The following is a 144179-nucleotide window of genomic DNA, read 5'->3' on the forward strand; positions in this document are numbered from 1 at the left end:
AATATGTTGTTGTTATCACAAAAAACACAGAATGCTCCATCAACGAAACAACATTAATTTCTTATGGACGGCGCCATAATTATTTTAATCTTCATACGTTTATTCCACATGAAAATTTCATTTCGGGGACATTCCAAATAAATTAAAAGAAAACAATATACTGCACGTCGAATCACTTAATCATAACAAACACTGCTGTCAGAGGAATGAAATAATGTCAAATGATTGATTTACTTATTGACGTCTAGTTATAGTTATTAGATTGGACTTTTAAATTCCCTGATGCAACTCTCACTTCATTTTTTAAATTAAATTTCTGAAAAGAAAAAAAATATGCATTTAATTTAATTTTGCTGAAATAATCAAAGATGCAGTCGTTAAAAAACAAACCTTTGGAATAAATTAAAATGGATTAAATATGCAAAGTGTAAAATAAACATTTTATATAGTATTTCTTATAGATATAAAGCCATGTTTTTCCAATACATGTTTAAAAAAACAAACCTTTAAAAATGTGACTTTTTACTTGAATATTTTGGTTCATCCATTTAGGCTGCAAAGTTTTCGAACGTGAACTTTACAGCGTGTAAACGTAATTCATCGATACCATTTACCTGTTTATTAAACTGTATGCATAATGTATCTCAGGACAATGTGACCTTAACGCTACGTGTAATAATAGTGTTTTAATATTCACTACAATACGAAGACGAGCACCAAACAGAAAAGGGAAACACAAGAGGAATTCTAAAGACCGGGGTGCTCCACAGGGAATTTTGTTTACATGAATATGGAGGTTGTTAAGTACAGGAAAAAAAGGAAAAAAAAGAAAGATGTCTCCATAAGGATGTAAACATCATTTTTAGAAAGTAATCTCAAAATGAAAACTGTGATGCAACGAAAGATGTACATCTACGATGTATACTCTAAAAACGTCAGGCCGTCAATGAATTTGGTTTAAAAAGGGACGTTAAAGACACTTGACACTATTGGTACTTGTCAAAAGACCAGTCTTCTCACTTTGTGTTTCTCAACATATGCATAAAATAACAGACCTGTGATAATTTGAGCTCATTGGTCGCCGAAGTGTGACAAAAAACACCGTTGTCACACGAAGTTGTAACCTGTCGGAATGCTTGACTACGTCACTTCAGAGAGAGCCTATTCTCACAATGTTTTATGCCATCAACATCTCTCCATTACTTGTTACCAAATAAGGTTTTATGCTAATAACTATTTTGAATAATTACTAATAGGCTAGTGTCCATTACCACTGTCTTTAACTAGCATTCTGCTTTAGTTTTGCAAATAATATGAACAAGTGAAACAAGTCGGATGATGTAAGACAAGCTGGTTTTTATATAATGAGCAACGTACACTCACAAAATCTACATTAAGATAAAATAAGATGTAGGTTTTTTTTTACCAGGAGGAATCCTTAGACATCAAAGGCTTGTAGTAAATATCGTACAAAAAATGATCAAGTCATTTTATGCGCTAACAATAGTCGGGTACCTCGTGTTCGATCATATTTATTTCAATGATGACGATTCTCATCAGATATGAGGGGATCATACTACTTTCTTCTTCTCCCGCCCTGGGTTTGAAAACACCAATTTGAAATCGAGCAAAGGCTGCACTACCACAACGATTATTATCAAAAATGTTCAGACAAATTGAAAGACTTTGCTTTAGATGAAAACATAAGGCCATTAGTACGTTTGTTTTTGGTTTCTTTGTACAAATAATTACTTAAGTACGCGGGCGGTGTTTGGCATCTTCTTCTTTCCAAAGTGAATATGTGTTTATCAGCATTCAACCATAGACTTGTTTTACAATTTGAAACTTCTTTTAAGGCAATGATTGGAACAATCAAAAGCACGGTTGTACTATATTCATAGCAAATATGAAGTGCCCCGCCCCGTTAATGTTTCCCCTTTACCGTGAATTGATTAAAAAATCCCCTCATAAGCTTTGCAGACAATCCATAGCAGGGCTGGTTTTGGTCATATATGACGGTCTTTTCTTCCAAGATAAAACTAGAAAATAAAAAGAGTCAGTTAAAAGCATCCTGGTCCTCAGGGGTTGGGGGAGGGAGAACAAAACTGTAGCTCATTCATAAACCTAGAACAAAATTCTTTCTATTCCGTGATTTAGTTTTTTTTTTTCTTATCCCTGAGGGGTAAGAGTAAAATGTGCTCCGGTCCCGGAAGGAGATTCGGGTGAAGACCAGGAGCATCTGAAACGGCATCTTTGTTGATACAGTGGGTGTCTGGCCCCTGTTTGCCCCAGGGTATACTGCTCACAATGTTTCTTGCTTCACGGTCCCTCTGTCCATCATTTCATTCATGCTTGGAAGGGTTATGAATTGTCTTACCGTTTCAAAAGGAAACAGACAAACTGCTATTCTGTCTGTTCATTTTGATTTGGGGATGAAAACAAACAAATTACTAGAGAGGGATTTGAACCAACGACCTCCGGATTAACGTGCTGACCTCCGGATTAACGTGCCGGTGCTCTGCCAACTGAGCTATCCAGCCCTATGTTGGCGGTCCCCTATTTTGTCAGTATCTTTGTTCAGGGGTGCCAGTCAAAAGCAATAAAACTGTTAACTGCCCTATTATATAGCCAGGGATCACACCCAAATTTATGATACAACCTGGGAAGCGGCAGCCAGTGGTTCACCTTAAGGGGATGCAACTTTTCATCTCAGATTAAAAAAAATTACAAAAAGTAAACTGGCTAAGTACATTTGAAATGATTTTAGTTGAACAAAGAAAAGTTTACTTGAGTGGGGTTTGAACCAACAACCTCCTGATAAACGTACCAGCACTCTACCTACTGAGCTTTATTAGTTGATGTATATTTATTTTGTTAGAAGATAGCTACCTGTTTGTTCCATTCAAACATCAGTTGTATTCTTGTTGTACATTGAAGAGAGTTGTAACATCAATTTCATGCAAAGTATTTTTCAACACATGCAAATAGAAGTCATTGACAAAATTTGTTTTGTTTGAATGCATTTAACACCCTTGTAAAGCTTATTCATAATTATTTGCTATAACCTATTATTTGTATGTTGCATACCTATTTGGCAATGCATGTGTTAACTCCTTTTTAAAATAAGCAAATTTCTTAGATATGTACAGGTATAATTTATTTTGATATATTATTTCAAGTAATCTTTTCATTCTTCATCACGATCTCCATACAATCAACATCGGAGTCTGACAGGGGTCTGTTCATCAGAGTCTCTGCTTCTTTCAACCCAGACCCCTCAGCTGAGTTTGCCTGAAGTGCCTCCACGTAGCCCTTCCGTTCCTCAGCCCTGTGTCTTGACGACTCTGCGAAGGCATTCATACCAAGGGTTAGTGAGGTCATCTCATCTACGCTGATGTCAGATCCAACACGATGATGACCTTTCACGGAACGCGGGGGTACATCTAGAAGAGTCTGACCAAAATCCTCACTTCGAACGCCCTTCATTTCCTTAGGGGACAGGATAACTTGGGGAGAGGAAGTATCGTCAACGCTCTGTGCTGTAGTTACAGGCGTCTTAGGGAGCCCATCTGCTGCTACCACTGTCACATTGTTTACACACTGCGTAGCATCTTCTTTAAGTTGCAACTCCTTCAGAGCAGCTGGCGCCACAGCTTGTGCATTATCGTTCTCAACCATGGTGTTTGCACTATCATTGCACCTGACCCAATCATCCACGGACTGTTTGTTGCTAGTTGTCCCACTGGAGTCATCTGGGGCCTCGGGCTCGACTAGCGACACAATGGGCCGGCGTTTCTGAAAACTGTTTTTCTCCGGCAGATTGGTGGAGTCTTCGTCATTGTGCTTGCAGTAGACGCTGACACCATCTGAATGAGATCCTCTCACATCTTTGCAGTGAAGACTGTCTACTTTATTATGGACATTTTCCCCTGTTGCAAATTTCTCATGGGGTTCTGTGTCGGTGCTACATTGAAGTGCATCATTTACTGCTATTTTATTTCCAATATCCATTGCACTTTGATCACCTTCCTTGGATTTCACCAGCTCCGAGGAGTCTTTTACGGTTGAAATTTGAAAGGGAGGTTTTCTTGTCGCGCCATCCTTGACTGATTCTATTTGAGCATCCTTTGCCCCCTTGCTTGTCCAATCATGCCTTACATTCTCGGTAGGGCTGACATTTTGGCAGCTGCTATGACGACCTTCTAAGTCGTGGCCACCTCGGTTACCAATCATCCAGCCTTCAATGCCCTGCCGGGGTGGCTCAGCTTCATCAACAGAGGGCGCTCTTATTAACAGCAGTGGCTGGCTCTTGTCCATCGTGTCTGTACGCCTCAATCTGCCTCGGTCGAAATGCTGGATGGAATACTGCAGAGAAAAGACCAGAGTAAATAAAAAACACATGAGAGGCAACTTGTGGTAATCAGTGGGATTTAAAATGACAGGAGTGAGTTTTAAAATACCACTAAGCGATTATTTGTTTATGCCAGCTTGACATGAAAGTTGAAACGCCAATGCTTTTTTAGGGATATATTACACATCGTTGAGATCACTTTCTTTGTCTAGTGACATGCCACCTGCCAAGGGAAAGCTAATTTTAACCTAAGAATGCTTTGGCCCCCACCTGGTTGGGATGTCAGGAGATACTGGCTACCTGGGTTCTTTTCCCCTTTCGCCATGTCGGCAATAAAACATGACATTATTAACATCTTAAAGGCAGTGGTCACTATTAATAATTACTCAAAACAATTATTAGCATAAAACCTTACTTAGTAACAAGTAATGGAGAGAGGTTGATAGTATACTATGTAAAACATTGTGAGAAACGGCTCCCTCTGAAGTGACGTAGTTTTCAAGAAAGAAGTAATTTTCCACAAATTTGATTTCGAGACCTCAAGTTTAGAATTTGATGTCTTGAAATCAAGCATCTGAAAGCACACAACTTTTGTGACAAGGTTTTTTTTCTATTTCATACATGTAGTTATCTCGCAACTCCGACGACCAACTGAGCTCAAATTTTCACAGGTTGGTAATTTATGCATATGTTGAGATGAGAAGACTTGTCTTAGACAATTACCAATAGTGTCCACTGTCTTTAAAGGGAATGTATACGCTTAGTAACCACTCTTACAATTAATGGCAGAAGGCTGCGTACATCAGCCTAAGAATAAACCATTTTGAGAAACATTTGTTAGACAAAAATAAACTTAAAGCAAATGTTACACAAGAAAGATTCAAAGAAATGAGTCTTTAAAAGTGCCTTGAATGTCTCAAAGGAGTCAGCAAAGCAGATATCAAGAGGTAAGTGGTTCCATAAAGAAGGTGCAATGTACAAGTGGAATGCTCTTTGACCATAGAATTGAGTTGAAAGGGCAGTTTGAGTCAGTAGGGATCGCCCCGCAGAGCGAAGAGGACGAACAGGAATGTACTTATTTATAAGGTCAAATTTATAGACAGAGATAGGCCATGAAGAGCTTTGAAGTTATAAGGTTTAATATACAAGAATTAATTATACATGTACGTAAATAATAACAAATTCTTAATAGCTTTACAATAGTGCCCTGGTCATAGGACATACATGTAGCATCCCTTTACTGTTTCTCAGCTCCCTTGGGAGTATACAGCCTGCCCAATTTACCTCTGCACGAGTGACGACCTTTCATCTTGACAATGCAGGCCACACTTAAACAATGGTATTTCAGTCCATTTTATTGGTCTTTTTCAAAAGTGTTAATTACATGTATGTTAACTATGTGTAATAATGAAATGATGGTAGAAAGCTTCCCTTCAAGTTTAACCTGCTTAGTGTCATAGTTTTTGAGAAATTAGTAACACAATTTTCACACAAACAAAATTCTTATCTCGGTGAGATGACAATTACATGTATTTACAATGTAGCATGCATATTTGTACAACAGATAACGAGTAATGTGGAGAGGTTGATAGTATAAACCTTGTGAGAAACAGCTCCCTCAGAAGTGACACGTAGTTTTTGAGAAAGAAGTAATTTTCCACGAATTTGATTTTGAGACCTCAGATTTAGAATTTGAGGTCTCAAAATCAAGCATCTGAAAGCACACAACTTCGTGTGACCATGGTGCGACAAGGGTGTTTTTTTTTCCCGTTCATTCATATCTACATGTAGCAACTTCGACGACCGATTGAGCTCAACCCAACTCTCTTCTCAAAACAAAACAAAATGTGGTAAGATCCACTAAATGTTTATGGCAGGCATGCATTTTATTCACCCTACTAAAAACTAATTGGCAAGGTTCGAACCCTACTCTCTAGTTAAAAAATACACACGAAACTCTCCACAATGTGAATGACCAGGTGACAATCCTACCTCATGTACCCTCCCACCACCAACACTTATATACCTCAGCGGGTCAAGCATAGCCTGATGCCAGCTAAGGTTTTTCTGAATGTCAAATTTCCCAACTCTCGGACAAGTCTATGGCAAACAGTCATTCAGCATGAAACTTTGCAGAAAGTGCACCGCTACATGTTTGACCAGGTGCGGTTGCTCACATGAAGGTAGGGGAATGCACACATTGTGCTTCATGTCAAGTTTAAAGACCACATTGTGAGTGGGTGTCGGAGAATAACACTCCAAGCTGTTACCATTCATGTATGACAGATTAAATGTGAGGCTGTAAAACTTAAAAGGAAATCTGCAAAACTGAGGGAAGACATTCAAATCAGGGTACATGTAAATGCCAAAATGCTTTGAACAAGAGCGCACAAAGATACATGTAGTGTTTTATTCAGTTTGGATAGTCTTTGACAATTACCAAGGTGTCCAGTGCGTTCAAATACAAATTATAGGCCTATGGTTAGGATAATTTTTCATCTAGAACTTTTTAATCTCAGAAATGATTAATGCATAAACATTGGTACATGTATTTCTAATCTTACCAATGTTATGCACACCCTTTAACTTGTAAAGAAAGTATTAACCTTAGGCACGTATTTTTGAATTTGCGACAATTAGCAAATGCGAGCGTCAAATAACAAATATATTTCCGTATACATACAGTCAATTATCATAACCGACTATTTCTAGTCATCAAAAAATTAACCACTTGGTTGGCTGAGACAGATACTCATTTAATAGAAAAAGAAATCATTTTGAATTATATTTCTTTATATTGTTTATAATGACATCAAGGACTGACTTGGCCTGGGGGAGAGGGGGGGGGGGGGAATAACCCTTGAGTCACGGCCAGTACGATACTATTTCCCAACCCAGTCATTAATTTCCACTTAGGTTAATGAATTGTGTTTCCACTGTCAACAACTGCCAGAGCAATGACCGGCTAGTCCGACCAGTAGAGCCGATTAAAAAAAGAAGAAGAAAATAGTAAACCACTGGGGGATAAAAAGGAAAAAAATAATAACTCCGGGTACTGCCCCTCAAGCATCGTCGGAGCAATTCACTTCCCTCCCTTTGGTCGGCAAGTCGATCGTGCGTACAAATTCCGACGATATCTATGTTGTCGCCACACAGCTGAAATATTTTCCGTCCCTGTCCACTTTTATCACCAACTGCGTGTTTGATGATGTTGTTTTAAGCAAGGTTCAACAGACTTTTCATGGCTCATTAAGCACGCACTATGCCGCTGCACAGTTACTTAAAAAGTAATTGTACACTCGGCTCAGCACAACAGAGGTATTAAGTGTGTGTTTGTAATCAATGAGTCCCACCATTACATCACGCCCTTCTTCTCAGATTTCATTCTTTTCATACATAAAGTGTGGTCTATTTCATGAGGCGTTCAATCAAACTGTTGGGGGGGGGGAGAAGGGGCAGAGGTTGCAAGACCAGAGGGAAAGACAAAAGCAAAACTAAGAAGTGAATTTTGTGTTTGATAGTATTAGTTTTTAGTTTGTCTCGTTCCATTTTAGGATTTGACATTTTTGCAATTGTAGTCTTGACAAATTCACAGCAGAATCGTTTTAGCATATACACCAGTTCATGCAGGCTTTGAGTCTAATCTCAAGGCTAAGAGCAGTGCTATTGGAAAATCTTAAAGTCACTGGGAAACTTTTGAAGGGGCACCAAGGCTAAGACCATTGTAGGACATTGGGACATTGGAGGCTAGGGGCCCTACACGTAGCTGTGGCCCGTGTGCAACTCCAGACCATGTAATAACCATGGCATTTTGGATGGAAGGCAGTTGCTGCTCAACAAGGCGTTGTTATGAATCATTGCTAATGAACTTGCTCAGCATACCAATTTAGTGAAGTTGTAGCTGTATTTGTGTCATCCCACAGCAGCAGGCAATGGCAGGGGATCAACTCCCAAAAGGTGGGAGGGAGGGAGGGAGGGGAGGGGAGGGGTCGTAATACAGCACTTCAAAGTATTGACAAAATGGGACTTCGACCTTTTTGTTCAAATACATGTTTAGATAGCTTGGTGGAATGTGTGTCGGGGGGGGGGGGGATAGCTTAAGTTTCAAAGCTGAGGGCAGTGGCCAACTGAACCCTTGTCAGCTCCCCTTGCCACTAACGATAACAACATCATATTGTGACAGTACATTTACAAACATGTGTCACTGCAAAGTTCTTTAAATGGTGCATAAAATACAAGGAAAACTGTGTTTTCCTTTCGCAAGGCAAATCTGTGAGCCAAACAGCTTTTCACGGAGTGTGAAACCGGATCCACTTTTAAGAAAACTTATTTGCCGAGCGAACGAGGCGATTGAACCAATCCCAGGCAATGTGTATAAACTGTAACTGCAGCTATGTCAACAGATTTTGTTTCCATTTTCACAATTGTAGGTCCTTTGACAACAACAACCAAAAAGTATGGTTCAGACTCTTTTGTCTGACAGAAGCCATTGCCTCCTGCCATTTAGGAAATCTAACTTTATAGCAATGTTGTCTACTTTGAGTGGAAATGTGACATTAAAGGAAAGAGGCAAACATCATGAATGAAATTGCTGACAGCATTCCTTAATCTGGGTACTTTGTATCTCTTGAATAAACAGATGAAACCTTAACTGCAAGCACCAAAAGAACAAAACTAAAACACACACTACTGTAGTTAAAGCCAAGTGTGCTGGCTGGGACAAATTGAGTGCCTGGAATTTTAAGGTTAGTGAAATCAAAGGAGTAAAGAAGCTGACAAGGAATTGTGGCCAACTTGCTATTTTTTTTTAACATAAATTTTGAAGGTGATGCCTGCAGTCCACTTTAACAAATGGTGAATCCTTCCTTGTCCAGAATTCAATTCGATTTTGGAAAATCAATTCATTGTGGGTCTGTGAATACTATGTACATGTATGTACAATAAATACATGTAAGCGTTTACAGTTTATTTCGTCATTGGTTTTGGGAAAGAGCCAATTCAATTTCCATCATCTAGTAGTTGTCATATAAACATGTCAACATCGCAACCAGTGAAACTTCATCAGCCTACAGTACAATGTCCCAATTTAGTCTCTTTAGCACAGCTAACAACCAGAGGTTTTACAGGAAATTTTGTATGGCAAGAAATTAAGAAGCAGCAGAAGATCAGCAAGAAACCTAACATCAGAAGAAAACAAATCTGAACAAAATCACAGCCCACACATTATAACGCGAGGTTAACAAACTTACTTCAATTTTTGTGGGTGTCGATATGCAGGGAGCGTTTTATCAAGGGTTTATTGAACACTTCTCAGCCAGAATATCCAGGGAGTTAGGGTTTAGGGTCAGTACCGGACAGATCTGGGTGACTGAACCTTAATCAATCTGTATTCTTACACCTACATACAATCAAAGTACTGTCACCATCACTGCATTATTGCTCAGGAAGTTTATTGCTCGCCTTAAAGCCATTGGACACTTTCGGAACAGAAAACAAATTACTTGGTGTAATATTATTCTCTTGTAATATTATTCCATGAAATGCTTTACTTTTTGAGAAAACATTAAAACAATATCAATTCTCGATATCGAGAATAACACATTTATTTTAAACACTTGTCATGACACGGCGAAACGTGCGAAAAACAAGGGTGGGTTTTCCCATTATTTTCTCCCGACTCCAATGACCAGTAGAGCCTAAATTTTCACAGGTTTGTTATTTCATAAGTTGTGATACACAAAGTGTTGGCCTAGGAAAAACTGTTTACCGAAAGTGTTCAATGGCTTTAAAATAAAATTCACAAGCTTTTTTTTTTTCTTGATTCCTTTTTTTGATTTAGAAACCGATTTGAGGCAAATTCAGCATGACGGGATTGCACCTCCAGCAAAGACAGGAGAAACTCTTCTTCTTTTCAACACCCAAAGACAAACAGACAGCGCCAGATAGAGTGAGGGAGAGCGATGTTTCCAATTATGAGACTGACCAAATTTGACACACAGAGAAGCCTAATAGAGAAGAACTTATAGCCTCTGTGGATGCAAGCCTCACAGACATTCATGCGTTCCTAATGTCAGCAAGTATTAAAACCTTATCAAAGGCCCGTCCAAATAAAAACATAGAACCCTTTTGAAATCTTGTTGAATACAACAAGGCAGTAAGAGAAAATCGCCCCTCTGTCTTTTTGTGAAGGGGGGGGGGAAGAATGTATTTTTATGGAATGTGAAAATAACCGAAAGAGGGGGGGGGGGGGGTGCATGAGCGAGACGAAAGATAATTCGCTGAATAGGATTTGCTGGCAAATTGTGCCTCCGAGGCTTTTACACAGCCTGTCGATGCACAATTTATTGCAGATTTTCTGTTTAAAGGCAGTCTTAACTAATTATATCAGCATTGCTTCAGGCGGGCAGGGTACAAAAAGAAGTCAATTTAAGGTGTGTGTGTGTGTGTTGTGGGGGGGGGGTGGGCATTGGGAGAGGGAGAGGGTGAAATCCTGGTTAGTTTACTTGTCGCTTTGTAGGGGAAAGTTACTAATACACTGTGCGGTCAAGCCGGGCAATGGAATTATAGGCTTAAAGGTAGTGATCGGTAAAGATAAAAAATCATTACATTACGACTAATATTATTGATCATTTCGGTTTTTACGCAATACACCAATGTGTGACAAGCACTGTATACTCAGTATGGAATCCTACTTTAAAAAAATGTAGGAGAGAAATTCAAAGGCAACATGTACTTGCGCAAAATTCGAAACCCAGAGCCTGGTATTCATTAGCAGATACCTTAGCTGCTAGACCAGTGAACATGTACATGTACATTACATACCCGATGACATGTACAAAGTGACTCATCTTGAATAAGCTACAGTACTTTTCAACTCCAACTCCCTTGGCCATTTTGCTAGCGTGTGACCTCAATCTTGAAATGTTCGCCCTCTCTTTTCTTTCTTTCATTATTTCATTTCCTTGTAACTATGATGACCAATTGCGGCAACATTTTCACAGGTTTGCTATTTACATGTATGCTGATTGTTGGGATAGTACACCAAGTGACAGACTGAATAGTCTTTTCAGTCAAGTCCTTGATTGTCTTTCATACATTGTTTGCTCAGTCATTTATTTCAAAGTTTTCATTCACTTTTAACTCACATAACTTCAACAAATTTCAATCGGGAACAGAATCTATTATACTACAATGTCATGCTTCAAAGGCAGTGGACACTATTAGTAATTTACTTAAAATAATTATTAGCATAAAACCTTACTTGGTAACGAGTAACGGGGAGAGAGGTTGATAGTATAAAACATTGTGAGAAATGGCTACCTCTGAAGTGGAGTAGTTTTCGAGAAAGCAGTAATTTTCCGCGAGTTTGATTTTGAGACCTCAGAATTAGATTTTGAGGTCACGAAGCAAATGAAAGCACACAACTTCATGTGACAAGGGTAAGTTTTCTTTCATTATTATTTCCCAACTTTGACGGTCAATTGAGCTCAATTTTTCACAGGTTTGAAAGTAATTGCATAATATATGTTGAGATACACCAAGTGAGAAGATTGGTCTTTGACAATTACCATAGTGCCAGTGGCTTTAACCTAATGCTGTCACTTGACTGAAACAAGTTATTAAGTAGAATGATAAATGACCTAAGTATTGGGTCCAAATTGGCAAAATAAATCGGAAGAGCAAACGGACCATAGAAAAACCCTCAGGAAAATATTCCTGCTCATCAAGTATCCCGACCCCAAACATGTATAAATCATCATGAACGTACATGAAGCTCTATTTAGTTAAACCATTGCAAATACATGTAATAAAACATTATTTTAAAACTAAGCATAGTACTTGACCACATCATTTTTGTTACTTTGGTTTTAAAAACATCAAATGGTTTTAAAAACATCAAATGGCTTACATTGTCTATGGAACATCCATGCTTTATCAAACAAGTGTGCGCATTGTGCAGACAATCATGCACATTGTGCAGACAATCGTTCCCATCATGCATCACTATATCCTGAACAAGAATTTGTACAAGCTTATCAGCCCATCCCAGCGCTCTTGGATGAGATCGGTGGGGCCAAGCGAAATCTGTTTAACAAAACCTTTCTCCCTGAATCATTTGGCATGTTTGGTACAGCAGTACTGTCTTTAGTCTGGGGGCATCCAATTGTTAGTGTGCACATGAGACCAATCAAGTCACTGTGCCAGACTTTCAAAATCTCTGACTACAGCATTTACAATCAGACAACACAGAAGTTCTTATGCGCATCACTTGTGGTGGATACCGGATAAGTGTTCTTATTATTATCAGGGGAACTTCGGCAATTAAAATTTATCACAGACTTTTTATCACAGACTTTTCCTTAACTATTTGTTATAAATATTGTATTACCCAAAGAGTTTAAATAAATAAAAATAAATAAATGAAGAAACGTTGACTATAAGTTCGCACTATTCAATTTTTGCCTCGAGAAATGGAAGCAAGATTTCACCAAGTGTTTGTATACATTCTGAGTGTACTGACCTCTTCAATCAATTTCATTATTTCAATTTAGGGGTGAACAAAGAATTTAGCATAATCCCTGACATTGCAGCAGTTGTATGACTTCTGCCTTGCGCCAGTTTTTGGTACCATTGTCATCAAGTTTCCCTTTAAACCAGTAACTTGAGAGCAAGACAGCAACTGACGCGACACACCAAGTCCAAATGTAATAATCTAAACCGTGCAATTCACCAACCATTATGAGCTCCTTGCCCTTCGACAATAAGCATTTTCAAGTTGTACACCCATCGTTCCTATGTACGTATCTCTTGGGGTTGTGTTTAATTATGAAGTGTGACTTTGATTTTGAAAAAAAAGGTGAAATATTCAATAAAAGAACTGTCCATCAAAAGTGAAGCAGCACAAAGGAAACAGACGTATTCATCACTTTTTATTAAGCTATTATGTTGCAAAAGCTCTTTGGGGCTAAAATTGAATTATTCAAAGGGGTAAACAAAAATGGTGTATAGTGACACTGCTTGTAATGAATGCTGGAGTGAATGCTTAAAATTTGAAATGCTGAAACTATGAGCAATGGTGTGAGGCAAGTTTTCATTAACTGCAGAAAGAGACATCATTTACTCAAACACAATTGCATTTTGCACAGGGGTGCCATGGCCTTGCTGATCGCGGTCAGGTCCCAAAATTGCTCAATCAGTTTTCTACTAAGCAAAACTAATGGGAAACCATTCACAAATGGCACATGTGGCATGGTAATTTAGCTGGTTACCTAATTTTGGAGAGCAAAATGTTTTTGCGCTTGAGCATGTCATGGCAGAATGGCTAAATGCACTAGACTCAAGCTCTGGTGTTACATGTACATGTGCAATGTACATGTACATGTTGTACATGATACACGCAAGTACATGTATGAACTTGGCAGTGCAATAAAGGACCGCCGGATCGGTCCATTTTCGCATGGCCACGACCATGCCAGTTTCAAACGGCCAGTCGATACATCATGGCCTTTATTCACTTAATCGAGGACAAAAAAAGAAGAAGATTTAAATCATCATTACAATTTGACCTATATGGGGATTTAAAACTAATGTACGCAGCGCTTTTCTTTAAACGCACACTTAAGATCCGCATTTGGCGTCCCATTTAAACTAGGCTAATAAAGTTTAGATTGATTTCTTTAGACATTTCCTCCCCCGGGTCTGTCTTCAAAACCATGGGAAAATTTTCCTAAAATTTAATTAAAAATATCCAAACCGAGTGGAACATAATACTTCATATTACATGTACTTGAGTGTACATTTAGAAGACACAATACATACATAACAGATGAGGTTTATGGACTTGTATACTCTTTTTCCTCCCTTGTGTGTATTAAGGACACTTCTTTAAAGCAACACGTTGCCTTGGATCGGACGAGTTGGTCTAACAAAAGCATTTGAAACCATTTGTTATAAAATGCATATGGTTGGAAAGATGTTTTAAAAATAGAAAACAATGATCCACACAATTTTGCCTCGAAATTGCGTGGTTTTCCTTTTGCTTTGGCGTGTAACACGTTCGGCCATTTATGGGAGTCAAAAATTTGACTCCCATAAATGGCCGACCGTGTTAGTCGACGAGGTAAAAGGAAACCGTGCAATTTCGAGGCATGTTTGTGTGGATCATTGTATTCTACTTTTTAAACATCTTTCCAACCATATTCATTTTATAACTAACGGTTACAAATGCTTTTCAAAGATCAACTCGACCGGTCCAAGGCAACGTTTTCCGACGTATTCCTTAGATACGCCTCTAGCAATTTAGAAGACCAGAAAGATATTTTTTTGGGGGGGAAATTAAGATTGGAAGTTTCAAAAACTTCTTCATATACAAATCTGTGATTACCTGTGATTTATACTCCAAAGAAGTTGAGAAAGTTTCGGAAATGCTTTTGAAGGCAAAGGCTGCTAAATGCACTTACATTATAAGGTGATTCAAAAGCTTAAAGGTTGCCTTGGACCGGTCGAGTTGGTCTTCAAAGCGTTTGAAACCGTTCGTTATAAAATGCATATAATGGTTAGAAAGATGTTTTCAAAGTAGAAAACAATGATCCACACACATTTGCCTTGAAATTGCGTGGTTTTCCTTTTACTTTGCGAACTGACACGGTCGGCCATTTATGGGAGTCAAATAAATGGCCGACCGTGTTTGTCGACGAGGTTAAAGGAAAACCACGCAATTTCGAGTGATACTCGTGTGGATCATTATATTCTTCTTTTAAACTATCTTTCTAATCATATGCATTTTATAACAACGGTTACAAACGCTTTTCAAAGACCAACTCGACCGATCCAAGGCAACGTGTATGTTTCAGGCCCGATAGATGGAGTAGCCCGGCACTTTGAAACTTCGCATACTGTAAATGGCTGCTGGTATATAAATGTCCAGTTGTCTTTGTTGCGATATCACAGCCAGCAGCATAAAGATTTTGTTTCCCATTGTGCCAGCAACTTTGTGAGCCGCTGTAAAAGTACATTCCGTAGCCTTCACAGGATCTTCACAAAGAGCGTTCTGTAATAGGTATACCCTCACAAATACAAATAGGCCCAACTATAACCTAGAGGACACAAGTGTCCACTGTCTAAAGGCCCGGTCCCACTGCAGCGATAACGAGAACGATTACGATAATGACGCCAAGATAACGCATTCTATTTGTTGAATGAGCATGTGCGTATTCTGCAGGGAGCAATTCAACCAATAGAATGCATTCTTTTTGCGCCTTGATCGTTATCAGTATCGTTATCGCTGCAGTGTGACTCGGCCTTTAGGCGCCACACCTCAATCCTCATTAAGCTGAGAAACAGGCTTCTAGAAATACATGGGTAGGAAAGACTCTTTGATCTGGTAAATCCTTGAAGTTGGGCTACATCTTGTAGCCTAATGGACCTCGAGCTACATGAAGGTCTTTAAGAGGAACCATGCCACTGTGTAAGAGTGTTAAAGAGTGTTGCTTTCTGTAGTGCATCTACCCCCACAATCTCACCTAAAGGTCTCTTTTGTGTTGATCACTGTTCTCAGGCTACATCCTGTAGCCTTAGATCTTAAGGGTCTTTCACAAGATCCATGTTGTTCCCAAGAGGCCATGTATAGCAGATCTGCTCTTAAAGTTGTGGCAAACGTCACCTACATGTACTAGAGACATTTCTGCAGCGCCTTTTGAATTTTCGCCTTTTGAATTGTGCAATATGCTACAACCGCCACAGGGATAACCCTTTATCTCTGCCGAAATCAACAAACTTTTTTGGACCAAGTCCTTGTACCTTAATGTCTCTTCCGAAGCTATCCTTACATCACCCAAAGCAACTTTTGCCACTAAGATGACACATCTTATAGACCTTTTCCAAGACTACATCATCCGGCGTCTATGTTCTTTAACTTGATCAGTCTGAATGTTGAAACCCAAGATGATCTTGACCTGGTCTGTGTCTCTCATTTTTTTCTTTAGTTTCTTCGGTGATTATTTTAAAGTAGCAATAATTGAAATCTGCTTTAAACTCAAAGTGTACAGAATGCATCTTAGTTGAAATACAAAGTGTCAGTTTGTTTCCACCCAAAGTAAATAAATAATTGTTTGTATAATAAATAAAAAGGATGAGTGTAAATCTCAAACCCCAACTCCATCAAAACAGTAATGTTTTCAGTTGATTTGTGACCGAGCTCTCAGTAGAACTTGAACGTTTTGGAAGGGAAATGTGTTTGGAGAGGAACTGCATGTACGTTAAACAAACATATATATATATATATATCAAAGTCTTATATAGCGCACGTATCTACCAAACAAGGTACTCAAGGCGCTGAGTATATATACAAACTTTCAGAAAGATAGGTTATTGCAGTGATGAATTCTGAGACCCAATTATTTAGCACCTTATAAGGGTTTACAAGGTGCTACGGCGCATTAAGCAGCCACAACCAGGAACACCGGGGCAAACCCCTACTCTTTTCGATAAGTGCACTGGGTTCTTTTACATGCGTTACACAACACATGGGACCAACGGCTTTACGTCCCATCCGAAGGACAAGCAATGGTTAAGTATCTTGCTCAAGGACACAGTGTCATGGCTGGGGATTCGAACCCACACTCTGCTGATCAGAAACACCAGAGTTTGAATTCAGTGCTCTTAACCGCTCGGCCACGACACTTCCAACATGAGTTGAATAACATGATAAAAGAGTTTCATTCCAATAAAGAATGGGAAATAGCCAGACTAAGTGAGTGAGAGAACTATCGCTGCAGAGGGCTATTGATTTTTACTGATAATGTCTCGCACGGACACACATTAGTCACATTATGAGACAAAGTTCTGCCTCGAGGGGAACCATAGGTTCGATGTCCCCAAACTCTAGCATGGGGTGACGAGTGGAAGGGAGGGGATCCAATATGAACTCTCTTCTACAGCACGTGCAGCAACTACGATTTAAGTTTGGTCGGGACTGACCACGAGGTGGCGGGGTCTGCCGAGTGCAGAGGAGTGCCCGGTCTTTCGGGTTGTACTTGATTAAAATCTGACGGCGTGGCGGTCGGTCGTTCGTCACTGTATTGCAACTAATCAAAGGGCAGGCCCTGGGTCACAACCATGCATTAGCTCCCACTCTTCGGCTTATTATGGGAACATTGCCATCTGTCTAATTGAATGAACGCTATTCAGCGAGAAGATCTCACAATTGGATTGTGCAGAGGACTGGGACTGGGGCTTGGGTGGGGGTTGTAGGGGACGTGCACTCGGCCGTCGGCCTTGATTGGTCAAACAGATTATTTTGTCAACAGACTCTGACTGACATTTCAGATGCGCTGTTTTGTCTTTACTGATGATGCATGGGAGGCAACAGATACATTGTGTTGCTTGTACTAAGCGTAAACATTACTCATTTATTTGTTTGATTACACATCCTACAGCACATTAAGTGCAAATAATAAGATGGATTCAAAATACGAAGAAACGCTCAGTTTTAGCTTCGAAGAAAAACCTTTAAGGGGGAAATTCCCAATCAGGTGGGGACTAAAAACCCAATCCATATACAACATTTGGATGAGTCTTTGGTCTGAGGTGGGATTCGAACCGAGTCCACAGAGGTGAATTAGGCAGGAAAAGAAACCACCGGGCCAACCTTATCCCTACCCCCACATGTACGATGTAGAGGTACATATATGTGTACTTGATTATTATTGTAAGATCTTTAATCCCTCATAAAGACCAAAATAATATTGGAAATGCAAACATTGTTATTCGTACCCACTAGTAATTTAAACTGGCCCCTTGTCTCTGGAACACACTCCACGGTCTAATGGTTAAGCAATCTCCTTTCAGAAGAATTCAGGGCCAGAACAGGAGACGTTATCATTGTAAATCAACATTCGCCCTTACTGTCGTAACGATAACTCTGTCAGTCTGTGGTAATCACTTTCTATATTTTGAGCTGTGAATACGCACAAAGAGGCCTTGCACCTTGGGTGCACTCTGGTCTATAATGCCTACTTGATTGAAAAACCACACTATTGCTCTTCCTTGAAAGCAAGATTGCCCATCCAAAAGGAAGTCTTCTTTGCTTGAAAGCTTTTAAGGGTCAAATTTCATCGGTGAGAACTTGCCCCACTTTCTTATATTCTTTGCATCTCCAGAGAAATGCCCTAATATATTAGGGCATTTCTCTGGAGCAAACAATTTGGGACTGATGAGCTCATACTGTACATAGAATAGAGTTTAATTACTTTGCACACATTGACACCGATATGAAAATCGTCCTCGTCTAAATCGATTGCAGAGGTTGAATAACATTTTACAATAAAATTTGTTTGTTACTTAGTAGGCACTAAAGCAAATCTACAATTTGAAAACAACTTCTGGTACATACATGTATACTACATGTGTATGTAGCAGTGATACTGTATCATTGAATAGCTTGCCCAGAACCATGTTTGAAGGATATTACATGTACTACATATTAATTTTAGTTTTTACCCATACACCGATGTGTGTTAGCACTGTATACTCAGTACTTTCCCGAGTCCTGTGAAAAAATATCACAGGCATGTTACTCGGGTGGGATTCGAACCCACGACCCTTGCAATTCTAGAGCAGTGTCTTACCAACTAGACTACCGAGGTTGCCCGGCAGCTAGAGGCAGTTCGAATCCTATGTTTTGGCAGCGGGTACCGCAACGATATAATAGATGTTAAATTTGCATCGGGGATAAAGAATATGTACTACATAGTAACAATTTCTGCCTTTGGACAAATTCCAATTTGGGTGACCGCTCCTGATCAAACAGCACTAACAAGTCTGTGTACCAGAATTGATTCAAATTTATTTCTCCAATTGCTTATTAAGAAATCCTAACTTGGTCAAAGAGGGGACTTTTCCAAACTTGGGATATGGCTGCTGTGGTTTGGTCTCCAGCTTCAGTGTGAAACAGACGCCAGAGTCTGGAGCCCAGACCCCAGCTTTGAACCCTGAGCTCAAGCCTGGAGCCCTTAGCCCCAGAGCCCCGACACATGCCTAAGCGCAGAGCCAGGAGCCCAAGACCCATGAACCGAGACCCTAGCCTGGACCCCTGAGCTCAAGCCTGGAGCCCTTAGCCCCAGAACCCCGACACATGCCCAAGCGCAGAGCCAGGAGCCCAAGACCCATGAACCGAGACCCCAGCCTGGACCCCTGAGCTCAAGCCTGGAGCCCTTAGCCCTGACACATGCCTAAGCGCAGAGCCAGGAGCCCAAGACCCATGAACCAAGAGCCCGGAACCCAGAGCCAGCAGCCTGTAGCAAGGAGCTCAGAGCCCATAACCCAGAGTTATAGAAATGGAGCCAGGGGTAGCCCAGACCCCAGGTTTAGAAAAAGTTCTCAGGACACTCATTCCTAAAGGTGTACTTGTATAAATTACTCATCCACTAAAACCTTCGGGGCCATTTCTGGTCAACTGGTCATCATTACAAAAACTGCTTCATTGATCCATGTCAGGTCACTTTGATAATAATCACTTTTGACAATATCATTACTATGCCAGAAGGTATTTATGCAAGTGGGTCATACACTGCACATGACTCAACTCAATACTTTTATTAAGCACACGATGCCACCTCCTGCGCAGACACTGAGTAATGACATACTTCATACCTCAAAGACAAATTAAATCAGTCTTCCTGCACATGTCTTGGCGCTTGTGGAACTGGGTTACAAAAGTTTCTCTTACTTCGATTACAGTCTTGTAAGTTGCCATAAGTGAATTCTAGCCCAGTTAACATTTTGAACCATAAGCCCTGGGGTCTTGCAGATTTACCCCCAAATCCATGGGTGTAATGGCCGAGTGGTTTAGAACATCAAAATAGAGCATAAAATTCAAGTTCTGGTGGTTTAGTCATCAGGAAGTAGGTTCGAATCCCAATCATGACACTTGTGTCCATGAGCAAGACACTTCACTATAAAATAGTTGTTTTTATCCACTCAGGGGTATAAATGGGCACCTGCCTGGGTAGGGCTTAATAGGAGACTTTCCAACGCTAGGTGGCAGCAGACATACCGGGTAAATTTCCATTGTTTACGTAGTTCTGAACATGCGCATAATTCTGAGAACAATGGATTTACCTGGTAAGTCTGCTGCCCTCTATCGTCCCAGAAAGTCTCCCATTGTGATGGAATAAGCCATTTCAAGAGCCACTAGACTCTACTCCTCAGGGAGCTGAGAAAGATTATAAGAATTTTATTGGCCCAATGACCAGAGGACTGCAGCTTGTTATAGTAAAAAGCGCTACAAATATATAAGAACTACTGTAGTTATGATGTGATCTAAATATGTTTACATTCAAACCGCCCTCTGTTGACAAATACTGTACACGTCATGTTTTGCCGAGCAAAAAGACGTGAGTCATGGTAAGATTGTGTGTACTTTCTAGCTGGCTGCCAAAACACAAAGGTTTTGCCCGGCGGAATGCACACGAATCATGTTATGGATTTCAAGTGACGTCAGAGGTTACATCGTCTATACACATGTACATAAAATACAAAAAAATCAAGACCTGGTCCATGACTAATACCCCCCTGTCACATCACAGATGTCATTCAACCAATTGCTTTCCTTACCTGATGTTTTAGCTGGTCCAATAAGGGCTCGCTCTTGTCCTGCGTTACAGAGCGACGCAACCGCCTGGACTTGTCAAAGTCCCTGACTGACTTGTTCAGCACCTGGAGCTGTTGCATCTCCACACTGCCCGAGGAGAAGAACAGATCCTTCAAGCTGACATGCCTCGGTGATGTACCTGTCAGAGAAACCCAAACAGAACAGAGCAAACAGGTCAAGGGGGTGGATAAGTGACCAAAGCTCCGAGCATATACATGTACGTATGGAAATATTGCAGGATTCTCTGAAAAACAGGACTCGTAGGGATCCCACTTCTTGTAGGGATCACGCTGCCCACTCAAGAAGGGGAAGGAATATTGACAGGTTGAAGCACCGTATCACTTCCCACAACGTCAAGTGCTCATAATTTACATACCTGTATACATTCAGCTGAATGCAAAAATTATTCTTATAGGAAAATCATTGTACAATGTATATTAGGGGGAATTCTGGGTGTAGATTGAGCGTGTTGAGTTTTGCATACATACTGTACACCATACACGTACGCTGAAGTGGACTTTTTAATTTAGGTAGTCACTGCTAACATTTGTATCCTGTAATCAGAGAGATGTACGATGTACATAAAGTACAGTTTTTGCAAACATTAATTTGGCTTATGTGGCATCAAAGGTTACACAATTTAAATGCAATTTGACCCATGGCATCTCTCCAAAAGCAAAACATGCACAACAAGATGGGTGCGCTTTTGACGGTCTTCCAAATCTTTGATGCTCAACTCAATTGCAACAATTTAAATAAACCTACAGTGCATAAAGTTGCGAGAGAATAATGGAAGAAAGTTGTGAGCTTTCAGATGCCTTGCGTTCGAGACCTCAGCTGAGGTCTCGAGTTCAACTCAAATGTAGTGAGAAATTACTTCTTTCTCAAAAACTACACTACTTCAGAGGGGAACCGTTTCTTGCGACACAATGTTTCATCATACCAACAGCTCTCCATTGCTCATTACCAAGTACGTTTTTATGGTAACAATTGTTTCGAATAATTACACATGTACCAATAGTGTCCAGTAGTGCCTTTAAAGAAAGCTTGGTTTACTTTCCCCACTAGAGGGCAGCATGCAAGAGCAGCAGTATAAGGCTGTGTATGAATAAAAGGTAGGGTCATGGATTGGTAATGTACTCCAAAAAATAATGACCATAAAAACTTAATAGGTGAGAAGCACTGCAGTTGCTGATCGTTTCTAGTTTAAGAAAGAAATTACTTCAAAGAAATATGGTTTGGACAATTTTGCTGTCATCTCACTAAACCATGTAAACACGGATGGAATAGACTGATCCATTAAGCTCCGCCCCATTGCCTATTGACCAATCACAAAGCAACGAAAGGTCAACAAAAGGTACAACATGCGTGCACGTATGCTGGGCGCACGCGGCAGATTGTGCAGAAAGGCATTAGAGAGTCTCCAGTGTTCTTGCTCACACGTTCGTCGTGGTCGGAGCCTAATGGATCGGTCTATTGTTGTTCCTGTGAAAAATGATGCACATGTAACAGTTCTTTCCTTTTTCTTTTCTCAGGGTAGAACCTGTATTCAGCTGAAGCTTTCATGTGTGTCTTTTATTGTTCGTTAATTTTGCCTGTAATTCAGATTTACATTGACCAAAAGCTGTGGCCAGAAATAAGCCGTTGTCAATTAGGCCAATGGCAAAAGCCAGGTAATGCTAAAGTCACTTGATTAAGTCAGAAAACTACTCGACACTAAATTTACAGAGAGGATAGAATTGGGGGGGGGGGAGAAATAAACTTTTGGAAATTTGCCCCGTTTGCCTTCTCTCAGATGGATTTCTTTTTAAACTTAACCTTTACAGAATTTAATTTACCCTTATAAATTGTGAACCACGAATCAGTAGAACGGCCGGATAGGGGATTTTGAATGTGCCTGTTTGGGGCTGCAGGGTCATTTTCGGGCATCGTTCAGGCACAAATAAGTCAACCAATGCTTGGCCTATGTCGACAGGGCATCATGGCACACAGTGGGTGGGCGCCGAGCCAACACAAGCTAACAAAATTAAACAGTTTATCACACTTACAGTCTGACAGTAAATGTACATGTAGACTGTAAACCGACCATCATTGCAGCGTGCAGGGCACTTTTAATTGTAACTCTGACCACTCTATCGCGCAATTTTTCACTGACCTAAATCGGGCACGGCCCAACCTCAGCTTTGTGACTAGTGTTATGTAACATCTAATGGTCCTTCAGAAAATAACATTTCTATGGGGAAATTAACACTAGTGGTACAGTATTTCCTACCGAGTGAGTTTTTCCATTACCATTACTTGACATTCAAATATAACTTCTCAAAGATAACAAATAAAGCATATTGTAGAAATATTTACTGTTATGAGGGTCACAGTTAAAATTATAGGCCCAAGATGATGTCAAAACCATGATTTAATGCCTAAAGGGAAGCTAAGGGCATAAGTCATGGTTTTGACATCACTGAGGGCCTACATGTATCATTTTAACTGTGCCCCGATTGTTAAGCAGTCAATATTTGTTTTATTTACCAAAGAATGTAGATTCTTCTAGACACTATGGTAAAAGGTTGCTTGCAAAAAACATCACAGATGTAATTCACATCGTGACAAACTCTACAGGTGTAAATTGGAAGCATACAAATACAATATTTTTAGTGGATTGATGAGCCCCGGGCACAGTTAACTATGGCGTAATCTTGATAGAAAAAGGGGGCCCAGCTATTTTAATGACTCCTTTATTAACCAATCATATTGGAGGAATCTATGGGGTAAAAAACATTAATAAAGAAAACGACTCAAAAGATTCATGGAATTGAAGAAAACCACACAATTCTGCAAAGGACTCCTGAACAAAAAGCTGTAAGGTACAATCAAAGTAATTCACCTCAGATGGAGTGATGGGGGGGGGAGGGGGGGAGAACAAACTACATGTATTACTATTTACAAAATACTCTAGCACTGTGTTCATTCCTTCCTGGATCTTTACAGCCAACAACATTTCCTGTTTAATTCGCATTGCCCGGATTAGCAGACAGTCAAGAGAAAAACGGCAACCACATGCAGTCGCTGGCACAGAGAAGTACCACTTCACAGGTCAACACTCCCGGCAGCCCTAAAGGTAGTCATGATTGCGCACATTGTTCCTGCATCACGCAGCTTACAATTCCCCCCTTTAGATCCCTACCCGACACTCTGTGATCAATGCAATCCCCTCCAGGCTTGTTGACAGGGTCCCGCGGGCAGCCAACCCAATGCCTCAAAACCCACTCAAAAAAAAAATTAAGCAATGACAGTCTACACACTGATAAATTCGATGGGTCCCTGTCTGCCACTGTTCGTCATCACTAGTCATGGAGACCGTTATTGTGCAATTAATACTACGATTGTATCTCATATGGGCAGAATCCCAATAATGAAAGAGAAAGATATACAGTTGTAAGCGCTAATGGCACACAGAGTAAGAGGAGTGGTAGGGTTGACCGAGGGCAACGTTTCCAAGCCTGGGGCCTTTCTCAATTCTCGGCTTGGGCTCCGGCTTAGGCTCCGCACGCTGTATACGCAGCTCGGCCTTTTGGAGCAGCTTAAGAACATCAGCACGCAGAGCCCGAGCCAGAGCCTAAGCTGAGGTTTGAGAAAGGCCCCAAGTGTATGTATCAGGAGTTTGGGGAAGAGTGACAACGGGTTGACACTGCACTTGAAATGCTGGTTATGACATTTGCCAAACACCTGACCTTTTTAGTGTGGTTCGGAAGGGGAAATAAGGGATTAGCATCCATGGATAAACAAAGTAAATACAGAGAATCAAGAGGTGGAATGGATGAATAATGAATGAATGAGATCAAGTTAAACAACTGCTGCATGAAGTCGTCTAGCAATGATTCTGCTAAATGCAAGTCCTATTTTTGTAAAATCAATCTTTTGTAATTCAGCTTTTCATGTAATATATATTTGTATATTCTTTTGTGGCGTTTTTATGGAAAATAATATTTTTACGTAAGTTTTTTAAATTTGTTGTATAACAGGCCGAAATGAATTTCCCATCGTGTATAATAAAGTGAATTGAACTGAATTAAGGCCCAATTCTACAAAGACATATGTTCATGTAAATTCATGGGTTCGAATCCCACCCGAGAAAAATGCCCGTGATTTTTTTCACAGGATTTGGGAAAGTATACAGTGCTACATACATCGGTGTATATAAGTAAAAACCAAAAATTAATATTCTTTATCCACGATGCAAATTTAACATCTATTAAATTCATCTTATAAGCAGAGTTGTCTACAGTGTATATCACTATAGTGATTTATATTGTTACAAACACAAGTAGTTTTATTATGTTTAAGTCAAACTGCACAATTGATCAATCGACTTGTCAAAACAGACTTTGAGAAAACTTTGGCAGTAAAAGGAAACTATGGATTTAATGTATTATAACAAAAACTTGGCGAGTGTTGAAAGTGACGGAGCATACTGATGATTGCTCAATTGATGGAACAAACAGATGGGCAGTGTCACTGACCTGCTTCCCAGGTGTTTCATCTCATGCGAATCTAAGACTTAAGAGGCGTATCCTACGAGGGGGGGGGGGAGAAAACAGTTGCAGTTTGTAATTTGCAAATATTCAAGGTACACTTATAGCCGGCGACGGCAGTGCTACCGGGCAGACATTCAAGTTTGAGTGTTTATTGTTTTGTTTTTCTCGGGAGGGAGAGGTAGGAAATGACGTTAGTAAGAATGATTGATGTAAACTTGTCCTTAAAGGAAAGGTATATGTTTAAAATTAATGGCAATACCAATTTATTTGGTTAGTACAACAGCTTGTGGTAGTATACAGCTTTTTGAGAATCATTTCACTTTAAAGTAATGCGGTTATGGCCCGTTTCCATCGTGATGAAAATGTCACAGGAAAATCCGTAATTTGCTTTTTACGCTGAGAATACTCAGTGGTGTGTCCTGATTTATAACTGCTCTCAGATGTGACTTAACACAGTTAATTTGAATTTAATAGTCTAATGCTTTTTGTCGGTTTCACACAGGAACTTGTAATTGCAGCCAACAAACTTAATAAACCAGGAATCTGTAATTAATGTTGATGAACTCTATGTATTACTAACTCTGGCGTGACTAACAAATAGAGAGTCATTAAGTGGCAGGTTATATTCAAAGTAGGTCAACACAGATGGAGTGAACTAAGAGCCAAAGCAGCAAGGAGACAGTTAACGATGGGGGGTGGAAGCGATCTTTATTAGTCCTCAATAACTAGGCGTGTCACTGCCTAGCGGTTAAGAGCACCGGATTCAAACTCTGGTGTTTCTGATCAGTAGAGTGTGGGTAAGTCCAAGTCGTAAAGCTTGTGTCCTATAAAAGCAAGACACTTAACCATGATACTTCATCCTTTGGATGTGACTTAAAAGCTGTTGGTCCTGTGTGTTGTGTAATGCACACAAAAGAACCCAGTGCACTTATTAAAAAGAGAAGGGGTAACCCCTGTTTGTAGCATATTGCACCACAGGAACTTGTAAACCTTTTTATGGTGCAACATGTAAGAGAGAATCAGGTCTCATAATTCAAACTCAGTCCCACAAACATGTATATGAGCGTACCTGGCAGGAAAAAAAAACTGTAAGAATGTTACTGCGCCAGGAGAGTCACTTAGTGACAGATCTGGCAGCCAGTAGGCCACTAATATTGGTTAAAAAGACTGCATACATTGTTTCATGATCTGTTTTTGAAGGGAAGGCACACGCTCTGTAATCACTCTTAAAATCAATGGCAGTAAAAACTTTGGGTTTGATGCCTAATTTAGCTTTCGATGGTACAGTGTATATGGCTTTTTTTGAGAAACAACTCGAAGTATAATGTGGTTTTAATGTAAAAGAGTTCTGTTTTTATGCCCAAAAAGTTGAGAGGAGTGTTACTGTCAGTATATGATTGTGTATTCCAACTACAGATTATTCTTCCTGTATGGACTTACATGTATAACCACTCCAGATTTGCGGTCATATCTCAAAAACACGTGTTACATTGTAATGTGTATACATGTACATAGGATTGAAACAACCGAGCGGTTAAAAAAAAAAATATTACTTGCATTTAAGTACACTGTGAAATTTTCCAGGATCCTTATTCCTTGCTAGTTTAATGAAGCTATTCACACGTATCTTGTGTCTTTTCAATAATTCAATTGATAACCGTACCGATTTACAAATAATACTGCCACAATGGTTACCCTTTTAGGATCTCAGTGACATCTGCTCCTACAACTACACAGAATCTCCGTCTCTTGTGTGTCGTTATACTATCTCAGTGACATCTGCTCCTACAACTACACAGAATCTCCGTCTCTTGTGTGTCGTTATACTAACAAATCTTTCTCAACCGCCCCTTCCACATGTCATGGGGTGGATTATCCAAACGATCTCAGGGTGTTTGCCTAAGGTTACAGGGTTCCAATCGTGGCTTGTCAAGTTGGTTATAGATCCGACTGCGAACACGCTCAGAATTCAATTCAGTATACTCTCAATCCTCAATGTACTTCACAATCCTAGATGAAAAGTTACACCCCACATCAAACAGCTACGCACATCTTGCAACTTCAACAAATTTCAAATTATTGTTCATTTGTCAAACTGGAAAAAGTAAATTTTTGTGGATGTATCGTTAAGAATTAATTGTACAACGTTCAGCAGCAATTAAGCTGATTTACATTGAAAAGAATTCCTCAGACAAATCAACCCTTTTAATACAAGGGAGATAATTTCAAGGCCATAAAACCCCAGGAAATGCTACCATCCTGCCACAGTTTTTTTTTTTAAACACTTACTGCCATTTTCCAGAGGAAAAAAAACCGAACACTCACAGGAATTTAACAAAGGCCACATCCTCCATAACCCTGGTCTTTGCCTTAGTTGGAACTGCAAAAGTTTTCCCCAGACTCTAAGATTTTCCAATGAATGATTGATCTATTAGCAAAATGAAAATGCCCTTGCCCTCTCAAAGATGAAATTCCAGGCTTGCACTCTACGTGTCTTGCCCTTAATTTTTTCAGTGACTAGACTATGTCATTTCACAAGCCTGTCAGCTTTTAAAGATGCTATGTCAGATGTTTAACCCCTTACATTAAAAAATAGTTTTTTTGAGAGAGAATGGTATTTCAGAGAGTATCACTCGCTCTAACGAAAAAAATGTTTAACTTTTACTTTTAATAGTCCGGAACCATATGTTTCTTATAAAACACATAAGAATTGGTCATGTGATATATTGTCGGGATCCTGACAAAATCTAATTTTGAGCACTTTATTTCACTGCTACTAATAATTGGCAGACTTTTTCGAGCAATGGCTCAAATGAAAGCTTGTAACTTTCCCGACCCCCATCAAAATACCTATTAAATTTTAAATCAAAATTTGTGGGTCAAATCGGCCAAAAAATTGACATAGCATCTTTAACTAGTTGATATTCAAATAAAAAAGTGATGCTTTCCTACATTGAACTAGTCATCCGGACCACTCGCAATAACTCTGACTGGTCCTTAGGTGCTTTTTACTGGCATTTGGCCAGCGGACCACTGTTAAGTGAAAACGCTGACTCACAGTTGCTAACTGCAGAGTTATCAGTGGTTATCTCAACTAAGTTAGGAGCCCATTCAACATTATCGATGTTTAAAAGTGTTTAACTTTTTTCAAAAATTGTTTGACCCCACCCACCAAAATTTTGATTTATATTGACTCACTACTCAATATACCCTCTACCCAACATGCCCAAAGAACAAAGTATGCCTCAAATGAATCAGATATTACATGATGTACATCAATTTTCTCTCAGTTCATGAGTTTGGACTGTAGGGAGTTTATTATCATTTTCATCTCAAAAAAAAGTCAGACAACCATCAATGTTCTACACATGCTTTAGAATTCAAGCTCCAACAACACGCGCAAAGTGTAGGCCTACATGTACTTGGTTTAAAAACTTGGTGACTGAAACTACTTGAAAGCTACAACAACCATGTAGTTTATTATAACTGTAAAATAACTTTGAAAACAACTAAAGCCTAAAAGATCGTTCAGTTTCCAAATGACTTTTTTTTCTGACTAAATATGGCCTGGCTCCTATAAGAATACACAAGGGTTGAAATTGTATACGTGCGTATGAATCACATGTACTTGTACCACAGAAAAGGTTCCATTCAACACCCAAAAAGGAGGGCATTTTTAGGGCAGCATCCGGCAGCGCAAGATAATACATTGAAATGTATCACCCCAATGGTCTGAGCATCTAAAAGGAAACGATTGCTAACTTTGGTTTTATGTGTTCACACAGAATCTTTTTTTATTTCATACACCACCACTGATTTTCTCCTTTTGTGTTGTGACCCAGTTTTGGAGCAGCATCCGGAAAAGAACGATATCACAGCAAAATGTAGGAAAAAAGGAAATGAATGTTAACTTTGGTTGTATTTGTTCATACAAAATTGCGTCTTTCCCTTCTCTTTTCAGCACTACCCCTGTGTTTTTAATTTTGTCTTGTGTTCCATTTTTGAGACGGCATTGGGCAAACCATAATAAAATACTGAAATGTATTACCCCCTCATGGTCCAAACATAAAAGGAGGAAAATGAACACGTAATAGTTTTTTTTTCTTCACACAGAAATGTTCCTTTCTTCCTCTTTGTCAGTTTGTGTGACCCATTTCTCCATCCAGCTCCATGTTTCAGGTAACACTAGCCAAACCCTTCCTCTTCCACCTCTCCACCATGCTTTGTCTCATTTCCTTCAGTCACATTGTCCCTCCAGTCTGCTCTCTGCTCATTGCTTCTATGACTGTCTGGTTATTGTTTAGCCCGAGAGAATCCACATTTAGTAAATTGACCCAATTCACCTCACGTAATCATCACAAGAATCTTGGATGCGCCACTTTGTTGGTCAATGTCACTCTGCATTTAAGAGGGCATTTTAGGCCACATGGCATTTACTTGTAAACCTATCGACCACCAAAACGGTGAGCGTGGCCCAGTCACCGTTTGTGGCATGGCGTGCATTGACGGGTGTCAATACAGTGCATCTTTGTCTTTGGGGCACCAGTCAGAAGGCAAAGGCTGTATGACCTACAATGTACGCCCATGTACACTGTAGTAGGGCACCAGTTAGTTAACCAGGCATGCAAGGAGGTCACAGGTTCTCATCCTGCTCTAGACAAGTTGTCCTTCTTGAAAAATTTTTTTAATAATTATCAAACCCAGTCAGTTTCCCCTTTTGTTAATTACTTGGACTTTGCAAGTGGAAGGCAAATTCCGCTTTTCAAACAGTCTCGACTTTTAAAATTAAGATTTAATTAGGGTTGAAACATGGGGCTATTAACACATGTTGCACAAACATACATTACAGTCTCAACAATCAATGTTAAAACGTCATCGGTCAACCTTTACTGATATGTACATGTACTTCCCATGGCATTTCAAAAGACCTTCTCATGTCAGAGTATATGACTCCTTCATCTTCTCACAAGCATGATATTTGTTTCTTGGAAAAAACGTAGAACGATTTTATAAAATCCCTAATTAAAGACTCTGGACACTATTGGTAATTGTCAAAGACCAGTCTCCTAACTTGGTGTATCTCAACATATACATGAACATGTACATAAAATATCAAACTTGTGAAAATTTGAGCTCAGTTGGCTGTGGAAGTTGCGAGATAATAATGAAAGAAAAAACACCCTTCTCACACAAAGTTGTGTGCTTACGGATTCTGGATTTTGAGACCTAAAATTCTAAATCTGAGGTCTCAAAATCAAATTCGATGAAAATTACTTTGATCTCGAAAACTACGTCACTTCAGAGGGAGCCGTTTCTCACAATGTTTTATACTATCAACCTCTCCCCATTACTCGTTACCAAGTGAGGTTTTACGCCGATAATTATTTTGAGTAATTACAAATAGTGTCCATATACACTGCCTTTAACATTTTAAAGCCTTTGTTTGTACCTAAATCTACAAACAAGGGCTGACCTACATACTTTGTTGACGTTGGTGCACTTTTCAGGCCATTTAAGCCCAATTTTCTCCAAGGGAACACAAAATCAGAAACTAGACTAAAGTACATATAGGAAGGGTATCATGCCTTTACTGCATACCTGCACATATTGGATAATTCTATATGAAATTGGAAACCAATAGAAACTCTTTGCATCCTCTAGCCCTCTCAACAGGCATTCACTCATGGAAACAAACAATAAAACGAAGGGCGGATATCTTTGTTTAAAGAATAATAATTGGATCGATATGGACTCTCAGATGGATCAAACAAGAACGCCACATCAGAGGTCTGAAACTAACGGAGACATCAACAAATACCTAGACACGTCCTTTCAAAAATGTCTGACTGGCACACTTCGTCAACAATTGATAACAAGAATATAAAAAAGTACATAATACAATACTCAAGGTTATTGTCTCTGACCTTTGTCCAGTCTGGGCATCTGGGGAAATCAGTCCCAGCAAAGAGTAGACCATGACCCCAGGGCGCCGAGAACGACACAAAAAAAGAAAACCAGCGAGGAGAGAGAAATTGAGAGGAAAGAGTGAGAAAAAGGGGGCCAAGCGAGAAGCTTCAAAGCAACTTCCACAGAAAGCCCAGGCTTTTATCAAATTGTCATTTAATCCCCATGTCTAAAACCCCTTGGGAAAATAATAATTTGGAAACGGAAGTGCAAGAAGAAGAAAAAAAAACACACACAAGAACAAAAAGAAAAAAGGAAGCTTATAACACTCAAAGAAAAAGAAACAGCACGACCACTCAATATCTTGGCATTTAAAAAAGTCAAACCTTCCCCCCAAAAATCGGTGAGGGCTAAATTTTATATTAAACCAAAGATCACAAAAGCTTTATACTGTCAAGAGCTCGAGTTCACCTTTTCCTTTTTTTATCCTTGGTACACATGGTAAAGTGCGTATCGGCACTTTCAATTACTCAAGGGAGAGAGACAGAGAGAGAGAGACTATGAATGCTCACTCTCCTTCTTAGCCAGCAATTATCATTGGGGATCTGGGCCATTGAGCAGTTCTTGCGGCCCGGCTCGTCACAACTGACAATTAGAGTGAGATCAATGCGATAGCGACTGGGACCTCTTAGGCAAGGGGGGATGCCCAGGACAGATAAAAATCAAGAGGGTGACTTGCTCTAGTTTTGACGGGAGTGATGGGGATGTCGATGCGGAGAGCGTGTTTATGTATGTGTAATTGTTTTTTTACAATATTTTTTTGTTGACGGCTGACGAAAAGGGGATTAATCAGGGAGAAAGAGGGGGTTGGTATACATGTACCAGTGTCAGTTTTGTAGACACAATACATTTGACAGGCATGGAGAAGTTCTATTGCAGGTGGGTAATGATGGTGATGTACTAAATCATTGTCACATTAATTAGTTTAGACGAGACATCACAAGACCTCACGGTGGAAACTGATTGTCTAAAGTGTCTTCATGAATTAAGGAAAGAGAGGTGAATGCATGTTTACATTGTGTACATAAAATATACATAGTTATATTGAAGTAAGAGCAGGTGTCAATTAAGAGGGGGGGGGGGGGGGTGCTGTAAGTGGCATTGATGAATCATGATGGCTCTACATGTATCACAGGGTTGGAGAGTTTTTACTGGGACTTGTATTCTGTTGGTGGGGGGGGGGGAGTGTAGATATTTTACAGGCACATGGTTGGTGGGTTACTGGGACTTGTATTTCGTTGGTGGGGGGCGGGGCTGGAAAAGTGTAGATATTTTACAGGCACATGGTCAGATGGTTGGTGGGTTACTGGGACTTGTATTTCGTTGGTGGGGGGGGGGGGGGCTGGAAAAGTGTAGATATTTTACAGGCACATGGTTGATGGGTTACTGGGACTTGTATTTCGTTGGGGGGGGGGGCTGGAAAAGTGTAGATATTTTACAGGCACATGGTTGATGGGTTACTGGGACTTGTATTCGTTGGTGGGGGGGGGGGGGCTTGAAAAGTGTAGATATTTTACAGGCACAGGGTTGGTGAGTCTGGGACTTGTACTCCGTTGGTGGGGGGGGCAGTTAAAAAGTGTAGATATTTTATACATTTAGGCACATGGTTTGTGAGTTACTGGGACTTGTATTCCGTTAGTGGGGAGGGGGGGGGGGTGGAGAAGTGTAGATATTTTACAGGCACATGGTTGGTTGGTTACCATGGTTACTGGGACTTGTTTTCCGTTGGTGGGGGGGGGGGGGTGGGACTTCATTTCAACAGGAAATATTTCGAAGAAGAAAACCAATTATACATGTTATACATGTAGTATGAGCTTCATAACTTCGCAACTTCGACAACCAATTGAGTTCATGGGGATGTCGATGGGGAGAGCGTGTTTATGTGTAATTATTTTTGTACAATATTTTTTTGTTGACGGCTGACGAAAAGGGGATTAATCAGGGAGAAAGAGGGGGTTGGTATACATGTACATGTACCAGTGTCAGTTTTGTAGACACAATACATTTGACAGGCATGGAGAAGTTTTATTGCAGGTGGGTAATGATGGTGATGTACTAAATCATTGTCACATTAGTTTAGACGAGACATCACAAGACCTCACGGTGGAAACTGATTGTCTAAAGTGTCTTCATGAATTAAGGAAAGAGAGGTGAATGCATGTTTACATTGTGTACATAAAATATACATAGTTATATTGAAGTAAGAGCAGGTGTCAATTAAGAGGGGGGGGGGGGTACTGTAAGTGGCATTGATGAATCATGATGGCTCTACATGTATCACAGGGTTGGAGAGTTTTTACTGGGACTTGTATTCTGTTGGTGGGGGGGGGGGGAGTGTAGATATTTTACAGGCACATGGTTGATGGGTTACTGGGACTTGTATTTCGTTGGTGGGGGGGGGGGGGCTGGAAAAGTGTAGATATTTTCCAGGCACATGGTTGGTGTTTGGGGTTTGGGGAATGAGAGCAAATTAACTTGGTTGTATTAATATTAGTGAAAAAATTCACGCTGAATTCTCTGGCATACAAATGCATGTAATAGTAACGGCTTCTTGTTTAGTGCTCAAAGCCATCACTCAGTGACGCTCGTGGCGCTTCAGCGCTCAGTGTTTTTCACGCAAAGTATGAAGAATAAGACATGGTTAACAAGGTGCTGCTTGGTGCAATATGTAGCCCATCAAATCAAAAACACCTGGGCAAACCCCCTTCATTCCAGGATAAGCGCACTGGGTTCTTTTAGGTGCATTACGTCCCATCCGAAGGATACAGCACTAAAGTGTCCCAAGATTGGTTAAAGACACTGGACACTATCTGTAATTGTCAAAGACCAGTCTTCTAGCTTGGTGTATCTCATCATAAATACCAAACAGGTTGGTCGTAAAAGTTGCGAGATAACTATGAAAGAAAAAAAAACACCCTTGTAACATGAAGTTGCGTGCTTTAGGATGCTTGATTTCGAGACCTCAAGTTCTAATTCTGAGGTATTGAAATCAAATTCGTTGAAAATTACTTCTTTCTCAAAAACTATGTCACTTCAGAGGGAGCCGTTTCTCACAATGTTGTATACCATCAACCTCTCCCCATTACTCGTTACCAAGTAAGTTTTTATGCTAATAATTATTTTGAGTAATTACCAATAGTGTCCTCTGCCTTTAAGACCAGGGAACAACTCCATCATGACAGCAATGACAAAGGACACCACTCAAACTATAAGAAGCTTTGACCATATTCGCGGCAGAGTTACTAATAAAACGCCTGTCTGACAGTTCCACAATCCCTTGCTAAAGCACACGCGTAGTATGGGACAGTCTTTCATCATGCTCAGATACCCAGTGTGTGAATACTGGTGGCGCATGCTTGGTAGTACATGTACATGTAGCAAAGGTGGCATCTGGCATGTACTGGTAAAGTGACGGGAAATGGACCCGTGAGAATTCAGCTCTGGGAAGATTTCAGCCACAAACGAAGAAGAAGATGGGGAACAAAATAAACATGTCAAATGCACACCCTCATGTACATGTCATAATGCATACGTAATTACATAACGACGTTCAGTGATTGTGAAAACTGGCAGTAATCAGACATTCCAGAGCGTGTGGATATTTGATTAAAAAGCAGCATACACACAAAGGGATGAAGGGGTGGGAGAGGGGGGGTGGAGAAAACGTGTATCTATTCTCAATCCCTACAATGTACATGGCGTCCCTGGGAAGGAGATGAGAATGATGAAAGTAGCAAGGCTGAACACAAATCTGATCAAATCATCTCTACATCAAAATGTAGGGGGGGGGGGGAAGTACTCAGCACCTACATGTACAAATGTACTAGACTTCCACAGTTCACACTTCACACTAATCAACCATAAGTGCCTCTTACAGCGTAGTCGAAGCATCCCTGACAGCTTACCAGTGAGGTATTGTACAACGCAGGGTCGTATCAATTATGATTACCGGCCGGCCGGTCTGACCATACATGGTTTTTCATTTCTCTGATCCTCTCTCAGACTTGAGAGCATGACAGGGGGGCCCTGTGGTGTTAATGTCCAGGGTGGATAATTGATGGTGTTGCATGTACACAACGTACAAGTAGGTCTAACGGAGACGAGGCATTGGCATTATGGATGCTGGGAGATCATAGATCAAAATCTCATCTTCTATCAATAGTAATTGAGAGAGGATGGCATGCATACACAAACAAGCTAAGAGCTTTGTTGATGAAAACTGTACAAACTCGTGACTTACACACATGTAGCATGCATAAGTTAAAGGCACCGAACACATTGGTTATTCCTCCAAATATTGCGCAATTGTTCACTTAATATTGCAAAAGTGTCTAGCCAAGTTGTTGTAGAAGATTACACTTATTTATTTTTCTTTAGGGTCGAACATCGGGCCACTTAGCTACAGTAACTCCTTTTTGCATCTGTACAGTGTACAGAACATGTACATACATGTAAGTATGTGTATGTACAGTAGGTCGTTATGGTTGGTAAGCTAAACTATAACTTCCTCAAATCTTGCCTCAGAAAACGGAAAATCAGACACATTATTTGGGCCTTGGAAAAAGTAGAAAAAATTAATCGCATACAGGGCTGACCTACGTACATGTGCACGGGGTTTTCATGGACTTTAAGGCTATTTATTGAGAACTTTGTTGATTTTACTGAGAAAACCAAATTGGAAATACATGTAGGACTTACTTGTAAGGAGGAAGGCGATAATCATGTACATGTATGTGATAGTTTATTGAACATCTTTAATTAGTTTGGAATCAAATACAACTAAGAAAGATTGAGTTGACTTACCGAGTTCCACTGATGAACTGCCAGAGGAGACCCTGGACGATTGGGCAATGTCCTGAGGCTGTGACAGAGTCTTTGGTAGTAGGGTGTTTGGGGGATTGTGGATGACCTCTGGTGACACGGGGTCGGGAGAGGTCACCTGGACCGACCCTTCCTGTTCCATCGCAATTGCTGCATCGTGGAGTAGTTTCACAACCTGGTCATTCTGTTGGATGGAGGGAAGGGGAGTGGATGTCACACAAAAACATTATTTACAATGCATGATTAAGTTTGAACAAAACTGCTGTACAGATGCATATAGACTCACAAATAATAATAGACTGGGAGTTAAATATATAGATCAATATACATGTACATTGGAAAAGTGAAATGTTTAGCAATATTTCAAATACTGATTGTTTGATTTTGAAATGTAATAAATTATGTCACGCAGTAGGCCTAATCAAAATATCATTACAGAGCTACTTACAAGGTACAACATTTCCCAAAAGTTAACCCTACAAATTGTTTTTAATTATTGAAAAAAAACTAGGCCTACACAAAAATCATTATTTATAGAGGGAGTTTTGATGGGGTGGGGAGGTCACACACTAGCATTGTTTACATTGTATGCACAAGTTTGAGCAAAACTACAGATGCATAGACTCACAAGTAAGACTCACATATTGGAAAACTTAATGTTTTACAGCAATATTCTAAAAGTTGATTGTTGAATTGTAATGAAACATTTACTTCAGTATCAACAATATTTCTACAGAGCTAGTTATGGAATTTCAGAAAAGTCAACCCTACAATTTTTTTTTTAACAAGTAGGCCTACACTAGCCCTACACAAAACTATTTATTTATTATAGATAATGGTTTTGAGGGATGAAAAGCAAAGAATGCAAAGATAATGACTTAAGGCAAATGAAAGACAGCATGTAGTTGAAATACAACATAATTGGTGCTGGTACAACTGTAGTTGGGTTGGGTGGGCTTAAGGGGGTGACCTTTGCCTGGGTCAGGGAAGGTCAATGGGCCCAGTCAACAGGTCAAATGGGCCAGTGCAGCCAGTTCTGTCACGGTAGGCTGCTTGGTTAACTATTGTGGTGTCATGCAGCGCTATAGGATAGGCTGGTGGGTAAAACGAGGAATACAGATCATGCACATAATCAAGAAAAAAGGAACCATAGGCTACACATGTATAGCATAAACATTCAAATGCAATCATACAAAAAATATGGGCTACCAGAACAATTACAAAATTCAAATAGTGTAAATACACATGGAAGAATGCAATCAACACAGTGGAGAATATACAATGTTAAATACATTTTTGTAGTATATCAGCACATACATGCATATACATGAAGTTCTTTTGATACACTGATAGCATGATTCAATTTAAAACGCACAGAGGAAATTGTCATCACAAAACATAAAGTTTTGTGAAAACACACAGTAAAAGGGCAAACAAAATTTCAAAGTACAATGTACACGCAAGTGAATGTGACATCATAAAAAGCAATGCAAGTCATGAAAAAACAAGGAAAAAGGAAAACAAAAATGTTTACAGGTGTACACAAAATAACATCAGTGCAATACATCAGCAAACAGTATAGTTTAACATGTTTAATGGATAAACAGGAAATACAATTCCAAATGCACAAAAGATTGTTGTCATCATACAAAAATAGGTAATGACAATAAAAGCAAGTGGTGATAGATGGGCATGATAAATATGACTTAAAGGTATGCAAAATATACATGTCACACCATTTCAATAACCGCAATTCATCATATTCAAAAAGTACACATGTAAAAATGTCATTCAAATACGGATAAAATCACAAAGATTCTTTCAAGTGAACAGAACATGTGGATTAGAAATATACAATATTGTTCACAAGAATGCCATGAGAGAATAAAAAAAATAATAAATAAATCAACACTATTTGCACATACCTGAGCAAGTTGGATGGGCATTAGTTGAGCTTTATTACGAATGAGAGGGTTGGCATGGCCGACCTCAATCAGAAGTTTGACTGACTGGCCAAAGTTCCACCTTGCTGCCTCATGGAGGGGTGTGTTACCACGGTGGTTAGCCTGGTTGACGTTAGCACCGAACTGCAGATGATAAAATAAAGACAAAAAAACACAGTAAAAGGATCATGTTTTCTTTTTAAGAGTAACATCATTGACCATTTTCAGATATGGTTGTCACAAAAATTGTATCCCGCTATTAGGTTTTGGGTAAGTAAGTCTGTATACACCCCAACTAAACAGTGTACCCTGTTAGACGATGTGACCGATGTTTACATTCAAAACACTGTACACGTCATGTTTTTCCCAGCAAAAAGATGCGTAGATATGGTAAATTTGGGTGTACTTCCTCACCATGCTTACTTGACAATATTTTGGTTTCTCAATCATGATCAATTATGGGTTAATTAAGGTATTTTTTTTCCATTTCAAAGTTTCAAAGTTATTTCAAATGTATGGATGTGAATATAACATGTCTTATCTCAACCTCTTTTAACACTTTTATCCAGTTTCATGGCAAACAGCTTATACCTGCTTTTCTCCTAATTTTTTTTCAAGTAAGCTGTTTTGACATGGAAGGGCTGCATACATGTAGTGTCCACCATAAAGGCTAACTTCCATCCTTCAGGAGTGAAGCTATAAGTGACAAACAGGTTCCAGACAAGGCTAAAACATTTAGGAGATATTATAACAATGACATTTCAACCCTTTGGAAACCTCTGCAGCCGATTTAACAAAACGCTAAGATTAATCCTATCTCGAGTATAGAACGAGAAGCTCATCCTAACTTAGGACGGGCACAGAAAGTCTATGGATACAAAACTTAACTTGCCCTAAGTCCTAAGATTAATCCCAAGTTAAGAAGGGTTTGGTTAAATTGACAGCTGGAGCTATAAATCTGATAAATCTGATAAAACAACAAGCACGCTCAATTGCTCAAAACAACAAGTACCCTCAGTGCTAGATACGCAAGATTTCTTAGTAGTTAAGAATAAAAACCAGCTTCTTTCATTTGCCAGGCAGTCGATTGAAGTCTGAAATCAGATACAATTTTGAAATTTCTCAGTTGTCATCCATCTATTTTGCAATAAACACATCATCCAGGCACCCTATTTCATCAAATCAGGTGATCCCGTTGCAGTTAACACAAGGAAAGCGGAGATAAAAGTTTTTTTTTTAAGGTGATGCAACTTCAAACACTTAAAGCTGACAGATGGTATTAACCCTAGGATAAACAATGACACTCGCAATAATTCAACAATCAATCTCTGGAGGTTCTAGAAGAAAACTATCAGAAACCAACCAAGTATCAGCAGCCTAAAGCGTTCTTCTTTATAATTTGATCGAACCCAAACATGAACACTGGGAAAACATTATTGTACGAAAGTATACCCGACAGAGGAGCAAGCTCTTATCAACTCAAAATTAGTTTAGAATACTTCAATGAATCTCTGGTCTGAAAGTAGGTTCCACATATTTGGAGCCATTTTATATCCAGTTTAAGAGACACTGGAAAATATTGGCAATTGTCAAAGACCAGTCTTCTCACTTGGTGTATCTCAACATATACATAAAATAACAAACCTGTGAAAATTTTGAGCTCAATCGGTCGTCAAAGAGTGCGAGATAATAATGAAAGAAAAAACACCCTTGTCACACGAAGTTGTGTGCTTTTAGATGGTTGATTTCATGACCTCAAATTCTAAACTTGAGGTCTCGAAATCAAATTCGTGGAAAAATACTTCTTTCTCGTAAATTATGTCACTTCAGAGGGAGCCGTTTCTCACAATGTTTTATACCATCAAACTCTCCCTATTAGTCATTACCAAGTAAAATTTCATCAAATCAGGTGATCCCGTTGCAGTTATCACAAGGAAAGCGGAGATAAAAATTTTTTTTTTTTAAGGTGATGCAACTTCAAACACTTGAAGCTGACAGATGGTATTAACCCTAGGATAGACAATGACACTCGCAATAATTCAACAATCAATCTCTGGAGGTTCTAGAAGAAAACTATCAGAAACCAATCAAGTATCAGAAGCCTAAAGCGTTCTTCTTTATAATTTGATCGAACCCAAACATGAACACTGGGAAAACATTATTGTACGAAAGTATACCCGACAGAGGAGCAAGCTCTTATCAACTCAAAATTAGTTCAGAATACTTCAATGAATCTCTGGTCTGAAAGTAGGTTCCACATATTTGGAGCCATTTTATATCCAGTTAAAGAGACACTGGAAAATATTGGTAATTGTAAAAGACCAGTCTTCTCACTTGGTGTATCTCAACATATACATAAAATAACAAACCTGTGAAAATTTGAGCTCAATCGGTCGTCGAAGAGTGCGAGATAATAATGAAAGAAAAACACCCTTGTCACACGAAGTTGTGTGCTTTTAGATTGATTTCATGACCTCAAATTCTAAACTTGAGGTCTCGAAATCAAATTCGTGGAAAAATACTTTCTCGTAAATTATGTCACTTCAGAGGGAGCCGTTTCTCACAATGTTTTATACCATCAACCTCTCCCTATTAGTCATTACCAAGTAAAGTTTTATGCTAATAATTATTTTGAGTAATTACCAATAGTGTCCACTGCCTTTAAGGTAATCTCTGAGTATCTAGATTCCTAGGAGCATTGGGGAATAGTATTCTGAACACAAAAGAAGTAGATCAGCCACTTATTTACATCTGATAAATAACAGCCATTTATTTTACCAAGCAGACAACACAAGAGTTGAAAATTCATGTAAAGGCCCTGTCATACAGGCCCTGATAACGTTTTTTATCGTTTTCACTTTCGTTATCGGGGCCTGGTTGACCGAGCCATAGAGTCTGAAGGTTTCTAATCCCTGAAGTTCTCGTAACGATCCCAAATAATAATAACAATGTATTAAAGGCAGTGGACACTATTGGTAATTACTCAAAATAATTATCAGCATAAAACCTCATTTGGTAACAAGTAATGGGGAGAGGTTGATAGTATAAAACGTTGTGAGAAACGGCTCCCTCTGAAGTGACGTCGTTTTCGAGAAAGAAGTAATTTTCCACGAATTTGATTTTGAGACCTAAAGTTTAGAATTTGAGGTTTTGAAATCAACCATATGAAAGCACACAACTTCGTGTGACAAGGGTGTTTTTTTCTTTCATTGTTATCTCACAACTTCAATGACCGATTGAGCTAAAATTTTCACAGGTTTGTTATTTTATGCATGTATTGAGATACACCAAGTGAGAAGACAGGTCTTTGACAATTACCAATAGTGTCCACTGTCTCTAAACAGTAATACATCTTTCAGATTGTGGACAAGTCGTTAAATGTCGGTCCAGTAGTTGGCAGACAGCAGCTACACGCGAGGGCAGTGATCTCACAAAATATTATTGGATCGCAAAAACATAAAACATTAAGCCACCACCAAGATTTAATAATAATAATAATAATAATAATAATGAAAACTTATAAAGCGCACAAATCCACAGAAGTGCTCATGGCGCTAAAATACAAACAATAGCATTAATTAATATACAATAACAACAACACAAATTAAAATGTAAACCTAAGTTGAGAGAAATCTAGAACATGTGGTATAGAATACAATAATACAAATGCAATATTTAAGAAAAAACATCCTAGAAGGTAACAAAAATAACAATAATTAAACCATTGAATCAAATGCCTGTTTGAAGAGATGTGTTTTTAGTTGTTTTTTAAATTGGGTCAAAGAAACGGATGATTTTACTAGTGCAGGCAGTTTGTTCCATAGACGAGGGGCAGCATGTGAAAAAGATCGGTCTCCCCATGAATTTTTGAAAATGGGCTCAATAAGGAGGCTAGAATTATAAGACCGGAGTTTTCGAGGAGGCTTGTATGAGCTGAGAAGATCATCAATATATGCAGGGGCATTACTGGTGAGCGATTTATACACGAAAAGCAAAAGTTTATACTTAATCCTACTACTTACTGGTCACCAGTGTAATTCTTTTAAAATCGGCGTTAGGCCTAAATGGCAGGACTTTTTAGTTAAGGTAATAACTCGAGCAGCATAGTTTTGAATACGTTGAAGACGTTCAATTTGAGTACAAGGAACGCCATATAGAAGTGAATTGCACATATCCAGTCTAGAAACTACAACAGAGTGGGCTATCTGCTCAGTTGCATTTTGTGTCAAATATTTCCTGACTTTGCGTATATTACGGATATGAAATGTTGTAGAGCGTGAAATACTAGAAATATGTGAACTAAGTGTCATGGAAGAGTCGAATATAACACCAATTTGCGAGCTTTTGCAACAGCGGTGACTTCGAAGTCACCAATATTAATGTGGGGAATAGTAATTTTAGAAAGTTGTTGCCGTGAACCGAGTATATGAAATTCTGTCTTGTGATCATTTAGCTTAAGGAAGTTGTCCTGCATCCAAACACGATTTTCAGAAACACATGTTTCAATACGATTAATGCTCTCATCAGCAGAAATTTGTGATGGTTTAAAAGAGAAATATAACTGAGTGTCATTCAGCATATACATGATAATTTAGATTGTGTTTCATGATGATGCTATGAACTGGGTAGGTGTAAACTGTAAACCACAGCGGTCCAAGAACTGACCCCTGAGGGACCGAAAAATCAGTGGGTATGGGGTCCAGTTCACATGATTTAAAAGGAGAACTTCTTATCAAGTTCTTGACCTCAAACACAGTAGCGGATGCAAACTGGGAAATATTTGATACCTGAGCACACACAGGTAAATGGTTAGTTTGCGACATAGTAGAGCTAGTTGATACAGGGAAAATACTACGAATATTAAGAATTTTGTTACTGAAATAGCCAGAAAAACTATCAGCCAAAACCGCATCTGATACACTACTGGGCAAGACAGGCGTTTTCTTGGCTTGATGTAGTAACCCATTTACGACTTTAAATAACTTTTTCTGATCGCCTGAACAATCCATAATTTGAGAGGAGTAATATTCAATTTTAGCGACATTAATAATTTCATTAACCTTTTTCCTTTGATTACAATATAACTGTCTATCAATCTCTAGCCATGTGTGCCTCCATTTTCTCTCATGAACCCTGCGCAGTTTTCTAGCAGTCTGTATAGCAACATTAAACCAAGGACTATGAGATCTTACACGAACTGATCTAGTCCGAGCTGGCGCGCATGCTTATTCAAAAGACCACTAAGGATATCCTCATATTTCTGCACACAAGAGTCAAGATTGGTAGAAGTCATATTTTGGATTCTTCAGCTGCATTTGACACTATCAACCTTGAGCATCTCATCCAACGTTTATCTTCACGCTATGGAATTACTGGAACTGCCCTTAACTGGTTCTCTTCTTATCTGAACAACAGAACCCAGCATGTTCTCATCAACAATGTTAAATCAGATCGCCATCATCTCTGGTGTGGTGTTCCACAAGGATCTGTAGCTGGGCCACTTGAATTTATATTGTTCAGTGCACCCTTGCAATACCTCACTGCTGCCCATGGTATTTCTAGTGTTGCTTACGCTGACGACACCCAGCTTTACATTACATTTGATCCAGCTGATCGCGCTTCTACCATTGCAAAAGTTGAAGTGTGCATTCAAGATGTCAAATCTTGGGCGTTGTCAAATAAACTTGCTTTGAATGACTCAAAAACTGAGATTTTATTTTTGAGATCTCGTTTCGCAAAAAAGGTTTCGCCGCCAACAATACAAATTGCCCAGTCTGTCATTGAACCATCTGAATTTGCCCGTAACCTCGGTGTTATTATGGATTCATCATTGTGCATGAGTAGACATTGTGATAATGTTTGCAAAGGAGCTCTCATGGCTATTAGGAAAACATCACAAATTCGCCGCTACCTGGATGAAGCAACTACTCTTCGTCTTGTTCATGCCTTCGTCACTACTAGACTTGATTCCTGCAATTCACTTCTGTATGGACTCCCCGATAAAGATCTTGCTAAAATTCAACGTGTACAGAACACTGCTGCTCGCCTCGTTTCTTGTCTGCCTCGTTCTCACCATATTACACCTGTACTAATGCAATTGCATTGGCTCCCAGTTAAGTTTCGAACAGTTTACAAAATTCTTCTGTTAACTTTCAAGGCTCAAACATGTCAATCTCCTGCTTATTTATCTGAACTTGTTCATCATTATTCCCCTATTCGGACTTTACGATCATTTCAACAGTCACTGCTTTCTGCTACTATAAAAGAGCTTCTTCCATTTTTTATGGCCACAGATCTTTTTCTTACGCCGCACCGTTTCTTTGGAATAGTCTTCCTGTGCATATTCGCCAAGCTAATACTTTACAATGTTTTAAGTCCTTGTTGAAAACTGATTTGTTTAAAGCTTCTTTTTTGTAATTTGCCTATTTGTATCTTGTATCTTTCTCTAATTGTTTATTTTATTGTTTCTTTAATGCGCTTAGAGGCTTTTGCATTAGGCGCTTTACAAATGTCTTATTATTATTATATCAAAGTCAGAGAGTAACTCAACCAGATCATTGCGGAAAACATCAACATCAATAGATTTAAGGTTACGTGTTGTAATAGTAACTTTAGGGGGTTGTGGTTTCAGGTAAGCATAATTTGGTAATGCTTAGCGACTCTTTGTGCTAAAACAGCTCTATGAAACTACTTATATGTAGGTCCTGTACCTAAGAAATAGGATTGGGGGAAGGAGGGGGGGGGGGACTCCCGAGATTATCGGATGGTGTCAACCTTTTGGTTATTTTATTTATACAAATAAAATAAACCATTAATAAAAATAATAATGACTTAACCAATACTCACTTTAATTAGGAATCTGGCTGGTCTGACATGGCCATTAAGACAGCAGTAATGAAGTGGTGTATTCCCTCTAGAGTCTTTTACATTGCACTTCGCTCCATATTGAACTAACTGATTCACAACCTGTTGATTAAACACAGACCACAAGGCAAATACCCAATCAATCATTGTGACAACCAAAAGGCAATAATATTGTTTTAGAGGATGATTGATAATCTCAGTGAATCAGTGACCCATTTTGATTCTGCCCTCGGAAAAAAATACAACAGATGTACTAATTTCTGCACAGAGCTCCATCACTCAATTTAGATCTCAAGTGTAGGCTGTAATTGACTTTCAGACCTTATTAATAACAACTTTTCTGATTTTTGCAGGGAAAACAGACTTTAAAGGATTTGGGTATTTTTGTATACAAAACACAATGTCCACAGATTCACTTTAAACTTACACCGTTTGAAGATATTGATAGTAGAAAGCGAGCCTTAATATATTTTACTTTGCAGAGGTGCTGTAGTTTTAGAGAAATGAGTAAAACAATGTCATGAAAGTACAATTTTGACATGCTAAAATAATTTTCATCTCATGATCACTGAGACAAAAATTATTTTCATGACATTGTTTTACTAATTTCTCAAAAACTACAGCACCTCAGCAAGTAATATTTTCAGGGAAGCTTTCTACTATCATTATCTTCAAACTGTGTAAGTTTAATGTAGATCTGTGGACGTTGTGTTTTTTGTCCTACAAAAAGTACACAGACATGATAGACCCTTTAAAAGAAGGAAGAACACCAGGCCTGAAATAGGTCATTTTCTCTTGTGACCTCCAGATATTCATACATGTGTGTAAGTGATTAATATTTATTATTTTCTATTCGTAAATACCATTCTGATTGGTCGAGAGGGCATCACGAGGGGTTGTTTGAACGGATATTATACGCGTACATGTGTACATGTAACAGCAGTAAAAAATGTTGAAACATGGGCGTGACACGCGCGCTTGCACCTGTGCTTATAAGACACATGTGTGCAACGTCACGCGATATGCGCGACGCGCACAGCATGTCCTTATAGGGAGTTGTTTACCCAGGGGCCTTACCATTTCATGGCTGGAGGGGTGTTGTGTTGAAAGAAATCATTGAACAATTATAATGTTGCATTTATTTTACTTTTTGACCAAAAAGTGTTGATGTTTTTTTACCGAAAAGGTATTTATGAATGGGAATCAAAGTGTGTTAAATCGGTTTTTAACTAGTGGTTTAAACCCGCCCAGCGCCCAGGCCTGGTTTTTGATAATTTACCTTGACTTCACCTCGGTAAAATTATCAAGTCCAGGGCTCGGCGCGGGTTTAAACCACTAGTTGAAAACCTCTTCACCACACATTGATTCCCTTATTCTAAACCTTGCTAGAAAGCATTGTTCACTCAGCACTTTCTGTGTCAGGCATGACAAATCGCCGAGAGTAGCATTAGAACCCTGCTTACCAGTGGATGGTTGTACTGACAAGCAAGGTGTAGCGGGGTACACTGCTGGCTCCCCCCACTGCGGCTATTCATTCCCGCCCCTCGGCGTAAGAACAGCGACACCATGGCATCATGGCCATGAACTGCAGCTACATGGAGAGGGGAAAACCCTTCAGCGTTAGAGGAGTTCACACTAAGACCAGAGGAGGACACCAAGGTTCTCTGCAAAAATATAAGTGCAAAAAAATATTCACTGACGTTAATTTATCTCTTAGTTTCTTTCTAAGCAATTTCAATCCACAGCAGGAGGAAAGCTAGTCTTGGCCCAAGACTATGGTGCTTGATATTGGATAGTGTACTACGCCCGGTTGAATCGCAAGAGCGCGCCCGCCACGGTATGATTTAGTAAACTGGACGGCTTGAAATCTAGACTATAATGGGTAGCTTGCCAGTAGAGTAAAGCTAGCCCGAGCATCGTAACGTTGCGCTTTGAGGCTTATGAAATATGCCTGATACCAGCCTTGAAGACCAGGGCCCAATTTCATAGAGCTGCTAAGCACCAAAATTTGCCTAGCATGAAATTTATTTCTTGGTTAAACATAAAAAAAGATGTACAAACCAAACTTCGAAAAATTGCATATTGCATTGCTTGTTACCGGTGTTCAGCTGCTGTTTCCTCATCCTGGAAATCATGTGCAAATTTGGTTAATAATCCTATTTTTATCAAGGCAAAAATTTCATGGTAAGCAAATTTGTGTGCTAAGCAGCTCTATGAAATTGGGCCCTGGCAGAATCCTGCCAGAACCTTTTACATGTACCTCGCCTACAATACAATGTGAACACACTTGATTACATACAAACATTATGTACGATGCATTAGCAGTCCATTCAAAAGTCAAATTAACTGCTGGCGAATGTAGGCGACAAACTAAATCACTTCAGAGCAGACCAGTCGAGACGCAGAAATTGAAAGTTTACGTCACTGCAAGTTTATCTACTGAAATCGTGCCTGTCTTGGCCATTGCTGATAAAGACAGGGGACCATGTTTATAAGGCACATTTAAACAAACCTCCTTTCCACCAATCAGACTGGATAAACTGTCCCAGGAATTTATGAATAATAATTCATAAATACCTCAGACAGTTTCGCTATTCCTATTGGTGGAGAGCGCGTCACATGGGGGTGTTTAAACCTTTGTTTATAACCAGTTGTTAGCGGAGACTCCGCGCTAGTCTTGATTTGATTTGGAAAACCATCGAATATGCACCAAGACTATATGCGCATGCACACGAACGGAACCGGAAAACACACGCGTACTGACATTGTACATGTACATGTATACTGAACATACCATGGAGGTGGAAACATACAGAGCTCAAACACTCGCAAACGGATAAGTTTTACAGAGTTTCTTACTTTATTACGCCTTTAACCAAAAAGGTATTTATGAAGGGGAATCAAAGTGTGTTGAATCGGTTTTCACCTAGTGGTTTAAACCCGCTGAGACCTGGTTCTTGATAATTTACCTCAACTTCGTCTCTGTAAAATTATCAAGAACCAAGCCGTTGGGATAAAACCACTAGTTGAAAACCTCTTCACCACACATTGATTCCCTTATTTAAAACACAGCACAGGAATACCCTTTGCAGTCTTACCTTTGATCTTGATGTAAAGGCGCTTTATAAATATTTAGTTGTATGTATGTATGATGTATGTACCTTTTGTAAGGTGGCACATTTGCTACATTGGCAGAGCGGATGGCAGAGTTTAGCGTCTGACGAGACCTTTTCATCATCATCACTCTCATCACTGTCGCTTAGCCAGCCGAGATGGTATTTGACCATCAGTAGATCACCATCGGCCACTGCCCTCAATAACTTCTCCACCTATGACAAATAAACGAGAAAAAAACATGATAACATTTCACCATCGCACAGCTCAGGCCTAAAATCCCATGGAGGTCACATGGGCCCAATTTCATAGAGCTGCTTATGCAGACGATCTAGCTAACCAGTTTTGTGCTAAGCAAAAATTTGCGAGATATCAAAATCAAAGATGGTGCATATGTACCTTATTCTGGCAAGCAGTACATTGTTGTGCCTACAAATGTAGCTACTTGTTGTGCTTAGCTATAAAACATTAGCTTTTTGTTGTGTAAGAATGAGTATTTTTTGCTTGAGTGGTACAACAGTACAGTCACCAATGATTGTATGAACATTTTGATAACAAGATGATTAAAGACACTGGACACTATTGGTAATTGTCGTCAAAGACCAGTCTTCTCGCTTGGTTCTTCTCAACATACATGTATGCATGAAATATCAAACCTGTGAAAATTTGAGCATGATTGGTCGTCGAAGTTGCGCGATAACTATGAAAGAAAAAAACACCCTTGTCAAACAAAGTTGTGTGCTTTCAGATGCTAGATTTAGAGATCTCAAATTCTAAATAATATGGGGTCTCGAAATCAAAACTACGTCACTTCAGAGGGAGCTGTTTCTCACTATAATTTATACTATCAGCCTCTCCCCATTACTCTCTACCAAGGGAAGTTTCATGCTAATAATTATTTTGAGTAATTACCAATAGTGTCCACTGCCTTTTTAAGGTCAGCAAAATGAGCCATGTCTAGGTGCATGGTGCAACTTATGTTCAGTGATTGAACATCAAACAGAGCCTGAAGCTGGAGCCGATGTTTGGAAAATGCAAATCATGCGTGTTGTGAGTTACCAGTTTACTCGTGGGTGTTGAACTTCCCCTGGATCGCTGTCTCACTCTAGTTGTCGTCTTGGCAAAACTCGTCGTGAATGAATCTGTACTCTCGGTTTGGTCAAAGGATGAGGCAATTGGTGGACTTGAGGCTTGCTAAACATACATGTACACCCAAAGAAATAACAAAAACGATAATCATAGCAAAGATTTACCATAGAAGTGTCATGGCCGAGTGGTTAAGAGCATCAAATTCAAGTTCTGGTGCTAAGTCACCGGAGTGTGGGTTCGAATCCCGGTTGTGACACTTGTGTCCTTGAGCAAGATACTTTACTATAATTGCTTCTCTTCACCCAGGGGTATAAATGGGTACCTGCGAGGGTAGAGGTTGATATTGTGAATGAAAAAGCCTTTGGAGCGATATAAACTGTTGCCCAGGTTGTATACTCCCAAGGGAGCTGAGAAACAGTAAAAGGGATGTTATTGGCCCTATGACCAGGGCACTAATGTAAAGTGCATTGATACGGTTATTGTGAAATGCGATAAGAATTGGTTATTATTATAGTGCTTTTCCACACCTGACTAATTGATGTCGCAAAAGTATTGTTTACAACAGGTATGCAGAGCTCAGACTGTTTGAATTATGAATTATTACTGTGAGACCCATTTCCATGTATACAGCATATACGGTTTACAAGGTGATGCGGTAAAATCAGCTACCAAACCTCCAAGAAACAATGGGGCAAACTACTTCCCTTAATGACAAGTATTGGCGTGTTGTGGCTGAGCGGATAAGAACACCAGACTCAAGCTCTGGTGATTTTGATCAGCAGAATGTGGGTTTGAATCCCTGTCGTGTCATTTGTGTCCTTATGCAAGAAACTTGAACATTTGGTGATTGGGTTCTAGGGTTACTGTCTGAAAAGCTGTGCCTTAAATAAAACTAAGATTTTCTTCTTGACTGTCAAGTCCTTCATACCTGAATATAGCTATATTTTCCTTCAGAAGTTGTGGAAGCAACACGCTGTAGGCTTCTACTGATATTGACGTTGTATGAACACATGATAGGTGTTTCTTTACGTCTGTTACGGGCTTCAACGGACGCTCCATGCTCCAAGAGAAGTTGTACAAGGCTCTCTGCACCAAACAAATGAAGAAAAGTGCTAAGTGGTATTAATTCTGCCTTAAACTACAGTTGTACATGTACATGTACGTCTATGAACAGCACTATAAAGAAAGTGTTTTGAGAGTAAGCAGGAGGAGGTCTAGTACCTTAGAGGGTGTTTGAGTAAGCAGAAGGAGGGCTAGTACCTTAAAGGGTGTTTTGAGTAAGCAGGAGGAGGGCTAGAACCTTAGAGGGTGGTTTGAGTAAGCAGGAACAGGGCTAGAACCTGAGAGGGTGTTTTGAGTAAGCAGGAGGAGAGCTAGAACCTTAGAGGGTGTTTTGAGGAAGCAGGAGGAGAGCTAGAACCTTAGAGGGTGTTTTGAGTAAGCAGGAGGAGGGCTAGAACTTTAGAGGGTGTTTTGAGTAAGCAGGAGGAGGGCTAGAACCTTAGAGGGTGTTTTGAGTAAGCAGGAGCAGGGCTAGAACCTTAGAGGGTGTTTTGAGTAAGCAGGAGGAGGGCTAGTACCTTAGAGGGTGTTTTGAGTAAGCAGAAGGAGGGCTAGTACCTTAAAGGGTGTTTTGAGTAAGCAGGAGGAGGGCTAGAACCTTAGAGGGTGTTTTGAGTAAGCAGGAGGAGGGCCAGTACCAACATGTACATGTTAGATGGTGTTTTGAGTAAACAGGAGGTAGCTAGTACCTAAGAGGGTGTTTTGAGTAACCAGGAGGAGGGCTAGTACCTTCAAGGGTGTTTTGAGTAAGCAGGAGCAGGGCTAGAACCTTAGAGGGTGTTTTGAGTAAGCAGGAGGAGGGCTAGTACCTTAGAGGGTGTTTTGAGTAAGCAGGAGGAGGGCTAGAACCTTAGAGGGTGTTTTGAGTAAGCAGGAGGAGGGCTAGTACCTTAGAGGGTGTTTTGAGTAAGCAGGAGGAGGGCTAGTACCTTAGAGGGTGTTTTGAGTAAGCAGGAGGAGGGCCAGTACCAACATGTACATGTTAGATGGTGTTTTGAGTAAACAGGAGGTAGCTAGTACCTAAGAGGGTGTTTTGAGTAACCAGGAGGAGGGCTAGTACCTTCAAGGGTGTTTTGAGTAAGCAGGAGGAGGGCTAGTACCTTCAAGGGTGTTTTGAGTAAGCAGGAGGAGGGCTAGTACCTTCAATGGTGTTTTGAGTAGGATGAGTTGGGCTAGTACCTAAGAGGGTGTTTTGAGTAAGCAGGAGGAGAGCTAGTACCTTAGAGGGTGTTTTGAGTAGGAGAAGGGCTATTACCTTAGAGGGTGTTTTGAGTAGGAGAAGGGCTAGTCCCTAAGAGGGTGTTTTGAGTTAGCAGGAGGAGGGCAAGTATCTATTAAGGGGGTGTTTCGAGTAAGCAGGAGGAGGGCAAGTACATATTAAGGGGGTGTTTTGAGTAAGCAGGAGGAGGGCAAGTATCTATTAAGGGGGTGTTTTGAGAAAGCAGGAGGAGGGCAAGTATCTATTAAGGGGGTGTTTTGAGTTAGATTTACTCACCATAGCCCCATCGGGTTGTGAGATGTAGAGGAGTATCCCCTTGACAGTTCGCTGCATTAATATCCACTGGTTGGTTACTGTACATCATTGCTTTCATACACTAACAAAATAACAACATCATTTACATGTGTACATGTATCTTTGGTGGAAAGAATGAAATCACATTTGATGACATAATGATAGCATCAAGGATTAACTGATTCTGCTGTAAGTTATTAGCATAGAACACACCAACTAAGGTCCGAGGTGACACCATGTGAGGCATCACAGTCAAACAAAAACTGCACTGGCTTCTGGGTGTTGGGCTGAGCTAAATAACGATTCCCCATGCACTGAGTAGAGTTTGATTTGTGCAAAATTGGAAATCATCCAGTGCAAGACAATTTTTACAATGATTTTCAATTTTCATTAATTTAGTTTGCAGTTCCAGATATGCAACTAGATACACGTGTACCTACATCTTCATGACCGTTTGCAGAGCAAAGGTGAAGCGCAGTGTTGCCATCATTGTCCTCAATGTTGACTTTGGCTCCTTCATGTAGCAATAACAGCTGAAGCAAAAAAAAACAACCAGCGCAAATCAAAAGTTCAAAAACATGGCAAATTTTTTTAATTTTTAAACATTACACTCACTCTTTCATTTCTTTCTTTCAGTGTAATATTTCTCACACATTTTTGACGACTTGCACCCCTGACCAACTATATTGACTACTTATGCAGTGCTATAAAGATTAGTCTCATTAGTCATAAAACACCTGTCCAAAAATGTTTCTGTTTGTTTAAGCGTTTAGAGCAACTTGTTGGTAGATAAAGGTGTATGTACGCTATCAGGGATGAGAGTCATTGCACACAAAAAGGTCTGTAACTACACTGTAGGATACAAATTGTGCTGATGTACATGTATGTTGAAATTATGGCTTTTCCACCTGTACTGTAACCCCTGAATTTATAGATTCCACTGAACAGTGTTCTCAGCACTAGAGAAGTAGATCAAAGAGCAGAATTTTGATATATTATGGATAAAGTAACAGCTGATCTTCTTCACCAGGCTGACTTAAAAAGTCTGAATTCAGACCAAAGTCTGACAAATCTCATCCCTGGCTATATACAAGACTCTATCTATTCTCGACTCTTCAAAACACCACTGAGGTCAAACACAGTTTACAACACATTCATGGGGAAAAGATCGAGCCCAATGAGTTTACTGACTCCATAGTGACGAGAGAGGAACTTACCGTTGCATGTTGCTGCCCTCTACTGCATGCAATATGAAGTGGAGTGGAGCCGTGATAATCCGTAGCATTGACATCTCCACCATTCGATATTAATACACTGATGACGTCAACATGACCTGTACGTAAACAAAAGGCATTCAAAAGCTTCAAACTCCTGGACACATCATTGGCTTAATTGATTAGTCGATGACTGTTTGTGTAAGGGTTTGTAATTCCACCATACGGAGGCCTCATACTTTAATTCATTTCACTTTATTTCCAAAACCAAACAAATAAACTAAACAATTAGGAGTGAATGAAGAATTGTTTTACAAGCAAATGGAATAATGATATTACCAGGTACATGTACAGGTACAACGTTAACAAGCGAAGGCAAAATATAAATTACAGAAAAACCAAAACAGAGCACAAGGTGATTGAGTTGGAGGGGACCCACAAAAAGCAAAGCTTGTAGAGTATGGACCCCCCTAACGAAAGCAATGAAGCAAAACTAATCTGTGGCGAGAGCGAGTAAAACGTAGTGGCATAACAACCAGTTTACAAAAAAAAAAAAACACAATACAGTACTTCATGGTGGCAACAGAGGCAAGTGCCTCCATCTGCACCCAGTCATAGGCCCTTATTCCAATAGTTGACCAATAGACCGTATTGAATAACCCCTTTTTGTTACGAAAAGTCGCCATCTTGTAGGGCAAACCGAATGCGCGTCAAATCGCGTACATCATCGAAGCACGCAACACGCGACATTCCCGGTTTTGATTTCTACAGCACATGCACGCACACACGCACACACAGTTGCCATCTTGTTGGTCAGATATTTGAACAGTGACGTCATATTCCATACAGTCTATAATTATGAGATTTTAGTATCTTCGCAGTTAGATTTATAATTATTTACTTCCCTATAATAGTATAGAAAATATTTTTAAAAAATCAAAAATAAGCACCAGCACATTTGCTTTGTTCACATTTACACTAATCCTATTGTCTGTCAACAAACTAAATTAATACCAAGTATCATTTGACTTTTATATTTGAGGAACACATTGCCTTGGACATGTTTGATTGGTTGAGTTGGTCTCCCTTTTACTTTACAAACTATTACGGTCAGCCATAAATGGCCGACCATGTTAGTCGACGAGGTAAAAGAAAACCACGCAAATTCGAGTGATACTTGTGTGGATCATTTATATTGTACTTTTAAAATATCTATCTAACCATTTGCATTTCAAAAACGGTTTCATACACTTTTCAAAGACCAACTCGTCCGATCCGAGGCAACATGTTCCTTGAATCACAATTTGATGAAAGGTCAGCTTCTGCACATGCCCCTTCTTATACTAGTCAATAGAGGGAGCCCTGTATAACTTACCATACATGGCAGCTACGTGCATTGCTGTACAACCTCTATCATCCCTCGACAAGGCCGTCACTGCTCTGGGATCATTACGCTTCCTGTGGGGGAGGGGGCAACCAGACAGACAATGAAACAACAAACAATTTTCATCTTAAATGTCACACTGTAGTTTCCAAAGGAATACAAACATTTTGTGGCGTGTCAGGCCCGAGCGGTCAAGTTGTCAGCAGCAGAGTGTGGGTTTGAAGCCCGGTCATGACACTTGGGTCCTTGAGGAAGGCGCTTAACCGTTACTGCTTCGTAAAAATGACATCCTTACGGAATTTGAGGGGTAGCCCTGTTTCAGCAAAAGCAAAAGGTGGCACTGTGCACCCGGAGACAGTTGATTTGGGTTGGCAGCCGAAAACAGTGAAGTATAGCCCTTACCATGACGTGACCGTCTGCCTGCCTTATGATGCAAGTCGATAACAGTGTGAACTTTTTTATTGCATAGGGTTGAGAATCTTACGTTGCGACGAGTTCTTCACATTTGTCGCAGCCACAGAGCGGATGGCACATCTGATCTAGAAGCCAGCTGTGGTCATTAGAACTCTGCTCCAGCATCTTGGCAATGTCGTCAGTGTTACCCTCTCTAGCATGCTGCAATAAGAATGGATGAGGAATGATTATAACACAAGGGTACATGTATGATTACTTGCAAAACACACAAACAAATCCTGAAAAAATAATAACAAGTTTTGATTCTGATTGAACCACCAATTCAATTCAATTCAATTTAATTCAATAAAATATGTTTTTTAATTGACACTGCATATGCTGTTTACTCCCGCAGGGAGCTAAAAGAAAGATTTGGTTATTGGTTAAGCACGTTGAAAACTTGGCGTAAAATGTTCTTCATACATGTAAGAGAAATTTACTAATATTTTAATTGTTATTATTTGACAGCAAGACGTGTGGCGTGGCGTATCAGAGCTACAATGTAAGTGGTCGCCAGGTCACATGTTGGTCACAAGGCCGAAGCTGTTTTGTTGTCAGCAGCAGAGTGTGGGTTTGAATCTCGGTCATAGGATTTAACAAGGCACTTAATCACAATTGCTTCATATAGAGTTGGAACTAGTGCATTCTGCTCAACCAGCCAGGCTTCTAGTGGATGGATACCCTGTGCCTACATTCGTTACGGACTGCAAAGGGGATAAACTGGTTTCAGCCCTAAGAGTACAAATGTACAATGTACATAGGTGGCAAAGTGCCCCTGGTGGCAGTTGATTTGGGTTGACAGCCCAAATTAGTTAAGTGTAGCCCTCGCCTTGAAGTGGGCTTCAATTTGCCCTTGTTGAGGTATGGCTGACACTATACGTAGGAGTGCACTGTTTAGTTTGGTTGTACGTGTGTATACAGACAAGTTTACCAAAACCCAATAGTGTCATATGAATGTATTTACCATATCTCAAATAATATTGCCTAGAAGTCTTTTACTCTTATCTGAAAGCCCACAATTTCGTCCAACAAGGGTGTTTTTTCTTTCATAATTTTCAATGCTACAACTGACCTGGAACAATGCGTCTATTGTCGGCATGTCTGGATCCGTAGGGTCAAGCTTCTGCCACATACCGTCAGTGGACGTCATCCGTCGAAGTACATGAAGCTTCTGGGGATTAGCAGCACCGATCACGACGTTGTTCATATTACCAAGTTTCACATGCTCGACAGCAGCTTCTACTGATGCTAAATAGAATCTGAGGCGAGAAAACAAAGAGGACATGCCAGGTATATATAGAGTTTCATCAGGAAGCTTTTACTGAAGAGCACAGTGATCAAGTGGATAGACTGCTGGACTTGCGTACCTGTCACCCGTACCTGTAATAGCCGACAAACACCCAAACACAATTCCGAATACAAATGTGTTTGTATGGAACAATGGTACCAGGGTTTGCTCATCTGGAGGTTGCTAAACAAAGCTTGCCTTGACATACATGTACATGTTGAATCTGTCTTGACAGTCCGAGGAATTAAAATCTAAGCAGTAACTTGTGAATTAGCAAGTCACTCCATCATAGATTTGTCTATTTAAACAGGAAGGTATACATTTGGTAATTACTCAAAACAAATTATCTTTAAAACTGACTTGGTAATGAGCATTGGAGAGATGTTGATGGTATAAAACATTGTGAGAAACGGCTCCCTCTGAAGTAGCATAGATTTCGAAATAGAGGTAATTTCTCACTAAAATAATAAAAGACTTTTAGCTAGAAGTCTTTTATTGCTATCTGAAAGCACACAAATTCGTCCGACAAGGGTGTTTTCCTCCCAACTACGATGACCAATTCAGCTCAAATTTTCACAGGGTTATTATTGTTGCATATGTTGAGATAAACCAAGTGAGAACACTGGTCTTTGACAATTACCAAACGTGTACATGTACCTTTCCTTTAACTGAAACAATTGCTTATTGCAGCAATCAAAATAAGCAACAGTGACTTGTGAGATCGTCAAGTGCTTTTTCCTTGTGTTTCAAAAAGTTTCTGAGAGAAAATTTGTTTTTGTAAATGCCATACAAACGTCATAATAACAAGTACCAAGTACTGGTATGAGTTTTACAATCAGCGGGCTAATGTCCTTTGTCACAGTCTTCCTTACCCAAATTCTCCATCTGCAAAGCTAGAAAAGCGGAAGTTCATCATGAAGGTGAGATTGGCCAGCCAGTTAGGGATTTCTGCCTTGACTACAAGGAACACTAACAAGGGAAGAAGGTCATCAGATGACATGGCTGGAGCTGAGGAAAACAAAATAATTATAATAACAATTGACTAATCTTATATGACAACTCAGTATGATTCCGACCTCGGTCAGCTAGAGAGAGAGAGAGAGAGAGATATGACAACTCACGCAGCGGTAGTGAAATTAATAAATAAAAGTAGAGTTGGTAGTCCTGGCCCATTTTCTACCTTCCGCCCAAGCTCCCAAGCTCCAAAATACACTGCGGGGTAGTAGAAAATAATAATAATAATAATAATAATATCATCAAAGTCTTACAAAGCGCACGTGTGCTGAGTATATGCCAACTTTCAGAAGGATAGGTAATAGGGGTGATGAATTTTGAGACCCAATTATTTAGCACTTTATAAGGGTACTACGGCGCATACAGCAGCCAGAGCCAAGACCACTGGGGTGAACCCTTTCTCTTTTCAGTTGGGTTCTTTAAACATGCCTAACAAAACACATGGGACCGACGGCTTTACGTCACATCCAAAGGACAGAGCAATGGTTATGTGTCTTGCTTAAGGACTCATGGTTTACCTGGTTCCTTGGAGCGTGTCCTGAAGCCAGGCTGGCTGATGGCCATGACAGTACGTCGTAGACAGTGAAGCTTCTCTAATGGCGTCCTGTACTGGTTGATGGTTGAAAGCTCGCGTCGTGCACGAGGAACATTGGCGGTGAACTCCGGTCGGACGCCCACGTCACGCACCTGAAGCTCAGACAGGTTCCTGGTGGTCTTGTTCAATGCTGCATCCTGGAACATTTTTGTTAAGCATAAGTTTTCAAAAAATGCATTAAAGACACTGGACACTATTGGAAACGGTCGAAGACCAGTCTTCTCACTTGGTGTATCTCAACATGTATAAAATAACAAACCTGTGAGTTTGAGCTTATTTGGTCGTCGAAGTTGCTAGATAATAATGAAAGAAAAAACACCCTTGTAACACGAAGTTGTGTGCTTTCAGATGCTTGACTTTGAGACCTCAAATTCTAAATTGGAGGTCTTGAAATCAAATTCATGGAAAATTACTTCGTTCTCGAAAACTAGAAACTAGATCACTTCAGAGGGAGCCGTTTCTCACAAATGTTTTATACTATCAACCTCTCCCTATTACTAGTTACTAAGTAAGGTTTTATGCTAATAATTATTTTGAGTAGTTACCAAAAGTGTCCACTGCCTTTAACCGTTGATTAAAGAAATCATGGTGTACCACATACATGTAGGTGAGTAGATATTTTTAGTTTATTTGGAGGGGTGGGAGGGGAGGTAACATAATTCCTCTGTGAAAACTCTGATGTCCCAGTTTTTAGATATGTTTATACTTGGTAATCAGGACAGTCCTGGGAAAACAGTTTGCAGGTATGCCTCATACATGTACATGTAAGTGAACTTACATGTAAGTGTAGCAAGCATGAGGGAACCCACAAACAAGGGTACTTACATGTACTATGTGAACCAGAATCACCAGGGTTATTCCCTGCTCATTCCATGATAAGTGTTCTGGTTTCTTTTATGTGCACTACCAATCCTAGAGATGGTTTTGAGAAGAAGATAGTACATGGAAGAATGGAGGGGAAGAGAAGCAGGGGCAGACCAGCAGTGAGATGAACAGATGACATAAAGAGGTGGACCGCATCAGTACAGACGCCAGTAACCACCATGACAGAGAAGACGGTGGTATAGGGTAGAATGGAGGGGAAGAGAAGCAGGGGCAGACCAGCAATGAGAATGACAGATGACATAAAGAGGTGGACCGGATCAGTAGAGACGCCAGTTACCACCATGGCAGAGAAGACGATAGTACATGGAAGAATGGAGGGGAAGAGAAGCAGGGGCAGACCAGCAGTGAGATGAACAGATGACATAAAGAGGTGGACCGCATCAGTAGAGATGCCAGCAACCACCATGGTGAATAGCAGAGATGGTTGGAAGGCTATAATGAAGGCCAAAGCAGCACAATTTATACCAACTGACCAGGAAGAAGAAGGCAATCCTAGTACACAGGACCTTCGGCTTAACGTGAAGTGCATTGCTCAAGGACACGAGTGCCATGAAAAGGACTTGAACCCAGACTCTTCTAATCAGAAGCACCAGGGCTCGAGTCTGATGCTCTAACCACTCAGCCATGACATGCAATATGGTTCCTGTGACTCACCTGACTAGCCAAGAAGGAGCCGATAGCCTTGAAGACTTTGTTATAAACACCATGCAGTATGTACGTCTCCATAGATGTCTTCAGATTGTCCATGTGACCATGGTGTTGACGGACCGTCTTGCGCTGTCAAAAAATTTATTCGGTTCAAAAGAACACACATAACTGTTCAATACAGCCTGTTTAAAAAGATTTCTCTTTATGAGACAATGGAAACTTTGAAAAATATAGAATGCAATCAACTTATTTACCAAACAATCACTTAGCCCCCCAAAAATAGCTGACTACGTTGTGCATGTACGTTAATTCAACACATTAAAGACCTGGACACTATTGGTAATTGTGAAAGACCAGTCTTCTCATTTGAAGTATCTCAACAAAAACTTTAGAAAATTTGAGCACAATTGGTTGTTGAAGTTGGGAGATAATAATAAAAGAAAAAAACTCCCTTGTCACACAGAATTGTATGCTTTAAGACGCTTCATTTCGAGACCTCAAATTTTAAATTTGAGGTTCTCTAAATCAAATTCGTGGAAAATTACTTCTTTCTTGAAAACTACGTTACTTCAGAGTGAGCTGTCTCTCACATTACCAAGTGAGGTTTTATGCTGAAACTATTTTAAGTAATCACCAATAGTGTCCACTGCCTTTAATGCATGTTCTTCATTTCTTTGTATTTAACTATGTTGATTGTGAGGTGTTGTGTTCTTTGTAGAGCGCCATATAAATGCCTAGTAGTATTTTATTATTATTATTATAATAGATACATGTAGCTTTCAGAGTGAGATGAAAAGTACACGTATGTTGGTTCTTACCAAGACTGTGTCTTTAAGAGCTATCTGCATTGCCATGGCAAAGAGGGCGCTAGTTTCATCTATGATGTGACGTAACGTCTCCAGCTGCTGAGTGGTATTCCGGAAGTTGGTAATCAACTCATCCACCTGTTTCTGGGAGTGCTTGCTGTCTGTCAATTTAAGAAATTTAATAATACATGTACTTATTAATCTTATTAAAGTGTACCCAAGCAGATCCTTGCCCTTTGATTGGAGGATTATCCCTCAGGTGACAGCAAATAAGCGTACCTTTGCATGCTACGTCATTCACCGTGTCTTTTCGTTCGATTCACCATGCAATTTGCTTTTCATCTGACTGATTCTATAATAGCATGGTGCGTTAAACATCACTGCTAGCGTGTGTCTTTGATAATGCGGCAGTACAGTTACTGCAAGGTACATACACATTATGTAGAATGCATTTAATCACTGTTGAATTAAAACTAGCCGAACCAAAATAAAGGGATGTAATGTCACAATTAAACATTGTTAGCTTTGTTTGTTTTCAAAGTTGTATCCTCCAATCAAAAATACAAAGATCTACTTGGGTGTTATATAAAACTAATAATGAATGTTTTTTATACGTGCAATAGTGAACAAAAATTATTGTCTAGCAAAAGTGGTATGAACCCTTGCGAAACGGAGCATTAGGCTAGGAATTGAAAATGTAACATGAGAGTTTGACAGCTTTTCCACAATTTTTACCTTTTTCAATAAAAAAATGCATAAAAAAATGTGTAAATGGGAACAAAAGGAGAAGTGAAGCCGTCTTAAACAGGGAATAAAGATCTTGCAGGGTCAGGGCCATGCAAACCCTGTTGCCCCCTTTAACTGCTTGTCAATAACACTAATGCTCTCTATTGACCCAATTCACCTGACGTCATCATCAGAATAATCTTGGAACTGCAATCTTGGTTGGCAACGTCACTGTGCGTTATTCAGTGAAGTGTGCATTGTAGGCGACGCTGAACTTCCAAGTAAACCTATTGCCGTCCAAAATGGTGGGCGGGGCACAGTCACAGCGTGTGAGGGGTCAATACCATGGGAGGGAGCGCTCGTGCAGTAACTAGGTGAGAGTTCATAACTCCTTGTATAGCCACATAGCCTGCTCTCATCATGACGACTAAGCCTGGGAGAGTGTGAGACTAGTGTCGTAGTCACCATTTTTCAACTTTTCGAATAAAGACACTTGACACTATTGGTAATTGTCAAAGACCAGTCTTCTCACTTGGTGCATCTCAACATAATATGCATAAAATAACAAACCTGTAAAAATTTGAGCTCAATTGGTCGTCGAAGTTGCGAGATAATAATGAAAGAAAAAAAACACCCATGTCACACGCAGTTCTGTGCTTTTAGATGGTTGATTTTGAGACCTCAAATTCTATATCTGAGGTCTCGAAACAAAATTCGCAGAAAATTACTTCATTCTTGAAAACTATGTTTCTCACAATGTTTTATACTATCAACCTCTCCCCATTACTCGTCACAAAGTCAGGTTTTATGCTAATATACATTTTGAGTAATTACCAATAGTGTCCACTGCCTTTAATCGTGTCGTGAATACCTGTTAGCCAACATATTTAACTCACAAAACAGAATCAAACATCAGTGAGGCAATCCTTCAATCCTTTTAGCTTGAATTTTACTTTTGCGCCTGCAGCAAACTTTATGCCACAATGCATCTTGAGAACTAAAAATTAGTGACGACGCGTGTTGAAGTTGCAACTATTTGATGGTGCAACTAGTCAAGTAGTAAAATTCACTAGTCGCCCAGGCGACACACCGCCTTTAAGAAAGATTAACGCTTTGTCAAATGGCTTAGTGTTCCAAACCCATCAGTTTGTGTTTTGCTTACATTTATTCCCCCATAAAAAGTCAGTGCAGTCGTCCAACGTCTCTAGACAAGTCATCACTGGATCCTCTACAACCTCTGTCAGAAAAAGAGAAGAAAAAAAAAAAACCTATATTTTATTATACTGAACGCTAAGACCAATTAAAAACCCACAGAGCAGTAGTGAAGTTAAAAATGAGAAGTCCCCTTGATCCACTGAAGCAAAATAAGTAGTCCCTGCCAATTTTTTACTTTCTCCCTAGGTTGTAGTTAAAAATAATAAGAACAATAATAATAACAAATTCTTATTCATGTGCATTTCACAATAAACCATATCAATGCGCTTTAAATACATCCCCTAGTCATTGGGCCAATAACATCCCTTTAATCTTTCTCAGCTCCCTGCAGGGAGTATACAGCCTCAAGCTACCGTGGCGCTCCAAAGGCTTTTTTATTCACAATAGCAACATCTACCCTCGCAGGTTCCCATTTATACCCCCCGGTGAAGAGAAGCAGATGTAGTAAAGTATCTTGCTCATGGACACAAGTGTCACGACCAGGATTCGAACCCACACTCTGGTGACTTAGCATCAGAACTTAAATTCGATGCTCTTAACCATTTTGCTACGACACTCTAGGACATTTCTTTTCATAGCTTTAGGCCTACAACACTACACACATGTTTGGTCTTCACTAATAATAACTTGTTTTTATACAGCGCTTATCTACGGGTGTCGCAGAGTGCTTACTTTTACTTATTTCCAGACAGGTTTTTAAAGTTTTTTTAATTATGAGACCAATTTACATCCCAGCTTATGAATGTTAGAAAAGTGATGTGGCGGGGTGAGAAGCCACAGCCAGAAACACTGGGGCAAAACCCTTTCCTTAGCAAAGTGTAACTTCGATCTTTTACCTGCATTACACAACACACAGAACCAGCAGCTTTACGTCTTATCCAAAGGACATAGCAATGCTTTACTTAAAGCCAATACACTTTTGGAACAGAAAAAAAAAATAAAGGTTCACAGATTTACAAATACCCTACAGGGTTTACAGAAGGTAATGGTGAAAGACTTCTCTTGAAATATTATTCCATGAAATGCTTTACTTTTCGAGAAAACATTTAAACATTTATCAATTCTCGATAACGAGAATTACGGATTTATTTTGAACACATGTCATGACATGGCGAAACGTGCGGAAACAAGGGTGGGTTTTCCCATTATTTTCTCCTGACTCCGATGACCAATTGAGCCTAAATTTTCACAGGTGTGTATTTTTATATAAAAAATGTGATACACGAAGTGTGAGCCTTTAGACAATACTGTTGTCCAATGGCTTTAAGTACACAAAAGTCAAGATCGGGACTCGAACCCACACTCTGCTGATCAGAAGAAAAAAAACAGAGCTTAGACAAGGTGCTTAAAGGAACACGTTGCCTTGGATCGGACGAGTTGGTCAGTAAAAAAGCGTTTGAAACCTTTTGTTATGAAATTTATATGGTTGAAAAGATGTTTTAAAAGTAGATCACACACAAGTATCACACAAGTATCACTCAAAATTGCACGGTTTTCCTTTTACGTCGCGAATTAACACGGTCGGCCATAAATGGCCGACCGTGTTAGTCGACGAGGTCAAACGAAAACCACGCAATTTTGAGGCATATTTGTGTAGATCATTGTATTCTACTTTTACAACATCTTTCTAACCATATCAATTTTATAACAAACGGTTACAAACGCATTTCAAAGACCAACTCGACCGATCCAAGCTCGGCCATGACATACCATTTCCAAGTCCTCAGACCATACATCTTACAATCTGACGCTGGCATGTGACAGAGAGGAAATGAAGGTATAGGCCTAGTGTAGACTTAGTAAAATAAGATATACGAGTTAACATACCATTTCCACCTTCAAGTAGTCTATCAATACACACAACTCTATAGCTCTCATCATTGTCATTGTAATACGTCTCCTCAAACAGAATATGAACACTTCTGATCTCTTTGAATCCCTTAGTGGTTGTAATCGAGTCTCCATTCAGTTGCACCTCCTGAAAGTAGAACAAATATTCCACAATGGAAATAAAACGTTTAATTAAGTGTGCTGGCAACCAGAAGAAAAAGCGTTCACATTTGAATGTTATTTCTTTGGGATCTAAAGACCTACACTGCAGTCGGTTGCCTCCAAGTTGCCAGCAAACGTTGCCTCATGTGACAAGGCCCTTGCTCCCTGTGGGCATTTTGCATACAACAGGCACGCACCTGCCCGTTGAAAAAAACAGGAACATTTTCGAAGGCACAACCGACCGCAAGTGCGAAGCAAGGCAACCGAAACGCCACGGGACATGAGACCCACAATGGTACCCAAGATATTGTTGAGGTTTATTATGCTCTAAGGTGCATTGTTAGCATGTACTAGGCTTATTTTACATGATTGTAGTCGTTATTCTGGTTGCCAGGCATATACTAGGCTAAATGAATTGTTTTTAATTATTTTAGCGCAGAATGTCGCGAAACAGCAAAAGAGTTGCATGCCTGATACAAGTGCCCCTCAATCCTCCGATATCCTCCTCTCCTATGTCACTCCGCACCAACACCAAATTGATTGGATTTCAACAGCCCCAGACCTTCTGAAACTTTCTCTTTAGGAAAGAAGGTTCTGGGAAAGATTTGGGCTGGGTTACTAACAGGGCCCAATTTCATAGAGCTGCTTAAGCACACAATTTTGCTTAAGCGAAAAATTCATTGCTTAGTAAAATCAGATTACCGGCCAAGACTCCACTCAAATGTTATGCTAAGTAAACAACAACTAAATACTAGTCATAAGCAATGTATATGGCATGAAGTTTTGACCAGTAACATGTGTAAAATAAGTGAGCTATTTGTGTGCTTAAGCAAATTTTTTGCTTAAGCAGCTCTATGAAATTGGCCCCAGGTGCTACTATAAGTTATAAGTGGTCACCTCACAAGATGAATCAAACTTGAATACTTAAAGACAGTGGACACTATTGGTAGTTGTCAAAGACTAGTCTTCTCAGTTGGTGTATCTATCTCAACATTATATGCATAAAATAACAAACCTGTGAAAACTTGAGCTCAATCGGTCGTCCAAGTTGCGAGATAATAATGAAAGAAAAAACACCCTTGTCTTACGAAGATGTGTGCTTTCTGATGCTTGATTTCCAGACCTCAAATTCTAAATTTGAGGTCTCAAAATTCAAATTCATGGGAACTTACATCTTTCTCGAAAACTACGTCACTTCAGAGGGAGCCGTTTTTCACAATGTTTTATGCTATCAACCTCTCCCCATTACTCGTAATCAAGAAAGGTTTTATGATATTAATTGTTATGAGTAATTACCAATAGTGTCCACTGCCTTTAAGTGGGCGTCAAGGCGATATATGGACATGGAGGCAACCGACTCTGTTTTCTCATTGCTGAAACATTAGGCAGACATGGTACAGTTTGCACATGCATGACCTAAGGATTTGGGATGGGTTAGGGTTAAGTGCTAATATACATAAAGTGATTGAAATAAACGTTACCTTATTATTCATAGTAAGGTAGACGCCTGGCTGATCATCACATGGTCGCAGTATGTGAGTCTCAAAGTCAGCCTGGGACAGAGAGAACCGTGCAAACACACCTGTCCTTGGTACACAAATCTGAGGTTAAACAACCAATGGATACTTTAGGTTAAAGGGTTTCGCAACATTTTGTGGCTCAAATAGTTGGCCATGACATAAGTACATACGTACAGTAATATCTGTACAAATTTCAGCTTCATAAGTCAACAAGTCTTTAGAAAAGAAATCAAAAAAAAAATCACAGAGAAATGTTTTCAGGAGAGTCGCGTACGCAGATCAAATCAGTCGCTAAAATAAATCTTTTCTCAATATTCCTTTGTCAGATTCTACAGCATCCCTACAAGTAATATGTTAATGGAAGCTTTCTACCATATTATCTTTAGGCTATACAGTGGAAGTTTTATGTAAATTTGTTGACATTGTGTTTACCTCGTACAAAAAGTACTCAAATCCTCTAAATTTTTCAATGATTCTTTTTGAAAGATTTCAGTTCTGTTAGATTACATTGAAAGCTCACTCACAATTAAAAATGTACACTCCCTTCACTGACTTACCAATAATCTCTGCACAGAAGCCTGCTGGTGTAGCTGGCGGTACTTTGTCTGCATAATGATGAAGAAACGGTTCTCGGCCAGATCCTCATCATAAGAGTGGCCCTCCATAGTTGAGGCTCTTTATGCGACCCACTCCCTCCCTTGAAAAGACTTGTGTGACTCCTACCCAACTGGTACCCAGTTGGTACCCAATTGGTACCTGTACCCAATTGGTACCCTGAAGGTACCTAAATGATTGATGATGTAGCCCACATCCAGTCCATGCACCAATAGCCTTTATAACTGGTACCCTGTTGGTACCTATTTCCAGGGTGGTCAAATCCTAAGTATGCAGGGTAGTCTATGCCTGAATAGGATGCAATGCAGACCTCCTGATTGTTACACTTTTACACGTAGTACCCGATTGGTACCCAATTGATAGCCAAATTTATTTCAAGGTGGATACCCACATGAAGTCAGGGGACTTCACTACATTACATTGCTGGACTGGCACCCAACTAGAATCTGACCGTAGAATTCTGAAAATAAAGGAGAAAATAAATTTATAATTTTTCAAAACAAAAAGCCCACTTTTAATTCATAAAAAAAATTCAACGCAGGCAAAATACTTTATGATATTTAGTAAGGAAACGACTGCTTCTAGAGGGCTAACTATAACTAAGGCTACCACGTGAGCCTTTTATTATATAGAGGTCTAACATCTTGGGCCTCCTTCACGCTACATGTATGTTTTCAAAATCAACGTTGAGTGTAATTGAAAGATGAACATTTACGATCACTTGCCGATCAATAGCTCCAGTTTCTTTTGTACTACAAATTAAGCCAAAACTTTCCCCACACACTCGATTCATATTTGCTTGTATTGCCTTTTTGTCAAGTTAATTGGAAAAAAAAAAGTGCAATTGTCTACTTTCTCGCATCATGGTCAACTGGGGTGTTTTCTGTCGCATCACACGTTTTTTGACTTTCAAAAATGTTTAGGCCCCCCAATAGTTATAGTTGCGATAACGTAACCCTCCTCCGGCCGGCCGCGAGCGCGGCCGTCGGGAGGAGGGTTACGCGGCCATCGAGAGGGATACGTTATCGCAACTAGCCCCCCAAACAATTTTTGGGGGGGTCAACAAACACTTTACCCAAGGGACAAGTGGAACCAGCCGGATAAATTTCACAAATTTCCGTATGGCGCCACCTGTCCCACTTTTCCATTCAACATATTCAATGTGAAATATCATTACTACAGCTGGGCAATTCCACGCAAGTGCGACACGAAGGTCAATATTTCAAAATGCTTTTTTTCAATTATCTTTTGCAAAATTGATAGAGTATATTTTGAAGTTTCTAGAAATGAAAAAAAAATGATCCAGACCAAATATTTTGAAAGTTACAGCACTCTGAAGTTGACGCTACGTTAAATGGCACCAATCATAGGTAAGAACACAAAATTTATTTCTTTTTGTAGTTTTCATTAATCTAAAGGCACTCATTTTATTTTGTTTGGTTAAAATAACAACTCTCAGTGTCTATATTTAGGAAAACAACTTTAATTAATATGAAACTAATGTTAGATACCTAGCATGTACCGTCAAATGAACGCTTTTCTTAGGCTTTGTATAATGTCAGTCACAAAAAATGAAGATTTTTGTCATAAAAGTATACATGGTAGCAATTAAAATCTGCCCTCCATTATTTTCTTAGTAGGGGGTCAGGGTAGAGCAACAATGTTATCAAAAAGGTAAATAATTGTTGTTTAAATTTTTTTATTAATTAAACAAAAGTGTCAGTCACGTTTAATGTCAGTCACGACAATGTAATGTCAGTCACATTATTACACAAGCTAATGAAAAAGATTTTGAAAATTGGATGGACTATTAAGTTGTCTTTTACTCTCAATGCAACTAAAATGAAGCTAAATGAAACAATGGTCTTGGATCTGTTTATTTGTATTTTTAGTCCAATTCATCCATATTTTACAGGTAAGTGAATAACGAATTTGTATGGTGAACTGTACTCCAATCCATACATGCATAAGGCGCATTATTCATTGTGAATATTTGTCATTGATCGAAGTAAAAGTTATACAATTGTTTTCTGGCTAAATAGGTTTTTGGGATTGAACAAAGAATTGACTATAGTGGGATTCAAACCGGCGCTCTACCAACTGAGCTATCTAGCCCTATATTGGCAGTGTCCCTATTTTAAATAGGTCAACATTATTACAAGAGTCTCACACTACCATGAGTACACAAGTTTTACAAGAGAGTAAGGACGATACTACAAGACAGCAGCAGAGATGGGCTGCCGAGTACATGAAAACAAAGGAAGCGTAGGTCAACAAAACTACAAAAAGAGGAGTTCAAGCTATATAAGACTGATTAGAAAAAATTCTGAAAAGAGAGATGTAAATCGAAATAGAGAGAGGGTATCAAGATGTCATAATCTTAAGAAGCAGAGAGCAGCTCAATCAGCTGATCCATCTCCTCCAAAGTTGAGGATACTTTAACAGCTCCTACATACACTAGATTGACTTTATGAATACGAAGTGCTGTTTCGATGGGAAGGACAAGACTGTTTTGTGGAATATTGTACTTGAGTGTGTGCAAAGTAAATGCGAACTGATCTGCTACTCCACCAAGGTGGAGATTACAAAGTGGCGTTGGTTGGTTCAACCTTAAATTATGTCAAGATTTAACAACACAGGTCTCAAAATACCCACTCCACCCACAGCAATTGCCGCAGTGCCCTGTGCTTTGCATTGGTGCCCTTCTCCAAACTACAAATTTACAATTTCGTCACAGAGTGTCCTTTACATAAGGAAAAACGCAGTGCCCCTTCAATAGCAATGTTCAAGGCCTGGTAACAATGTAGCCAATACCTTGGAACCTGACCACCATCGGTAACAATGTAGCCAATACCTTGGAACCTGACCACCATCGGTAACAATGTAGCCAATACCTAGGAACCTGACTACCCTTTGACAATGTTAGTGTTCAATTTTCTTGTGCTTTTATATGGTACATGTATCTATTTTGATCGAAGTACATTTTATAGATTGGCTCGTTAACTACACAATTTTCTTAGCAATAGTTAAAGACTGTAGATTAAGGTATTGCAAATTGAACAAATGAAATAAATAGAATCTTACAGAATATTGCTTACTGGCTAGGATGTAATGTAAGAGTCCATGTAAATGTTTTGATTACAATATAGTAGGCGTGTGTTTTTAGCAGACATATCCCAAAGCTTGAAAATTCTGAAATAGCTGAAATAGCAGTTTTACACTTTTCAGTCTTTTCTTCTCTCAGTTTTTTCATGCATGTGAAAAGCTACATTTACACAATTGTTATTAAACTGATAGAGCTTATTTCACTAAAAAAAGGGAGCACCCATTTCTTCCTTCATGTGTCATTTTGTATTTAATAAAAACTTCATCCCAATTCCCCAATTCCAAATAGCAGCTTATGTTTTAGCTCTTTTATAATACATTTTATCACAATTAATGCATGTTTCAACCTTTAAACATCTAAAAATTATAGTTTTTCCTTTAATATAGAATTAAACAGTTCATTGATACTCTCTTGTGGACAGAATTTTTAGTTTTGTTTTGTTAAATTGTTGTTACTGTTATTCTAGCAGATGTTATGAACGCGTAATGTCAGTCACAGTAATGTCAGTCACAGAGGTTAATTTGCATAATTATCAAAAAATTCATGAATAATTTTTCCCAAGTTTTGGTTACCCTATCAATATCAGATATAATGTTAATATGGATTTAGATCTGTAGCACTTTTAACTTGAAGAGAAATTTTAAAAACAAATCAACACTTTTTGGTTGCGTCGCTTTTTGTAATGTCAGTCACGGCAGTTAACGACCCCCCTCGTCGGGAAAAGCTGAACATGAAATTTAAAATTTTCAATGCTGTATTATGTATTCAGGTCCTAGTATCCCCCATGCCAAACATAAGATGGCTGTCATTGTTTAGACATGAGAGCTGATTAGATATTCAAAATTAGTAAAAAATGTAATGTCAGTCACGCTGGAATTGCCCAGCTACACTAGTTAGGCCTCAATAACAATTGTTCAACTTCAAGTTCAAGTCAATTTGAAATGATGATGAAATTGATTGATTGAATGAATTGTCAAAATTGAGATCCCTTTTTGTATTCAAAATCAAATAGTGAAAATGTGGTGGCGACGTGCGGCAAATTATCCCTGTGCAATTCTATCCTTCCAAACTAGTGTAAATAAAAAATAATCGAAATAATCACCTGTGAATGATTCATCGTTTTATTTAGTCAAGTAAACAACATTCATGGTCAAGTGTCCGGATTCTAGGCACACGGGGACGGATGAGATTTAACATTAGGAAATCCTAACATTAGATTGCACTGAAACAAGTCTGAAGACTAACACAACACGTCAGAAACATACCAAACGTCATCTGCAACGAAACACAGTTACACACAATTCGTAGTTTGAATCTGCCACAAATTCATTGGTTGACATTGAAAACACAAACATGCTGAACAGGAGCATGTAATGTGTGCTCTTTTCACTTCGTGCACCTTTTATCTGTTTTCTTTTCGCAATAATACAAGTTCACTGACTACTGCTGGCGGAACCCTACGACCGTCGAAAGAGGGCGCCCTATCAGTTTAACGGTCGTGCTCACTTCTGACGCATCTACGTACACTTGGGGCGGGCGGGTGCATTGGGTTTTATGTTGGAGGTCTACACGGAAATGAATGTCTACCTAAGTGTTTACAAATTGCAAGCATGGTCCATTTCACCATAGCGCAATTGTTTTGTTATACTTCCATTTATTATTAACTTCAAATAGAAACATTAAACTTACATCATACCGTTATAGACGGCCTACCAAGCGATCCCGTATCATTCATATGCACGCAACACTTACTGTAGGAACCCAAGTGCGACCCGTTCTTTAATCGGGTAAACAAGCTTCGTGAATGTCAAAGATTATAGTAAGGGGGTAACAAATAAGGTAGGGTCACGACCTGACTCACGCTCTTTTCCATTTTGTAGATTTGGGCTCGCGAAAGAGAGGGTACATTGATTTTCTTTTAGTATTTCTCTCTATTTTTCTCTATAGAGTGAGCACGTGCCTCCTTTGACCCGCGTCTCTTATAATATTGTTAACAAAATAGCGGGGGATCCCTGCAAAAAAATGCTTGATGCATGAGCGGGTTTGTTTTTGTCTTGATCACAGTCACGAAACACAAACCCTTTGTATAATTTGAAATGACAATAATGTTTCACGACAGCCAAATATATATTATGTATTATTTACATACCCTGATCGACTGTGTATCAAAGTCGTTGGTTAATCATCACAAACATGGCCCACCCCCCCCAAAAAAAAAAAAGAACAAAAGGAAAAACAATAACAAATGTTTGCTCAGAGTCTGTCAATGAGCCCAACCATCAACTCACATTGTTCTACCAATTAATGATCTCTGTACGCACTGCTCTACGTCTCTAAGTGAAACCAGAGGCTTTAGTAAAGATAGTCCATCAACAACTGATACCATGTACAAGAAGACAGTCTGAGTCAAAGCCAAGGATGCCGCCGTGGAAATGAGCTGGTTGCCCGTGGATCATTCTCGGAGCTCTCGGTACGTAACCGTTCCCGTCGCATGGTGGTACTAGTTTTCCATGGTCAACTTCTGTGAGAGTTAACAAATTATTTCAAAATTGGACGAAAGGACCGATAAAGTATTAAATGAAAACAATTTTGGTTAATACTTTATTCAAACTTTGGTAAACTTTCAAGGTGATGACAACGGTATAGCAGTGTCTTGTTGGCCGGAGATTCTGTTCCCCAGCGATTCTGAAACATCCGTGTATAACCTTGCAGGATCGTTGCCGTGCGATAAAGGCCCTCACACGGCAACGACCCTGCCGGTTTTAAACGGCCGTTGCATGCTCGCCGCTACCCTTTAATTCCCTTAGTACATTGTACGTGTAGGCCTACTTGCAGGTATATCCTTTTAGTCCCTGTACCGCCCGAGTTTGCTGAAATCCAACTTCTCAAGATTCTTGCAGTAAATTACTGGAATCGTAGTTCAAATTTTAAAAGATAGCCATGGCTTAATGTGTATGCACAATTTTTTACCCTTTCGGTAATATTTGTATAAAAGTACAAGTTCTCATGGGAACAATAAATGCCTCTCGTTAAACGGCTACGGTAATTGTTATGGCGAATATTTGTGTGCACGGATAAAATGAACACAATAGCTTTTGAAGGCTTTTGTCTGGCTCAATGCTCATACTGATTAAATGCGAAGGCGTTAATTTTCGACAATATCATCATAAATGATGAACAGTTTCCTGTTTACTAATGAGCGTTTTATTTTTCGTAAGAGCTAAATTATTTCATCATCATTAGCTTCGACAAGTCAACTGTGAAGGGAGAATTAATAACGATCTATAACAACTAGATATATTAACAAATGCGTAGACCTACTAATGACTATCGAGTTTTCTTTTGATGTTCCTTTTTTCTACAAACACAAGCTAGCGAGGTTTCCTCGTACCGCATACAGTGTATCGCTATATGCGGCTGGGCGGTACAGTGGCTAAATGGTTAAGCTGATTTGGTGTTGCTTCCACATAACTGATTCAACCACATTATTACAACGTTGTGTCGGCGTTTGCCACGAATTGCCTCCACTTTGGCAATTCCAAGCAACCAAAAGCAAACTGAGCTTTGCCAGACATGCTTAAAGAAACAGATACACTATTGGTAATTGTCGAAGACTAGTCTTCACATTTTGGTGTATCTCAACATTATTATATGCATACAAATAAATAACAAACCTGTGAAAACTTGAGCCCAATCGGTCGTCGAAGTTGCGAGATATTAATGAAAAGAAGAAAAAAACCTTGTCGAATTATGGTCACACGAAGTTGTGTGCTTTCAGATCAGATGCTTGATTTCGAGACCTCAAAATTCTAAATTTGAGTAATTTTACCAACAGTGTCCAAAACAAGAGGGTGTGCCTCTGCTTGAAGAGGGTGTGCCCACACTGTTCACAATCCTGGACACTATTATTTTTCCCCGTGCACAGAATCACCCAACCCCCTTTTAAAATTCTCGTAATAATTAAAATTCGTAAGATCCACAGACCTCAATGAAGTCAAAACACTTTTTTTTTTTTTTTTTTTTGGGGGGGGGGGGGGGGTGGGGGGGGGGTACACATTTCGATCAACGAATGGTTCTACAGTGGAGGGGTGGTTGTTGTAATAGCTATTGTGGCACCCACCCCCATTCAGTACAAAAACAATATGTACAAAAATACTGGGCCAAGAGATAAAGTTGCCCCGGACAGAGGTTTGATGGGGTGGGGTATGGCATGTTGTTAACGGTGGGGTAGGGATGGGGCCGGCAGTGGGTTGATGGTATTAGGATTATGGTGTGGATGGGGGCAAGCGTTGATGCTGTTGTGGTGTGACGTGGATGGGGTAGATGACAAAGTGTGATGGGAATTGGACAGGGTGGTGTTTTGGGTGTGGTGGGGATGAGACAGCGGGTCGGTGCTTTTGGGTGTCGTAGGTAGAGGGGGTTGATTGTGATGAGGTGCACCGCAAAAACTGGAGTGTTACACTGATTAGTCCTGGTTATCGTTTGGTACGTTCGATTAGCTTCCTTGTGTCGACCCCGCAGTGCAACGATCACTCACCCTCTCGTGGTGACGTCCGATGCACCTCGGGCAAGCCCCAAGTAACCCGTTCAATAAGCAGGGCACTTAATGGGCTGACCCACGTGGGCCCTCCGATGACGTCAAAGCTATTCGAACGTACATGTTGTACCGGGCAGATCGGGGTCGACCTGGTGAAGCTATATAATCAAGCGCACCCGCTATGTGATCACAACACCAATTATGGTGTTATTTATATCCAAATTACTAAATCGTGGGTGAAATTAACACCGTGTCGGTATTGTCACAGATACCAAGAGAATCGATTTAACATCACGCTTTTGCAGTTTGTGGTATAATGAGGTAGGTGGTCTACGGTGTTTAGGTGTTGTGGGATGGGGCAGGGAGTTGATGGGTTGTTGAGGTGTGTGTGTGTGTGGGGGGGGGGGGGGGGCAAGGCTCTCGCCTCTCGTTTGCCCAACAACTTGTAGCAAAATTGCTAATTGTTCCTTTTCCTACGTAGCCAGAGTGTTGTCCATCCTGGATGTGACCTGCGGAACGCCTATAGCATGATAATACCCGAAACCAATTTTAACACAATAAACCATTTTAAAAGTTGTTAGGTGCAGGACCATAATGTGCTGATCTTTATTTGTTGCATTTAAATAGCAAGCGTTAAAGGAACGCGTTGCCTTGGATTGGACTATTTTAGTATATTATAAAAAGTGTTTGTAACCGTTTGTTGTAAAATGCGTTGGTTGGAAAGATGTTAACAAAGTAAAATACAATGACCCACACAATTATTTTGCCTCGAAATAGCGTGGTTTTCCTTTTACTTTGCGAACTAACTAGTCGGCCATTTATTGGAGTCAAAAATTTGACCCCCATAAATGGCCGACCGTGTTTCTCAAACTGACGCAAAATTGAAGCCAAGTTTAAGTTTAACATAGTATTAGTTAATTCAAACGAGGGCGCTATTGTAACAAAATTTCGACTCACTTCGTCAAAGGTGTGACCAAAGATTATAAAGAGATGCGGAACTGAAGCTTTATCTATTGTTGGAACGTGAAATACGCATGGGCGTCATTTCAGCAAGTGAATGTTTTGTTTCCCATTCATAGGAATGGTCATTGTCTGCACTGATCTGCACAGGTCTATTGTTGTATCAAAATAGTTACTTGCCGAAATGGCGTCCAGTGGGATTTCACATTCCAGCCCGAGTTCCGCATCTTTGCGCCTTGCGGCGCTAATAGGGTGCGTTCGTTTAGCTTCCCTAGGTCGACCCCGGTGTGTGGCGGATTTTTTTCTAGGACGAACGTGGGTTATTATCTGCACACGGTAGTCATGAGAAAAAAACGCTACACACCGGGGTCGACCTGGGGAAGCTAAATGAACGCACCCATAATCTTTGGGTGTGACACAATATCGTCAGAATCGGTTGTCGAAGTAAAGGACTTTGTGGGTGCGTTCTTTTAGCTTCCCTGGGTCGACCCCGGTGTGTGGCGTTTTTTTCCCCCAGGACGAATGTGTGCCGATAATTACCCACGTTCGTCCTGGGGAAAAAACCACCACACACTGGGGTCGACCCAGGGAAGCTAAACGAACGCACCCTGTATAGACGATGTGACTTAAAACCATAACATAATTCTCGCGCATACCGCCGGGCAAAACCTTTGTGTTTTGGCAGCCAGCTAGAAAGTGTATGCAATCTTACCACGACTACGTGTCTTTTTGCCCGGCGAAACATGACGTTTACGGTGTTTTTTGAACAGACGGCGGTTTGAATGTAAACAGAGGTCACATCGTCTTTGCTTTGATTTTTCAGTGTAGTTTTACATTGTGGTCGCCTGCCTGCAATCTGGAAAATTTGGGTTTTCAGTCATTCGTTTAGAAGAACTGGCCCTGTCTAAAACAGCTGGCATAGTTCCACCCGTATTTTAGAATAATGGCACACGATTCTGATGTCCCCCCCCCCTCCCACCAACGGCAAATCTAATAGCGCCCTCTTTTGAATCCTCCATCCCACTTCAGCGCTCGTTCATCTCCATGACTGGTTGACAAATCTCAGGGGGACAGGTTACCCTCTGACTCGGGAAACTAAGTCAAGGAATTCGGTTTAGATTGAAATAATGGGAAGATAATGCTTTCAAGGTGGACGATAATAAAGACACAGACGCACCTCTACGATAGCCCAAAGGCACCTCGAAGAGCCATCTCGCAAAATACTCGATATCTCTCTTTACTGTAAAATAGCGAAAGTGTTACTCTTTTGTCTGAGTTGTGTTAGTCTCGCTCGTTTGAGAGTGAAAGTCAATCTGTGTCACACTTTTTTTTAGTGAAATTGAAACAAACCTCACTCTAGTTGAAAGTACCTGTCGTTCACAAACAAACAAAAAAAGGTTGTCCGCCATATGGCTCTTTTGCAAGAGTGGGTGTGGCGGACAAAACATAATAACTTATAATAACGAGTGGTTTTTCACTCTTTCACAACGCCCGCGTTATATGCTGGTGATCTCGCTAGCGATCGAATCAATCTAGCTAGACCAGCATGCACCTTATTCAAGCTAGCACTTGTTCAATGGTTACTTTTTTGAAAAAGTCTATGCAAACAAAATGAGACGACGTCCCGCTTTAATAAAATGTGTCTTTTCAAAGTTTCAAAATATATACAAAATTACAAGCTCTAAACGTTTACTGTGTGTTTTCAGAGCTTTGTTTTTCTCTCGATTATTTCTTACAACCCAATACCTCAAAACGCATACAGCAGTAGTCAGTTCTTGTGTCAAGGTTCCACAAGAGCGGTGAAATGCGCACAAACCTGGCCATGAAGCCATCCTCAAATCTAGCGGTCACGTGACTTTCGCCATCGTTATTACCGGTGAACTGAAATTACAATAGAAAACAAAAACAGGGTTTTAATAATATGTTAGTTTTAATGTAATGTCTTATTTTTGTTTTGTTTTATTACGATGTAACTGTAGTTGTGTCAGTCATCACCGTAAACTTGATTCAAGTCCCATTCTCGTTCGAGAGGTCCCTAAATCATATCGCGCCAACTAGCCAACAAGCTGTAAAGCAGTGCACCCTTATCGTTAAACAAAATTAGCTTAGCTTATGGAAGTGTCAAGGCCGAGTGGTTTAAAGAGCACCGAATTCAAACTCTGGTGTTTCTGATCAGCAGAGTGTGGGTTCGAATCCCCAGCGTGACACGTTGTGTCCTTAGGCAAGACACTTAACCATTGCTTCGTCCTTCGGATGGGACGTAAAGCCGTTAGTCCCATGTGTTGTGTAACGCATGTAAAAGAACCCAGTGCACTTTTCGAAAAGAGAAGGGGTTCGCCCCGGTGTTCCTTGCTATGGCTGCTGTATGCGCCATAGCACCTTGTAAATCCTTGTTAGATGCTAAATAATATTATTGGGTCTCAAAACTCATCACTGCAATTTCAGTTCATTCTGAAAGCTTGTATAAAAATACCCAGCGCCTTGAGTGGCTTGTTTGGTAGATACGTGCGCTATATAAGACTTCGATGTTATTATTATGCTGTCCTGGTGCGGCATTGGTTGGGGAAAACCGGTTAGACTGGCCCTGTCTCGTTATTCACGAGCCTCGAAGTGTGACGTCAGATATTCAGGCGAGATGCCGGCGTACAGGGGAATGAACATTGGGCTGAAGGAGGAATATTCACAAAGAGGTCGCTATCAGAAGTAGTTTGTACATGTTCGCCGTTGGGGGACAGAAACTCTTAACAACACGGCCGCGCAATTTGTTTCTGTTTGACATTTTGGCGATATGACTGAAAACAAAAGGACTCTATCGGGATTGGGACATCAGTCAAGTCTACTATGTTCCCAGTGGCTTGTCCTGAAAATGACACTTGCTCTCAGGGACTGCGTGGAAAACTCGTCTCGTGGTAGAGGGCTAGATGTACTGGCGATAAAGATCGAGATGGCAGACTTCAAAGTGTTGCTTTATGTCGTACCTAGGTTGACTTACGTGAAGGCAGGCGCTATGACGCCTGCAGCAGCTTGACCCCTGAATGGACCCCTGTCTTTATCCTCTATGATAAAGACAGGTCCCTGCTGCTATAGATCCAGTGATTCCATTGGATACAACCATCGTTTAATAGATAAACGTGCAGTGACATAGATGCGCAAATAGTCACCGCCTATCTCTATCTGAAATAACCGAGGTCAAAGGTCAAACTACACGCCGAATCCGATGGTTTTGAGGCCGGTGTGGCGGTCTCGGAGCTCCGGCGGTCTCAGAGCTCCAGATTACCAAACACGGTAGTATAAATACGTCATGCCGTGCCTGCGCACACCAAGCGAAAGTAGTCGATTTTAGCGCCGTGCCGAGTACACTCTCGTAGTAGACTTAGGGACAAGTCGTTTATTGTCACACGCGGTGAGATAGTCGAGTTGCAGCGGTGCTCTCGCGCGCGAACTGCTGATTGCGCAACTACTGCGCTGCCCGCGACTCCAGGCAGCTCGTTGTAGTCGCGCAACCAGCAGTTCGCTGCAACTCGACAATCTCACCGCGTGGGACCATAAACGACTTGTCCACAAGTCTACTCTTGCAGCTGTCATGGCGGCGCCCATATCGTGTTGTGAACGAGTGTAGCGTATGCGACAGTATTGTGAAAAAAGTAATCACGTTTGTAATAAGTATTTGAGGAGTGGGAATTGCAAAGAAGGTTCTTCTGAAAGCCAGAAAAGGGTTTAGGGTTGCCCCTCGGAAAAGCAGTCGTACGATAACAAAACAGGTCTCGAGGATTTATTCGTGGCGGTAGGGGGGAGGGGGACGCTGGGGACTCACGCCCGCAACGACAGCATTCTACGTCATCCCGGAGAGCTTGGCACGCCAGAGATCCGAGACCGTGACTACTGCGTGCCGAAATCTCCGGTGACGTCACCCGGAGCTCTGAGACCGCCGGAGCGCTGAGGCCGCCACTCCGGTCTCTGGCGTTATTCACGAGCCTCGAAGTGTGACGTCAGATGTTCAGGCTACATGACCCCACGTGTTTACTCACAAAAAAAGATTACCAAATGGTGAGGCGCTTTTTACCTCAGTATTGGCGTTTTTTTTAGAGCCTCGTGACAAAATGGAAAGGGTCTATATTCCACATTAAAGGGACAATAACGGTGAAGCACCATCAGCGTCACCGGGTGATGGATTTAGGCGCTACAACAAAATTAAACTTTATTAAGGCCTAGACCTAGCTTAACTTTCGTTTAGGCGCATTTTACAATTCAGGCGGACAAATTGAACAAAATTGGCTGCTCGGTTATAACCAAGCAAATTTATAAAATAAAAGTTGTTACTTGCCTCGGTTCGTGTTCCATCAGCACTGTCCACGTAGACCCACTCTTGGCCATCATCGCTGTAAGACACTACATACTTTGTTACGTAATAGCTGACATCGTATCCTTGTGTGATTAAAGCAGTGATAAACACTCTGTCTTGAAGATCAACTTGTATCCAGGGATTCGGACTTGAAACCTTAGCGCACCATCCAGTAGGAAAACCTTTTGAAAACCAAGAACATGTTATGACATTTAAATACTTCGCTCAGGATTCTTTTTTGGGGTGTTGTTACCATTTATTCTAGGTATTCCCGGCCAGTTTCATCAACACGCAACACAATTCACGCATTTCCCCCATATTCCACAACTAAAACGTTCAATTAAAGTGTCGTTCGTACACACGTGGTCGTGTTTGTTCTTTGTTCTCAGTATAAAAATTAGTTCAACTATGATAAACACAAGTTAACGTTTGAGTGGCCAGGGCAAGGGCGTTCACCAACTGATTTGTTTACACCATGGACCGGTCCGCTGTCTTAAAAGAAGTATCCATTGACTTAAACCGAACGAGCATGCGTACATCTTGTAGTAGGCCTACAATTTGACACACCGCCATACCTCACTTGCTTACATAGTTAATTATGGGTCATCCCTTGAATTGTGTAAAACATTATGGAAGAATGGTGTATAACAGTATGGAAGAATGTGGGGTTGCTATGAGATAGTTTATCCCTTAATATAAAAAAAGAAGAAGATATTATTCGGAGAATGCTTACCGGCTGTCAAATGGCATAGACGTCCAAAATGGACTCTTGCATTCTTAAGGGTTTGAATGGCCACGTAGCCTTTGATTGGGCGAGTTGATCTATATGAAAACCATTTGAAACTTTTTTTTTATGAAATCGATATGGTTAGAAAGATGTTTATTTTTTTGGAAGTAGAATATATAACGATCCACACAAACATGCCTTGACATAGCGCGGATTCCACAAAATGACGTATTGTACTTAAAAGTAATCATTCATCGTAAATATACTTCTTTTACAACAACTTTCTAACCAGATGAATTCTAAAGACCTGCTTGAACGAATATGTCAAGTCGTAAACTTTGCTGAAATTCACTTAAAATGTTTTCAAAGAATAGGGAAATCGAGTCATATGACTATAAAAAGATTTCAATTGTGTAAAAAAACAATCATTTTGAATGCCCTTATCCAGGGCTTTTCTGAGAGATTTGCGAAAAGCCCTGTTACGTAATCACTCTCAAAACGTCATCTCTGGGAGCTCCAATTTGTAAAGCCGCTTTGATGCAGCGTTGAAGCAAGCTCCCAGAGATGACGTCAGCGGCATTGTCCTTTGACGCGCGCTCTCAACGGCAGAAGTGTTTTTAGTTTTCCAAAACCTTTCGGTTGGGGCCTGATTTTTTAGTCGTTAATTACGAAATATTCAGAAGTGTACACATATCAAAATTACATTAAAATGGTGAACAAGTGCATTATAAACAAGTTAAAATACCATTTCCGTTGAAAACATTCCGCTCAGGTAGCTGTTTTTAACACACGGTTTCAAACGCCTTTCATAGACCAACCCAAGGTCACGAGTCCTTAATTTAACCAAAGCAAAGCGGAGCAAGCCTGAATAAATAATGGGTGCATTCGTTTAGCTTCCCTGGGTTGACCCCTATGTTGCGTATTTTATTTTTTCCAGGACGAACGTTGGGCACACAATTACCCCACGTTCGTCCTCGAACCAGGAAAATAAACCCAGACACGTCACCACGTGAGCCTTCCCGTGGTGACGTCAGTGCACCTCTGGCCAGCCCCTAGAGCCCCACTTGTGGATAGGGTCTTTTGGGGCTGGCCCGAGGTGCACTGACGTCACCACGGGAAGGCTCACGTGGTGACGTGTCTGGTTTTTTCATGGTTGGAGGACGAACGTGGGGTAATTGTGTGCCCACGTTCGTCCTGGAAAAAAAAATACGCAACATCGGGGTCGACCCAGGGAAGCTAAACGAACGCACCCATTGGTTGTTACTATATCCATGTGTTAACGGAATCGTTTATGCCTATGAGTGCAAACGTTTACCCGTTATATCAAGCCTGGCTCTTTCAGGTGGGTAGCTATTCCCATTGAAAAGATGAGAGGCATACGATGAGGCAGTGATGCGATCATCTGTGATGTCCCCATTCGCCATACCAAGACGCTGTTCCATGTCTATAGAGCAAACTAAACGTAAAAATACGATTGTAAGCAAAGGACAGTAACTCAAATGAGAACATAAAACAATTGTTTTTCCTGCAGTTTTCCAGACACTCAATGTCTGAAGTCCTTCAATGTATGGGCAACAATTATTTTGTTTCCAGGGGGCGTCGCCACATATTCTTGGAGCTCACACGGGGTTCCCCTTTTTTCATTCCACGGATAGGCGTGTCAAAAGAAAATCTATCCTGAAGATTTCGTCCCCCCCCCCGCCCCTGGACAATTTAAATAAGCTGGATGAGGTTTAATCAAAAGAGGGCGCTACCAGAAGAAGTTTCTACACAGTTTTGTAATCTCCCGCAATAGGTAATTCGTTTGTGCCGTGGCCGCAAAATCTGGTTTCAGTGGCGATATTTTCGTAATATTAGAACCCATGAACTTGTTTCTCTCCTCATCATGACGAATTGATGGATGCTACCTTAGGTAGGGTTGAATGTAGACTGGTCATTCGCAAATGGCTTAACCAATTAAAACCGCGGCACCCGTAGCAAGTGGTGGCTGTTGTCGATCTTGGGCGACATGTCACCCACTGCGTTTAATAAGTAAATGGAACTCTTGCGCCGTTCGCTCCTTACCTTCCATGATTTGACATCCACTTCGAAGTTTCTCCATGGCTGATTTCACCCAGTGGTATCTACCGCTATGTTGCTGATTAGAATCCGGCTCGGGTATGGGACCATAGTAGGATGGCATCTTGCTGTCGACAACGTCTATAGTGACTAAACGTTTATAAACATAACCATTCATCAAGAAGAGGGATATTTTTGTGCGTTGTTGTTTCAACATGAAAATTCAAACTAGTGTCATTCAGAGGATCTGCACCACCAGAATTGTCTTCTGAGTGAACGTTTACACAGCTGAAAGCAAAACCAAGCACATGGTAAAAAAAAAAACCAAACGTTTGGCTTTAAGCTCAGCACCTTAAACCAGCGGGTGCAGAGGCTGGAGCAGCCCCTGCGCCTTTAGAATACCCCCCCCCCCACCCTCAAATAAAAACGTTTAAACCGATAACCACTCTCTTTATAAAGTCAACACTCCGTACCAGAGGATGCAGACAGATGAGATGTAAGAATGACATAATACTAGTTGCTGGAACCGTTCTAACGAATTAAAGGAATAATTGCTGGAACCGTTCTTCTAACGAATAAATGGAATTATTTTTGGAACCGTTCTAACGAATAAATGGAATTATTGTTGGAACCATTCCATCGAATAAATATAATTGTTGTTGGAACTGTTCCAACGAATAAATGGAACTCTCATTTAAAAGGTGTTTGCGTTTTTTTTAAATATAGCCGAAAATCAGAGGCGTATGATAATTATGTATACGCAGGAAGATTATAATCCGTAATAGGAATACACAATTTAAGAAACATTAACATAGCTTCACATTATTTCAATGTTGACCTTCAAGGCAGTGAACACTATTGGTAATTACTCAAAGTAATAATTTTGAGAGGTGGACCATGATCCACAGGTCGTGTGGATCATGGCTCGGGTGGGTCGTTGTAAGTAGATTGTCTGATGGGGTGTGACGAAGACCCCCCTTTTTTGTACCAAGAAAGTAAGTGGGAAGGTCAAAGTGTAAGACTTCACAGTTAAGATGATGCTCTGTTGAGTATTAGTCCAATTTTGTAAGTAAGATCAGGTAGGAGTTTGATATTTGTTTTGATATTTATTTGACCCTAAAAAATAGTGTAAATAACACCCCCTCGGTCAAGTATGTAAGAGTCCGATAGTTCTGTGGTCGTTTGTTACGTTTTAATCGTGTTCGAACTTGCTCTCAGTTGCCGAACCGGACAACAAAGACAATCATAGTGTTTACAGTTGATTGACACTTATGCTTTAACAAAAATATCCGTTGCTGTTCTGTATTATTGCCAAATCAAACATACAATCTTGTGGTGTAGGATTGAAAAACCTTTCATCATTTAAACATAAGTTTAGCATTCTTCATCGAAAAATTCAGTATTTTCGTTGGACGTCTCCCGCTCTCCTCCTCTTCATTTTCATGAGCACTTTCGTCTGTTGATAGATCACTATAGTCTTCTTAGAATTCCTCATCCTCAGCCTCATCATCATCTTCAAAATCGTAAACATCAGTTGCTTCATCACTATCGTATTCACAGAATCTCTCCTCCTCCTCCTCCTCCTCCACTTCTTAGTTTTCTTAAATGTTATCATGTATTGATTCATCACTATCATCTTCAAGAAACTCCCCCACTCCTCCTCCTCCTCCTCCTCTTCCTTCTCCTCCTCCTCCCCTCCTCCTCCTTATGATTTTGAAGGTGTTTCTTCAAATTGATAGGAGTGGAAAACACGTGATCACAAATAGGACAAGCTTTCGATTGGCTTCCTATACTGGGGTGTTTGTGTGTCTGTCGGTGTCGTTTCATATTGTCTTCACACAATTCTGACATGAAAAGGGGGAGGAGAAGGAGGAGGAGGAGTGGGAGGAGTTTCTTGGAGATGATAGTAATGAATCAATACATGATGAAATTTAAGAAAACGAAGAAATGGAGGAGGAGGAGGAGAAGAGATTCTGTGAAGACGATAGTGATGAATCAACTGATGATGACGATTTTGAATATGATGAGGAGAAGGAGGATGAGGAATTCCAAAAAGACGATAGTGATCTATCAAAAGACGATATTGCTTATGAAAATGAGGAGGAGGAGAGCGGGAGACGTCCAACGAAAATACTTAATTTTTCGAAAAAAGAATGATAAACTTATGTTTAAATGAATGGTTTTTCAATCATACACCCCATACAAGATTGTATTGTTTGATTTGGCAATAATACAGAAAAGTATTATCAACGGAAATTTGATAAAGCATAATAATCTATCAACCTTCCGCTCGGTTGTCTTTGTTGTCCGGTTCGGCAACTGAGAGCAAGTTCGAACACGATTAAAACTTTGCAGACGACAGCAGAACTATCGGACTCGTACACTATTGACCGAGGGGGTGTTATTTACACTATTTCTTAGGGTCAAAGAAATATCAAAACAAATATCAAACTCCTACCTGATCTTACCTACAAAATTGGACTAATACTCAACAGAGTATCATCTTAACTGTGAAGTCTTACACTTTGACCTTCCCACTTACTGTTGGTACAAAAAGGGGGGTCTTCGTCACACCCCCATCAGACAATCTACTTACAACGACCCATCCGAGCCATGATCCACACGACCTGTGCATCATGATCCACCTCTCAAAAACGGGGTCATATATGCCTCACACACTACTATCATAAAACCTTACTTGTTAATGAGTAAAGGGGAGAGGTTGATAGTATAAAACATTGTGAGAAACGGCTCCCTCTGAAGTAACGTAGTTTTCGAGAAAGAGTATGAAAGCACATAACTTCGTGTGACAAGGGTGTTTTTTATATTTCATTCATATCTCGCAACTTCGACGACCAATCGAGCTCAATTTTCACAGGTGTGTTATTTTATGCATTTGTAGAGATACACCAAGTGAGACAACTGGTCTTTGACAATTACCAGCAGTGTCCTCTGCATGCCTACAAATGGTAGCCCCCTCACCATCTTTAATTTTCACCAGTTGTTTGAATCCGTGTTTTGAAAAGTCAAGTGTTGAGGCTTGAAAGAGGCCATAAACGAATAGTAAGAGAACGGATACACAAAAAAATGGTAGTTGCTGCGACTGCCTGGTAAAATGACCTTCGCTTTGACCGGTCGTATTGTTTGCTATTACGGGGTGCTTGTCAATGAGGCAATTAAAAAAAGACCTTGAAAGGATTTTCATAACGCATGTTATGACGAGAGGTTTGTGTTAAAATGCACACTCCTCTGGTAATATTAAATTTTTGATGAGAAATTCTAAATCTGAGGTCTCGAAATCAATTTCGTGGAAAAATACTTCTTTCTCGAAAACTATATTACTTCAGAGGGAGCCGTTTCTCAAAATGTTGTATAATATCCCCATTACTCCCCATTACTCATGGTAAGGTTTTATGCTAATAATTATTTTGAGTGATTAACAATACTGTCCACAGTCGAGCTTGGTCTTTATTCACACGAGTTGAGTACTAATTTTATTAATGACCGACGTGTTCGCTTTTTGCTTTTCTCTCTATTTCGCTGAGAAATGCCTTTTTACAAAAAACTGTGCTACTCATAAAGGGAGCTGTTTATATGCCAACAATTAGTTTGAGTAAATACTAAAAGCGGTCAATGCCTTTAATATAAACATTACTATACTAGCGATTAGTATTAAAACAGGTTAACTGGATGGTGAAGGTGTCACCGTATTGATTTTCGCAGAAAACAATTAGAATTGCATTTTATTATTGTTTTCCCGCATGGCAACACATTTTGATGTGACCGTCCATATCAAGGGATTTTTTCCTGAATCGTCAATAAGCTCATGTCTCACTGCAGCAGGAGGTGGCCCTTTTTTCGAGGAGGCGGCATTATTTAAGACACGATGTCGTGATTAACTTTACCTCGACCTATATTTAAAGGAACACGTTGCCTTGGATCGGGCGAGTTGGTATTTGAAAAGCGTTTGTAACCGTGTTTTATGAAATATACATACGATTAGAAAGATATTTTAAAAGCAGAATATAATAATGATCCACACACGAATTTTCCTCGAAATTGCGTGGTTTCCCCTTTAACTTTGCGAACTAACACGGTCGACCATTTATGGGAGTAAAAAAATTGACTCCCATAAAAATGGCCGACCGTAATAGTCGACGAGGTAAAAGAAAAACCACAAGGGTCATTATATTCTTTCTTTTAAAATATCTTTCTAATCAGGTATGCATTGTATAACAAACGGTTGCAAACGCTTTTTAAAAAACCAAGTCGACCGATCAAAGGCAACGTGTTCCTTTAAGAGTCGAATGCCAAGATCTTGGTCATTTTTATTTGAAAGGCTGTAAATCGTATAAGCGCAGTGGTTTATAAACACCTCCAGAAATTAAGCGTTCTTTATTATCTTGTTTGTTAACGTATTATTTCTACAAGCAAAGGTCTTTATAATGACTTTTCAAACAACATGTCATGAACTGACCTCGATGACGCTTAAATTGTTTTGCCCGTTTTCGCAACTTGTAGACGCCTTTGTTGAATTTAACCCTTCACTGGTCACTTATATTGTTTCTTTTTCGATAAATTGACCACCAGTATAGCATTAAATGAGAGAACAAAGTACAAGACAAAATAGTTAAAGGCACTGAACACTTTTGGTAGTTGTCAAAGACCAGTCATCTTGTGTGCTTTTAGATAAGAATGACATACTTCTAGCTATAACCAATTATTTTAATACTTTTTTACACCTTCAACAGCTCTCCAATGCTCGTTATCGCTACCAAGTCATTTGTTAAGTTAATATTTGTTTTGAGTAATTACCAATCGTGTACCTTCCCTTTAAAGGCCTTACGTCTCGACCCTATAGCAGAGTCTCTTTCGAAAGCTAAAAAATAATGAAAACACAACAAACATGAACAGGTAACTAAAAGTGTAACATATGAGTAAGTACACGAACAAAGAGAGAGACGGAGATTGAGTCAGAAAGCACACAGTCAAAGGCAAGTGGTAAACAATGAACAGGAAGACAAAGACTGTTGCCATGGTTCGACCATACGAAGATTAAAACACAATGGACAAAATCAAGGGCGAGATGAGATGAGGAAGAAAAAGTGATGAGGCAGGCCAAACAACTAATAATAAACAAATACTTAAACCAGTGCCTTGCCTTTAAGGCTTACTCAAGGCCAACAATAATTATTCGAGGCACGTGAATGTTTTTTCTTAGCGGAGTAATTATTCTACTATATATGGTTCCAAACAATAGAAGTGTTGGAACATTCATCACGGGTAGTGATGATTAACGACTTTTGTGATTATCAAATACCATAAACGTCGAGAAATGTAACGTAAATTAACAACGTTTTTTTTCTTCGTTTTTTCGATTGAATATTGATATTAAAACATTTTTTTTTTTTTTTTTTTACTTTTTAAGATCTATGTTTGCATGTTTAACCTTTAGTTAACCTTAACACTTACTTTTAGGCAATAAAGCTATGAATACACCAATTTTGTGATCATACTTATGTCTAATTTGTATCCTTTTGCGCGAAATGGTAGTTTAAAACATCACTTTACTTGTAATTCGTTTTTCAGAAAAAAATGATGTATTGGCTAATTTCAAACGGAAGTAACTCAGCAACGCGATACACCCCAAAGCTAAGACATATACCAAATTACAGCTGTAGGTGTGTTCTTTCCAGCCATGCATATAACTCAATCCTTGAAATTGTCAACATCTGGCTCATTTTCACGTAGCGGGTCACATATATATATAAATACTAAGCGGTTATGCCCATTCAGCAAGGTTTATAGGGATTATTTGATTGCCCAATCAGAGAAGAGTTTTTCGATAGAAACGTTTCTCAGATTTAAATTTCAGGGAAGTGTTAAATCTTATATATTCGTCAATAAACACATTACTTTTAAGTGGACATAATCTCAACTGTTAATGATATTAAGAGCGATTATCAAACGTATCCTTTAAAGGGTCTATGTACTTTTTGTAAGACAAAATACACAATGTCCACAGAGTTACACTTAACTTACACAATTTGAAGATAATGATAGTAGAAAGCTTCCCTGAAAATATTACTTGCTGAGGTGCTGTAGTTTTTGAAAAATGAGTAAAACGATGTCATGAAAAAAAATTCGTCCCAGTGATCATGAGACGAAATTATTTTAGCATGTAAAAACGTATTTTCATGACATTGTTTTAATCATTTTTCATAAACTACAGCACCTCAGTAACTAACATTTTTAGGTACACTGTTAAAAGAGCTGGGCAAAATATCGCTGGGTAAACGCCATTTGTGATTTGTTGGTAAATTTTTGTTCAACTATTGAGTAAACTTTAGGGTTGGTTAAGATAAAAAAGTTACCAACGTTGAGTATAGTTTAAACAACAATTGTTGGATAAACATTGTCCAATTAATTGGTATTGTTTATTAGATTTATCCAACCACGAATTGCTGGGTAGAAATTGGAGAAACATTCCCGGCAGATGGGCATTATGGCGTGAAAGGGCGTGACGTTAACCATTTTTGTTGTGAACTTTGTTATCGTGCGCACACGCGCTCATTACCAAGTCAAGGAAGTTATAATGCGACGTCGATGATGGCTGACTACCAAGTGTTGAGATTACTGGAGGAGTGTGGCGTTAGTGTCCCTAACGGACGTTTTCTGAGGTGAGAATTGAAAAATGTATCTCTAAAGTTTAAAAGTACATGTTCTTGTTATGATTTAGATCAAGAACGTGTGGGCCTGTCCGAAAACTCGGCTTGAGCTGTGAATGCATGGCCTACCGCACGTTATCGCAGTTTCAGGGACATCATCGACACACAACACACACACGACGCCACACGCAGAGCCATGCCTAGCCCTTGTGTAGTAGTAGTAGCCTATATAACGTCCAATAGTGTCCTTAGTTAACCCCCTTATCATTAACTTTGATTGATAATATCCCATGATATAAAACATGTAGATGAACTTGGGTGAACATGTAATGTATATAGCAATTAAAACAGCATGGGTTTGGTAGGCCTCTTCTTCCCAAGGAATGGGAAAACTTTGTTAATTATCTCCAAAGATTTGGTGTTTTCTCCTTAGAAAATGGGTAATCGGTTCTGTTTTTACAAAACGTTGAGTACATGCCATTATCTTGCCCAACTGTTTGCTTACTGATCTAAAAAAGTTGGGTTACATGTTCCTGATCTCCCCAAGGGTTGGGTACATGTGCACCGCCAATTATATTCTCCCTAAATAGTGGGCGCATGTGCTCCTATACCAAGCAGTGGGGGTACGTGACACTGTTTTACCTTGGACCGGGGTATGTCCCTATTTTCCCCTGATGCTGACAATTTGGAAACAAAATGACCACTTCTTGATAAAAAGGGAACACAAAAATCAAAGCAAAAAAAAGGACCCTTAAATTTACCAAAATGACACTAGTTTTAAGAGTATTGGAAACAGTGCATAGTTACACACAGCTACTTTTAAGATAGGATAGCTATGCCCATGCGTAACAGCTTTGCAATTAAATTTATTTTTGTTTACAACTCATACAGATAATGAGATCGACATGCAGGCAATGAAGGTGCTGACCGAGGCAGATAATTTGCAACTTATTCCCGAAATCATCCATCGACACTCAACGGTAAGTGATGAACTTCTCTGAAAACAAGCAGCCTTGCTTTGGTCTTCTATTTGTCACTGTTATCTGAATTTGTTTATTTAAATGACTCCAGTATGTTTTGAAAAACCCAATTTCATGAATCATTGTTTTCAGAAAATAATTACAATTCTTACAAACCCAACACAAAATAATAGTAACACACAATATGTCTCTAGTAAATTACTGTTACTCTTCTCAGTATACGGATCTGTCCTGGTGTTCGTGCGTGGTTGTCTTCAGATTGTGCCGTCACCTTGTAAACCCTAACAAGGCGCTTTAAAACAGCTCTCATACTCAAAAAAATAACTCTGTATATCCTCTTGTTAATAAAATAATAATGATCACTTTACTTGACATTTGAATGTTATATTAGGCGCTATATCTTAAGAACTGAGTATTAGGACATTAACAAGTTTATTAATTATTCTTTTATGCCACAGGATATCATAATGCCACACTACCTGAAGGATAGACACAAAGCTTCATCCCCAGCCCTTTGTGCTATCATTAGGCAGCGCTGATCGGGAGTCAAGAAATGCTTTTCCACAAACATCAGTCATGAAAGCAGTAGATGTGTACTACAAGGCACACTATGTGCTGGACTGCAAATACCAAGTTTAGTGCCAGGGGTATGGACTTTTTTTGAAACGTGTGTGTTCAGCCAGCAAGGTGTGCAATCGAAAGAAACCGCCACACTGAGAGGTCTAATGGCTTATCTTGCACATTAAAACGTGCTGTAAGTCACTGAAGTAATGCTGCACCCATCTAAAAGTATAAAAGGCTACCTGCAAGTTATAATTATTGTAGTCGGTGTGTGAGAGAATCACATTATAAAACTTTGTTTTGAAAAAACATGTTGTTGTTGTTGTTGTTGTTGTTGTTGTTTTTTTTTTTTTTCTTGGGGGGGGGGGGTATGTGTATAAGTTAGCAGCTTTAAAGGTTTCATTAGTAAACATAATACAATTTAAAAGTGTAAGTCCCTGTTACATCTGACTGGTCTAACTTGTCTTTCAAGTGTCAAAAAAATGACAACTCTTGTTTGTATTTTGTTTAGAAAGTACTTTGCTTTACAAAATAACTCTTTGTTTTGAAAGACACTGCAGCAATATCTGCTATAAACCCATTTAAAATTATATAAGGCTACCTAACAAGTTGATCCTTAGGCAGTCTTATTATAGTTGGTGTGTAATAGAAGCAGATTCTTAACTTTGGTATGAAACAATGTTATGAGTAAATATATTACATTTTGAAAGTGTACATCCCAGTAACGTCCGACCTGTCTGACTTGTCATGCAAGTGTCATCAAATTGAAGTACTTTGCTTTACACAATAACTCTCATTGTTTTGAAAGTCACTGCAGCAATGTCTGCTGAACCCATTTACAAGTATATAAGGCTACCTAACAAGTTGATCCTTAGGCAGTCATATTGTAGTCGGAGAGTAAAAGAAGCAGATTCAAAAAAATTGTTTTAGTTTGAAACAAACAGGCTTTTTCCGTTGATTTTTTTCTGGGGATGGGGTGTTTAACCCTTTAGTCCCTGCACCGCCCGAGTTTGCTGAAATCCATGGCGAATATTTTTGTGCACGGATAAAATGAACACAATAGCTTTTCAAGGCTTTTGTCTGGCTCAATGCTCATACTGATTAAATGCGAAGGCGATAATTTTCGACAATATCATCATAAATGATGAACAGTTTCCTGTTACTAATGAGCGTTTTATTTTTCGTATGAGTTAAATTATTTCATCATCATTAGCTTCGACAAGTCAACTGTGAAGGGAGAATTAATAACGATCTATAACAACTAGATACATTACCAAATGCGTAGACCTACTAATGACTATCGAGTTTTCTTTTGATGTTCCTTTTTTTCTACAAACACAAGCTAGCGAGGTTTCCTCGTACCGCATACAGTGTATCGCTATATGCGGCTGGGCGGACAGCGGCTAAATGGTTAAGTCAGCAGCTTTAACGGTTTTATGAGTAATACAGCCTATGTTTGTATTTATTTGTGCAAAAACGTTGTTTCATTGCTTGTTTGATGTTCACAAATAAAAAAGGAAAAGCAAAAAAGTACTTTCTGAAGTCTTTCATTAATGTTTGTGCTAATTACTCAACTGTTGGATGAATAATTTGGTTCAATCTAGTCTCAACAACTGAGCTTTAGTAATGGATTTGTGCCCAACAATTTACAAAAACGAACGGAAATTTACCACCAAGTGGTCATTATCTGGATACACGGTTGCCCATCTATTGCATAGTCATATTCCAACTACTAAGCAGTTATTCCTAAAGGTTGACCAATATATGAGGAAACATGGTTATACAACGTTTGTGTAACTGTTACTACACAAGTATTGGGAGACTTATTATTACCAACCCTTGGACATACAAAACAAACCAAAGGTTGGGCAGAAGTAAATTCCCAACTTGTGTGTAGGTCGTTTGCTCAATCACTAAGCAATGACATTGACCAACGACCGTTGGGCTATAATTGCCCAATAGATGTTGAAGCTGACTATTGTACCAACGTTGGACAATAAGTTGGACAATTTTTTGCCCAAAGTTCTAACAGTGTAGGCTTTCTACAATCATTATCTTCAAACGTAAGTTTAATGTGAACGGGACATTGTGTTTTGTGTTACAAAAAGTACCCAAATTCAGTATCATCTATATCCGATAGAGATTTTATTTATTTTTTTTTTTTTTTTATGGGGAAATAAAATTATGATTAGATCCTGCAACCCGCTAACCAACCAAAAGGATGGCGTAAACAAAATCAGTTACATAGTGGCCTGACGCATCGTTCCGTTAGTATAAATAGTTCGAATGCTATTAATGATACCACAACACATATAATCATGCATAATCGATGATTAAGGGGCTTTAAAAAAATGACGAAATCTTAGAAAGATGGAGAAATAGGTAATAATGACAAGGCTTACTTACTAATATATTCGTTACAGTTTGGTTTTTGATAAACGCGTCGTGCAAACAATGTGTTAACATTTCTACATTCTGGATAGCTCGAGCCTCCAACCATCTCTTAATTATACCCACCATTTTAAATGCAATCTGTTATGTTTGCTTGGCCTACTTCCAATTAAGGTGATTACCTACAATATGTAAATAATTTGCAATGCGGGTATTACCTAAATTGTGCTTGTGGCTAAACAGAAATCGAACATAATATGTTAAATCGAACAGTTTGTACCTTAAAAGTAATAATAATAATAAGTACAAAAAGAAACTGGTGTGGGTGTCATCCATACGTGTGTGTGTATAACTTTATTGTCAATATTATTATTATCATTATTGATAATTATGTTGCATTGTTTTCTTTCAAGCACTGTATTTGCTCAGCTAACCTTGGCCCAGTCTCCAATTTACTCAATTGTGAGAGTCTGACACACTATAGGGTCATTTATTATGTATTTGTCAGCACTACCAAAATGTTTGCTGTGTACATTAGGGGGAAAGAAACACCCCTAAGAAGTGTTTCAATGCCCATATAATTGTTTTTCCAGTTGTACTTAACATTTTTTTGATTTATTTCCATTGTCTGAATGGTCCGTTTTAATTGTGGCGTCATCACACACACCCCCACACGATATTGCTAGACCCTACCTATGGTGACCCTGAAGGGACAACAAATATGGCAAACCAAAAATTAAATCTTTTTTGGGGGAAAATCTAAAACATTTACCCGTTCGCAATTTGAAATATCTTTGCATTGTTGCAAACAATTGTAATGTCGATTATTGGTTTTTTAAAACACCTTTAAATTTTTGGTTATTTTTTGACTCTGCTATTTTCCTATTAAAGATAGTGGACACTATTGGTAATTGTCAAAGACCAGTCTTTTCTCTTGGTGTATCTCAACATATGCATAATATAACAAACCTGGGCAAATTTGAGCTCAATTGGTCGTCGAAGTTGCGAGATAATAATGAAAGAACAAACACCCTTGCCACACGATGTTGTGTGCATTTAGATGGTTGATTTCGACACCTCAAATTCTAAATCTGAGGTCTCGAAATCAAATTCGTGGAAAATTACTTCTTTCTCGAAAACTATGTCACTTCAGAGGCAGCCGTTTCACACAATGTTTTATACCATCAACCTCTCCCCATTACTCATCACCAAGTTAAGTTTTATGCTGATAATTATTTTGAGTAATTACCTTTAATTCACTGATTACTAAGTTATTAATTGAGTTCACCGTCGTAAGGCGTTTTTTGATTATTTTTAGTATGAAAAATGCGCGGTATAAGTTTGATTATTGTTGTTATTATTATATCATTACATCGCCATTTGTTCACGAAGCAACAACAAATATCTTAAATATTATTCACAAAACACAGAACGGCAAAGCAGAGCACAGCAAAGCAAAGCAAAGCAAAGCAAAGCACCATCAAGTAAAGCAAAGCACAGCGATCACAGCACTGCAAAGCAAAGGAGCGCAAATCGAAGTAAAGCAGAGTGCATCAAAGCAAAGCAAAGCAAAACACAACAAAACAATGCCAAAGAGCACGATCTGTCCACAAAGCAATCGCATTCTCCGCATAACAACTTTTTAGTATGACCATAGTGATTTGTATTGTGACAACACTCTTGACATAGCAACTGCAATTTAACTTAATTAAATTCAAATATTCTTAGACCCCCACCCCCCCCCCCCCAAAAAAAAAAAAAAAAAAAAAAAAAAATGTAATTCAAATCCAAATCATCCTTTTTAGAAATTTGCTCTTTGTGCAATCGGCCGCTGATGGGCCCCCAAGCAAAGGTCAATCACTTTGTAAAGATGTTGCTTTCAATCGGTTTTTAAAAATATTTGTGGACAAACTCAACTAATACTTTTCCCCTCCACTGACTCCTTTGGCGCACCCACCGTGTTCTGGTAACCTCTGTAATTTTTAGATGATTTTAGGTATAAGCATGTGAACATTTCAGTGGTGTCATATAATAGTAGGGTAAAAGCGGGATTCAAAATATTGGTCAAGACTATAACTTGGTTAAATAATCTAACATGGCCCTGAGACATTATGCATGGGGTAAAAATTAAATGATAATTTGACTTACCGAGAAACATGAATAGGGGTAGAATCCGAAGAGACACCCCGCAAACGAAATGATGAAGGACCATCATTGGACCTCCTAGTCAAACTGCATCAGCACACCACTGCTTGATTACCTGTTTTCATCGATTGCTCTATTGTTATTGGTATATAACGCTATAATGGAGATACGGCACTGCATAGGGTGAAATGCTACGCGCAATCCGCTGGTGCTACTGGTCACGTGATCACAACACTTTTGAAATGTACATACCTTAACGATGTTACCGTCGTAATTTGACGTATCGAAATCAAATTCGTGGAAAACTACTTCTTTCTCGAAAACTATGGCACTTCAGAGGGAGCCGTTTCTCACAATGTTTTATACCATCAACCTCTCCCCATAATACTCGTCACCAATAAAGGTTTTATGGCAATAATTATTTTGAGTAATTACCAATAGTGTCCACTGCCTTTACGGTGCCTATGACAACACATTAATTTAATGCAACAATCACAATGACAGTGTTTTCTTTGGCAAACCGCCGCCCACATAAATTGCTTGCAAGGTTCTACCATATCCATTACATATTGTGCACTTCGCATCAAGGTTATGAATTTAGAGGGAATTCATTGAAGGGTTTTGGGTAATATTTGTGACACAAAAATGCAATGTCCACAGATTCGTCAATATTATTATTATTTATTCGACCAATACAAACAAACCAAAGTTACAATAGCTTAATAAATAACTTCAACGGAAAACAGTTATAAAAATAGCAAGAAATAAGGAAAATAAACACAAAATTATGTTAACTAAATAAATTAACATTCGAGTTACACAGTTTGAAGATAATAGAAAGCTTCCCTTAAAATGATCCATGATGAGATACTGTATTTTTATTTAGAAATGAGAAAAACAATGTCAGTAAAATAATGTTCGTTCAGGTCAGGCGAAATCTACACTTTAATATTCACAACGTATTTACGAGTAACGGTAACTAAATACCAGCACTAATTACGTTTTACATTGAAAAATATTGTTTGTCTTCCTGAGAAGAACATTGTTGTCCCTACATTGTTCTACTAATGTCTTAAAATCTACAGCATCTCGGCAAGAGGAAAGCTTTCGACCATAAGTGTCGTGAAACTGCGATATATTGTAAATCGAATGTACTTTGTGTCCTACAAACAAGCACCGGACCCTATAACGAAGTGCACTGTAGTGGCTTTGTCGATTGGGAGTACGATGATAAAAGTTGGTTTTAAAGATGTCAAAACCGAATAAAGGACAATCCAATGCAATTCAAACAACATTTATTTCCATATTAAAGACAGACAAATAAATACATAAGTGCACGAAGAAAATATGTAAACTAACGAAAAGATGCATACAAAATGCCACAATAAACAAGAGCTTAAAGAGGAAATGTTACAGGGACAAATCCCAGCAGAGAAGAGCTCGGAGAGGGATGCCGGAAAGACAGTCAAACAAGTGAGAAACAAAAAAAGAAACAAACAAATATATCAAACAATACATAACGATTGTGTGGAGCAGAGGTTCTATAATCACGGCACTCAACAAGTGGATGGATTGAAAATCTAACTGTGACAAAATCGGATACTCTTGCAACCATGATCTTTGATTTCAGTTATACTTACTACGAGTAATAGACAGTGTTTAAGTATATTACTCTATTGCATGCAACAGAGTCTCTCATGTGTTTCACCTTCCTTCTTTCTGTATCTATCTTCTAATTCATGTCTTCTTTATTATTTCGTTATTACCCTTTAGGTTTCTTTATTGTCCCTTGTCCCCTGTTCTATGTTTACCATTCACAATATCAATTGATGTAAACAATACAAGGTGTGTTCCAGCCTTGATCGTGTACGTCATTCAAAACTGGTAAAAAGGAGAGAACAAATGGGATTGTGCGTAATGTCAGTCAGTTGAGCGAGAGGATGTCTTCAGCCGACGCCTTCTCAGGAAACTCTGATGGTCGTTGGGAACAATTAATGGAAACAATAGCCTTCCGAGGCAGTTTATCTGGCTCAGTGCGCTTACTGCCTGATTAATTGCTAAGGCATTTTTTTGAAACTAATATCACGATGAAATACATTTGTTTATTATTTTTATCACCATTGGCGTCGACATTTTTCAATGCACTTGTGCTGGGTAGTAACTATCTATAAACAACTGAATTGATTTCGTCAATGCATAGGCTAGGCCTACTAGTGACTATTGCCATTGACTTGAATTATGCCTTTTTACATTTGATGTAGATGTAATATGTTTTGGTACAAATACAACCTGGCAAGGTTTCCTACACTGCCGCCGCTGCATGTTCCAATATCACGGCTGGGCGGTGCAGCGGCATGTATGAGTATCGTTTGGTTAAATTAATACTGTTTGTTGCATGCTGGTGATGTTGTTGTTATCGCTGCACTGTGTGACTCGGCCTTAAAACAGGAATAAAACAGTAAAACACTTGTTATTCAAAGACGTGTAATTTTGTATCAACGTTAGACTTGTGGACAAGTCGTTAAATGGACCCCACGCGCTGAGACGCGCTGAGATAGTGCTCTCGCGAGATCACTGCTCTCGCGCGAACTGATGGCTCCCCGATTTCGACTCCATCAGTTCGCGCGAGAGCAGTGATCTCGCGAGAGCACTATCTCAGCGCGTGGGGCCGATTTAACGACTTGTCCACAAGTCTACCCAATTCCAAGTCTTGGATTCAAGTCGGTATTTGAAGGATCACACGAAATGATATTACTGCGCACATTTGCAGGCAGCCTACGCTGCACATAGTTCTCCAAAGTTGAGCATTTTAAATGAAAAGGAATGCCTTATTTGTATTGTGTAAAAAGATTACAAGAGTCGCACAGAAGAAAACAAATGATATACAAATATAACCACAATTAATTTAGTCTTATAATGAGAGGGGAAATTCCTCTGGCTGACAGAAAACCCTAGTCAGGGGGGACAGAATCCCCTACTAGGAGATTCCCCCCCCCTCCCGGACCGTTGTGGTGGGGAAAAAATACCAGTGTCCACGGGATGTTGTGAGTTGAATAAAGCCTCGGTCACAACCCACCGTGCGTGTGTTTTGTCCGTACGTGTTTTGGGGAGGTAACGGCCGCCACGTTTTTCTGAAAACGTGGGGAGGGAGTGCCAAGAGCAGGGAGGAAGTACGTCAACGAACGTCACTCGCACGGTTTGCGCAAGATGTAAGTACGTGGCCCGGACGCCACACCTTGCCGTAAGCGGTTGCGTGCATCGTGCGTTGCGCACGTGGTAAGTGAGTTATACATGCTTACAACGTGCTTACAACGTACGCTCATCTTGCGATTGCCACGTTGTCGTACGGAGGCCGTACTTACACGTTCTGGTCACGTCCGGTGTCCTTACTCGCTCCTCCTCTCCTCTATTCCTCTCTGGCCATCTCATCTTCTGCGGCCCGTTATTCTGTGTCTTCTTCGGCATCTTGGAGATGAAATGATGGCACTCGTCAGTCGGTTTTTTATACTGCAGAAATCAATGCGCACAACGTACGTCCGTAGCAAGTGCGGAGCACGTGCTTACTCAGTACGGTCCACGTGAGTTCTGCGTGCTCATTGGACAGCTGAACTGGGGAAGTGCCGAGTAAGCACGGACCACACACTTATCACATGCGCTGCACGCACGTGCTAAGTGCGCCGTCCGTGGAGCAATTGACCGTTTGAAAAAAATAAAAGGACTCACGGAGTCAGTGCGTTATGCGCTCGTTGGTCGTACATGGCACGCGCGTCACCCGTACGTCACCCGTACTGGGGATGAATCCGTATGGGTGACGCAGAGAAAGTTCCTCATGCACTAAAAGTGCTACGTCGTGTCTGCGTGCTGCCAAACCCGTACTGAGGCGGTACTCACCACGTACGGATCCCCAAATCTTGCCCACGTGTTTGCAAGTAGACAGCACGCACTTGCACGTACGGCGGGTTGGGACCGCCGCTTTAGGTCGATGCTTGGACGACTGAAGGCACTGTACGCAGCAAAGGAACTCGGTATTAAGAAATCTACACGAATCAGTTTTGGAGTTTATCATTAAACAGTACAATAAATACATGATGTTGAGGGATACCCCCTCATTCGTAGCAGCATTTCTCTATTCTTACAGTTTCAGAGTGTTAAATGTAATGGATTGGTTCTTTGGAGATTGTTTTGCATGCCAGGTGCACTTGTTAAATAGTTGAGGGCCTGTTTGTATTTTTATTTCAGCTAAAAGGAAACAGCGTCCTCTCGTGGCTAGCATTATGTTTTTCCCCCCGATTGTTCTGTGTTTGTTGTTCTTTAACATTAACATCTGACGTCTGTGAGGCACCTAAATGTAGCCCGAGCCGTGAATAACGCCAGAGACCGGCCTCAAAAAATGCCAAACCGGCGTGTAGTTTGACCTCTGACCTCGGTCATTTCACATAGAGATACGCAATTAACTTCTGTTGCGGATGTGACAGCAGTGACTATTTGGGCATCTATGTCACTGCACATTAATCAAACGATGATTGTTTCCAATGGAATCAATGGATCTGACAGCAGCGGGGATCTGTCTTTTATCCTTGCGGATAAAGACATGGGCCCAGTATTAGTGTATGAAAGGTTGTTAGACAATTACTGCATACTTGTTTTCTGCATTTTGATCCTAGTTGACGTGGCAAGGCAGTGTATGGCATTATAGACAATTGTATGTTGGAGAAATACAGCAATAAAAGAATACATTTTGAAATAAACGTTGCTTCAATAAACCGACAGTTTAGTATGATGTATAGGCCCGGGGTTTTATTTTATTTTATCTCAAAATATAGACCTGCTGAAGGAATGATACGGTTGAGGTCGTTCTAAGAGGTACTGAGGTGGTAATGTGTCTTTTGCTAAGCGATAAGCATACACATGATCTCAACTACGAATCTGTCCCATGGTATGATGTGTGCTCTAGCGTATAGGCCCACAGCGGGAGAAAAATTCTAGTAGCAATGTTTTGAAAGCGAGACAAAACTTTGACCATTATACATGAGTAACCACTTTTTGATAAATGTTTTAAGCAGAACCTTATAGAACCAATAATTAAAGAACCAGTCATCACATCACAATAGGATTCAGTGTAATGTATTGCAGACTTTGTTTGAGATGTAGGGCACCAAACTAAATACATTTTTACTTTTGCAGGCTGCATTAAAGGTACGTGTTGACGCAAAATTAGCACTCTAATTTTGAGAGACTCTTCAACAAGTGTCTGATGTGATAGAAAAAAGAAAGAAAAAAACAAGATTACCATACATGGGGCTAATTTTTGGGCATCCGCTGCAAAATTTCTCCATGGCTGATTTAACCCAGTGGTATTTTTGTTAAAGGCAGTGTACACTATTGGTAATTACTAAAAATAATTGTTAGCATAAAACCTTTCTTGGTGACGAGTAATGGGGAGAGGTTGTTGGTATAAAACATTGTGAGAAACAGCTCCCTCTGAAGTGCCATAGTTTTCGAGAAAGAAGTAGTTTTCATAATTTGATTTCGAGACCTCAAGTTTAGAATTTGAGGTCTCGAAATCAACCATCTAAACGCACACAATTTCGTGTGACAAGGGTGTTTTCTTCTTTCATTATTATCTCGCAATTTTGATGACCGATTGAGCTCAAATTTTCACAGGCTAGTGTTTTTATGCATATGTTGAGATACACCAACTGTGAAGGCTATTCTTTGACAATTACCAATAGTGTCCACTGCCTTTAAGGGTTAAAATAATAACCGGGATTCAGCACGGGTACTGGACCGTTATTAGACGACATCTGACGGCTCTCAATGATGTAGATGTTGGCTAGAATGCAAACATACAAACGCCAAAACAAATACTGTAGTCGTAACAGGGGGCATAGTGGGTCCCCCAATGTAATTATTATTATTTATTTGTTTTACTTTTGCCGATAATAAGTGCTACTTCCATGGTTGAAAGAAAGCAAGACCGATGTTTCTTTTTTGGTATAATCGTTTTTAGAAGTCAACGTAATTCGCTCGTAAGAACAACGAAAAGCACCAACCAAATTAAAAACATGTTTATTGTGCACTGTGTATTACTAAGCTTTTTATTATGCATCACGAAGCTAATACTCATCAAGCAGCATGCAGGATCAGAGCCCACCTTCTTATCCAGAAAACGATCAGAGCCTCCCCATCGAAATGTCGAGTTGACACCTGCGGTTCTTTCCAGAGCCACCATTCTAACACAATATTACAGTTAACACAAACCTTACTAACGAAATGTTGTGTTTGGGAATTTAAATCGTACCTTGATGGAATGTATATTTAGGTAACATGAGGATACGGGATGTATCATGAGGATACGGGATACAATTCCTAATTGATTTAACAATAGCACAAGTAAAGAGCCAAAGCACCACGTTGCCAAGAGAGAGAGATTAGTATGCAGATTTTCTCGTAAAAAAAAAACAAGTTTAAATATTATTTACATGGGATCCTTTCAAAAAACACAGCTTGATTTGCCCGTGTATGTCTCTTAACCCAATGCAGGGAACAGTTCCCGAAAAGTTTCGACCAATATTTTACTTTTGTTTACGCAATGATAAGTTTAAAAAACAGATGTCGATATTGCACAGTTGACTAAAAGCACTGGTAGCAAGTAGTAGTTACAGAGAGCACAATGTTGACTATTGGATCGATGCCAACCACAAATTGAATGACGTAGTCAATTTTGTGTGATTCCCATTTACGAATGTACAATCACAGAAGTACTTTGTGCATTTGAATATTTTCGAAGCAGCGAAATCAAATCAAAAAGGGTACAAAGTATCTCCTCAAAGGGAAACAAACACAGAAGCACGACATAAGAGTAACAAGGGCTTACTCGATCCATCGGAAGCATGTTCTAAAACAGATATCTTGGTGCTCATCTCTTTTAATATCAAGGAGGAGGCTGATGTTGACTCCATGGATACAAGTAAACTTCAACGCTATTGTGTACATCACTGGTCTGACCACACAGGGATACTACTACGGAGTAAGTTTAGTGGAGACCTACACAGCTAAGTACGGTAACTCTTCATCCTTCTTGTCATTCGTGTCAACTTCCAGTGGAAGTGTCCAAATGGTAAGTACCGTATTAGTGGGTCATGTTTTTCATTGCCCGCCCACTACATACTCTCATCTGCTCACAACTGGACTTTCTCCTGTATTGCTCCGCGAATATGGAACAACCTCCAAGTACGCATCAGAAATTGTTACTCTTTTTCATTGTTCAAATATACACACTCAAACCTACTTGTATCAGATGTAATTTGTTGTATGTATAGTTCCATTGGTTTTGCTCTTTTCAGCTCTTTGGTCTTGATGAAAAGGCACTTTATATATATTTAGTTGTATGTATGTATTTCATTTTGTCTGCTTTCGTGATAGACATCTTTGAGGTAGGCGGACGTCATGATCATTGTCTTGCTTGTTGTCGTTCTGTTAACAGTTTTCCGGTAAGTCTGAGGTAAACACTCAAGTGGCCAACCAGTTCTCGTCAGTGTTGCACGCCCAGTATCTGCGCATCTATATGACATCATGTATTCCGGTAGATGGCGCATGCTGTATGCGCTTTGAGGTGATAGGATGTCGATGATACCAGGGTTTAAGTGAATGAGTTAACGACTGAGCGACTATGACGAAATACACAAAGCTAACTACAATAATTATTTGATGTTTTCCTTTCATGTGTCAAAATTATGCGAATGTAGAGGGTTTTTAAACACACGCAGACACTGTCATGGATTTAGAGTGGAGCTAAGATTCAAGTATGTGAAAGTAAATTGTTTTGGAGTTACATCGCTCATAAAATGCAGTGGACAATATTGGTAGTTACTCAAAATAATTATGAGCAGAATTAACGTAGTTTTAGAGCAAGAAGTAATTTTCCACGAGTTTGATTTCGATACCTTAAATTTCGAATTTGAGATCTCGAAATCAAGCATCTGAAAGCACAAGTGTGGCGGGGTGTTTTTTCTTTTGCTATTATCTCGCAACTTCGACGACCGATTGAGCTCAAGTTTTCACAGGTTTGTTAATTTATGCATATGTTGAGATACACCAAGGAAGACGACTGGTATTTGACAATTACCCACAGGGTTCAGGGTCTTTAAAAATAAATTCAGCTTGTGCCCAAAGTCGTATAATTCTGACTCTGACATAATTTATTTAATGAATCGTGAGTCGCTAATATTCAGGACCTGTGCACAAAGTCGAAAAAAGTTACTTTGATTTTCACGACAAATACTTCATGGCTGAAGTTATGACTTGTGTCTGAAGTCGTGAATATTGAAGCCGTAATAATAATACAAAAGATAAATCGTTTTGTGTTACACCAGTCAGTTAAGTATACAATGTATACGTGTACAATTTTGAATATAGCTCGTGAATCTTAAAGACAATGTGACCTCTGACGTCACACGAAAAACCATAAAATGACTCCCGCGCATACCGCCAGGCAAAATCTTTGTCTTTTGGCAGCCAGCTAGAAAGTGTATGCAATCTAACCATGACCATGTGTCTTTTTGCCCGGCGAAACATGACGTATACAGTGTTTTTTTTCAACAGAGGGCGGTTTGAATGTAAACATTATGTCACCTCGTCTATTGGCCAACAACTAATTGACAGCTCTACAGACACGGGAAGAAGGCCGGTTCTCTTATAATGTATAAACCGAATGAGCTTTCAGTAACTTTATATCAACAGCAAAAAACATAAATTATTCTCTTTATAGTGTATAATCCAAACTGTTCAGTAAAACATACTGGCTCATAAAGTCGGTGAGTAAGTCGAATAAACTATTATTGTCTTTATCTTTTGACTTTTAATTAGTTATAAGTGAAATTATTCAGGTGAATTTAAGTTGCTTAATAGGGTGGTTACTAGACACGTAATGTTTTATGTAAAAACAATTCTTTATAACGTATATTTGCTGTTTTTAGCTTTATCTACAACATTTAAACTGTTTAAAGGCACTGGACAGTATTGATAATTACTCAAAATAATGGTAAACCATAAAACCGTACTTGGTAAGGTAACCGGTTTGTGGAAACATTTTCTAGATCTCTTGTCTCTGGGCTTTTAATCATAATCTGTCGGAGAAATACAATAAGTTGTCAGATGTTATTCTCCCGACATCAACGAGTAAAATAAAATAATATTAATGAGATAAATTGCTATTAAGTAAACGTTAATAAACACAGTGCTTATGTCTACGATTTGTTAAAAAAATAAGACAACTATAATAAGTGTACAAACGGGGCGGGTTTCTCTCGGCCCGGGGACTACACAATAATTAAAATAAGACACATCGTTTGAAAAGGTAAATTAATGTCTAGCGATTATTAAGTAAGACAATCACACAGTGCTTGTGTGTACGATTTGTTCACATAAAAAGGCAACTAATAAATGGGATGGCTTTCTCTCGGCCCCGGGATTACACAATTAGAATAAGACAAATAGCTTGAAAAGGTATATTAATGTCTAGCGATTATTAAGTAAGGCAATTCATTTAACGCTTGCAGTTGGATGGCAACATTAAAGATCCAAACAATATAAAACAGTATTTCCTCTGGCAGGTTCCTGCCATAACATTTATGACGTCTGTTACCTTGGAAACGCCCAAATATACAACTAAATAGACCTTGCAAACTGTACAAAATACACCGCAAGAAGAATTACTCAGGAGCTCAACTATTTCTTTCTAATAACTCAAACTCATATGCAAATAAGAAAAAGAGCGGAACTCTCGATTGTGAGTGACACACCTGGTTCAGCAAGCAGGAAGTCGCAACCACTTTATCTATCTCATTATCAAAGTTGGTGGCAAAGCTCTGTTGATGTCCCATTTGACTCAACTTATTGACGTTGAGAGATGGCCTGACAACCATGGGCTTCATACGGTGCAGTAGGGATGTACCAGAACGTAAACAAAAGGACGTACGGAAACCTAAAAATTTCGTCCACAAATGCGCAGTAGGCCGCATCTGATAAGCCTGTATACGTGTCACACGGGTTCCTAATTATTCCATTTGGCGTACGCCCAGTTCTGAATAATGAGCAATGAACAGTGTACTGGATAATAGAATTCACTCGCAGAACTATACATACCGCCCATCTGGGTAAATGGATGGGGGGGGGGGGGCTGCGCTATGTAGTTTTCTTTCTAAATAATAGCCTAATCCCGGTGGTATAGATGCGTTTACAAAAGACGAAGGGAAATATTGTTTCCCCCTCTTTAGCCATGGGTGTTCGTTTCGTGCATGTAACCTCTTAATAGTGACCATCGTTTTGTTTTCTCGGGGAAGTAAATGTTTAAATTTTAACTTAAAATATTCAATTTCTAGGAGATTTTACATCCGAGTTTTGCTTCTAAAACAGCCCTTGACTTCCCTGACAATGTGCATTCAGCTCCTTAGATACTTGAGTGGGGGTTGGGTGTATGTGGGGTGTACATTTACTCGAGGGACACACCATGAAGAAATTAATGTAATCAATAAATTATCACAAAACTAAACAATTCAAACAAAGCATAAGAGATTTGGGGGGGGGGGTCTACAGAATTCTACCCTAAATAGTTAAAGGTATTTAACACGTTTGGTAATTTGTCAAAGACCAGTATTCTCACTTGGTGTATCCCAACATATGCATAAAAATAGCAAGCCTGTGTGAAATTTGGACTCAATTGGTCATTGATGGCAAGAAAAAGCTGAAAGAAAAAACACCCTTGTTGTACAATAGTTTGCTTTCAGATATAAAAGGCTTCTGGTCAGAAGTCTTTTAAAAATTTAGTAAGAATATACCTCTTTCTCAAAAACCGTGTTACTTCAGAGGGAGTCGTTTCTCGCAATGTTTTATACTAATAGCTCTCCGTTGCTCGTTACCAAGTAAATTTGTATGCTCATTAATATTGTGATTATTTAATAAACGTGTACAGTGTCTTTACAACAAGCTCACCAACAATAAATAAATAAATAAATAAAATAGCGCGAAATGGACCAAAATGGCTTAAAAATTGCCCGCCCCCTTTTAGCATTGCAGGCGATCGGCGGCACTAATTTTTCATAAACTCCCGGGAAAATCCCCGGAGTTTTTAACCCCAGGCCCACAGTCACCACAGCAACCGTTCTCACTATCCCGTTTTGTATAGGTAACTTCCGGGAGTACTATTTCAAAGGAATATGCACGGCCGTTTCACACTTACGATCAAACCCAAAGGAAATACTTATGGTGTGAAAAGGGCTGTTCTTTTTAGTTTAAAAAGATCGACCAAAGGTATCCCGGGAATAACTTTAGTGCAAAAAAGTTCATGAGATTCCACACTTTACTCAATTAAATTTGGCGGGTTGAACCCTTCCTCCATGGTTGAACCAACGTCATGTGGTTACGCGTGTCGGGGCTCTAAGCTGTCCCACTGCACACGACTATCTCTTCTGTCAGGAGGTATGCCCATCCTTTGTGTGCCACAATTGGACAATAGGGCTACAGGTTAATCTGGGCCTGGTCGTGGTGCGCCCTTCAGACCGCCTCTCGGACAATAAAGATTTGCATACGTTCCAGTAATGAGGGGACAGGCAGTGCTGCTGGTGCAAGAGTATCGAGTGACCAATCAAAATTCTGGTTACACGTCCGAGCATTTACCATACGTCCTATTTAGGTTTCCGTACGTCCTTTCGTTTACGTTGTGGTACTTCCCTAGTGGGACTAAGTGCAGAGTGCGAGGGAAGATCTCATTAGACGGTGGTCGGTCCAGCACTCAGCTCCACGCATGGTCCCTGTGATCTTAACATCACTTAATGTCCCTCTTGCGATAGATAACAGTCAATCAAATGCCATTGTTGAAATCTTTGATGGATCCAGTTTGTCTTATATGTGTCAGTTAGCCTGAAAAAGAACGTGCTTTTACAAAATAAAACAACTGTGTACATTTTTACTCCAATTGGACGTCAAAGTTGCTAGAATAAAAAAATAATAATAATAAAGCATAACGTTATGATCGAGCAAGGCATGCTGGGAAAAATGGCGAGGCGAGATCGATCACCCCTGGGAACGAGGTTGCTCTCGCGTGATAGTTGTTTGTTGTTGTTCCTACAACAAACCTTAGGCGCACGGTCCATTTAGGGCCGGTTCGGCAACCATCACACGATTGTCAAACGATTACAGTAGCAAACGATTCAGCAGCGGTTGTGAGACGATTGGGGGATAGGTTCTTCAAACGCTTCAGTGCGCTGAGCTTGTCTGGTCGTCCGGAGTCCGAACAAAGGGGCTATAATCGGATAACTGTCCATTCAGTTGGGATTATAGAATTGACTGTTGGGTTGTGGACTATGAATATGAATTTAAAAAACGAAATTGTTCTAACGCTTTATTTTTGCGCTGTGTTTTTTCCATTTCTAAAATACTCGTCAAAAGATACCACACATACTTTTTTTAAAAAGTATAACCTGACATTCTACTTTACCTCTTGTTGTCATGTATTTGCGGGTTGACTTTGCCTAGCGCTGGCAACGTCAATATACCTCACATGGGTACATCATGTACATGTATACATGCATTTGAGCGTTCGAGACGAACTCAATTTTTGGTTGGTTGTGACCAACTAAGAATGTTTCCCAACTAATGTATATGTTTTTAATAAACGTATGACCAGGTTGTTGAATTTGGGTGTGATCTGCAAATAGGATTGTAATCAGTACGTCCTCGTCAGAAGGTTTAATTTTGAAGAATTTTAATTTTAAACAAACTGTTGGCATTGAAGAAGAAATACCATTGCAATAATAAAAAGACTGCAATAAAAAAATACCAAATGTATGTGTGTGTACTTGTTTGTTTTATGCTTAATTGGAATAAATTAACGGATCTTATTATCAGAACATTTTGTTGGTAAATAAATGATGGCGCTGTCCAATTCAGTGACATTTTGAGACTGTTGACTTGAAACCATAGGTTTGCAAACCATAAATATTTGCAAGGTGTAACTATTAAGAACAACGAATTGAATGAAAAGTTAAAGAACTGACTGAGTTAATTTATTGAAATAACTGGTTTAACTTACGACAATCAGGGCGGGCGTGACTACAAGAACTGCTCAAAAATAATGTAATGAACCCGAGGTACACATCAGATAACAAACATCCAATTGAATAAGATTATATAGTCTAGATAATATGTGACCAAAAGTTCGTCAAAACAAACGAAATGGGAAATTTCCATTTCCCCCAATTTTCCCAGCGGATCGCGGTAGAAAATCGTTCACTGCGATCCGTTAACCAACTTATCAATTGAAACAGCCTTGTTTATTTAATAAATATTTTTATGATTTCCGTTTGGGTCTACCTCTCAAAATCAAGAATCCCGATTGTTTCGACTTGAATTACACAACACGATGTTCAAAGCCGTGTTTTGCCCCCCAAAAATACGTTCATTCATGATGCTAAGAAAAAGCTACTACCTGGGCGTGCACAGCACACCAAGCCAAAACCAAACCATTGTTACCAGTACTCCTGGCCGTGGAGGATTAGTTGGATTAGCGAGGGATTAGCTGTACAGGGCCAGCCTGTCGAGACCACAGATAAGTTCAGATATCTCGACTGCGAAATCTGTCACTCTTCTCCCGACATCCATCGACGACTCGAGCTCGCCTTTTCAACCTTTTGACCATGTTAGATCGTGTGTGGCGTCTCAAACTCAAAACTAAGTTGAGGGGGTATACACATCCTTCTCTACGGGTCAGAAGCCTGTACACTTTTGGTAGAAGATGGACGTAGGCTTCAAGCATTTAACACCAGATGCCAACAGTGGATACTCGGTGTCCGTTGGTCAGGCTTAATCTCAAACGAATAATTTTTGGAAACCACCGGTCTTGAGGACATTCCGTGTGACCATCTCACCGCGACGCCACTCCCTCTTTCCTCTTTGGCCACGTCCGTTGGCTTCCAGAAGACACTCCAGCACACGCCGCCCTCAAGCTGAGCGTCAACGCTCGGGGGGGGGGGGGGGGGGCTGGGTCCTCGGTCCTGGCCAAGCCTAGAAGAGACCCAGAGGGCATCCAAGCAACACCTGGTTGATGAACTTGCTGCCCTCTACAAGAACCAGAGGGAAGGTTCTGCAGAGGAGTTCTGCCAAGCTGATGTGTTATCCAGGATCAAGGAGCTCCATAGGGCCAAACCAAATTATTGAAGTCATTTAGGACTGCCACGCACTAATTACAGTACGTGGATATGGTGGATATACTACGGAAGTTTGTCAGAGAAGAGCGCTTCTGGGCAAAACCCCTACACCAAATCAGCCTACCTCTGTGTGCATCGGATGAGCAAGCTCAAGGATGAACGTCAAGATGTATACCGACGATTTGAAGAGTCGTCGCCATGTATTTTTTGGCCAGGTTTAACTTTACCAAATGCGTTTCACTTGATTCCTAGTCAGTGAAAATGTATGTTTAGCACTTACAATTTAAGCCCTTAGTCATTTAGAAGCGAAGCTATTGGGAAAAATTCGGGTTTTGGTGGCCATTTTAAAAAAATGACCGCCATGACACTTTCCCCCATTCGGATTGCTTAAGAGTTTTGATATGTTAAAGAGGACAAAATTCTGAGTATGAATCAGTTTACAGACTTGATGTTGCAATTTGTCCGAGGTCATATCAAATAATGCCTGGACTATATAGTTTGCGAAACACGCGGCTGCTGACGTGAACGGATACGGTTATCGTATCCGTATCTGTATCTGTATCCGTACGCTTGCGAAACCTCTCTAAATAATTTGTAGTCGCGACTTTTACACTAATAAAGCACACTAGTCGCCACGGCCTACTTTTGCATAAGTAAAAAGCATGGTTATCCTGCGAATGCAAATCAAATTTTTAAGTCACTGTTTTCGCAGTAAAAGTTTCGCAGAAGTTGAGCACAAATTTCACCACAGACATCTACAAAAAGTCAATTTTGAAAAGTTTTCAAGCTGCCGCTAGAGGGCGCTGTTGCAATTTGTGACGTCATCAATATTTTGTTTGAACTGTCCACCCTTGCTAGACACTTACGTCCTGGAAAGCAACTTCATAACTTTTACCACTTTTGAGTTACAGGGCACTTACGTTTTTGGCCCGTTTCGACCGGAAGTAGATGTCATGTTAGGTCAACCACACCCAAAAAAAAAATGAAGACCTAATTTTCCCCTACCCAATCCCGCAAACAGAAACCTACGGTCCCTTTTGGCTGATTTGATATAGATTTTCAAACATTTAACATAAAACACCTTTAAGATGACGTCATGTGACCGGTGATGACGTCATCATGACATCACTTGCCGTAGGATCATTATTGCACCATAACCTTCGATCCCTGAAAGTTTCATTGCAATTGCTCTTTAGGAACTATGCAAAAAATCGCGATTTCGGCCTTGGGAAATAGGTCCCTCTTCTGGTCACTCAAAGTCCATCGAGGGAATAGACGTACACTAGTCAATATGTGTATATTGGTAACTCCCTGGAGTACTATTCCCCGGGAATGTGCACGGTCGTTTCATGAAAAACGTTTTAGCCCGGGGTTAACTTCCTACCCCTGAGCAGGGGAATTTTTTTTTCCAGGAAAACGCTATTTTCCGGGCAACTCTCGGGGAGTGAAAAGATGGGCCAAAAGTTCCCGGTAATTTCCCAGGAAATACCTTTAGTGTGAAAGGGGCTTGGTAGTAAAACAATTTATTAGCCCGCCTTCGAACCAAAGACACAAGCTGCGGCAGCCTCTGAGAAAAATCGATATTGTATCATTGGTGCTGTCATAACAACTCAAACGACTGGAACAGTGAGTTATTTACACTGCCGGGTCCATTTTTAACAAAACATCAACAATTATTTGGGGAAATTTCATCAGCGCTACCGTATGGACTTCTGACGATATTAAAAATGTCAGTTCAAGATCGCTTGCTGCTTCCGGTGGTTGAATGGATGACCCAGTAAAAGGGAGTGAGAACATGTTGATGTTGACAAAAGGCATGACATGTTGGAAGGACAGGCGCAGCGCGAGTGGGAATAACGTCAACATTGTGCAAAGTAGTTAATTAAGAGTGAACGGACACCAGTCGCAAGAATAATGTAGAAGGAGAGGCTTGCATCTTACCCTATTTTTTTGAATAAAAAAAATATATACATGTATATATAAAAACAATTATTAAGATGTGTGCCGCTATACAGATAATCCAGAAAGGCTAAATAGCCAGAAAGTATCTTAAAGGCAGTGGCCACTATTGGCATTTACTTAAAATAATGTTTCGCATAAAACCTTCGGAGCTGTTGATAGCATAACACATTGTGAGAAACGACTCCCTCTGAAATAACGTTGTTTTCGAGAAAGAAGTAATTTTCCACGAATTTGATTTCGAGACCTCAGAATATTTTTTTAGGTCTCAAAATCAAGCATCTAACCGCACACAACTTCGAGTGACAATGGTGTTTTTTCGTTCATTATTATCTTATTATCTCGCAACTTCGACAACCAATTGAGTTAAAATTTTCACTCTTAGTTTATGCATATGTTAATATACACCAATTGAGATGACTGGTCTTTGACAATTACCATTAGTGTCCAGTGTCTTTAAGCCACAATCGTTTGTAATCTTTTTATCAGCTTTTGGTGGTATTTGATCATGGGTAATATTGTGCTATAGGTCCATTTCCATATTACCTATATTTGATTTCTGTTTTCTGTTGTGTGCATTTGAAATAATGTCTTTATTATCAAAACATTATATTTGTAAATATTCTTATCTGTCTTATTTCGACCTCTGGCTGTGATGCCTGGTTTATAAATAAACCATAACGATACAATTCAATTTTCCAGGGGTTCTCTGATCAGGGCCCCGGACAAAAAGCCACTGTAGGTTTTATCTGTAACGATTCGTGAATTCGCAGCGATCTTTTTCCAACAAATGTATTAAAGACACTGGACACTATTGGTAATTGTCAAAGACCAGTCTTCTCACTTGGTGTATCTCAACATATGTATAAAATAACAAACCTGTGAAAATTTGAGCTCAATTGGTTGTCGATGTTGCGAGATAATCATGAAAGAAAAAAACCCTTGTCACACGAAGTTGTGTGCGTTTAGATGGTTGATTTCAAGACCTCAAGTTCTAAATCCGAGGTATCAAAAACAAATTCGTGGAAAATTGCTTCTTTCTCGAAAACTATGTCACTTCATAGGGAGCCGTTTCTCACAATGTTTTATACTATCAACCTCTCCCCATTACTCGTTACCAAGTAAGGTTTTATGCTAATAATTATTTTGAGTAATTACCAATAGTGTCCACTGCCTTTAAAGGTTGAAAGAAAAAAAAATTCAATCAAATCAGCTTGAAAAAGCTCCAAGAAATGTCAATGTTGTAACAACGAGTATTTGAATCCACAAACAGGGCCCATGCATGGTAGGCTTCGCGTTGATTTACTTTGTTGTTAACTTTTTTTCAATTTTGTTATTAGTTTTGTGTTATTCAGTCAAGCATTTTACACAAGATTACACACTAGACTTGTCAAGGGATTGACGTAAAACAATTGATTGATTACCAATCTTGTTTAGGCACCTTCATGTAAAAATAAACTCGTAACCTCCTCCATCGCCTTTTCACGTCTTACTTCACCTTTAATAAAGACGTTCATAACCACAACAATAGATGTAGTAACAATATACATGTCCCTTTTGCACGCATATTATGTACATACATTACTCTCCGTGACTTCGGTTCTCGTCTTTAGAATTCGGTTGACCAGACTTCCAAAGCCTCATCCTCTGTACCTAGGTTCAAAATATCTTATAACAATTTTCTTATTTCCCAGTATGTAACATAGTTTATATACCTACATTCTCATTGTAGTTTTTGCTTACTTTGTCATTGTCATTTTCTCTAGTAGTTTGTTCGTATGTATTTTATGTTTGTCGGTCCGTCTGTCTGTTTGTCCGTCTGTCTGTCTGGCTGTCTGTCTGTCTGTCTGTATGTTTCGTCTGTGTTTTGTCATAAGCATGGACATTTAGTTTATGTCATTTGTTATATAAAGGCAAGCCGCTACAAGCTACCTGCCTTATTTAGGGTCTTGCCTCCACGTGTGAATCTACTTGCCAGATAGAGTGTGTTCATAGAGAGCTGTCTTTCTTTATTCTACTACCGCGGAGTATATCATCGATTCTGAAAATAACTGTTCTGCTTTTTTGTTTAACTACTATACATTCGGGTTACAAACTATAATGAGCGATGGTATTACATTGTACGGGGCACATGTTGTCAATGGCCAGTAGGGATATTACCATCCTCTAGTTAGACAGATGTTTTGAAAACTTTAGACAATTTACTTAACATTCAGAAATGTATGATATCTTAACTCCAAGATTTTCTCAAAACGCACCCCGGATTTGTATTTAACAATCAAACAAGTCTCAGCCGACAAGATGTACATCTGACAAAATAAGATTTTAAGGCAGCATTTTAAAATTGTCAATGACGAGTAAAGGCACTTGACACGTTTGGTTATTGTCAAGAGACCAGTATGCTAACTTGTGTATCTCAACATTTGTTTAAAATAACAATTCTGTGAAAATTTGGGCTCAAGGTCATCCAATAAAAGAACAAACAGCCTAACTGCATTATTTTGCGCGCTGTGAGATTCATAAGAACACCTCAGAGGGAGCCGTTTCCCACAACGTTGTATACTACCAACAGCTCTCCGTTGCTCGTTACCAAGTAAGTTTTTATGCTAACAACTATACTGTTTTTTTTAAAATAATATTCATTATAACTTTTTGGTGCTCTGTGTTTACGATCAACACATATATTTCGTTAATTTATTATTCGTTTTATTTTTTGTATTTAATTATTTGTAATTGTTCTTTGATTTTCGTTTTTTATGTTAGTTTTTATTTTATTTAGCTTTTGACCCTTTTGGCCGCCCATAGTTTTGACCCCCAAAATCTATTCATTCATGATGCTAAGAAAAAGCTACTACCTGGGCGTACACGCACCCACCCATTGTTACCAGTACTCCTGGCCGTGGAGGATTAGTCGTGATTAACGAGGGATTAGCGGTGGAAGTGTCAGTGACAGCCTGGTGTGGGCGAACTCCTTTATTAGTTGTAAACCACAGTCAAGTACCAACTCTTTTGTGTTTCACCTGAGTAAGTCTTTCTAAAATCTCTGGAAACGATTGCGTGCCGAAACTCAACCGATTGACCCTCTGTAAAATAATCGTTTGCGGCAATCGTGTGATGGTTGCCGAACCGGCCCTAAATGGACCGCGCGCCTTACACACTCATAAATAGTCTGGTTCCCAGACCCAAAAATCTCCGACTAGGCTCTGTCGAATTTAGGGTCCGGTATCACCCAAAATCACGTGACCAAAAAGAAGGAATTCCTCCTTTTTCAAAGTTATCCGAAATGTTCCGAACGTGTGGTCGTCAACATTCGGACAGTATCGTTGATGTTCGGTATGGAATCGTAATGTCAGTCCTGTCGGCCGTAGATCCAAGAGTTTTTATGCCAGCTATTGCCAATGCAGGCGTTGTGCCTAAATAAAGCGTTTGCAAAGCGAAGCGACAAGTTCAAAATATATAAACCTGGGAAATCGCTCCGGGATCTGGTAAGTTTTTGTCAATTTTCTTCAAAAATATTTTTTTCAAAGGTGTTTTGACAAAGATGTTTATTAGACGTTGATTGAGGATTAAGTTTCATGATTTTTGAAAGTGGTAAAAATGGGGCAAATCTGGTGACTAGCTGTCGAAATTATACGTGTTGAACCAGATTGCCAATAATTGACGATCAAAATAATCTCGTAATCCTCCGGCCTGGCGGCCGTCGGGAGGAGGGTTACGTTATCGCAACTAGTGCAGACATGGTTTCCCTGGTGATGACCCCCCGACCCTGAAAAGTTGTGTCATTCTCTATTTTTAACCGTGGGTGATACCTGACCTAAGATTTTTACCAAGAGACGTCAAGGAATCTTTGGTCAGGGGACCAGACTATAAATACCTCGGACAGTTTCGCAATTCCTATTGTGGTGAGCGCGTCAGTAAAAAGTGTTGAAACATGGGCGTGACACGCGAGCTTGCACCTGTGCTTATAAGACAGTTTCATCATCTCTATACGCCTTTCTTAATATTTATGCATGAGGTACGAATGCTAACTCAAAACGAGGCGATGGGCGCAGCCACTGCAAGTGATGGGGAACGTGCGCCCATAGCCTCATTTTGGGTAAGAATTATGACGTCATGCATTAGTATTAAGAGAGGCGTATTGGTCGAGAGCAACGGCTGAATCAGTTGTGCCACAGCACGCGTTAGAGACGTACGCAGAGCTAGCGTGATACGGCGCGCTGCCCATGGTAGCGAGGTTGACGCGAGAGCCTTGTCATCAATTCCTAGTTAGGTACCGGTGATGACAGAGGGCACCATCTGTAGCTGGGAGCGTACTGCGCGGACACCAACCCTGAGAAATATATATGTGAGAAACGATTGATGCAAAACAGATTAGCAAGTGTTAATACCCAACGGGTTGGGGTGGGGACTTCGGACCATCTTTTATAAAAAAGCAGGTTTTGGGAAAAGACAACACATGTTTTCTCGGGATTAAACAAAAATATGCCCTCCCCCCATTTCGATGTACCATATTAATTTGTAACCAATACTTATCGTGGGTTTATCTATTATTTTGATTTGGGAAACAACTGTCAAACAGTAACTCTTCTATAGCTGACATTGAAAACCCCTCTAGATTGAAAACAACCGTTCGTGCATCCTATAATGTTTGATGTTTCGTGTTTCAATGCGTTGCTGTATGGGTACAAGGAACTTGACCGTAAAACGGGTTCACATAGACGTACACTGAGCAAGATTCCACTATGGGTAGAAGTGGATTGAGGTACACGATAAATACGCAATACACTGTACCCCCTATCGACGTCATTAACAAACCATGTTCCCTTTTTTCCATCTGTTTTCCTGCAATCGTGCCAATCTATTCACGCAACAGGCTATCACATCAAATTCGGTTTATTGCAATTCAGACGGGAGTCAAACGACAGTAAAGCATGGCCCCTCCTCTGTCAAATTCTTTTCAGCCTAAAATAGAAATTTAGTATAACCTAATTAACTAACCGATGCCATAATGAACGCAGCCTTTTGAGGGATGCATCAGTCGGAAGACAATGCGCATGCATGCGGCGGCGGCACCCCCAGTTGTCACAGCAGCACGAAAAACAACAGCGCAAGTGCCGATCGGGTGCCGCCTTCACTCGCCAGTTCAGGAAAAGGTCTGAGCCAAAATACATGGCTCTGCTTACCGCGGAATTCGCTGCACCCACGGTCCAGATAATGCTTTACTGTACACTTGAGAACCACGAGTGCAGATATTCGCGGGACAAATAATAGCCGTGAAATTGGACCTCAGTCTCCAAATAGTTTTACCGCGAAAGAAATACCATAAAGGCACCCTAAAATGGGTATTCATCAGCAATTTTGTTTAGCTTAAAGGAACATTGCAATATTTGTTTTGCTAACAAAACAGTTGCTGGCAGTGTAAGCATTTTTTGTAATCCACCATATACATAACTGACAAACCTGTAGAAGTTTGAGATCGATCGGCCATCTGGGTCACGAGAGAATAGTGAACAACAGATTACAAATGTTGCATTTCATCGATGCCAAAATAAAAATGAATAAAACGCTCGCACTGAGCGATAAACTCCAAACGCGAAGTTATGTTTTGTTTCATGAAATATGACATTTCAGGCAGACATGTTTTTTTTACTATAGGTTTCCTCGGTCAATTTCGGAAAATGAGCAGTCAATTTAACCACCAAGCTATTCTATTTCGCACAGAATGGAATGCTACTCAAAATTTGCTATTCGATTTCGTTTTGGGATTAGTCAAATGTAATGTTGCGTCATTCGAATAAACAAAATAATCATTCAAATTAACAATTCATCAAAGAAATCAGCATTCAAATTCGCAGACGCTTCTTGAGGCGTGTGTGTCACGAAAAAGAATGACGCTACGCTAAATTGAACAGAGTGCTAAAGGAATTTGACTCGACCCAAAACGAAATTGAATGGCCGAATTCTGAATTTGAAACGCAGTAACAACTGGAGAGGCAAAACAGCTTTAATTCGAACGCATGAAAATGAAATTGACTGCTCATTTGCCGAATTTGACCGAGAAACCCTATTTCATCGTCATTCGACCGTGTAAGTTTTATGTAAATCTGTGATCTTCACGATTTTTGTTTCTTCCCAAATTTATAACGTTCCTTTTAAAATGTGTGGGTAAAGTCCATCAGAGAAAACAAAAGACGGTTTTGTCATGGTTGTATATTATACCAATGACGTCAAGCAAAGATAGAGGGTGTGTCCATCACGTGATCAAGTCCATGCCGTCTATACGCGTTAGATATCCATTGGGTCTTCACCATTGAAGCTGCGTTGTTTTTACACAACAAGACACAAACATAAACTTGCTTTTTGGTCTAATAAACCTTGGTATATCGACATAGCGGGTTGAATGGAGTAAGCTCTCTGCTATCATGATCACCCTTCACCACATCAGCCATGTGTTGGCTCCTCTCATTCTGATGACATCTATCTTCTTGTTCGGTAAGTGACTTTCCCTGTATTTAAGATGACGAAGTGCTATATACAATATTTCAAAATGAGTGCTAACTACAGTTTAGTCCATTCAGTTGCGTTTTCAGTGGCATTATTATTTATAATAAAAAAAAAAAAAGTAAACACAATGCTTCTTTAGTTACTCTATTCGAAGCTAAAATACACTGTGCACCATTGGTAATTAACTAATTATAAAAGTCGAGTATTCTCACATTGTATATCTCAATTTATGCATAAAGCAACAAACCTGTGAAAGATTTAACTCAATCTTTGAAGTTGCGAGAGAAAAATGAGGGGAAAAGGTAGCCTTTGCAAACAAATTATGTGCTTTAAGATGCCTTGAAATCGAGACATCAGCTGAGGTATCGAATTACAAATTCTTGAGTGAGAAATTATTTCCTCTCGCAAATTTTGTTACTTCAGAGGGAGCCGTTTCTCACAATGTGTATTATAGGTTTTCCCGGCCAATTTCAGCAAAAAATCCATTCTCTTTAATAGCTCATTAAATTTAGTTTGAAAACGAATGCTCCGTTGAATCAGCATTCAACAGCCAAATAGAGTAATTCAATTTAACTAGTTTAGCCTTCATTGGTCAAATCAGATCATTCAATTTTGTAGGCCGTAGTTATTATTCAATTTCGTAATGAGACCTGGTCAACCATCCAATTTCATTTAGAGCAAACATTTTCACAATTTTAACATTCAAATTCAAGATCAATGTTATGTGCTTTCTGATTCGTATAGTTGCCTATTATCCTATTATAAAGGCGGATACTTTGAGGGAAACTTATTTGGCATTGTTTCCATGAAAACGCAAAAACAACTTTGGCTAAAAAGATGGCTGCCCGAGGTCGGAACAGAGCAGTGAATAATGTAGATGTTTGGTTAATTTTTAACTCGAAATGGGTTAACATGTACATAAAAACAAAGACAACTTAACCAGGGCAAAAACACATCAAGTCTGAAGCAATATAATTCGTTTTTCATTTTACAGTTATCGGGTGCAGACTTAAACTCAAAGTCACCTCGAAGTGGTATTTTGTCAAAATAAAGCTTTTGTCATACTATATGAGTTGTGATGAGTGGAATGTAAATCAACAGTTAACTAAAGGTTCCCAAGAAATGATTCTTATCTTATTTACGAATTTAAGAGTAGGCCCGACCCGAGAGTGCGCTGTTTATGACGTCAATCGAGGCGCGATATTTGAAGAGATAATTCTGCGCATCGATGAAAAGGAAGTTGGACCGGACCACTAGGCACTATTGCTGTCGTGAGTCTGACCAGCCATGCAGACTGACCCTATCTATAGTTGTTTTGCTGCATCCAGCTGCAGCAGCAATACACTTGGTCGGCATTGCAGGAAAAATGCAATATTTTCTTTTTTCGAAACGTACAAGCTCACGACTTGGACTTGCATGTACTTTGCACGGGTGTTTACTCTACGCATCAAGGCAAAGTCTGCCTCGATTGACGTCACAAAATGTGTAGGCGGAGTCAACCCCAAAACAACTTTTTTTTCTTTCTTTTTTTTACATATAAATCGTGACGAACAATTACTAAAAAAATGTTTTATTGTTACATATACTCTTATGTTTGAAAAATATAATTCTGTTTCCAGGTGACTTATATAAGTAAGGGTAAAAACGCAAAAGGAACAACTACTTAAATTAAGAAAACAAAATGATGTAAATAATTATGCAAAATACATGGATACACCTCTTACAAAAGACAACTTATGTGCTTGAAAAGGAGCATTAATTCCAATTGTTCTCATAAAGCCATAAGTCATCTACAATTTGAATGCAAAGAAGTTGACATTCGCTGCACATAAATAAAAAAGAAAACGCAAACAGCAGCAAAATCATGTTCGCTTCGGTGAGTCTTAATTTTGATGCATGCATCAATTGTAAATAGGTAGGTAGTATAAATTCAACTTAAGAATTATGGGGCGCCGTCTGTCAATTAATTGTTCGGCACGTTTAAGGCATGTTTTCATCCATGGTTTATAGCAATTAGATGTACAACAAAAAAGCAAGGGTGGCCAAATCATTTTTATGGTTTACATACCAGTAGTATTTGGTGTGTGTGAGTTTATAGTTTACAAACTATGAACATGCAATAAACATTTATAAATCATGGTTCATAAACCATGGACATTTATGCATCTTTAAAACATGGGCTATAAACCATAAACATTGAAGCATCAAATGCATGGTTTACAAATCATGGTTTATAAACCATGAAAATTGGAGCAAATTAAAACATGGTTTATAAACCATGACAATTGAATCATGGGAATCATGGTTTATAAACCATGAAAATTGAGGCATCTTAAAGGCAGTGGACACTATTGGTAATTGTCAAAGACCAGTCTTCTCACTTGGTGTATCTCAACATATGCATACAATTAAAAACCTGTGAAAATTTGAGCTTGATTGGTCGTCGGAGTTGCGAGATAACTATAAAAAAAAAAAAAAAAAAAAATTGTCACACGAAGTTGTGTGCTTTCAGATGCTTGATTTCGGGACCTCAAATTTTAAACTTGAGGTCTCGAAATCAAATTCGTGGAAAATTACTTCTATCTCGAAAACTACTCAACTTCAGAGGGAGCCGTTTCTCACAATGTTTTTTACTACCAACCTCTCCCCATTACTCGTTACCAAGTAAGGTTTTATGCTAATAATTATTTTGAGTAATTGCCAATAGTGTCCACTGCCTTTAAAAATATGGTTTATAAACCATGACAATCGAAACATGAAAAACCATAAAAATTGAAACGTGAAAATCATGGTTTATAAACCATGAAATCGGAGGCATCTTAAAAACATGAAAACTGAAGCATCAATAATAATAAGAGGTGTTCCGGGCTGAACTCCCGAACATTTACAAAAATACAAATACTGGTTCCGGGTGGAATACCTGAACACCTAACTGTTAAACTTGGGTACTACCGTGTGTGTAAATCTCTTTTTTTGTTGGGGGGGGGGGGGTAGTTTTAGCTCTGAAAAAACCGATGTGGTTGCACTTGCAATTTGTTATCGTAGTCTAGTCTCTTCCTATTTATCCACACTATGCAAAGCTTCACATAATACTTACTGGTGTGCCTGCTGTTTTGTGACGATAGTGAACTTTAAATTTGGTATTTCATAACTATACAGCAATAGACAGCTGTAGTACTGAACAAATAATCAGTTGTTGTATGTTAACCGTTACACATCTTGGTTTATGTCGTGTACACACTTACATAACACTCCTGATGTTTACTAATTACAAAACTAGGGCACAGTTTACAGTGTAAACTCATTTTAGACAACACAATTGCTAGGGTTAAATAGAAAAGGGAGGTGTATTAAACGTGTACACAGCCGCCATAACTATATGAACTATTGTGATATTGAACAAAGGTGTTATATTTTGTTCATGGTAAAAGCGAGTACACTAATTAGGGACAAATTATCAAATTTTGTTTTCAGTATCGTCACCATGTCTCTTAAAAATCGCCAAGATTGAGATATTGATTCTGCAAAACCAACATGATGAGACGTGCTTGTTTGGTTTAATTATTTCAGTGGCTGCGTTCTCAGTTGCCTAAAAAGGAGTTTGGTGTCTATAGCAACAGTAACTATATTTTTGTTCACCAAAGTGTATAATGAAGGCAAGCTAGTAATTGTGGTGTTCTCTCTGGCAAACGGCGACGTAATTGAATTAAGTGGTCCTTGCATAAGCAACGTCAACCATTTCGTACCAAGGCTATGAAATTGTAATGAAAATTATAATTTGTTTAACAAGTGAACCAACCTAAAGCAATGCTGTTTTTGTAAACTCCGGCACCTATATGTTCCTGAGCTTTGGACATGTTGAGAACTTCTTTTAATATTGTATAAAGAACGATTGCAAATGAAATAAATTACACATCGTTGCAGGGTATTTAGAATGAAAAAAAAATGAATTCGTGAAATGTAATCAACACGGACACGCATCTAAAAAAAAAAAAAAAAAACAGAGAATAATTAGTGTTTTGATTTTTTGAAATAAGAAACTTTGAATTTTCACAATGCAAGAAAAGACGACGTCATCATGACGTCACTAGAATGGTTTTCTATCCTTGTCAATATCTTCCAATATGTGAGGTTTAAATTTTATACGAGTTTTGGAAAGTTGCTTTTGATACCTGAAAGGGGACGCTGAGAACAAGAAATATTATTCAGAAAAATATTTATGAAAAAAACGAACCGAAGTAGAATTAAGTGTTTGTAGAAACAAACACTTGGTATTCGGGTTTAGTCGAGTCATTGAAATGTTGGTGTCAGAACATTTTAGCTAATGAAATCAATTAAAAAGTGTTCGTAGGTTTTGACCGTTTCGATAAGTGCAAATTCCAAATACTAGCTTTGATTAATGTTACTCAATATCGGATGATGCAATCATTACGTCATCAGCTTTGTACGGTACAACCGAAAGGACGGTCATACATTTTTGCATACACTTTTTAAATGTTGCCCCAATCGTGATCTATCATAATATGCCAACCTTTGATCTTCATAGCTTTTACATTTCATGACATAAAGCAAAAAGCTAAATAATTCTTTGTTTCAAGTTTAACAACCTTGTTATTCGGCAACTGATGACGTCAGCATGACGTCCAAACAGCTGGTTCATATTGAGGTTCAATTCTCTGCTCAGTGTATAGTTTCAATTCAATTTCAAACTTGATCAATAGTGCAGAGAAGAGTTCCGTGCTGTTTCATGAACATTTTCAAGATAAGTCATGAATAATTTAATTAAGACGACGCCATTGCTACTCTCACCGTTGGCGAATATTGTTGCGAATATGAATATTTGATATTCGCGATGAATTCGCCAAAAAGTTGCGATTTGATAGTGAATACATTATCGGTCGTCCTTTAACCTTTCCTTGCCATTATCTTACGCATTTATACGCACGCATGGCTTACCAATGGCTTACGAAGCTCGATGGGGAATTACCGTCTTCACAACATTCGCTGAAATTTAGGAAGCGTTTGTCACCACTATCCCCAATATTATATAAAAGAACTAATGAGTGATGACCCCGAGTAATAAACTAAACAAAACACACGAAGAAATGACTACATGAGACCATGTTAAATTTAGATAATATATTTACAACAAAAATTATTTACAATTATGTACAACATTGGGTAAATCGAAGTAATCATTAGTTAAACCCACAGTCAATTGAATCACTTATTATCGACTGGCCAAAGCAATCTCCTATCAATTAATGAATACAAATTACAGATACTTGTACTTCAAAGTTACGGTTGCTCGTCTCTATAGTCTTTAGTCTCCCTGTACGTTCACGTACGATGAATGGTGATTGGCACGCAGTCTGGTGTGACATCACACAGATGACGTTAAGTTTAGTCTCCACTTCAGGAGTTCACAGCGGCCCTCGTCTTTCAGTTCATCTCAAATAGGGAGTCTCATGGACGGGAGATCGAAGCCCCAAATAATGGCCATGGTTATTGTGCGGGCGAACTAACTTGAGGCGTCTTCAGGCTGAGTGTTGCGGTGTCGACCGGGGTTAGGAAGAATCGTTACTATGGCTCTGTTTTGTCTATAGTTTTTTGATCACAGATCAAACAAGACAGAATTCTTGTTGACTGTCTACCTGTTGCTTCAGGAAGCTTCACGCAGTTGGTACAGTCTCTAAACACTCAAGCTCACCATCAAAACATGCTCTCAGATCGCCGATCAAAATCGTTCTGATCAAAACTAACGTTCAATTTCACTAGCAAACTCACTCACTACTAAACTCCCAAAATCAACAAAAGAACAAACACCAACAAACGACAAACTAAACAACAACAATAACAGAACTAAACGGGGACAATAACCACGGCCGATGTATTACGTTAATGTACTGTGACAACGAAAAAAGCGTCCTATGTTACACGAAAAAAAACACTGGAAAAATACAGGAGGGTGCGGTTTGTAGCATCGGGAAAATTAAACGCGCGCGATCCTGACAGCGTTTCGTATTGCTGCTCTTACAAAGCGGCGAATGTTCTTGCGAAGATGAATATTTGAATTTCGCGTTGAATTCGTCCAAAATGGCGGTTGAATAGTGAATATTTCCGTCTCGGTCTCAACCCCGATCGTCCTCGGTCGGCCCTCTCCTTACCATACCATACGAAAATATTAAGAATGCTTATCCAACGGTTGCCAATGCCTTTTATTTTTTACGAATGTTGCCAACGCTAACGCACGCTTGTGCGGCCCCTAAATGTAGCCCGAGGCCCTAAATGGCGCCTGAATTAAATGTAGCCCGCAACCTGTACCTTAATGGCGCCCGGACTTAAATGTAGGCCCAAATTAACCTGTACCTAAATGTCGCCCGGACCTAAATGTAGCCCCAAACATGTACGTAAATGTAGCCCGGACCTAAATGTAGCCCCAAACATGTACCTAAATGTCGTCCAGACCCAAATGTAGCCCCAAACCTGTACCTAAATGTCGCCCGGACCTAAATGTAGACGCAAAGTTGTACATAAAGTAAGATTGTGATTTAATTGTATATATATATATTTTTTACAAGGGCTGTAAAATCTTTCATTCATACGAGTATTTTGTTCTTAGCCAGAAACATGAATCTACTAGATATTAGTATGTCCAGTGGACCATAATCGGCTGTATTTGATATAAATACAATTTTATTCAAACTCAACACGAATTCCTATTAACAAAGGTGAATGTTGTGACAATGATTTTAGACAGATTCTGTGTTTGATACCTCCAGTATTCGACTACAAAGAGGTTTTCGTGAGAGTATGGTTGCACTATGTATATTATTACGGAGGTTTGAGCGAGCTTGCGCGCCGTGGTTTGTGTACGTTTTGCACGGATTGAAGTCGGGCTGTGCCAATGGGAGACCGCGAAGTTGCCCGACTCTAGCTAACAGCTACCCTGCGAATATTGCTGCGAAAGGAGGGTGTGACGTCAAATTCACGTTAAATTCGCTTCGCATTCGCATTCGCAGGAAGTATGAACCGGGCTTAAAACAAATTTTGCCCCTTGCTTTGTTCTCAAGATTTGTAATAAATGATCAAAATTGCACAAATTGTCAAAAAACACGATGACGTCATCATGACATCATTTCGAGTTTAAGAAGTTAATGTTCTTTACCAACAATACACCAAGTTACACCTCAGTCAAACGTGCAATACCACGTGACTCTGATCGGTATTGTTTTTTTAAATCAGCCAGATTTGCCAGACTTGTATTATGTGATTGTATCGCATCAAAAGATGTTCTGCATTTCCATTTAAAATCCATTGAATAACGCCTTTTTAAAGCATTTTACAGTCACTTCCGTGTCAAAGAAAAAGTCACCAGCCGTGACTATGCACCACAGTGCACAGCATACAGTGGTGAACTACAATGTACGTGTAAAATATTTACGCGCAACCAATGGGGGAATTTCGTAGTTCTTTATACATGAATTGTTGAATTTTCAACCTCGATTTTGAACCGGAGGACAAGGTCAAATGGGGTCATGTCTGCGAGGGGTTTACAGAGAGAGTTTTGAACCAACTTTCCGATGATGTGTTGATTGTAAGAATCTATCATGTGGATCAAAAGGTCTCATGACACAAACTGCAGATTACTTTTTAGCAATTATGAGAAAGAAAAGCCTCGATTGGAAAAACAAATGTAGCTATAATCATGTCTTGTCGCGCATTGATATGAAGCAGGCCTGTTGTTGATGTGTAATACCGATCTCAGGTCACGTGAGCGCATTCTGTCTACTGTTTTTTTTTTTTTTTAAGTTTGTTTTAGGGGGCATGGGAGGTCGGTGGTGTCCCCTTCTCCTTTTTCTCTTTCTTAGCAAATGTCCTTAACCCAAAGTGCCCATTCACAGGCGAACAACAAATAATTAGAATAATAATAATAATAGTAATATTGTTTTCGGAATGTTTCACAGCCTACTTTGGATGCCAAGAGGTAGCTGCTAAAGTGTGTTATCTAGATCAAGAACAAGACCGCCAGGGTAAACTCCGATGGGTTAAACCAGCAGAGAGAGTCGACCGTTGCACTTGTACGAGCCTCAGGCCTGGTGGTGTAAGCATGATGAGATCACACCGCAACGGGGAACCAGAGTATACCGATAATCCAATGTTTACAGACGATGTGGAAGAGATTAAGGGATATTTTAAATGCCCAGGTAAAGTATTAATAAGCCATTTCGAGAGACACTGGCAAATCATTGTGATAAGACATTCTTAAGGAGACTCGGCGAAAATTACAAATGCCTCAATAACGACATTCACAACATTCGATGGAATTTAGGGAAGGACTTCTTAAATTAAACAATCTACGTAAGGAGGTGGAGAGTAACGTTGTGAATGTTCCGAATTGGTTACCAACGCTTACGAAGACACGGCGAAGTTTTAGCGATTTTCACAATGTCCATTTGCACGAACACATTCGCTAGCATATTCATCACGGTGTGGGGGCGGCATAAATCATATTATTTGAATTTCGCATTGAATTCGTCTAAAAATGGCGATTAGATAGTAAATGTTTTTATATCGGTCTCACCCCTCGATTGTCCTCGGTCGGCCCTCTCCTTACCAGTGTCTTACGAATAATATTACGAATGCTTACCAACGCTTGCCCATGTATTTACGAACGTTGCCAACGCTTAATCACGCGTTCTCAAAGTTACCAATGGCGTATACAAAATAATGAGCAGTTTGAGCATTTTTTCAAAACTTCCGTTCGTCAGCACACATCCTCTAGCATATTCGCCAGGTGTGAGAGCGGCATAACAATTTGATATAAGTCGTTTGCACCCAAGGTTGTGAAATGTCAAAACAATACCACAGACAAACAAGTTTGAGTTATGTTTACTAAGTTAAAATATGTTGTTGTTTTTCGTCTTAGAAGTCGATAAGTGTAGCCCCAATCCATGTCTGAACGGAGGTAACTGCGTGGATGGCGTGAACCAATTTACGTGTACGTGTGCTTCGGGCTACGAGGGAAGTACCTGTGATACAAGTGAGTATCAGGCTGGGTTAAGCATAATGTTTCGACCTGAAGCTGTTTGCTTTTCGAAGGAATAACGCTATTTACCTGTGCTTCAGGCTACGAGGGAAGCACATGTGAGAGAAGTGATTACCGAGGAACAAAATTTGCCATTTTAAAAATGGTTGTTTAAAAAAAACTAACACTTTTAACTTTTACACACTGTTTTTTCTTCTTTTTCTTAGATATCAATGAATGTAGCTCCAATCCTTGTAGAAACGGAGGTTACTGCGTGGATGGCGTGAACCGATTTACGTGTACGTGTGCTTCAGGCTACACGGGGAGCACCTGTTATACAAGTGAGTTACACCAGGTTTGATCAACACTTTTCGAACTGGAAGTTTTTGATTGTGTTTTTTATTTTTGTTTCGAGGAAGTAACACTATTCATCTTTCTTACCCTGTCCCTTTATCTTAAGATATCAATGAATGTAGCTCCTATCCATGCCTGAACGGTGGTAACTGCGCGGATGGCGTACACCGATTTACGTGTACGTGTGATTCAGGCTACGAGGGAAGTACCTGTGCTACAAGTGAGTGTTAGGGTTTTGCAAAACTGGTCTACATGGAAATTATCGGGGTTTTTTTTCCTTCATGTTTTTCTCTCTCGAAGTACGTTAATAGTCTTATACTCTGTCCTTGTATCTTTAGATATCAATGAATGTAGCTCCAATCCATGTCTGAACGGTGGTTACTGCGCGGATGGCGTGAACCGATTTACGTGTACGTGTGCTTCAGGCTACGAGGGGAGCACCTGTGCTACAAGTAAGTACCACCAGGGTTTAGCAAAACTTGTCCACTCAGAAGTTGGTTTTGTTTAAGGAATACCAATTAAAATGTTTGTACGCTGTGCTTTTATTTTAGATATCGATGACTGTAGCTCCAATCCATGTCATAACGGCGGTCGATGCAATGACTATGTTAACAGTTTTAGCTGTACCTGTACTGGCGAATACAAAGGTGACACGTGCTCTTCAGGTAAACAGTTTAGTTTGTATATTCTTGCCGTTAAAATTAAGCATTAACTATACACTGCAGTATGCCAATATACTCGGGTGCTTACCAACTTTTCTAACAGGGTATAACTAGACCCAGAAGCAAAAACAAGGCACACTCAAAGTTCAACGGGGCACACCCAGTCGCTGTAGACACAACATGTTCCCCGGAACCCTACTTTGTTTCATTTTGTTTGCACTGCTTACCAGTTTACTGAGTAACGAGGTATCTTATTTACCTGGACTATAAAACCCTCTATAATGTACCATAATGTACCCGGTGTTCGCCAAGGCTGCGTCTTGGCCCAAGCCCTATTTTGCTGTGCCATTAACTGGTTACTAAATCGCTGTCAGGCTGATCTCGGCATACTGGTTGGAGAAACGTCCTTCACCGACATAGACGACGCTGATGCCACCCTGTTCGTCGGAGAGCCAATGAGTGGCCTACCAAGCTCCAGAAGTTCGAGGAAGAAGCTGGGACAATGGGTCTACATACATCCTGGGCTCAAACCAAGATCCAGAACTGCGCCGCCTCAAACCACCTTCCGCCCCAGCGTATGTACAGGGACAGCCTGTCGAGACCACAGATAAGGACAGATATCTCGGCTGCGACATCTGTTCTGAAGGTCACTCTTCTCCCGACATCCATCGACGACTCTGGTTCGCCTTTTCAACCTTTGGCCAGTTAGATCGTGTGTGGCGGCACAAGCATCTCAACCTCTCAACTAATTTGAGGGTGTACACAACATGCGTTCTCCCCATCCTACTCTACGGGTCAGAAACATGGACACTTTTGGTAGAAGATGGACGAAGACTTCAAGCATTTAACACCCGATGCCAACGGTGGATACTCGGTGTCCGTTGGTCAGACTTTGTCTCCAACGAATCAATTTTGGAAACCGGTCTTGAGGACATCCGTGTGACCATCTCACGGCGACGCCACTCCCTCTTTGGCCACGTCCGTCGGCTTCCAGAAGACACTCCAGCACATGCCGCCCTCAAGCTGAGCGTCAACGCTCGGCGGGACGCTCGGCGGGGGGGGGGGGGGGGGGGGGGGGACTCCGTCCTGGCCCAGGCTGGAAGAGACCCAGAGGGCGTCCACGCAACACCTGGTTGATGAACTTGTTGCCCTCTACAAGAGCCGGATGGAAGGTTCCGTATCTGCAGAGGAGTTCTGCCAAGCTGATGTGTTAACCAGGATCAAGGAGCTCCTCAGGGCCAAAAACCAAATCATTGAAGTCATTTAGGACTCCCACACACTAGTTACAGTACGTGGAGATGGTGGATATACTTCGGAAGTTTGTCAGAGAAGAGCACATTGGCAACTGGGTGTTGCACATTGAAGCTGTGTCAGAAATGCTGCGCTACCTGGCAGCTTCCTCTACACCAAATCAGCCTACCTCTGTGTGCATCGGATGAGCAAGCTCAAGGATGAACATCAAGATGTATACTGACGATTCGAAGAAGGGTTACATCTTTTCCGAAGAAGTGATCGCCTTTGGACTGGTCTGTCCGTAGATCTCACCATCTTAAAAGTCCCTGAGGGAAGACCAGCGGTGGCCTGATGAGAGGGCGAGGCATATGACGAGGTGTATTAAAATGATTGGCACTTCCTCAGAATATGCTTTTTGGTCAAGTTTAGCTTATGAAAACAGGTATGATTGGATTCCTGGCCCCAGAAAATGTATGTCTAGCACTTAATATTAAAGCCCTAATTCGTTTAGAAGCGGAAATAATTGGAAATATCTGTTTAATGGCGGCCATTTTGAAAAATGTCCGCCATTTATTTTTTGGCAAGGTTTAACTTTACTTGATCCCTAGTCAGTGAAAATGTATGTTTAGCACTGAAAATTTAAGCCCTAAGTCACTTAGAAGCGGAGATTATGGGGAAAATCCGGTTTTTGGCGGCCATTTTAAAAAAAACAGCCGCCATGACACTTTCCCCCACTCGGATTGCTTAAGAGTTTTGGTATGTAATAGAGGACAAGAATCTGAGTATGAAACAGTTTACAAATTTTCTGTTGCAATTTGCCCGAGGTATTATCAAATAATGCCTGGACTATATGCAGTAGTTAGACTGTCGTAGGACATAAGTTGTGAACGCCGGCAACTCACTGCGCATGCGTTATGGAAGCGTTCCTTGTAGGTTGCTAGTACGGTTTGCATGCGTCCAACTTATTATTAATATACTTCGCACAAAGCCCGGTTCATACTTCCTGCGAATGCGAATGTGAAGCGAATGTGGAAGTCACAAATTCGCAACGAATAATTCGCAGCAGTTGCTCTCTGCTCGACTCACTTGCGAATATTGCTGCAAAAGTAGGGTTGTGACGTCAAATTCACGTCAAATTCGCTTCGAACTCGCATTCGCATAAAGTATGAACCGGGCTTAAACAAAAAATAGCCAACACGTAGCTTTATTTAACCGGAAATCTTTTCCCCTTTTCCCAAGTATTTACTTTTTTTGGCAAAGAAGCTATAATAGTTTTGATGTTGATATTATTGTTTTTATTCTCAACATCTAGTTTGTCCCATTGAACTTTGGGAACCTCTCGGCATGGAGAGCGGATACATTCCCGATGCCAATATCGTTGCATCAACGGACTACAACGAATGGCATGGAGCTACCAATGCAAGGCCTGACCCCCAAGGTACAATTCCTAGTAATGTTTAGACACAATGACAAGTAAAGAGTGAAAAAATCATAATGCCAAGAGAGAGATTAAAAATGTCCTCTCCTTTTGCAAGGTTTCGCAGAAAGAACATGTTTAACAGTGTATTCATTGTTATCAGAATTGCAAACAATTGAGATAAATACGATAGCACAAACATTGAAATAAATATACGGATGGGCGACCCCCCCCCCCCCACCAAAGGAAAACAAAATGAAACCAGAACATACAAAGACAATACTCGATGAACGAGAGTATTAAATTATAATGTTTGTTTTGCTCAAAGCAGAGGTACACCAAGAACAGCTGTATCTTTACTATCTTAAAGAAGTGCGAGTAGGTATTTGAAAAGCGTTTGTAACCGTTTTTTATAAAATGCATACGGTTAGAAAGATATTTTAAAAGTAGAATACAATGATCCACACACATTTCCCTCGAAGTTGCGTGGTTTTCCTTTTACTTTGCGAACTAACACGGTCGGCCACTTATGGGAGTCAAAAACTTGACTCCCATAATGGCCGACCGTGTTTGTCGACGAGGTAAAAGGAAAACCACGCAATTTTGAGTGATACTCTTGCGGATCATTATATTCTACTTTTAAAATATCTTTCTAATCATATGCATTTTATAACAAACAGTTACAAACGCTTTTCAAAGACCAACTCGACCGATCCAAGGCAACGTGTTCCTTTAATGTTCATCTCTATATTTCTAGATTCACAGAACATGTGGTGTTCAGAAGACACTGACTCGTTTCCATGGATACAAGTCAACCTTAACGCTAGAGTGTACATTGCTGGTCTGATAATACACAGCGGACGCACCGACTATGTAGAAACCTACAAAGTTAAGCACGGATACTATTCATCCTCTCTGACATTCGCGACAACTTCCAGTGGAAGTACCCAACTGGTAAGTACCGTGAAGTCACTAATAACCCCAATCACGAATATGTAGCACATGAATTACACACCCTAATCACGTCTTGTTAATACTAAACACAGATCTGCTTAGCGAGGGAGCTGTGACGTTGAGGTGAAACACTTGAATTTTTGTTTTTCTTGTCACTTGGGTATTGAAGGAACACGTTGCCTTGGATCGGGCGAGTTGGTCTTTGAAACACGTTGCCTTGGATCGGGCGAGTTGGTCTTTGAAAAACGTTTGAAACCGTTTGTGGTGAAATACAAATGGTTAGATAGGTAATTTAAAAGTAGAACACAATTATCCACACAAACATGCCTCAAATTTGCAAGGTTTTCCTTTTACTTCGCGAAGAAACACGGTCGGCCATTTTGTGGAGTCACAATTTTACCCCATAAAATGGCCGACCATGTTAGTTAAAAACCGTTTAAATGAGTGATACCTTTGTGGATCATTATATTGTACTTTTAAAATATATTTCTAACCATGTGGATTCTATAACAAACGGTTTCAAACGCTTTCCAAAGACCAACTCATCTGATCCAAGGCAACGTGTTCCTAGGGGAGGTAACTTTTAGTCCAATTTCATCACAACCCAATGTGCAGTCACTGATCTAACATGGCAGCCTATGCAAACCCATGAGCGTTTTGAAACTGCACAAAATGACTTCTTATCCCTAATTTACACCACCCTATCAGCACAGCATTTACCTAAAATCGACGGACTAACACAAACTAAACTGTGAAAGTGCACAATGTGGGGAGATAATGTCAAATAGGGTTCCTTATGGACATGTCAAAAGGATTGTTTATATCCAGTAACAATGCATAGCTGGTTGCGACATGGAGTGACATCAAGTGGTTAGTGGACGCCATTTTCAGTCCAATTATTATAACCCAATCTGCAGTCTTGTCCGGCACCCTGTGTGAATACACAGTTCCGAAGGTGGACAATCGTCACGTTCACTCATGGCTTTGTATTATTTTGTTAACAGTTCTCCCTCTCGAATGGATATTCCCCATTCACCAAAGAGTTTTCGTCGGTGTTGCACGCCCAGTATCTGCGCATCTATCCAGTTTCATGGGCCGGAGACCACGTCTGTTTGCGTTTTGAGGTGATAGGATGTCGCTAAAAAAATTGGTGTTAAAATGACTGACTAAGGTAACGACCGATCGACTCTAATAAAGAAATAAGTATATAAAGCTAACAAAAATATATATATATTTTTGTCTTCATAATAATTTGCTTACAATTATTTGCTTTGTTTGGTAGCCTAGTTCTGGTAAGCATTATTTTGCTGTGCTAAGCTCATGTTTGTGCTTAGTCTGCTCTATGAATTTGTCCCCAGGTAGCAACCTCACTTACGTACACAGCACATTGTTGATGATGTATACGAAGTAAACAGTTAACATAAATTGATGTTTGAAATCACTTTAATTGTTCTGTTAATAGTGTAATTGCAAAGCAGTTTTTAGTATAACATACTGGCTCATATAGTTGGTGCGTGCTTTTAGTATACAAATATTGACTGGCAATGTAGTAACTGGGTACGTCTATTCCCCCGTTGTAATTTGAGTGACCAGAAGAGGGACCTCTTCTGGTCACTCACAGGCCCGAGGGAGAAATAGACGTACACTAGTTACCGAATTATGCCAGTCAAACAAGTCAGTCTGGAAAAGAAAGGAAGTGTTGTAGTTGCTGTTCACGGTTCAAGTCAAGAGAGGGTGATGTAACCGGGCACTATTTTCAAAGGCGGGCACTATTTCCCACAATGGCTCTGCTAACCGTAAGCACAGAGTCGGCGCTTTACGGGAAGCAGGGAATTATGTCCTTACGGCAAGCTTATTTCACGGGTAAGCGGCGAATTTCGACTTCTGCGCATGCGTACTCCACGTTACTAGGTATCCTAAGCTTACAATGCTTGCACAGAAATTCGGCGCGTGCACGTTAGCGGGGAATCGTGACCGTAAGCGCAGAATTTGGCGGTAAGCAGAGTCATAAATTGGGCCCAGTCTTCTAACTTGGTGTATCTCAACATTATGCATAAAATAACAAACCTGTAAAAATTGGAGCTCGATTGGTCGTCAAAGTTGCGAGATAATAGTGAAAGAGAAAAACACCTTTGGCACACGAAGGTGTGTGCTTTCAGATGCTTGATTTCGAGACCTTAGCAAGGATAGCAAACAAAAGTACTTTTTCACGCTACGTCACTCACCGTACATTTTTCGTTCCATTCACCGTGCATTTTTCGTTCCTTCCGAAAAGTACTTTAAATTTTGCATGTTGCGTAAAACATCACTACATGCGCGTGTATTTGGTAAGGCCGCAGTGTATCTATCTACTTGGATGAATGTTTTTTTCATTCTTGCAACAGTGCCAATAATTTTTTGCATTCGTTGGAAGAACGAATGATCTATTCATTTCGGTTCCGCCTCGCTGAATGGAACAGTCCACCTTTCAACTCATGACAACTTTCGCCTAAATGCACTCATAAACATTCAGGATGTGAATATTACCAAGGTTCGTGTTGTTTGAAATCTCAACTGAAGATGAATCAAATCAATTTATATCAATCAATTTAAATTAATGAAGACAATGTAACGTTACTTGCACTGATGGACGCACAGACACAGTGAATGTATTTAACTGTAAACGATGCTAGCAAAAAAAAGAAGGTAGTTTTAGGGACAGGAATTCGGCAATAGATTTTTAATTCCGATGTGTAGCAAGTTTTTTTTTTAATTGTGCATTCAAACTAGTAATTTCAAGGCTGGGGCAAAACCAAATTAGTGTTTTGTATTATCTAGAATTAAAGCAATAAAACGAAAGGTGTACTTTGCATAGCATTGATCTTTAAATTGGTAGAACCAAATTCGAAATAGATTTAAAGGGGTAATTAAGTGCAGCATTTTTATCCACTTGTCGGCAAAAATTGAAATGTGATAAAACGATGTGTTAGTTTGAACTGATGCATTCGGACAAAACATTACCCAGGCTACTTGCCGTATTTTGGGAAGTATTTTCATTTTTGATGCAGCAAGGGGAATTGGTCTACTTTCAAAAAAGATAAAGTAACAATTCAATCGACGGCATGAGTGGCCAGCTTCTAAGCTGGCCACCAGGCCGTCAGTCTGAGTCCTGCACTCAAACTAAGAGTACCAACGTGTCAATTACTGCCACAAATTGAAACCGAATTTCCACCGAATGTATTATTTTGCTTAATTTATGCGTACCCAATGAAGGCAGTTGTCAGCTTAACTTTCAGTCTTCGCTATGAAGGTAAATTGTTGTTCATTGTGTTGTCCAAACTGGTATTATGTGTTGAAAATTTCTCTAAGCAACGTAATGCAAAACAATATACATTGTATGTGCCGCATTTTGGCAGAAAAAGAGCTATTGTTAAACCTGCACTTTTAGTGGCGAACTATTTTATTTCTGAAATTTAGTTATAATAAATAGCTGTTTGAGTTTGCACGTAGCTTTATTTTGTCTTTTCATAACTGTATTATATGTGTGTAATTTGTTCTAAAAGAAAAAGGTATGTGTAAAGCAGCCAGTAAAGGATGATCTTAAATATATAGATATTACAGTTATAGCTGAAGTCCATAGGAAACATCAAAAATTATAACAAGTCTCTTACCTCACGTTATAAATGGGTTTTTCTCCAGAACACTACAATAATGATAAATTCCTGAAAAACGCGTGGTCAAACAAACCCGCGCGACAAAGGAATCGTGACGTCAGTGGCGGCTATTTGATGTGGAAAGTAACGCCCTCAGTTTGCCAAAGCTGAAGAACCCAATTAGGGGAAAATCGTCACTGGCGTCAAGGGGTCATTAAAATAGATAAGCCGTTTTTGACTCTCGGCTGAAAAAGCCGCGCGGCCGGGCGAATTTTTGACTCGAGTTATTTATTACTAAATGCAATTTTTGAGAGTAAAATGATCATTAACCGGTATCTACGATGTCTATTTGGCCATAAAAAGGTAATAGTTGGAATATTGGGATCATCCTTTATTGGCTCTTTAAATATGTAAACAGTACTTGCATTCGTCGAAGTAACATAGGTTTCCCTGTCAAATAAGTAGTCAGTGTAAAGTCGACGTACTAATCGAATTTTCGCGAGAATTTAAGCCCCTCAAGAAATTTTCGATTGTGTAAGCAGTCATTCTTTATGCGTTATGCGATTAAAAACCAATACAATAACAATCCACTCGACACTGTCAAGATTGAATCAGTTATTCGCACGAATCTCAATAGCTGGGTCTATCTCTGCTAAATTAAATTCATTCGCAAACGGCTAACACGCCACATGAGTTATAAGTTATTAAGTTAAATAAGTTATTTTGTGCATAAGAATTACCATGAAAATAATTACCACTAAGGAAACAAGGACTTTGGTGCTTAAAAGCAGTGGACACTATTGGTAATTGACAAAGACCAGTCTTCTCACTTGGTGTATCTCATCATGTGCATAAAAAAAAAAACTGTGAAAATTGAACTCAATTGGTCGTCGAAGTTGCGAGATAATAATGCAAGAAAAAAACACCCTTGTCACACGAAGTCGGGTGCATTTAGATGGTTGATTTCGAGACTTCCAATTCTAAACTTGAGGTTTTGAAATCAAATTCGTGGAAAATTATTTCTTTCTCGAAAACTACGTCACTTCAGAGGGAGCCGTTTCTCACAATGTTTTATACTATCAACCTCTCCCCATTACTGGTTAACAAGTGAAGTTTTGTGCTAATAATTATTTTGAGTATTTACCAATAGTGTCCACTTCATTTAAGACAAGCGTAATTTAAGGATTGTTAGTAGGGAATTTTCGCTACAGATAGCGCCAAAAAATCGGCGCTGGCCCTGTAAGCAAAGAATGGTGATAGTATTAAGCACAGACTTCGAGCAGAGTAAGCAGATACTTAAATTGACTTCAGATGTTTGGGCTGATGAACAAATACATCGCAAAACATTAAAGACATCGGGCACTATTGGTAATTGTCAAAGACCAGTCTTCTCACTTGGTGTATCTCAACATAAAATAACAAACCTGTGAAAATTTGAGCTCAATTCTCGAAATTGCGAGATAAACTATGAAAGAAAAAACACCATTGTCCCACGAAGTTTTGTGCTTTCAGATGATTGATTTCGAGACCTCAAATTCTAATTCTGAGGTCTCGAGATCAAAATCGAAGAACTTGACTTATCTAAAAGCCCCTTTAATTCGGTACAGAAAAAAAAATAATAACTTATAGGGTATACAGAAGGTAATAGTGAAAGACTTCTCTTGAAATATTATTCAATGAAATGCTTTACTTTGTGAGAAAACAATAAAACAATATCAATTCTCGATATCGAGAATCACGGATTTATTTTAAACACATGTCATGACACGGTGAAATGTGCGGAAACAAGGGTTGGTTTTCCCGTTATTTTCACCCGACTCCGATGACCGATTGAGCCTAAATTTCCACAAGTTTGTTATTTTTATATAGGAGTTGTAATACAGAAGGTAATAGTGAAAGACTTCTCTTGAAATATTATTCAATGAAATGCTTTACTTTGTGAGAAAACAATAAAACAATATCAATTCTCGAGATCGAGAATCACGGATTTATTTTAAACACATGTCATGACACGGTGAAATGTGCGGAAACAAGGGTTGGTTTTCCCGTTATTTTCACCCGACTCCGATGACCGATTGAGCCTAAATTTCCACAAGTTTGTTATTTTTATATAGGAGTTGTAATACACGAAGTGTGGGCCTTGGACAATACTGTTTACCGACAGTGTCCAATGGCTTTAACAAAACCATTGCACAAGTCGTCAATTTTTTCATTTGTATTAATATGTTGATGACCATGTATGGGAGCGTTGAAGAGACATTAAGAGAAACAAGTAAAGACCTGCAACCCAGTGACTAACATTTCTGAAGACCGTTGCTGATTGTCGAACATCAGTTTTCTGACTTGGTGTATCCAAACATGAACAGAATAAATCTGTCAGAATCTTGACTCAATTAGTCATCGAAGTTTCAATTATAATAATTAAAGATAACAAACACATTTGTTGCATAAGTGTGTGTGCATTCAGATGCCTGGAAATCTGAGAAATGTTCTCTCTCTGAAAACTATGCAATGCTTTACTTCAGAGAGGGCCGTTTCTCACAATGTATTATACTCACAACAATAAGTTTTTATGCTAACATTTTCTTTTAGTAACTATCAATATTGTCCAGTGCCTTTAAGATAAACCATAAGCATGATGTATTAATCATGTACGTATTCTGCTCATTCATTTTCATGAGAACTGTTTTTTTTTTCTTATTTATTTTGCACTGCCCCTTTAACGCTCCCTTTGATTAGGATCATCGTTTGTTTTCTATCAACGTAATGCTGTTTAAAATCAAAATATGAACAATTGTTGAGAAAATCCCCAATAAAAGTCACCCGTGAAATTAAGATGAATACAATAGTCTAACGTCATTAATGTGATATGTTTTTGGACAGATAGCAACAAGCAACTCTAACGTTCGTGCCTTGTCTCACGAGGCAACTTTTGTAGGAAGCAACCAACTGGAGTGCATGCTACATGAGAACTTTGGCAGCACTTACCATCCCAAATAGAAATAATTAAACATTCGAATGTAATTTAGTCCGGCATCTCGGTGGGGGGGGGGGGGGTGGCTTAACTTTGGTTTCACTTTCAGGGTTGGCCCTTTTGTCGATCATTATATGTTATTATCGACACTTATCATTATATATGGTGTGAGCACCTCCACAACATGGCATTGAACCATTACAAGCATGACCCCCCCCCCAACATGGCATTGAACCATTATGTCATTTCTTAGCGCCAACTGCCAACCGCTCAAATTGTTTCATTTGACACACTAAACCACAACACTACAAAACGAACCAGTGTTCTACGTGCAACTTTTTTTTTTTTTGTTTTTTTTTTTTTCACTCCGAGGCTCCCTTCCCCCGATGTACGTTGACTAAAAGTCCACCATGCCAAACCGGATCAAGAAAACTTAGAGTATTTCCTTGCAGTCTCAATAAAAATGTACCCCTTTTTCGGCACCGGAAACAGACATCCGTGTCTCTCGGCACATACAACTGCTTCTCTTTGATGTCCTTGGGTGATAGAGGAGCGAACTCGGAGACGTACTTACGAAGGAGAGCCATAACATAAGCTACGTTACGATCGTAGAGCCATAACATAAGCAACGTTACGATCGTAGAGCCATGACATAAGCTACGTTACGATCGTAACCGGTCTCGGGAAGCCTTGAGCAACTGAAGCCTGCCAGGTTTATGGACTTTGCCTGTATTGAACAAACGTGATACAAGTGCAAACAATCTGCCAAACCTCCTTTAAGAAGCTTCTTTTATTGAGCTCTAGTCTGATAGGAACCCCATTAACCGGGCCAGTTTCCTATATTATGATGACAAAACCGCTATAAAGGCACTCCCCATTTAGAACTCTCTCAGACCATACTCTATGCATAAACCCAACGCCATTCAGACTAAGGGGTAACTGAGGGGGTACTCCCCTGAGCCGTACCTATAAATACCGCCATCCTACCAAGGCTAACTAAGGCCAAAGGCCAAACCAACAGAGGCACCAAACTTTCAGAGTGCACACCTCCAAATCCATTTCCTAGGGCCTTCCCCTGCTGCCTGCCAAATCGGAAGTGTGGCATTCCCCGTTGCCTTTCCTTTTATTTCCAACTTTATAAGATACGAAAGTCCTGCTCCCCTACTACCTAGCATTTTTGGCCGGTAATCCACCCTTCCATTAACCATCATTCTGTCCTCACTGCGTTACTCTTAAGGGATCGTAGCCACCCCATGTCTGTAAGATAACAACTTTGAATGGGTATAATTTCCGCTTTTTCGGAGCCTTCCCATAGTTCTTTGCCCTCCTTTTGCCATGTTGCTTGTGTTTGCTTATACATCTGACGAAGACCCGGTGTGGATCAAAGCTAAGGTCATCTCCCCTACTGGCTCTACACAAGTATATAAACTTATTTTGTACGATGTAGGCACTCTCCAAATACTACACCTCATTTTGCCTGTAGAGATTTTCCAGCGTCCATTGTCCGATTAAACCAAAATACGCCTAAACCTAAGGGGCACTCCCCGTTTTTCCCTAACTTCCAAGGCCCAAGCAAGGGGGACGCCCCAGTGCCGGCCAAGACCAAAAGAGAGGGGCACTCACCGTTTAGAAACACCCATTTTCAGGGCTCATTACTCAGGGCACTCCCTCATTACGCAAGGCCTACCCAAGTGGGGCACTCGCCATCCAAAGCGTTTTTTTTTTTTAAGAGTATTATTAATGGGATCACTCCCCGATGAAAAACCAAAGATGGTCACTCCCCATTTCAAACACCCATTTTTTTTTTCCGGGTTTATTACTTTACGACATCCTACTTTTAGGATGTCGACATTCCGAGATAAATTATCACAGGAAGACGACATTCTTCTTTAAGAATGTCGACTGTTTGTAGTTATAAGACTCCTTGGGGATAGGAGAAAAATTTGTAAAAACCGTGACCTCAATTTGACCTCTCGTTCCGGGTCAACCGGAAGTGGGACCATATCTCAAGAACTACGCAACCGATTTTCAATTTGTTTTCACTTAAAGACTCCTTGACATTAATATTGACTGTGAAAACTCGTGACCCCATGTTGGCCTCTACGTCCGGGTGAACCGGAAGTGGGACCATACGCCAAGTACTATACAACCGATTTTCAATCCTGTTTATTCAGTTTTATCCTCCTAAGGCATTAAAAATAAACTTTGAAAATCCATGACCCCCAAGTTGACCTCTACTTCCGGGTCAACCAGAAGTGGCACCATATCTCAAGAACTACACAACCGATTTTCTAATTTTTTTTTCAGTTACAGACTCCTTGGGCGTTAGAGATTAGCCTTAGGTTACCGTGACCCCATGAAGTGGCACCGTAACTCAAGACACTGTACAGTATTTTTCAAACATTCAGTTTTAGACTCCTTGGTATTGTTAACACATAATCAAAGCAAAAGAACACGGAACAGCTTTGTGTTTGTTCACAAACACCTAATGTCTAGTTCTTCTTGTTTCAGGATCACACACAGTTGTTGAATAATACACATAATTGATACACAAGCAGTTTTCTTCGTCAATTTTATTGCAACAACGTGTTTAAACTTTACGAGCTCTTCACAAAAAGAATTGCAAGACTTTGTACCAACAGTAACCAATGTTTTAGATAATTATCTGGAAGAATCCCGATTAAGCATGTGATAGACAAAAATATAATCCAAGACCTCCATTCAGACCCTTTCCAAAATCGTCTATGTAACAATGACCTTGGTGCTCGAGTTAAGTTGTTTGGAGGTTGAATACTTGTCAGTCTTTCATCTACCTTACCAATTGGGTTGCCAATATAATGATCCCCATTATGATTTGACGAGTCAAACTATAAAGATGCAAAGTATCTAGTAACCCCCAAAAGTCTATTGTGTAAATAATCTACAGTAAAGCCTTGTATTATATTGAAATAACTCAATAAAAGCAAAATGGGTAAAACCCCATGGGTATAGGGTAGAATCAACATCCAATGTGCAGCATCAACATCCCATTAGTTTTGAAAATGCAGTACACACTTTAACTTGTTTGTTATCACTTTCAATTGGTTTTAATGGTTAAGGCCTAATTGTGTCATGCATTGAAAATTATGTGCTACTGTTACCATCTTGCCATACTACTTGTAATCACCTTGCTTGGTCAGAGTCGAGTAATATTTCAAACACTCTTCACCTTTAAAAAGCATTTCACAGAAAAAGTTACAGAAATCTTTGTGTGAAATGTTTTTCAAGTCAAGATAATAGTATTCTTAAATTCACTATAATTGTTTGTACATATATATGGGCCCAATTTCATGAAGCCTTTTAGCACAAAATTTGCTTAGCATGAAATTTCTTCCTTGATGAAAACAAGATTACCAGCCAAATTTGAATTTGTCGCGTATTGCTTGTTGCTGGCATTCGGCTGTTGTTTGCTTATACTGGAAATCGTGTGGAAATTTGGTTGGTAATCCTGTTTTTGTTAAGGAAGACATTTCATGCTAAGCAAACAGCAGGCTTTATGAAATTGGGCCAGGATCTTCATGTACTTCAAAGTTAATTCTAATTCCAATGATTGTTGCATCAGTATCAAATAAACGTGTTCCAGAGCACAATTGTAACTAAAGAATGATTGCATCTTTTGAATTAATATGGTTGCTTTCATAGGCCTAGTAAGTCAACCTACAAATGGAGTGCAGACTATTATGGGGGTTCGAATAGAACCCCATGAGCTGTATTGGTTAAAAAACACCATGGTGCCTGGGGAGCATGGGTAAAACTCCATGGGTATAGGGTAAAAAAAACCATGGGGTGCATGGGTAAAACCCGATGGGTATAGGGTAGAAAACACCATGGTGCCTGGGGAGCATGGGTAAAACTCCATGGGTATAGGGTAAAAAAAAACCATGGGGAGCATGGGTAAAACCCCATGGGTATAGGGTAGAAAACACCATGGTGCCTGGGGAGCATGGGTAAAACTCCATGGGTATAGGGTAAAAAAAAACATGGGGTGCATGGGTAAAACTCCATGGGTATAGGGTAACAAAAATAAAAAATAGGGTGCATGGGTAAAACCCCATGGGTATAGGGTAGAAAACACCATGGGTAAAACCCCATGGGTATAGGGTAGAAAACACCATGGGTAAAACCCCATGGGTATAGGGTAGAAAACAACATGGGTAAAACCCCATGGGTATAGGGTAGAAAAAAACCATGGGGTGCATGGGTAAAACCCCATGGTATATGGTAGAAAACACCATGGGGAGCATGGGTAAAACCCCATTGGGTTATGGGAGAAAACACCATGGGGTGCATGGGTAAAACCCCATGGGTATAGGGGGAAAACACCATGGGGTGCATGGGTAAAACCCCATTGGGTTATGGGAGAAAACACCATGGGGAGCATGGGTAAAACCCCATTGGGTTATGGGAGAAAACACCATGGGGAGCATGGGTAAAAACCCATGGGTATAAGGTAGAAAACACCATGGGGTGCATGGGTAAAACCCCATGGGTATAGCGGGAAAACACCATGGGGTGCATGGGTAAAAGCCCATGGGTATAGGGGGAAAACACCATGGGGTGCATGGGTAAAAACCCATGGGTATAAGGTAGAAAACACCATGGGATGCATGGGTAAAACCCCATGGGTATAGCGGGAAAACACCATGGGGTGCATGGGTAAAACCCCATGGGTATAGGGGAAAACACCATGGGGAGCATGGGTAAAACCCCATTGGGTTATGGGAGAAAACACCATGGGGAGCATGTGTAAAAACCCATGGGTATAAGGTAGAAAACACCATGGGGTGCATGGGTAAAACCCCATGGGTATAGCGGGAAAACACCATGGGGTGCATGGGTAAAAACCCATGGGTATAGCGGGAAAACACCATGGGGTGCATGGGTAAAACCCCATGGGTATAGGGGGAAAACACCATGGGGTGCATGGGTAAAACTCCATGGGTATAGGGGGAAAACACCATGGGGTGCATGGGTAAAAACCCATGGGTATAGGGTAGAAAACACCTTGGGGTGCATGGGTAAAACCCCATGGGTATAGGGGGAAAACACCATGGGGTGCATGGGTAAAACCCCATGGCTATAGGGGGAAAACACCATGGGGTGCATGGGTAAAACCCCATGGGTATAGGGGGAAAACACCATGGGGTGCATGGGTAAAACCCCATGGGTATAGGGGGAAAACACCATGGGGTGCATGGGTAAAACCCCATGGGTATAGGGGGAAAACACCATGGGGTGCATGGGTAAAAACCCATGGGTATAGGGGGAAAACACCATAGAGGGCATGGGTAAAACCCCATGTGAATCCATGGGAAATATCCCATGGGAAGTTCTCCCATGTATACATGGGGTCCAATTTCTCCTTGGGCTTCCCATGGGGAATCGCCCATGGGAAATCATCATGGGTTTCCCATGGGAAAACACCATGGGAAAATTTTGTAAGGGTATTACTTTGAGCTCTCCCCGATGAAAAGCAAAACAAGAAGATGGGCTATTCCGTCCTCAATTAAAACACCAATTTTTCTGGGTTCATTACTGGGGCACTCCCCGAAAGAAAGCTAAACAAAGATGGACACTCCCAATTAAAAACACTTGATTTTCCGGATTCAATACTTGGGGCACTCCCCGAAGGAGCTAACCAAAGATGGGAACTCCCCATTTAAAACACCCATTTTCCGGGTGTATACTTGGGGCACTTCCGGATATAAAACTAACCAAAGATGGGCACTCCCCATTACATAACCGATTTTGTCGGGTTCATTACTTGGGGCACTCCCCAAAGGAAAACTAACCAAGGATGGGCACTCCCAATCTTAAACACCCGATTTTCCGGGTTCGATCCTTGGGGCACTCCCAGAAGGAAAGCATACCAACGATGGACACTCCCCAAAACACACGATTTTCCGGGTTCAAAACTTGGGGCACTCCTCGAAGAAGATGGGCACTCCCCATTTCAAACACCCATTTTCCGTGTTCATACTTGGGGCACTCCCCGAAGGAAAACCAAGGACGGGCACTTCCCATCTTAAACACCCAATTTTCCGGGTTCAATCCTTGGGGCACTCCCAAAAGCTAACCAAAGATGGGAACTCCCCATTTAAAACACACAGTTTTCCGGGTTCAATACGCGGGGCACTCCCCGAAGAAAATGGGCACTCCCCATTTCAAACACCCATTTTCCGGGTTCATACTTGGGGCAATTCCGAACATAAAACTAAACAAACATAGGCACTCCTGTAATGTCTTAATAGACTAACGAATTAAATCAACACTATTAAAAGCAATAATATACGAATTCAATCTCTGCATCAACATGTGCTTTATTCTCTGTTCCTCAGTTTTCCATTCTGCCTCCGTGTGACCTTACACGAGGTCAACTCATTTGCATAACCGAGTGTGATCACGTGAACACTACACTCCCCATTTAAAACACCCGATTTTTCGGGTTCATTACTTGGAGCGCTCCCCGAAGGAAAGCTAAA

General features: G+C 39.8%; 3 protein-coding genes across 4 annotated transcripts; 1 reads left to right on the plus strand and 2 right to left on the minus strand.

Annotated features, from left to right (window-relative positions):
• Positions 1-2842: 2842 nt before the first annotated feature.
• On the minus strand, positions 2843-70801 carry LOC117289036 (ankyrin repeat domain-containing protein 27-like). 2 transcript variants are annotated; one of them, XM_033769952.1, is made up of 24 exons: positions 70634-70801; positions 66205-66722; positions 65609-65728; positions 63963-64113; positions 62083-62157; positions 60207-60355; positions 59395-59517; positions 57779-57992; positions 57119-57254; positions 56031-56217; positions 54990-55120; positions 54497-54579; positions 53125-53240; positions 52348-52440; positions 51890-51989; positions 50261-50418; positions 49303-49437; positions 48291-48458; positions 46593-46793; positions 45112-45231; positions 38248-38409; positions 36305-36506; positions 20966-21141; positions 2843-4365 (listed from the first exon to the last, which is right to left on the minus strand). In XM_033769952.1, the coding sequence occupies exons 2-24, from the start codon at positions 66310-66312 to the stop codon at positions 3175-3177; spliced, it is 4299 nt and encodes a 1432-aa protein (XP_033625843.1). In that variant the 5' UTR covers positions 66313-66722; positions 70634-70801; the 3' UTR covers positions 2843-3174. The 2 variants fall into 2 exon arrangements, with proteins under 2 accessions (XP_033625843.1, XP_033625844.1); XM_033769953.1 differs by lacking the exon at positions 70634-70801 and adding an exon at positions 70471-70580.
• Positions 70802-75420: 4619 nt separating this feature from the next.
• On the minus strand, positions 75421-94971 carry LOC117288749 (lactadherin-like). Its single transcript, XM_033769577.1, has 5 exons — positions 94741-94971; positions 81999-82142; positions 81250-81390; positions 79190-79389; positions 75421-76746 (listed from the first exon to the last, which is right to left on the minus strand). The coding sequence occupies exons 1-5, from the start codon at positions 94805-94807 to the stop codon at positions 76591-76593; spliced, it is 708 nt and encodes a 235-aa protein (XP_033625468.1). The 5' UTR covers positions 94808-94971; the 3' UTR covers positions 75421-76590.
• Positions 94972-128271: 33300 nt separating this feature from the next.
• Positions 128272-132194, plus strand: LOC117288879 (lactadherin-like). The gene is made up of 4 exons (XM_033769743.1): positions 128272-128332; positions 129994-130119; positions 130856-131052; positions 132057-132194. Exons 1-4 carry the CDS (start codon positions 128272-128274, stop codon positions 132192-132194), a joined length of 522 nt encoding a protein of 173 aa, XP_033625634.1.
• The last annotated feature ends 11985 nt before the right edge of the window (positions 132195-144179 follow it).

Source organism: Asterias rubens, chromosome 4 (assembly GCF_902459465.1).
Source record: "Asterias rubens chromosome 4, eAstRub1.3, whole genome shotgun sequence".
Taxonomy (NCBI): Eukaryota; Metazoa; Echinodermata; class Asteroidea; order Forcipulatida; family Asteriidae; genus Asterias; species Asterias rubens.

Excerpts from the sequence above, each read along its gene's own strand:
- LOC117288749 (XM_033769577.1), bottom strand. The coding sequence starts at position 94,807 with ATGATGGTCCTTCATCATTTCGTTTGCGGGGTGTCTCTTCGGATTCTA. Across the intron at positions 79,390-81,249 it reads AGCCAGGCTTGATATAACGG|GTTTTCCTACTGGATGGTGC; the intron begins GTAAACGTTTGC and ends GGTTTTCAAAAG. Across the intron at positions 76,747-79,189 it reads CTGATGGAACACGAACCGAG|TTCACCGGTAATAACGATGG; the intron begins GCAAGTAACAAC and ends TTGTAATTTCAG.
- LOC117289036 (XM_033769952.1), bottom strand. The coding sequence starts at position 66,312 with ATGGAGGGCCACTCTTATGATGAGGATCTGGCCGAGAACCGTTTCTTC. Across the intron at positions 56,218-57,118 it reads TTTGCAGATGGAGAATTTGG|ATTCTATTTAGCATCAGTAG; the intron begins GTAAGGAAGACT and ends TTCTCGCCTCAG. Across the intron at positions 52,441-53,124 it reads GAGGGCAGCAACATGCAACG|CTGTTATTGCTACATGAAGG; the intron begins GTAAGTTCCTCT and ends TTTTTGCTTCAG.
- LOC117288879 (XM_033769743.1), top strand. The coding sequence starts at position 128,272 with ATGGACGAAGACTTCAAGCATTTAACACCCGATGCCAACGGTGGATAC. Across the intron at positions 128,333-129,993 it reads TGGATACTCGGTGTCCGTTG|TTTGTCCCATTGAACTTTGG; the intron begins GTCAGACTTTGT and ends CTCAACATCTAG. Across the intron at positions 130,120-130,855 it reads TGCAAGGCCTGACCCCCAAG|ATTCACAGAACATGTGGTGT; the intron begins GTACAATTCCTA and ends CTATATTTCTAG.